The 144,179-nt window shown below is 46.5% G+C and overlaps 1 protein-coding gene across 1 annotated transcript; it reads left to right on the forward strand.

Moving 5' to 3' along the window:
* The first annotated feature begins 23,855 nt into the window (after positions 1 to 23,855).
* On the forward strand, positions 23,856 to 76,377 carry TXNDC12 (thioredoxin domain containing 12). The gene is made up of 7 exons (XM_063939542.1): positions 23,856 to 24,140; positions 25,358 to 25,418; positions 33,480 to 33,532; positions 51,929 to 52,002; positions 61,062 to 61,131; positions 62,744 to 62,827; positions 72,332 to 76,377. The coding sequence occupies exons 1-7, from the start codon at positions 24,038 to 24,040 to the stop codon at positions 72,406 to 72,408; spliced, it is 522 nt and encodes a 173-aa protein (XP_063795612.1). The 5' UTR covers positions 23,856 to 24,037; the 3' UTR covers positions 72,409 to 76,377.
* The last annotated feature ends 67,802 nt before the right edge of the window (positions 76,378 to 144,179 follow it).

Consider the following 144,179-nt stretch of genomic DNA (forward strand, 5'->3'; position numbering starts at 1 on the left):
GGCGCCATATAAATAAATGATAATAATAATAATAATAAATGGTATGGCTGGTTGTCAATTTGTATTTTATTTTAAATAAAGGGGTTGCTTTGCCCTAATTGGCTCCCTTTTTTAATTTTCATATTTACTATACGAGTGATATTCATCCTTACCACATTGGTTGAAGAAAAAACAGCGTTTCCAACAAAGAAACTTTTATGTGTTTTCTAATTCGCTTATACAAGTAAGCATACATGTACAGATTTTCTGTTCCATTGGCATGACATCACTTTGGGTGATCCTATAAGAAGGTGTACGTCTGAATTTTCTTGGGACAATTCTTCATCACCTATTCTTCCCCCCTGCACAGTGGAAAGAACTATTTTACATAGACAGTATTACACTATGGCCCTCATTCCGAGTCGTTCGCTCGGTATTTTTCATCGCATCGCAGTGAAATTCCGCATAGTGCGCATGCGCAATATTCGCACTGCGACTGCGCCAAGTATCTTTGCTATGAAGATAGTATTTTTACTCACGGCTTTTTCCTCGCTCCGGCGATCGTAATGTGATTGACAGGAAATGGGTGTTACTGGGCGGAAACACAGCGTTTTATGGGCGTGTGGCTGAAAACGCTACCGTTTCCGGAAAAAACGCAGGAGTGGCCGGAGAAACGGGGGAGTGGTTGGGCGAACGCTGGGTGTGTTTGTGACGTCAAACCAGGAACGACAAGCACTGAACTGATCGCACAGGCAGAGTAAGTGTGGAGCTACTCTAAAACTGCTAAGTAGTTTGTGATCGCAATATTGCGAATACATCGGTCGCAATTTTAAGATGCTAAGATACACTCCCAGTAGGCGGCGGCTTAGCGTGTGTAACTCTGCTAAATTCGCCTTGCGACCGATCAACTCGGAATGAGGGCCAATGTTGTGTTCTATGTTTTTTTTGTTTCATGTAATACCATTACCCTGGTAAGAAACATCCAATCAAGGGGACATTTGGAGCGCAGAAAGTGAGGTTGTACTTTGTTGTATATTGTCAGTGTGTCTTTGATATTACAGAGCTCACCCTTTTAGTCATCATTTGAATTTGATATTTAATTCACCTACATGCCTGGCAGGTAGGGAAGTGTGTGTAGGTAAGGTAATAGGTGACTGTTTCCGTGACTGAGGCTGTTCAAACTGACAGAATGACGGAAGCCTAGTGTAGCAGCTGCCAGGGCAATGCTATAACACAGGTGCTACTTTAGTTGTTTACTGTCTTGCTCATGCATGCATTTTATTAATTGTTCCTTTTTAAATATAGCAGTAGTTTAAAAAATTACATTTCCCATATTCCATGTGTTCTATCTGTGTCAGACGAGCTGTGCGTATTGTCAAAGTCGAAAAATATTGCAGTACACACATCACATACAAACAACACACAGATGGCCTCCGCGCATGTACTTGTTCTGCTGTGCGTGCACATATTCGCAATTTGCGTAGGGTCGCTCCCGCGGTCGTGCGCATCAGCGCGTGGTATGGATATTTACGGTAGAGTTTGTGTACACATGGAGAGCTATCAAAACACATTACATATTTAATCCAAATAGTGCACAATGTACACATAGTCCCCCTGCACCACACCAGAAAATAACAGTTTAAATGATTCCAGAACATAGGGATTCACCTTTACAGGATAAGAGGGGACAGACTAAGGTTATATGGTGGTGTTTGGTATCCAGCTGTAGGGTATTTTAAGAGTAACATTCCGGTGTTGGTCTGCGAAGATTGCATGTTCCTGCGGATAGTTATGTGCAGAAGCAGAATATAGATCTAAACTGTATTTACTGTATATTATGTATGCGGTGGGAATCCAGAGGAGACCACCCACAAGAGCAGTTGAGAAAGACATCGCCTACCTTTTCAAATTGACCTATGACCTCTCCTGTACTGTAAAAGTGCATTCCTGTGTCCAATGGACAAAGGGATTACAGTATCCATTGTATTGCTTTTGAAAGAATTGTATAAATAAAGCCTGCTGCAGCCTGGCCTGGCACAAGACTCACAAAGTTATCTATCAGATGACCGGGGACCGGCCGGGTTGCGCAAGCGATTCCAATCACGTATGTACATTGACTGTAGCCATTATTCTGTTATATTGTCTTGTATTGTAGAGTATGATTTGTATTGTTAACCCCCTTTCAACAAATATTACGCTGTGGTTTCGGAACCCAGTGGTTTAACTACAAATCGGTGTTGTGTCTTCCTTTTCCTGCTAAGGTTTAAGAGTGTATTAGTAACGCATCGCATTGCTGTATAAGGTTTAAAGTGTATCACTGGGTGTGTGCGCGCTGTTTGTACGCTAAGTCCGTACAGTGATACGGGACTCCGTACGCAAACAGTGTATAAAGTACGTAGCGTGTGTATTAAGTAAAAGCGGCCACAGCGGCTAAAGGTTTAAAGTGTATTTAAGGTGTTGCCATATAGACCATTACATAACAATATAATTTAGTAGGTACCAAAGTTAGAACAAATTATGTAAATTAAATAATATGATTTATTACCCAATGTGATTTTAACCAGTTAAGAGTGTGTGTATATATATATATTATTGTAAGGTATAACTTAAATAGGTTTGAATGTATTAGTCTTATGTTTTGAGAATTTAGTAGCATGTATTTCTGTGTGTTTTACTGCAAGATTATGGGTCATTATGTAAGAGACAGGTTTTCTCTGTGTAAGCCATATAGGCAGAATACACAATACATTGAGCATTACACAAATTCATCCCTTCCATGCCATTATTCATATCTGAATTAATGAAAGGATTAACGTCTGATCTGCGCTATACCAAGTACAATTAAATCAAAGTTTACATGATATGTAGATATATGTATACTGTATACTTGATTCACACACAGCAAATACATAATTATAACTTGGTGGATAAAGTCAATAGGTCACCTAGCTCAGGTCTCATAATATGCAAACAGTTACTGGTATGAACAGGGTACATTGGAATTCACAATCAAAGATATTCATACCTTTAGAAAGTATATCAACCAGCTGGCCTATTGTCCAGTTATACTGCTGGCCAGAGGCAATGATAATATAGGATAAAACGCACTATAAACAGGTCCCAATCATTTATGCTAACACCCTAGGGCCTAGGCGAAATAGATCGTTTACACATCCATACAAAGGTAGATCTCTGATGGATAAAGAAATACCAAATTTTATGATCCCAAATTCCCTACATGCTCACCACCGTGGGACGGAGTTAGCAGAGAACGTTTTATTACACTTTGGAATCTGTCAAAACCTATAATTATGTAATTCATTGGAAACTGTGGGGATATACTAGTTTTGAATTGGTAGAATATAGGATAAAAGGGGCAGTCTGATAGCTAGAGAGTTAGAAGGAGAGGAGGAAGGAACGAAGTCCAGAGGGAGTCAGGATCCTAAGACGGTAGCTATGAATTATGCCCTCACATATTCTTGCAAGTGTATAGTATGTGTATTAATTGTTTAAGTTTGTAAAACTGTTTGTGTCTTATGTATGTACCATGGTTAAGGAGGCATAGATAAATTATAAGATTTATTATCATTGTGTTATCTTATCTTGTAATTTGTATCACCTATAATAAATGTACTAGACAAAATAGAGCTGGTATTCCAAGTCTTGAACTCATTTTCGGAATCACTAAAGTTATACATGAAATCTGCATATATTATATAAGGCTCTGCAAGTTGGGACAATTGACTTGTAGTCATAAAGTATAGTACTTATATGTTCAATGAGCCAGGATTATATATCTCTGTAAAGTATATTTAGGCTTTGCCTGGAAATATTTCCTGGACAGTAGAGATATAGCTCCTTTAATCTGAGCCAATCACAGGTATTAAATAGAAACGTCCACGCATAACATATTGTGTGATTGGACCAGTACTAAACATCACCCCTTTTGTTATGAGCCCACCTATTTGTAAGCCTATTATAATATATTTGCAGATATAAAATACATAAACCATTATATCAATATATGATATAATAAATATATGTTATATAAGATTCCATAAATCTACAAAGGTATAGCTTTCTTTCCTGTAATATAATCGACATTATCAGTATACATAAGTAAACAAGGCGACAACATGATACAGTCTCACATTTGTATGGTGCGTGTGCTGTACATATTTGTCCACGTTATTCCAGTTATAATGTTGCCAGAGTATTCCTTGCTGGTTAGAGGTGAGAGTGAGACCTGATTCTAGTATATGCTGGAATAGAGATCTTGCAGTAAAAAGCTGCAGTTTGCATTTTTATTCTGCAATTGATGTTTTCTCTGACGTCCTAAGTGGATGCTGGGGACTCCGTCAGGACCATGGGGATTAGCGGCTCCGCAGGAGACAGGGCACAAAAATAAAAGCTTTAGGACTAGGTGGTGTGCACTGGCTCCTCCCCCTATGACCCTCCTCCAAGCCTCAGTTAGGTTTTTGTGCCCGGCCGAGAAGGGTGCAATCTAGGTAGCTCTCCTGAGCTGCTTAGAATAAAAGTATAGACTTAGGTTTTTTTATTTTCAGTGAGTCCTGCTGGCAACAGGCTCACTGCATCGAGGGACTAAGGGGAGAAGAAGCGAACTCACCTGCGTGCAGAGTGGATTGGGCTTCTTGGCTACTGGACATTAGCTCCAGAGGGCGATCACAGGCCCAGCCATGGATGGGTCCCGGAGCCGCGCCGCCGGCCCCCTTACAGAGCCAGAAGAGTGAAGAGGTCCAGAAATCGGCGGCAGAAGGCATCTTGTCTTCAAGAAAGGTAGCGCACAGCACTGCAGCTGTGCGCCATTGCTCTCAGCACACTTCACACTCCGGCCACTGAGGGTGCAGGGCGCTGGGGGGGGGCGCCCTGAGACGCAATGAAAACACTATTTATGGTAAAAAATACATCACATATAGCTCCTGGGCTATATGGATGTATTTAACCCCTGCCATTTTACCTCATAAAAAGCGGGAGAAAGGCCGCCGTGAAGGGGGCGGAGCCTATCTCCTCAGCACACAAGCGCCATTTTCCCTCACAGCTCCGCTGGAAGGACGTCTCCCTGACTCTCCCCTGCAGTCCTGCACTACAGAAACAGGGTAAAAAAGAGAGGGGGGGGGGCACTAATTTGGCATATAAAAACATATAGCAGCTATAAGGGAGAAACACTTACTTATAAGGTTGTCCCTATACATATATAGCGCTCTGGTGTGTGCTGGCAAACTCTCCCTCTGTCTCCCCAAAGGGCTAGTGGGGTCCTATCCTCTATCAGAGCATTCCCTGTGTGTGTGCTGTGTGTCGGTACGCGTGTGTCGACATGTATGAGGAGGAAAATGGTGTGGAGGCGGAGCAATTGCCTGTATTAGTGATGTCACCCCCTAGGGAGTCGACACCTGACTGGATGGTCTTATTTAAGGAATTACGTGATAGTGTCAGCACTTTACAAAAAACTGTTGACGACATGAGACAGCCGGCAAATCAGTTAGTGCCTGTCCAGGCGTCTCAAACACCGTCAGGGGCTCTAAAGCGCCCATTACCTCAGTCGGTCGACACAGACACGGACATTGACTCCAGTGTCGACGGTGAAGAAACAAACGTATTTTCCAGTAGGGCCACACGTTACATGATCACGGCAATGAAGGAGGCTTTGCATATTTCTGATACTACAAGTACCACAAAAAAGGGTATTATGTGGGGTGTGAAAAAACTACCCGTAGTTTTTCCTGAATCAGAAGAATTAAATGAAGTGTGTGATGATGCGTGGGTTTCCCCCGATAAAAAATTGCTGATATCTAAGAAATTATTGGCATTATACCCTTTCCCGCCAGAAGTTAGGGCGCGTTGGGAAACACCCCCTAGGGTGGATAAGGCACTCACACGCTTATCAAAACAAGTGGCGTTACCGTCTCCGGATACGGCCGCCCTCAAGGAGCCAGCTGATAGGAAGCTGGAAAATGTCCTAAAAAGTATATACACACATACTGGTGTTATACTGCGACCAGCGATTGCCTCAGCCTGGATGTGCAGCGCTGGGGTGGCTTGGTCGGAGTCCCTGACTGAAAATATTGATACCCTTGACAGGGACAGTATTTTATTGACTATAGAGCGTTTAAAAGATGCGTTTCTATATATGCGTGATGCACAGAGGGATATTTGCACCCTGGCATCAAGAGTAAGTGCGATGTCCATTTCTGCCAGAAGATGTTTATGGACACGACAGTGGTCAGGTGATGCGGATTCCAAACGGCACATGGAAGTATTGCCGTATAAAGGGGAGGAGTTATTTGGGGTCGGTCTTTCGGACCTGGTGGCCACGGCAACAGCTGGAAAATCCACCTTTTTACCCCAACTCACCTCTCAGCAGAAAAAGACACCGTCTTTTCAGCCTCAGTCCTTTCGTCCCCATAAGGGCAAGCGGGCAAAAGGCCAGTCATATCTGCCCCGGGGTAGAGGAAAGGGAAAAAGACTGCAGCAGACAGCCCCTTCCCAGGAACAGAAGCCCTCCACCGCTTCTGCCAAGTCCTCAGCATGACGCTGGGGCCTTACAAGCGGACTCAGGTGCGGTGGGGGGTCGTCTCAAGAGTTTCAGCGCGCAGTGGGCTCACTCGCAAGTGGACCCCTGGATCCTACAGGTAGTATCCCAGGGGTACAGATTGGAATTCGAGACGTCTCCCCCTCGCAGGTTCCTGAAGTCTGCTTTACCAACGTCTCCCTCCGACAGGGAGGCAGTATTGGAAGCAATTCACAAGCTGTATTCCCAGCAGGTGATAATCAAAGTACCCCTCCTACAACAGGGAAAGGGGTATTATTCCACACTATTTGTGGTACCGAAGCCAGACGGCTCGGTGAGACCTATTCTAAATCTGAAATCTTTGAACACTTACATACAAAGGTCCAAATTCAAGATGGAGTCACTCAGAGCAGTGATAGCGAACCTGGAAGAAGGGGACTATATGGTGTCCCTGGACATCAAGGATGCTTACCTTCATGTCCCAATTTGCCCTTCTCACCAAGGGTACCTCAGGTTCGTAGTACAGAACTGTTATTATCAGTTTCAGACGCTGCCGTTTGGATTGTCCACGGCACCCCGGGTCTTTACCAAGGTAATGGCCGAAATGATGATTCTTCTTCGAAGAAAAGGCGTCTTAATTATCCCCTACTTGGACGATCTCCTGATAAGGGCAAAGTCCAGGGAACAGTTGGAGGTCGGAGTAGCACTATCTCGGGTACTGCTACAACAGCACGGGTGGATTCTAAATATTCCAAAATCGCAGCTGATCCCGACGACACGTCTGCTGTTCCTAGGGATGATTCTGGACACAGTCCAGAAAAAGGTGTTTCTCCCGGAGGAGAAAGCCAGGGAGTTATCCGAGCTAGTCAGGAACCTCCTAAAACCAGGAAAAGTGTCAGTGCATCATTGCACAAGGGTCCTGGGAAAAATGGTGGCTTCTTACGAAGCGATTCCATTCGGCAGATTTCACGCAAGAACTTTTCAGTGGGATCTGCTGGACAAATGGTCCGGATCGCATCTTCAGATGCATCAGCGGATAACCCTGTCTCCGAGGACAAGGGTGTCTCTTCTGTGGTGGCTGCAGAGTGCTCATCTACTAGAGGGCCGCAGATTCGGCATTCAGGATTGGATCCTGGTGACCACGGATGCCAGCCTGAGAGGCTGGGGAGCAGTCACACAGGGAAGAAATTTCCAGGGAACGTGGTCAAGTCTAGAGACTTCTCTCCACATAAATATACTGGAGCTAAGGGCAATTTACAATGCTCTAAGCCTAGCAAGACCTCTGCTTCAAGGTCAGCCGGTGCTGATCCAGTCGGACAACATCACGGCAGTCGCCCACGTAAACAGACAGGGCGGCACAAGAAGCAGGAGGGCAATGGCAGAAGCTGCAAGGATTCTCCGCTGGGCGGAAAATCATGTGATAGCACTGTCAGCAGTGTTCATTCCGGGAGTGGACAACTGGGAAGCAGACTTCCTCAGCAGGCACGATCTCCACCCGGGAGAGTGGGGACTTCACCCAGAAGTCTTCCACATGATTGTGAACCGTTGGGAAAGACCAAAGGTGGACATGATGGCGTCCCGCCTCAACAAAAAACTGGACAGGTATTGCGCCAGGTCAAGGGACCCTCAGGCAATAGCTGTGGATGCTCTGGTAACACCGTGGGTGTACCAGTCAGTGTATGTGTTCCCTCCTCTTCCTCTCATACCCAAGGTACTGAGAATTATAAGACGGAGAGGAGTAAGAACTATACTCGTGGCTCCGGATTGGCCAAGGAGGACTTGGTACCCGGAACTTCAGGAGATGCTCACAGAGGACCCATGGCCTCTGCCGCTAAGAAGGGACTTGCTTCAGCAAGGACCCTGTCTGTTCCAAGACTTACCGGGGCTGCGTTTGACGGCATGGCGGTTGAACGCCGGATCCTAAGGGAAAAAGGCATTCCGGAAGAGGTCATACCTACCCTGGTCAAAGCCAGGAAGGAGGTGACCGCACAACATTATCACCGCATTTGGCGAAAATATGTAGCGTGGTGTGAGGCCAGGAAGGCCCCCACGGAGGAATTTCAACTGGGTCGATTCCTGCATTTCCTGCAAACAGGAGTGTCTATGGGCCTCAAATTGGGGTCCATTAAGGTTCAAATTTCGGCCCTGTCGATTTTCTTCCAGAAAGAATTGGCTTCAGTTCCTGAAGTCCAGACATTCGTCAAGGGAGTACTGCATATACAACCCCCTTTTGTGCCTCCAGTGGCACCGTGGGATCTCAACGTAGTTCTGGGATTCCTCAAATCACATTGGTTTGAACCGCTCAAATCTGTGGATTTGAAATATCTCACATGGAAAGTGACCATGCTGTTGGCCCTGGCCTCGGCCAGGCGAGTATCAGAATTGGCGGCTTTGTCTCACAAAAGCCCATATCTGATTTTCCATTCGGACAGGGCAGAACTGCGGACTCGTCCCCAGTTTCTCCCTAAGGTGGTGTCAGCGTTTCACCTGAACCAACCTATTGTGGTGCCTGCGGCTACTAGGGACTTGGAGGAATCCAAGTTGCTGGACGTTGTCAGGGCCCTGAAAATATATGTTTCCAGGACGGCTGGAGTCAGGAAAACTGACTCGCTGTTTATCCTGTATGCACCCAACAAGCTGGGTGCTCCTGCTTCTAAGCAGACGATTGCGCGTTGGATTTGTAGTACAATTCAGCTTGCACATTCTGTGGCAGGCCTGCCACAGCCAAAATCTGTAAATGCCCATTCCACAAGGAAGGTGGGCTCATCTTGGGCGGCTGCCCGAGGGGTCTCGGCTTTACAGCTTTGCCGAGCTGCTACTTGGTCAGGGGCAAATACGTTTGCAAAATTCTACAAATTTGATACCCTGGCTGAGGAGGACCTGGAGTTCTCTCATTCGGTGCTGCAGAGTCATCCGCACTCTCCCGCCCGTTTGGGAGCTTTGGTATAATCCCCATGGTCCTGACGGAGTCCCCAGCATCCACTTAGGACGTTAGAGAAAATAAGAATTTACTTACCGATAATTCTATTTCTCATAGTCCGTAGTGGATGCTGGGCGCCCATCCCAAGTGCGGATTGTCTGCAATACTTGTACATAGTTATTGTTACAAAAATCGGGTTGTTATTGTTGTGAGCCATCTTTTCAGAGGCTCCTCTGTTATCATGCTGTTAACTGGGTTCAGATCACAAGTTGTACAGTGTGATTGGTGTGGCTGGTATGAGTCTTACCCGGGATTCAAAATCCTTCCTTATTGTGTACGCTCGTCCGGGCACAGTATCCTAACTGAGGCTTGGAGGAGGGTCATAGGGGGAGGAGCCAGTGCACACCACCTAGTCCTAAAGCTTTTATTTTTGTGCCCTGTCTCCTGCGGAGCCGCTAATCCCCATGGTCCTGACGGAGTCCCCAGCATCCACTACGGACTACGAGAAATAGAATTATCGGTAAGTAAATTCTTATTTTTTCTGTCATATCAGAGGGTTCGTAGTAACTCACTTGATACCATTAAATGCTTCTTGCTTTGTTTTTGTTTTTTGCACTTAATATCTTTAAAAACAAAAAAGCATGGAAACCTCATTAATACTAAAAAATAAGAGACGATGGTGCTGTTTCTGCATGCTACAGTACTGTACTTAATAGCTGTATGCATCATCCAGTCACAAACTAACCGCACTCACTCTGTGACATCACCAACCAATCACACACTACCCTGCTACATATCTGTGTGACTGCGCTGCGCTCACTGGGGGTAATTCTGAGTTGATCGCAGCAGGAATTTTGTTAGCAGTTGGGCAAAACCATGGGGGTAATTCTGAGTTGATCGCAGCAGCAAGTTTGATAGCAATTGGGCAAAAGCATGTGCACTGCAGGGGGGGCAGATATAACATTTGCAGAGTTAGATTTGTTTCTGTGCAGGGTAAATACTGGCTGCTTTATTTTTACACTGCAATTTAGATTTCAGTTTGAATACACCCCACTAAAATCTAACTCTCTCTGCACATATTATATCTGCCCCTCCTGCAGTGCACATGGTTTTGCCTAATTGCTAACAAAATTGCTGCTGCGATCAACTCAGAATTAGGACCCATGTGCACTGCAGGGGGGGCAGATATAACATGTGCAGAGAGAGTTAGATTTGGGTGGATTATTTTGTTTCTGTGCAGGGTAAATACTGGCTGCTTTATTTTTACACTGCAATTTAGATTGCAGATTGAACACACCCCACCCAAATCTTACTCTCTCTGCACATGTTATATCTGCCCCCCCTGCATTGCACATGGTTTTGCCCAACTGCTAACAAAATTCCTGCTGCGATCAACTCAGAATTACCCCCACTATGCGACATCATCCAGTTACACACTAACCTACATATTCGTGTGACTGTGCTGTGCTCACTATGCAACATCATCATCCAGTCACACACTACTGTAACCTGTTACATAGGCTGTGTGACTGCGCTGCGCTCACCATGTGACATCATCATCCAGTCACACACTACTGTAACCTATTACATAGACTGTGTGACTGCGCTGCGCTCACCATGTGACATCATCATCCAGTCACACACTACTGTAACCTATTACATAGACTGTGTGACTGCGCTGCGCTCACCATGTGATATCATCATCCAATCACACACTACTGTAACCTATTACATAGGCTGTGTGACTGCGCTGCACTGACCATGTGACATGATCATCCAGTCACACACTACTGTAACCTATTACATAGACTGTGTGACTGCGCTGCGCTCACCATGTGACATCATCATCCAATCACACACTACTGTAACCTATTACATAGACTGTGTGACAGCGCTGCGCTCACCATGTGACATCATCATCCAATCACACACTACTGTAACCTATTACATAGACTGTGTGACTGCGCTGCGCTCACCATGTGAAATCATCATCCAATCACACACTACTGTAACCTATTACATATGCTGTGTGACTGCGCTGCGCTCACCATGTGTCATCATCATCCAATCACACACTACTGTAACCTATTACATATGCTGTGTGACTGCGCTGCGCTCACCATGTGTCATCATCATCCAATCACACACTACTGTAACCTATTACATAGCCTGTGTGACTGAGCTGCGCTGACCATGTGACATGATCATCCAGTCACACACTACTGTAACCTATTACATAGGCTGTGTGACTGCGCTGCGCTCACCATGTGACATCATCATCCAGTCACACACTACTGTAACCTATTACATAGACTGTGTGACTGCGCTGCGCTCACCATGTGAAATCATCATCCAATCACACACTACTGTAACCTATTACATAGCCTGTGTGACTGAGCTGCGCTGACCATGTGACATGATCATCCAGTCACACACACTACTGTAACCTTTTATGTAGGCTGCGTGACTGCGCTGCGCTCACTATGTGACATCATCCAATCACACACTACTGTAACCTATTACATAGGCTGTGTGACTGCACTGCGCTCACCATGTGACATCATCATCCAATCAAGCCATCCAATCACACACTACTGTAACCTATTACATAGCCTGTGTGACTGCGCTGGGCTCACCATGTGACATCATCATCCAATCACACACTACTGTAACCTATTACACAGGCTGTGTGACAGCGCTGCGCTCACCATGTGACATCATCCAGTCACACACTACTGTAACCTTTTATGTAGGCTATGTGACTGCGCTGCGCTCACCATGTGACATCATCATCCAATCACACACTACTGTAACCTATTACATAGCCTGTGTGACTGTGCTGCGCTCACCATGTGACATCATCATCCAGTCACACACTACTGTAACCCATTACATAGCCTGTGTGACAGCATTGTGCTCACCATGTGACATCATCATCCAATCACACACTACTATAACCTATTACACAGGCTGTGTGACAGCGCTGCGCTCACCATGTGACATCATCATCCAATCACACACTACTGTAACCTATTATGTAGGCTGTGTGACTGCGCTGCGCTCACCATGTGACATCATCATCCAATCAAACTCAACTGTAACCTATTACATATGCTGTGTGACTGTGCTGTGCTGACCATGTGACATCATCATCCAGTCACACACTACTGTAACCCATTACATAGCCTGTGTGACAGCATTGTGCTCACCATGTGACATCATCATCCAATCACACACTACTATAACCTATTACACAGGCTGTGTGACAGCGCTGCGCTCACCATGTGACATCATCATCCAGTCACACACTACTGTAACCTATTACATAGCCTGTGTGACTGCGCTGCGCTCACCATGTGACATCATCATCCAGTCACACACACTACTGTAACCTTTTATGTAGGCTGTGTGACTGCGCTGCGCTCACTATGTGACATCATCCAATCACACACTACTGTAACCTATTACATAGCCTGTGTGACTGCGCTGCGCTCACCATGTGACATCATCATCCAGTCACACACACTACTGTAACCTTTTATGTAGGCTGTGTGACTGCGCTGCGCTCACCATGTGACATCATCCAATCACACACTACTGTAACCTATTACATAGGCCGTGTGACTGCGCGGCGCTCACCATGTGACATCATCATCCAATCACACACTAACCTTTTATGTAGGCTGTGTGACTGCGCGGCGCTCACCATGTGACATCATCATCCAATCACACACTACTGTAACCTATTATGTAGGCTGTAACCTATTATGTAGGCTGTAACCTATTATGTAGGCTGTGTGACTGTGCTGCGCTGACCATGTGACATCATCATTCAGTCACACACTACTGTAACCGATTACATAGCCTGTGTGACAGCACTGTGCTCACCATGTGACATTTATCATCCAATCACACACTACTATAACCTATTACACAGGCTGTGTGACAGCGCTGCGCTCACCATGAGACATTATCATCCAGTCACACACTACTGTAACCTTTTACGTAGGCTGTGTGACTGCGCTGCGCTCACTATGTGACATCACCATCCAGTCACACACACTACTGTAACCTATTACATAGCCTGTGTGACTGCGCTGCGCTCACCACGTGACATCATCATCCAGTCACACACTACTGTAACCTATTATGTAGGCTGTGTGACTGCGCTGCGCTCACCATGTGACATCATCCAATCACACACTACTGTAACCTATTACATAGGCTGTGTGACTGCGCGGCACTCACCATGTGACATCATCATCCAATCACACACTACTGTAACCTATTATGTAGGCTGTGTGACTGCGCTGCGCTCACCATGTGACATCATCATCCAATCAAACTCAACTGTAACCTATTACATATGCTGTGTGACTGTGCTGTGCTGACCATGTGACATCATCATCCAGTCACACACTACTGTAACCTATTACATAGCCTGTGTAACAGCACTGTGCTCACCATGTGACATTATCATCCAATCACACACTGCTGTAACCTATTACACAGGGCAGGCTGTGTGACAGCGTTGCGTGAGTTACCAATATGAAGGGAAGAGTTGTTCGGGTTATGAGCTCCTAATTGCCCCTGGGCTACTTATTATCATCACGTATGTACAACCTTTTGAATCTATCACCCAAATATGTTTCACTCTCCTATGCGTCATATTGTTTCATGATGCGCTGGCGATAACAGAGACATGAAGAAAGTATGTTATGCATCAGACAGTATGAGCACAGGTCACAGCAATCCCTCTCCTGATGTGTGTGGGAGTTAATTCACAAGGTCAAATGTAACAGACTTTGCTATTTTCAGGACATTTTTACAACAGTATTTCCCGAGAAGCGGTCACCATACTGCTAGTCAAGATCCCGGACGTCACAATGCCGGGGGAAAGAAGGCCCTGCTCTTGCAAGCTTACAATCTAAAAGAGCTATCATGGCCATACATTTCATAGTGTCATACCTCCCAACATTGGTGATATGGGGATCGGGATTTTTGCGTGGCACAGGCGCACCCGATCTCAAAAAGGGAGAGTGTCCTATGTTCAAAGGGGCCGTGGTTTTGCGGGAGTACCTGCGATCATGAGCCACACCTCCTGTTTTCATCACTGTGGGGGGCATGCCTACCTGTCGTACTGTGTAAAAGGGGACTCCCGGACTCTACCTAGCTTAATCTGTGATAGGGGCTCTACCTGGAGTAATGTGTAAAATGGGGCTCTACCTGGCTTAACGTGTGACAGGGGCTCTACTTGGAGTAATGTGTGATGGGGGCTCTACTGTGCATAATGTGTGTAAGTGGCATAATGTGAATAATGGAGACTACTGTGTAGCGTAAAATGAATTGCTGTGATTTTGTGACCACACCCCTTCCCCATGAAGCTACGCCCCTATATTTTTGTTGCGCACCTACGACGCGCACTGGCCCTGTTTTGTATATGGGGGGGTGCAAGAAACAGCCGATGCTGTTTCTTGCACACACAGCTAAAATGTCTAGTTACGGCACTGGTACAGTAATAGAATTAGAGATGTGCCCTTGAAATTTTTCGGGTTTTGTGTTTTGGTTTTGGGTTCGGTTCCGCGGCCGTGTTTTGGGTTCGACCGCGTTTTGGCAAAACCTCACCGAATTTTTTTTGTCAGATTCGGGTGTGTTTTGGATTCGGGTGTTTTTTTCAAAAAACCCGAAAAAACAGCTTAAATCATAGAATTTGGGGGTCATTTTGATCCCAAAGTATTATTAACCTCAAAAACCATAATTTCCACTCATTTTCAGTCTATTCTGAATACCTCACACCTCACAATATTATTTTTAGTCCTAAAATTTGCACCGAGGTAGCTGTGTGAGTAAGATAAGCGACCCTAGTGGCCGACACAAACACCTGGCCCATCTAGGAGTGGCACTGCAGTGTCACGCAGGATGGCCCTTCCAAAAAACACTCCCCAAACAGCACATGACGCAAAGAAAAAAAGAGGCGCAATGAGGTAGCTGTGTGAGTAAGATAAGCGACCCTAGTGGCCGACACAAACACCGGGCCCATCTAGGAGTGGCACTGCAGTGTCACGCAGGATGGCCCTTCCAAAAAACACTCCCCAAACAGCACATGACGCAAAGAAAAAAAGAGGCGCAATGAGGTAGCTGTGTGAGTAAGATAAGCGACCCTAGTGGCCGACACAAACACCGGGCCCATCTAGGAGTGGCACTGCAGTGTCACGCAGGATGGCCCTTCCAAAAAACACTCCCCAAACAGCACATGACGCAAAGAAAAAAAGAGGCGCAATGAGGTAGCTGTGTGAGTAAGATAAGCGACCCTAGTGGCCGACACAAACACCGGGCCCATCTAGGAGTGGCACTGCAGTGTCACGCAGGATGGCCCTTCCAAAAAACACTCCCCAAACAGCACATGACGCAAAGAAAAATTAAAGAAAAAAGAGGTGCAAGATGGAATTGTCCTTGGGCCCTCCCACCCACCCTTATGTTGTATAAACAGGACATGCACACTTTAACCAACCCATCATTTCAGTGACAGGGTCTGCCACATGACTGTGACTGAAATGACGGGTTGGTTTGGACCCCCACCGAAAAAGAAGCAATTAATCTCTCCTTGCACAAACTGGCTCTACAGAGGCAAGATGTCCACCTCATCATCATCCTCCGATATATCACCGTGTACATCCCCCTCCTCACAGATTATCAATTCGTCCCCACTGGAATCCACCATCTCAGCTCCCTGTGTACTTTGTGGAGGCAATTGCTGCTGGTCAATGTCTCCACGGAGGAATTGATTATAATTCATTTTAATGAACATCATCTTCTCCACATTTTCTGGAAGTAACCTCGTACGCCGATTGCTGACAAGGTGAGCGGCGGCACTAAACACTCTTTCGGAGTACACACTTGTGGGAGGGCAACTTAGGTAGAATAAAGCCAGTTTGTGCAAGGGCCTCCAAATTGCCTCTTTTTCCTGCCAGTATAAGTACGGACTGTGTGACGTGCCTACTTGGATGCGGTCACTCATATAATCCTCCACCATTCTTTCAATGGGGAGAGAATCATATGCAGTGACAGTAGACGACATGTCCGTAATCGTTGACAGGTCCTTCAGTCCGGACCAGATGTCAGCATCAGCAGTCGCTCCAGACTGCCCTGCATCACCGCCAGCGGGTGGGCTCGGAATTCTGAGCCTTTTCCTCGCACCCCCAGTTGCGGGAGAATGTGAAGGAGGAGATGTTGACAGGTCGCGTTCCGCTTGACTTGACAATTTTCTCACCAGCAGGTCTTTGAACCCCAGCAGACTTGTGTCTGCCGGAAAGAGAGATCCAAGGTAGGTTTTAAATCTAGGATCGAGCACGGTGGCCAAAATGTAGTGCTCTGATTTCAACAGATTGACCACCCGTGAATCCTTGTTAAGCGAATTAAGGGCTCCATCCACAAGTCCCACATGCCTAGCGGAATTGCTCCGTGTTAGCTCCTCCTTCAATGTCTCCAGCTTCTTCTGCAAAAGCCTGATGAGGGGAATGACCTGACTCAGGCTGGCAGTGTCTGAACTGACTTCACGTGTGGCAAGTTCAAAGGGCAGCAGAACCTTGCACAACGTTGAAATCATTCTCCACTGCGCTTGAGACAGGTGCATTCCACCTCCTATATCGTGCTGAATTGTATAGGCTTGAATGGCCTTTTGCTGCTCCTCCAACCTCTGAAGCATATATAGGGTTGAATTCCACCTCGTTACCACTTCTTGCTTCAGATGATGGCAGGGCAGGTTCAGGCGTTTTTGGTGTTGCTCCAGTCTTCTGTACGTGGTGCCTGTACGCCGAAAGTGTCCCGCAATTCTTCTGGCCACCGACAGCATCTCTTGCACGCCCCTGTCGTTTTTTAAAAAATTCTGCACCACCAAATTCAAGGTATGTGCAAAACATGGGACGTGCTGGAATTTGCCCAGATTTAATGCACACACAATATTGCTGGCGTTGTCCGATGCCACAAATCCACAGGAGAGTCCAATTGGGGTAAGCCATTCCGCGATGATCTTCCTCAGTTGCCGTAAGAGGTTTTCAGCTGTGTGCGTATTCTGGAAACCGGTGATACAAAGCGTAGCCTGCCTAGGAAAGAGTTGGCGTTTGTGAGATGCTGCTACTGGTGCTGCCGCTGCTGTTCTTGCGGCGGGAGTCCATACATCTACCCAGTGGGCTGTCACAGTCATATAGTGCTGACCCTGCCCTGCTCCACTTGTCCACATGTCCGTGGTTAAGTGGACATTGGGTACAGCTGCATTTTTTAGGACACTGGTGACTCTTTTTCTGAGGTCTGTGTACATTTTCGGTATCGCCTGCCTAGAGAAATGGAACCTAGATGGTATTTGGTACCGGGGACACAGTACCTCCAACAAGTCTCTAGTTGGCTCTGCAGTAATGATGGATACTGGAACCACGTTTCTCACCACCCAGGATGCCAAGGCCTCAGTTATCCGCTTTGCAGCAGGATGACTGCTGTGATATTTCATCTTCCTCGCAAAGGACTGTTGGACAGTCAATTGCTTGGTGGAAGTAGTAAAAGTGGTCTTACGATTTCCCCTCTGGGATGACCATCGACTCCCAGCAGCAACAACAGCAGCGCCAGCAGCAGTAGGCGTTACACGCAAGGATGCATCGGAGGAATCCCAGGCAGGAGAGGAATCGTCAGAATTGCCAGTGACATGGCCTGCAGGACTATTGGCATTCCTGGGGAAGGAGGAAATTGACACTGAGGGAGTTGGTGGGGTGGTTTGCGTGAGCTTGGTTACAAGAGGAAGGGATTTACTGGTCAGTGGACTGCTTCCGCTGTCGCCCAAAGTTTTTGAACTTGTCACTGACTTATTATGAATGCACTGCAGGTGACGTATAAGGGAGGATGTTCCGAGGTGGTTAACGTCCTTACCCCTACTTATTACAGCTTGACAAAGGCAACACACGGCTTGACAAATGTTGTCCGCATTTCTGTTGAAATACTTCCACACCGAAGAGCTGATTTTTTTGGTATTTTCACCAGGCATGTCAACGGCCATATTCCTCCCACGGACAACAGGTGTCTCCCCGGGTGCCTGACTTAAACAAACCACCTCACCATCAGAATCCTCCTTGTCAATTTCCTCCCCAGCGCCAGCAACACCCATATCCTCCTCATCCTGGTGTACTTCAACACTGACATCTTCAATCTGACTATCAGGAACTGGACTGCGGGTGCTCCTTCCATCACTTGCAGGGGGCGTGCAAATGGTGGAAGGCGCATGCTCTTCACGTCCAGTGTTGGGAAGGTCAGGCATCGCAACCGACACAATTGGACTCTCCTTGTGGATTTGGGATTTCGAAGAACGCACAGTTCTTTGCGGTGCTTTTGCCAGCTTGAGTCTTTTCATTTTTCTAGCGAGAGGCTGAGTGCTTCCATCTTCATGTGAAGCTGAACCACTAGCCATGAACATAGGCCAGGGCCTCAGCCGTTCCTTGCCACCCCGTGTGGTAAATGGCATATTGGCAAGTTTACGCTTCTCCTCCGACAATTTTATTTTAGATTTTGGAGTCCTTTTTTTACTGATATTTGGTGTTTTGGATTTTACATGCTCTGTACTATGACATTGGGCATCGGCCTTGGCAGACGACGTTGCTGGCATTTCATCGTCTCGGCCATGACTAGTGGCAGCAGCTTCAGCACGAGGTGGAAGTGGATCTTGATCTTTCCCTAATTTTGGAGCCTCAACATTTTTGTTCTCCATATTTTAATAGGCACAACTAAAAGGCACCTCAGGTAAACAATGGAGATGGATGGATACTAGTATACTTATGGATGGACGAGCGACTGCCGACACAGAGATAGCTACAGCCGTGGACTACCGTACTGTGTCTGCTGCTAATATAGACTGGATGATAATGAGATGAAATCAATATATATTATATCACACTAGTACTGCAGCCGGACAGGTAGATATATTTATTATGTAATGACTGATGACGGACCTGCTGGACACTGTCAGCTCAGCAGCACCGCAGACTGCTACAGTAAGCTACTATAGTAGTATGTATAAAGAAGAAAGAAAAGAAAAAAACCACGGGTAGGTGGTATACAATTATGGATGGACGAACGACTGCCGACACAGAGGTAGCTACAGCCGTGGACTACCATACTGTGTCTGCTGCTAATATAGACTGGATGATAATGAGATGAAATCAATATATATTATATCACACTAGTACTGCAGCCGGACAGGTAGATATATTTATTATGTAATGACTGATGACGGACCTGCTGGACACTGTCAGCTCAGCAGCACCACAGACTGCTACAGTAAGCTACTATAGTAGTATGTATAAAGAAGAAAAAAAAAAAAACACGGGTAGGTGGTATACAATTATGGATGGATGAGCGACTGCCAACACAGAGGTAGCTACAGCCGTGGACTACCGTACTGTGTCTGCTGCTAATATAGACTGGATGATAATGAGATGAAATCAATATATATTATATCACACTAGTACTGCAGCCGGACAGGTAGATATATTTATTATGTAATGACTGATGACGGACCTGCTGGACACAGTCAGCTCAGCAGCACCGCAGACTGCTACAGTAAGCTACTATAGTAGTATGTATAAAGAAGAAAGAAAGAAAAAAAAACCACGGGTAGGTGGTATACAATTATGGATGGACGAGCGACTGCCGACACAGAGGTAGCTACAGCCGTGGACTACCGTACTGTGTCTGCTGCTAATATAGACTGGATGATAATGAGATGAAATCAATATATATATATATAATATCACTAGTACTGCAGCCGGACAGGTATATATATTTATTATGTAATGACTGATGACGGACCTGCTGGACACTGTCAGCTCAGCAGCACCGCAGACTGCTACAGTAAGCTACTATAGTAGTATGTATAAAGAAGAAAGAAAAAAAAAAACCACGGGTAGGTGGTATACAATTATGGATGGACGAGCGACTGCCGACACAGAGGTAGCTACAGCCGTGGACTACCGTACTGTGTCTGCTGCTAATATAGACTGGATGATAATGAGATGAAATCAATATATATATATATATATATAATATCACTAGTACTGCAGCCGGACAGGTATATATATTTATTATGTAATGACTGATGACGGACCTGCTGGACACTGTCAGCTCAGCAGCACCGCAGACTGCTACAGTAAGCTACTATAGTAGTATGTATAAAGAAGAAAGAAAAAAAAAAACACGGGTAGGTGGTATACAATTATGGATGGACGAGCGACTGCCGACACAGAGGTAGCTACAGCCGTGGACTACCGTACTGTGTCTGCTGCTAATATAGACTGGATGATAATGAGATGAAATCAATATATATATATATATATATAATATCACTAGTACTGCAGCCGGACAGGTATATATATTTATTATGTAATGACTGATGACGGACCTGCTGGACACTGTCAGCTCAGCAGCACCGCAGACTGCTACAGTAAGCTACTATAGTAGTATGTATAAAGAAGAAAGAAAAAAAAAACCACGGGTAGGTGGTATACAATTATGGATGGACGAGCGACTGCCGACACAGAGGTAGCTACAGCCGTGGACTACCGTACTGTGTCTGCTGCTAATATAGACTGGATGATAATGAGATGAAATCAATATATATATATATATAATATCACTAGTACTGCAGCCGGACAGGTATATATATTTATTATGTAATGACTGATGACGGACCTGCTGGACACAGTCAGCTCAGCAGCACCGCAGACTGCTACAGTAAGCTACTATAGTAGTATGTATAAAGAAGAAAGAAAAGAAAAAAAAACACGGGTAGGTGGTATACAATATTATATATATATTATATACAATTATATATATATATATATATATATATATATTAAACTGGTGGTGACTGGTGGTCAGGTCACTGGTCACACTATCAGCAACTTGCAAGTAGTACTCCTAAGCAGACAATCACAATATATATTATACTGGTGGTCAGTGTGGTCACAATGGCAGTGTGGCACTCTGGCAGCAAAAGTGTGCACTGTACGTTATATGTACTCCTGAGTCCTGCTCTCAGACTCTAACTGCTCCCCACTGTCAGTGTCTCCCCCACAAGTCAGATAATATACAGTCACACTATCTATCACTTCAGCAAGTAACTAGTACTCCTCCTAATGCTCCCCAAAATTACTACTGTGTCTCTCTCTACTGTCTCACTCTCTTCTCTATAAACGGAGAGGACGCCAGCCACGTCCTCTCCCTATGAATCTCAATGCACGTGTGAAAATGGCGGCGACGCGCGGCTCCTTATATAGAATCCGAGTCTCGCGATAGAATCCGAGCCTCGCGAGAATCCGACAGCGGGATGATGACGTTCGGGCGCGCTCGGGTTAACCGAGCAAGGCGGGAAGATCCGAGTCGCTCGGACCCGTGTAAAAAAACATGAAGTTCGGGCGGGTTCGGATTCCGAGGAACCGAACCCGCTCATCCCTAAATAGAATGTTCACGTAATTGCAACATAATCAGAGGTGGGTGCAGACTCAGATACGCCTGCCTGAAGGTATATCAGGACCCTGGTGCAAGGGTCGGCAGGAGAACAACACACTGGTCATCTCCCCATGTTTTCCTCAACCAGTCCAGGCTATGACTGCATGTGCAGAAAACGTCTTGTGAGTATTGCTTGCAGCCCCGTCAGCTGCAGCATGCTTAACATGCTCTGGCATTTGAGGGACGGCACCCGGCACCATTCTTCAAAATGGAGGAGTGTTGTCCACAGGCGTGACAAGTACAGGGTAGGCTTCCTGGACCCATGCTGAATAAGGCCCTATATGTAATACGGGTGGTTTTCAGTATGCAGGCGTTCGGGCTCCCGGCGCCGGGAGCCCGACAGCTGGCATACCGACACTTATTCTCCCTAGTGGGGGTCCACGACCCCCCTGGGGGCAGAATACCACAGTGCCCGTAGCGTGGCGAGCGCAGCGAGCCCGCAAGGGGCTCATTTGCACTCGCCACACTGTCGGTAAGCCAGCGGTCGGGCTCCCGGCGCCGGCATATCGTAGTGAACCCATGTAATACATAATGGAGGTTCATAGCACTGTTCTTTGTGCTGTGATGATGGATCTTCCACTGGTGGAGAACGTTTCCACAACGTAGGCACTTTCTGTTGGCTCCCACGTGCTGTAACCTTGCTACGTGTGTAGCGATCACAAGAACAAAGAGCGACCACATAGACACACTGTATTGACTGAGCTTGGCGTGACAATTCACCAGCAAGACATCCGACAAGGGTGATAAAGAAGGGAGGGAGAAAGTGATGCATATGCAGTGTGTGTGTGAGAGCTTCACTCGGGCGTAACATTAAGGATCCATGTCCTGGAAAGGAGACCAACACAAACTCCCATTGTCAGACTCTGAAATACAATACATGTTAAAGATGGGCGAGTGCCCACACTCTTGTAAATTAAAAATAAAATGTGTCCCACCATCATGGGACACCCTGTATAACTGCAGACCATCTGGCTGTGCGTATGCGGAGGCCCGCCGACCTTCCATGCACTTTCTGTAGAGGAGCTGACGCCAGCTGGACGTGCAAATTCACATGCCCGCCTTGCTGGGGATACTGACCGACACGTCGAGCTTCTGATCAGTATGTGTGTACGATTACCTTGATCGGGCGCGACGGCGGTTACACCGACGCGTCGCCAGGTGTGTACTCAGCATTATGGTGGGTGCACACTGATAGATATATTTGCAGATCAATTGATCTGCAGATATATCTATGGACGGATCGGGCAGTGTGTTGTGCATACACACTGCCCGATCCGTCGGGGACTGACGTCATGAACTGGGCGGGCGTGAACACACACCCGCCCAGTTCAGCTGTCAATCACCACCAGCTGCCGCAGCATGTGTCTGGGCGGTCGGCTGGTCGCCCGTACACACACAGCAATACGCCAATATATCGATTTATTGGCCATCAGCTGGGCTGTAGGGCCGATGTGATGTCTGTGAACGATGGAGTCCACAGACATATCGCCCGTACACACTGGTCGACGGACCCGCGATATATCGAGCGGCCGATATATCGGCCAGTGTGTACGGGCCTTTAGTCTGCACACAGACATTTTACTGCGCATGCTCGGCGGGGAAACGCGTATATTCATGCTTCTGTTTTGTAAATTGCAGCCAACTCCACGTGCACCCCAAGCATGTGTAAATCTGTAAGTTAGCGCAAAACATTACACAAATCACTGCAAAATAATAGAAGCTCTGAGTGATCCTAAAGTTTAGAGTAAAACATTCAAACAGCAAGGACAACCTATAGCGATATAACATGCAGAGTGTAATGCTGCTGGGATAATCAGTCCCTAACATGGTGCCTCTGGTTCCTCTCCGCCTCATTTCCCTCTGTGTCTGTGAGGCACAGAGCACCAGCACAGGCTGTCCATCGGCGGCCGCCTCCTGCCATTACAGCGGTCTGGCCAGCAGGGGGAGCCGCCTCCCGCATCCGGCAGCAGCATCACTTCCCCCGGACACACGGGTTCCCTGGCTGTAGCAGCTGTACCTGTGCTGGAGTCTGGACACTCAGTATCTGCAGGTCTGCTGCCGACATGCCGCGCTCTGAGACCGGGATCCCGGTGCTGTGCACAGCCGGCGTCCTTCTCCTGACCCTCGGCCCATTGCTGGTGTCGGGGGATGCGGGCCTGAGCCGCGGTAAGTCTGGCTTGGTGCGGGTCTCAGGGGGTCTGGGTGTTGGTAATGTGCATATGTGAGGTCTGCGTGCAGGGCACAGCCATCCATTCATTGTACTTGTGGCTCCTCTGCCTTTACTGCTTGGTAGGGATTCTTACTAAAATGCACTCATGTTACTGTGCAAGGGGAGAGATGTATGAAACCTTCCAAAGAGCAGAAAAGTGGTTGCCCATAGCAACTACCTGCTTCTTACTCCTTTTTTGTTTGTTTGTTTGTTTATAGACTAGATAAATGATGGAGTTGCTATGGGAAAGTACTCCACTTTTGCACTCTCAAAGGTTTGTACAGATATATCCTCATACATCAAGTCTCATTACGCCATGCAGTGCCAGATGCCTGGTGTGAGTGAGCTGCCAGGTCCCGTGCAACTCTGCCAGCATCGGGCATATTTTTTTAATGCATTATATTCGGGACTAGGACGCACGAGGAGGCTATGCTGATATATAACACTTGTATATTGTGTGTGACTGAGTCTGTACACGGCGCAGAACAGACCTTGTATTGCACAAAAATCTGCGGCTGCTACATTGTAGCACTTCATATGCAGTTTCGGAGATTCGGTGGCAGACCGATATTCAAGTGTCACATATTAAAGTAACCAGCTGATGCGTCCTAGATGCATTACGTTGTGAATAAGACGCAATTTGGGCTAAAAAAGACGCCCAGCGCTAGAAAATTCTCATGTGACTTGGCGTGACTGTAGCAAGCTGTTTTAGGATCTATGTGTACATTTGGGTGGTCTTCAGTATGCCAACTGACGGGATCCCGGCGCACAGTATACCAGCGCCGGAATCCCGACAGCCGGCATACCGACACTTATTCTCCCTCGTGGGGGTCCACGACCCCCCTGGAGGGAGAATCGCGCACCACCGTGCCCGTAGCGTGGCAAGCCCGCAAGGGGCTCATTTGCGCTCGTCACACTGCCGGTAAGCCGGCGGTCGGCTCCCGGCGCCGGTATGCTGGTCGCCGGGAGCCCAGCCGGCGGCATACCCTACTACATTCCGTCAGTATGAGTTCAGTGCCTGGGGATCAGTAGGGCTGGGTGGCGTGTTGCGGGGAAGAGCAGTGTGCCATTAGTGATTCTAGCTGGTTTTATATCATGCTTTTTTTTTTTTTTTGTTTCATTAATACCTCTAAACCAGATAAATTCTCAGAGATCTGTTTGACTTGTCATCTAGGCTTTGGAGACCACATCCACTGGAGAACGTTGGAAGATGGGAAGCGGGAAGCAGCCAGCAGGTAATGTATTATACAAGTCACAGGTGCAAGTCTTCTACAGGAACTCGGTCGGAATGCTATATAAACATTACTGTAGTGTCTCCAGCTTGAGCATACAGCACTCTTGAGGGCCCACTTACATCACATGAACATGGCAGACGCTGTACTTGTCTGACCTGCTAAAGCGGAATCTCTGATTTTCTGGATGATTACAGATGGAGCACCCATCCCTAGGGACAAATAAGTGTCCTTGGCACTTGCCGTAGAGTTTGTTCTATTGTGTTTACCTAAGGAACAATGCGTAAGCTTAACGATGAGAGAGACATAGCAGGTATTTTGCAAATGTAACAATCAGTGGTTGAGAAGAGAGACAGACTATGACAGATTTCTGAATGAAAACACAATTTTCAATGTTGCAACTTTTTATTCCCTGTTAAAGCTACTAGTGTGGGGCACCCAAGTCGTTCTTGTGCTGTCTTCCCAGTCCTTGTAATGTAGAGAGAGGCGTTATTACTAGTCTGAAGACTAAAGCACGTCCGTAAAACACAATGGGGCATATTTATTGATATTTGCGGCCGGCTCCTGACCACAAAGATTACGTATCGCAACAGTAAGAAAACTTTTTGTCTAAACCATGGGTCTTCAACCTGTGGCCCTCCAGCTGCTATGGAACTATACATTCTAGCATGCCCTGACTCAGTTTTAGCATGCCTTAATAGCAAAACTGTGGCAGGGCATGCTGGGATGTGTAGTTCCACAGCAGCTGGGGGGCCGCAGGTTGAAGACACGGTCTAAACATATCGTTAGTGCATTGCCGAGACAAAGGCTCCTATAGGGATCGGTGTGACGTAAACTGATCTCATATGTAATCTCTTTACCTCCTGCTTTGCCCTCAGCTGTGCTATTGTGCATTTGCTGACGTTTGGTTGCTATAAGCAAGCAGACAGCACCTATGGGCTGCTATGGGCTTAGCTGTCAGGCCATGCTCCTGATTACTTTGCATTCCAGATCATGGCAATTCTGCCAGTATAGCAGTTCCCATAGAAGACTATGGGGGCTGCTGTGGGAAATGGAGGGACAGCGGCAGATATTGGAGATATTTGCTGCAATCTCTCCATCTTACATCCTGGGGATCTATATTTGCGGGGGACCCCAAAAACACCTATTTCTTTATCCCACAAATATACTTTAATAAATATTGGTGTGTTGAATATACAGGAGCTGATGCAAAGTTGAACATAAATTGGTAGTACAGGTTGAGTATCCCATATCCATATATTCCGAAATACGGAATATTCCGAAATACGGACTTTTTTGAGTGAGAGTGAGATAGTGAAACCTTTGTTTTTTGATGGCTCAATGTACACAAACTTTGTTTAATACACAAAGTTATTAAAAATATTGTATTAAATGACCTTTAGGCTGTGTGTATAAGGTGTATATGAAACATACATGAATTGTGTGAATGTAGACACACTTTGTTTAATGCACAAAGTTATAAAAAATATTGACTAAAATGACCTTCAGACTGTGTGTATAAGGTGTATATGTAACATAAATGCATTCTGTGCTTAGATTTAGGTACCATCACCATGATATCTCACTATGGTATGCAATTATTCCAAAATACGGAAAAATCCGATATCCAAAATACCTCTGGTCCCAAGCATTTTGGATAAGGGAGACTCAACCTGTAATTGTTTCTGTATTTTGTGCATAGAAATAAATACGTATATTCGCTCATATTCAGAGTTGTACACATGTTGCGGTGCACCCAGCCTGCTCGTTACCATCATCAGGGCACGCTGGCGCAGCCTATTCTTGTTGTATAAAGATCTGTTTGCTTCTCTCCAACTCTGCATTGCCTGCAGACAGCCGTCACAGCCTCACTGACCTTTACCTGTGTAAGACTGTCCCTTTAGTCGCTCGTATTTGTATCCACTTAGGTTTTTTTTTCAGAGATGAACGCAGATGGCTGCATACACATCCAGATCTGTGTTCATCTCTGCACATGTGAGTCCGCCTCCCGATGCGTTCGTAATCTAATTGCGAACGCATAAGATCTAAGGTTGACCTCTGTTTACGCTGTCAGGTAGTCAGCGCCCTTTTTTTTTTTTTTTTCTCTGACGTCCTAGTGGATGCTGGGAACTCTGTAAGGACCATGGGGAATAGCGGCTCCGCAGGAGACTGGGCACATCTAAGAAAGATTTAGGACTACCTGGTGTGCACTGGCTCCTCCCACTATGACCCTCCTCCAGACCTCAGTTAGAATCCTGTGCCCGGCTCGAGCTCCTAGAAAGAAAGTGTATATTTTAGGTTTTTTATTTTACAGTGAGACCTGCTGGCAACAGGCTCACTGCAACGAGGGACTAAGGGGAGAAGAAGCGAACCTACCTAACTGTGGGTAGTTTGGGCTTCTTAGGCTACTGGACACCATTAGCTCCAGAGGGATCCACCGCAAGGAACCGGCCATTGATGTTCGGTCCCGGAGCCGTGCCGCCGGCCCCCTTACAGAGCCAGAAGCAAGAAGAGTCCGGAAAATCGGCGGCTGAAGACATCAGTCTTCTCCAAGGTAGCGCACAGCACTGCAGCTGTGCGCCATTGCTACTCATACACACTTCACACTTCGGTCACTGAGGGTGCAGGGCGCTAGGGGGGGCGCCCTGAGCAGCAATAAATACACCTTGGCTGGCAAATATATCACAATATATAGCCCCAGAGGCTATATATGTGATAATTACACCTGCCAGAATACAGAAAACAGCGGGAGAAAAGTCAGCCGAAAAAGGGGCGGAGCTATCTCCTTCAGCACACTGGCGCCTTTTCTCCCTCACAGCTCCGCTGGAAGGAAGCTCCCTGGCTCTCCCCTGCAGACTACACTACAGAAAGGGTAAAAAAAAAGAGGGGGGGCACTAAATTTAGGCGCAATATACATATACAGCAGCTATAAGGGGATAGCATTTAATTAATCCCTATATTATATAGCGCTCTGGTGTGTGCTGGCATACTCTCACTCTGTCTCCCCAAAGGGCTTTGTAGGGTCCTGTCTTCTATCAGAGCATTCCCTGTGTGTGCGGTGTGTCGGTACGGCTGTGTCGACATGTTTGATGAGGAGGCTGATGTGGAGGAGGAGCAGGTGCCTATAAATGTGTTGTCACCCCCTGCGGGGCAGACACCTGAGTGGATGGACTTGTGGAAGGAATTACGCGAAAGAGTCGACTCCTTACATAAAAAATTTGACGACATGCCAAATGCGGGACAGCCGGCTTCTCAGCTCGTGCCTGCCCAGGCGTCTCAAAGGCCATCAGGGGCTCTAAAGCGCCCGCTACCTCAGATGGCAGACACGGATGTCGACACGGATACTGATACCAGTGTCGACGACGAAGACGCAAATGTAATGTCCACTAGGGCCACTCGTTATATGATCGAGGCAATGAAAAATGTTTTACACATTTCTGATGTAACCCCAGGTACCACAAAAAAGGGTATTATGTTTGGGGAGAAAAAAGTACCCGTAGTCTTTCCCCCTTCTGAAGAATCAAATGATGTGTGTGAGGTAGCGTGGGCTTCCCCCGATAGAAAAATGGTGATTTCAAAAAAATTACTAATGGTGTACACTTTCCCGCCAGAGGATAGGTCACGTTGGGAAACACCACCTAGGGTGGATAAAGCGGTTACACGTCTATCAAAAAAGGTGGCACTACCGTCTCCGGATACGGCCGCCCTAAAGGAACCTGCTGATAGAAAGCAGGAGGCTCTCCTGAAGGCTATATTATATACACACACTGGTGTTATACTGAGACCAGCTATTGCTTCAGCCTGGATGTGCAGTGCTGCAGCTGCGTGGCCAGAATCCCTGTCAGAAAACATTGACACCCTAGAAAGGGACACTATATTGCTTAACATAGAGCATATTAAAGACGCGGTCTTTTACATAAGAGATGCACAGAGGGATATTTGCCGGCTGGCATCTAAAATCAGTGCACTGTCCATTTCTGCCAGGAGAGGGTTATGGACCCGGCAGTGGACAGGGGATGCAGATTCTAAAAGGCACATGGAAGTTTTGCCTTACAAGGGTGAGGAGTTGTTCGGGGATGGTCTTTCGGACCTGGTGTCCACAGCAACGGCTGGGAAGTCAGCTTTTTTACGACATGTCCCCTCACAACCAAAGAAAGCACCGTATTATCAGGTGCAGTCCTTTCGTCCCCAAAAGAGCAGGCGAGGTAGAGGCGCATCCTTTCTGCCCAGAGGCAGAGGTAGGGGGAAAAAGCTGCAGCATTCAGCCATTTCCCAGGAACAAAAGTCCTCCCCCGCTTCATCTGCTAAGTCCGCCGCATGACGCTGGGGCTCAACAGGCGGTGCCAGATACGGTGGGGGCCTGTCTCAAAAACTTCAGCAATCAGTGGGCTCGCTCACAAGTAGATCCCTGGATCCTTCAAGTAGTATCTCAGGGGTACAAGCTGGAATTCGAGACATTGCCACCCCGCCGTTTCCTCAAATCTGCCTTACCAATGACTCCCTCAGACAGGGAGGCTGTGTTAGAGGCAATTCACAAGCTGTATTCCCAGCAGGTGATAGTCAAAGTGCCCCTACTTCAACAAGGACGGGGTTACTATTCCACAATGTTTGTGGTACCGAAACCAAACGGTTCTGTGAGAATCATTTTAAATTTAAAATCTTTGTACACCTATATAAAAAAATTCAGGTTCAAGATGGAATCGCTCAGGGCGGTTATTGCAAGCCTGGAAGAGGGGGATTACATGGTATCTCTGGACATCAAGGATGCTTACCTACATGTCCCCATTTACCATCCTCACCAGGAGTACCTCAGATTTGTGGTACAGGATTGTCATTACCAATTCCAGACGTTGCTGTTCGGCCTGTCCACGGCACCGAGGGTATTTACCAAGGTAATGGCCGAAATGATGATACTCCTTCGAAAAAAGGGAGTTTTAATTATCCCATACTTGGACGATCTCCTGATAAAAGCGAGATCCAGAGAGCAGTTGTTAGTGGGCGTAGCACTATCTCAGGAGGTGCTACACCAGCATGGTTGGATTCTGAATATTCCAAAGTCACAGCTGGTTCCTGCGACACGTCTACTGTTCCTGGGAATGATTCTAGACACAGTCCAGAAAAAAGTGTTTCTCCCAGAGGAGAAAGCCAAGGAGCTGTCGTCTCTAGTCAGAGGCCTCCTAAAACCAAAACAGGTGTCGGTGCATCACTGCACGCGAGTCCTGGGAAAGATGGTAGCTTCCTACGAAGCGATCCCATTCGGCAGGTTCCATGCCAGAATATTTCAGTGGGACCTCTTGGACCAATGGTCCGGATCGCATCTTCAAATGCATCGGCTGATAACCCTGTCTCCAAGGACCAGGGTGTGTCTCTTGTGGTGGCTGCAGAGTGCTCATCTCGTGGAGGGCCGCAGATTCGGCATACAGGACTGGGTCCTGGTGACCACGGATGCCAGCCTTCGAGGCTGGGGAGCAGTCACGCTGGGAAGAAACTTCCCTACACATAAATGTTCTGGAACTGAGGGCCATTTACAATGCCCTGAGTCAGGCAAAGGCCCTGCTTCAAAACCAACTGGTTCTGATCCAGTGAGACAACATCACGGCTGTCGCCCATGTAAACCGACAGGGCGGCACAAGAAGCAGGGCAGCGATGGCAGAAGCCACAAGGATTCTCCGATGGGTGGAAAATCACGTGTTAGCACTGTCAGCAGTGTTCATTCCGGGAGTGGACAACTGGGAAGCGGACTTCCTCAGCAGACACGACCTATACCCGGGAGAGTGGGGACTTCATCCAGAAGTCTTCCAACAGATAGTAAACCATTGGGAAAAGCCACAGGTGGACATGATGGCGTCCCGCCTAAACAAAAAACTAGAAAAATATTGCGCCAGGTCAAGGGACCCTCAGGCGATAGCTGTGGACGCTCTAGTGACACCGTGGGTGTACCAGTCGGTTTATGTGTTCCCTCCTCTTCCTCTCATACCCAAGGTACTGAGGATAATAAGGAAAAGAGGAGTAAGAACTATACTCATTGTTCCGGATTGGCCAAGAAGGTCTTGGTACCCGGAACTTCAAGAGTTAATCTCAGAGGACCCATGGCCTCTGCCGCTCAGACAGGACCTGCTGCAGCAGGGGCCCTGTCTGTTCCAAGACTTACCGCGGCTGCGTTTGACGGCATGGCGGTTGAACGCCGGATCCTAAAGGAAAAGGGCATTCCGGAGGAAGTCATTCCTACGCTGATTAAAGCCAGGAAAAATGTAACTGCAAAACATTATCACCGCATATGGCGAACATATGTTGCTTGGTGTGAGGCCAAAAAGGCCCCAACAGAGGAATTTCAACTGGGTCGATTTCTACACTTCCTACAGACAGGAGTGACTATGGGCCTGAAATTAGGCTCCATTAAGGTACAGATCTCGGCTCTGTCGATTTTCTTCCAGAAAGAACTAGCTTCGCTACCTGACGTTCAGACATTTGTAAAAGGAGTGCTGCATATTCAGCCCCCTTTTGTGCCTCCAGTGGCACCTTGGGATCTCAACGTGTTGTTGAGTTTCCTAAAATCACATTGGTTTGAGCCACTAAAAACCGTGGATCTAAAATATCTCACGTGGAAAGTGGTCATGTTATTGGCCTTGGCTTCGGCCAGGCGTGTATCAGAATTGGCGGCTTTGTCATGTAAAAGCCCTTATCTGATTTTCCATATGGATAGGGCTGAAATGAGGACGCGTCCCCAGTTTCTCCCTAAGGTGGTGTCAGCTTTTCACTTGAACCAACCTATTGTAGTGCCTGCGGCTACTAGGGACTTGGAGGATTCCAAGTTACTGGACGTAGTCAGGGCCTTGAAAATTTATGTTTCCAGGACGGCTGGAGTCAGGAAAACTGACTCGCTATTTATCTTGTATGCACCCAACAAGCTGGGTGCTCCTGCTTCTAAGCAGACTATTGCTCGCTGGATTTGTAGCACAATTCAGCTGGCGCATTCTGCGGCTGGACTGCCGCATCCTAAATCAGTAAAGGCCCATTCCACAAGGAAGGTGGGCTCATCTTGGGTGGCTGCCCGAGGGGTCTCGGCTTTACAATTTTGCCGAGCTGCTACTTGGTCAGGGGCAAATACGTTTGCAAAATTCTACAAATTTGATACCCTGGCTGAGGAGGACCTGGAGTTCTCTCATTCGGTGCTGCAGAGTCATCCGCACTCTCCCGCCCGTTTGGGAGCTTTGGTATAATCCCCATGGTCCTTACGGAGTTCCCAGCATCCACTAGGACGTCAGAGAAAATAAGATTTTACTCACCGGTAAATCTATTTCTCGTAGTCCGTAGTGGATGCTGGGCGCCCGTCCCAAGTGCGGACTGTCTGCAATACTTGTATATAGTTATTGCCTAACTAAAGGGTTATTGTTGAGCCATCTGTTGAGAGGCTCTGTTATGTTCATACTGTTAACTGGGTATATTATCACGAGTTATACGGTGTGGCTGGTATGAGTCTTACCTGGGATTCAAAATCCTTCCCTATTGTGTCGGCTCTTCCGGGCACAGTATCCTAGCTGAGGTCTGGAGGAGGGTCATAGTGGGAGGAGCCAGTGCACACCAGGTAGTCCTAAATCTTTCTTAGATGTGCCCAGTCTCCTGCGGAGCCGCTATTCCCCATGGTCCTTACGGAGTTCCCAGCATCCACTACGGACTATGAGAAATAGAATTACCGGTGAGTAAAATCTTATTTTTTTTTATCGGAGCAGCCTCCCAACACCGCGTATCTGCCCCAAAAATGCCCGCCGCCATCAATCACATTGCGGTTGCATCCATCGACGAGTGAGTCCGCACAGCTGCTGCGCATGCGCTGTTTGCAGCCACCGGCAAACTGCGCTGCACACCGCAACAGTGGCTGGGTCTGAATGACCCCCTTAGTTCCAGAGCATGCGTAGCGTGAAAACACACATAATATGATCTGTATCCAGGTTCACGTTCAACTCTGCATCAGATCCAAAATGTTGGGCAGCTCTTTGTGTGTTGTTTTGTACCAGGAAGAAAGACAATGGTGCAAACCAGTTAATGTTCTCTTTCTGTTTGCAGTGGATTACCGATTATGATGATCATCCATAAAACCTGGTGTGGAGCTTGCAAATGTAAGGAAGCATAACGACCTTCACAGTGTCCTTCCACCTGAGTTATTGCTTTTATTTTTTTTAGCTTCATGGAGGTAAAAGGGAGCAGCCTATGAGTTTTCGTGTATATCATTATCCAGGTGTGATATACCAGTCAGTATAGCATTTGCATTGTGTTATAAGGCTTGCAACTCTGCAAGTCGTGTTTTGGGGATTTTTGTCTGTGGAAGCAGAATTACTGACCCAGCATCATAGATGCACTCACCTGTAGGGATGGCCGATAATCATTGATCGCTGTAAACCATCAATGGTCTATGACTGATGTCGAATGGTTTTATCAATGATGGCGAAGAACCAGACGGTTTCCCACCATCAGTGGTAGCCATGGACCCAATGTTTTTACATTGACACACTGCTGCTGCACAGATCTGCTAGTCGCTCTCGGCTTTTACATACACAGTGTGCTGTGCAGGGAATGGGATGGCCCGCCTCTGAAAGGCAGAGCTGTCATTCAAACCCCAGCCCCGCCCCCAGTTCTTGCACAGAAACACATGTGCAAAAAACACTGATGGCTAAGCAATTAATGGTACTGCATAGAACAGTTACTTACCATCGATGATTTGTGCCACCATCGATGGTGGCACAACAATGGCCATCCGTGCCTGTGCATGATTGAAGGAATCCACAAAACATGACGTGGTGCTACTTGAAGACTGGGGTTGAGAATCCCTGCACTGACGTTTGCTGTGTGTTACTTTGGTGGTGCAATATGCTGCATGTGTGTTCTCTTTGCTGCTGTGAGGCAGAGAGTCCACTGTATCTTAAGCTGCGGACGCACTTTAGCAATCACTTGGCTGATCGGGTGAAATGCAGCCAAGTAGTGTGTACCCAGCTTTGACCCCCTGTGACCCTGTACACACGGAGCTAGAAAAAGCTTGGCATATGCGGTCTGCTATGTGATTGGGAGCCTGACATCTAAAATATTATACAGCACATAAGGTGCGACCTCCCGGTCTGACACTTGTAGGAGGGTTATAAACTGTTTATCGGCTTACGCCTACAGTATATAGTCGTAGGGTGATCAGCAGATATTGGGTGATCAGGCTGGCAATTGTATAGGGGTGTACAATTGTATAGGGGTGTACCCTGCTTTACCCTCAGTAGTAAAGACTTTTCTCTGACTTCCTAGTGGATGCTGGGAACTCCGTAAGGACCATGGGGAATAGACGGCTCCGCAGGAGACTGGGCACAACTAAAGAAAGCTTTAGATCTATCTGGTGTGCACTGGCTCCTCCCCCTATGACCCTCCTCCAGACCTCAGTTAGATTTTTGTGCCCGGCTGAGCTGGATGCACACTAGGGGCTCTCCTGAACTCCTAGAAGAAAGTATAGTTTAGTTTTTTTATTTTCAGTGAGATCTGCTGGCAACAGACTCACTGCAACGTGGGACTAAGGGGAGAAGAAGCGAACCTACCTGCTTGCAGCTAGCTTGGGCTTCTTAGGCTACTGGACACCATTAGCTCCAGAGGGATCGAACACAGGACCCGACCTCGTCGTCCGGTCCCGGAGCCGCGCCGCCGTCCCCCTTACAGAGCCAGAAGCAAGAAGGTGGTCCAGAAAATCGGCGGCAGAAGACTTTGGTCTTCAACAAGGTAGCGCACAGCACTGCAGCTGTGCGCCATTGCTCCTCATGCACACCTCACACTCCGGTCACTGATGGGTGCAGGGCGCTGGGGGGGGCGCCGCCCTGAGCAGCAATACTAACACCTTGGCTGGCAAAAAATACACCATATATAGTCCCAGAGGCTATATAGGTGTAAATTAACCTCTGCCAGAATTACAGAAAAAGCGGGAGAAAGTCAGCCGAAAAAGGGGCGGAGCCATCTCCCTCAGCACACTGGCGCCATTTTCCCTCACAGCTCCGCTTGAAGGATCGCTCCCTGGCTCTCCCCTGCAGTCCTGCACTACAGGAGGGTTAAAAAGAGAGGGGGGGCACTAAATTTAGGGCGCAGTATATGTAATACAAGCAGCTATAGGGGAAAACACTCTGTATAGTGATATCCCAGTGTTATATAGCGCTCTGGTGTGTGCTGGCATACTCTCCCTCTGTCTCCCCAAAGGGCTTTGTGGGGTCCTGTCCTCTATCAGAGCATTCCCTGTGTGTGTGCGGTGTGTCGGTACTGCTGTGTCGACATGTATGATGAGGAAAATGATGTGGAGGCGGAGCAAATGGCGGTAAATGTGATGTCACCCCCTGCGGGGTCGACACCTGAGTGGATGGACTTATGGAAGGAATTACGTGACAGTGTCAGCTCCTTACATAAAAGGTTTGACGACATGGGACAGCCGGCTACTCAGCTTGTGCCTGTCCAGGCGTCTCAAAAGCCATCAGGGGCATTGAAAAGCCCGCTACCTCAGATGGCAGACACAGACGTCGACACGGATACCGACTCCAGTGTCGATGACGAGGAGACCAATGTAACTTCCAATAGGTACACCCGTTACATGATTGAGGCAATGAAAAATGTATTACACATTTCTGATATTACCCCAGGTACCACTAAAAAGGGTATTATGTTTGGTGAGAAAAAACTACCAGTAGTTTCTCTGACGTCCTAGTGGATGCTGGGAACTCCGTAAGGACCATGCGGAATAGCGGCTCCGCAGGAGACTGGGCACAAAAGTAAAAGCTTTATGACTAGCTGGTGTGCACTGGCTCCTCCCCCTATGACCCTCCAAGCCTCAGTTAGATTTTTGTGCCCGAACGAGAAGGGTGCATGCTAGGTGGCTCTCCTGAGCTGCTTAGAGTAAAAGTTTAAATAGGTTTTTTATTTTCAGTGAGTACTGCTGGCAACAGGCTCACTGCATCGTGGGACTAAGGGGAGAAGAAGCGAACTCACCTGCGTGCAGAGTGGATTGGGCTTCTTGGCTACTGGACATTAGCTCCAGAGGGACGATCACAGGTTCAGCCTGGATGGGTCCCGGAGCCGCGCCGCCGGCCCCCTTACAGAGCCAGAAGAGCGAAGAGGTCCGGAAAAATCGGCGGCAGAAGACGTTCCTGTCTTCAAATAAGGTAGCGCACAGCACCGCAGCTGTGCGCCATTGCTCTCAGCACACTTCACACTCCGGTCACTGAGGGTGCAGGGCGCTGGGGGGGAGCGCCCTGAGACGCAATAAAACACAGTTTAAACCTTATATGGCTAAAGAAATGCATCACATATAGCTCCTGGGCTATATGGATGCATTTAACCCCTGCCAGTTTTCCTAAAAAAAGCGAGAGAAAAGGCCGCCGTGAAGGGGGCGGAGCCTATCTCCTCAGCACACAAGCGCCATTTTCCCTCACAGCTCCGCTGGAAGGACGGCTCCCTGACTCTCCCCTGCAGTCCTGCACTACAGAAACAGGGTAAAACAAGAGAGGGGGGGCACTATTTGGCAGTTAATATAAATACAGCAGCTATAACAGGGAGAAACACTTATATAAGGTTATCCCTATACAGATATAGCGCTCTGGTGTGTGCTGGCAAACTCTCCCTCTGTCTCCCCAAAGGGCTCGTGGGGTCCTGTCCTCTATCAGAGCATTCCCTGTGTGTGTGCTGGGTGTCGGTACGATTGTGTCGACATGTATGAGGAGGAAAATGATGTGGAAGCGGAGCAATTGCCTGTTTTAGTGATGTCACACCTGACTGGATGGTCGTATTTAAGGAATTACGTGACAATGTCAGCACTTTGCAAAAAAACTGTTGACGACATGAGACAGCCGGCAAATCAGTTAGTGCCTGTCCAGGCGTTTCAAACACCGTCAGGGGCTCTAAAGCGCCCGTTACCTCAGATGGTCGACACAGACCCAGACACGGATACTGACTCCAGTGTCGACGGTGAGGAGACAAACGTAATGTCCAGTAGGGCCACACGTTACATGATCACGGCAATGAAGGAGGCGTTGAACATTTCTGACACTACAAGTACCACAAAAAAGGGTATTATGTGGGGTGTGAAAAAACTACCCGTAGTTTTTCCTGAATCGGATGAATTGAATGAGGTGTGTGATAAAGCGTGGGTTTCCCCCGATAAAAAACTGCTGATTTCTAATAAATTATTGGCACTATACCCTTTCCCGCCAGAGGTTAGGGCGCGTTGGGAAACACCCCCTAGGGTAGATAAGGCGCTCACACGCTTATCAAAACAAGTGGCATTACCGTCTCCTGATACGGCCGCCCTCAAAGAACCAGCTGATAGAAGGCTGAAAAATATCCTAAAAGGTGTATACACACATACTGGTGTTATACTGCGACCAGCAATCGCCTCAGCCTGGATGTGCAGCGCTGGGGTGGCTTGGTCGGATTCCCTGACTGAAAATATTGATACCCTGGATAGGGACAGTATATTATTAACTATAGAGCATTTGAAGGATGCATTACTATATATGCGAGATGCACAGAGGGATATTTGCACCCTGGCATCAAGAGTAAGTGCGATGTCCATTTCTGCCAGAAGAGGGTTATGGACGCGACAGTGGTCAGGTGATGCGGATTCCAAACGACATATGGAAGTATTGCCGTATAAAGGGGAGGAGTTATTTGGGGTCGGTCTATCGGACCTGGTGGCCACGGCAACGGCTGGAAAATCCACCTTTTTATCCCAGGTCACCTCTCAGCAGAAAAAGACACCGTCTTTTCAAACTCGGTCCTTTCGTCCCCATAAGGGCAAGCGGGCAAAAGGCCACTCTTTTCTGCCCCGGGGCAGAGGAAGGGGAAAAAGACTGCACCAGGCAGCCTCTTCCCAGGAGCAGAAGCCCTCCCCCGCTTCTGCCAAGTCTTCAGCATGACGCTGGGGCTTTACAAGCGGACTCAGGCACGGTGGGGGCCCGTCTCAAAAATTTCAACGCGCAGTGGGCTCACTCGCAAGTGGACCCCTGGATCCTGCAGGTAATATCACAGGGGTACAAATTGGAATTCGAGACGTCTCCCCCTCGCCGGTTCCTGAAGTCTGCTCTACCAACGTCTCCCTCCGACAGGGAGGCAGTATTGGAAGCTATTCACAAGCTGTATTCCCAGCAGGTGATAATCAATGTACCCCTCCTACAACAGGGAAAGGGGTATTATTCCACGCTGTTTGTGGTACCGAAGCCGGACGGCTCGGTGAGACCAATTTTAAATCTAAAATCCTTGAACACTTACATAAAAAGGTTCAAATTCAAGATGGAGTCACTCAGAGCAGTGATAGCGAACCTGGAAGAAGGGGACTATATGGTATCTCTAGACATCAAAGATGCTTATCTCCATGTCCCAATCTACCCTTCTCACCAAGGGTACCTCAGGTTTGTGGTACAAAACTGTCATTATCAGTTTCAGACGCTGCCGTTTGGATTGTCCACGGCACCCCGGGTCTTTACCAAGGTAATGGCCGAAATGATGATTCTTCTTCGAAGAAAAGGCGTCTTAATTATCCCTTACTTGGACGATCTCCTGATAAGGGCAAGGTCCAGGGAACAGTTAGAGGTCGGAGTAGCACTATCTCAGGTAGTGCTACGTCAGCACGGGTGGATTCTAAATATCCCAAAATCGCAGCTGATTCCAACAACACGTCTACTGTTCCTAGGGATGATTCTGGACACAGTCCAGAAAAAGGTGTTTCTCCCGCAGGAGAAGGCCAGGGAGTTATCCGAGCTAGTCAGGAACCTCCTAAAACCAGGCCAAGTGTCAGTGCATCAATGCACGAGAGTCCTGGGAAAAATGGTGGCTTCTTACGAAGCGATTCCATTCGGAAGATTCCATGCAAGAACTTTTCAGTGGGATCTGCTGGACAAATGGTCCGGATCGCATCTTCAGATGCATCAGCGGATAACCCTATCTCCAAGGACAAGGGTGTCTCTCCTGTGGTGGTTACAGAGTGCTCATCTTCTAGAGGGCCGCAGATTCGGCATTCAGGATTGGATGCTGGTGACCACGGATGCCAGCCTGAGAGGCTGGGGAGCAGTCACACAGGGAAGAAATTTCCAGTGCTTGTGGTCAAGCATGGAAACGTCTCTTCACATAAATATCTTGGAACTAAGGGCCATTTACAATGCCCTAAGTCAAGCAAGGCCTCTGCTTCAGGGTCAACCGGTATTGATCCAGTCGGACAACATCACGGCTGTCGCCCACGTAAACAGACAGGGCGGCACAAGAAGCAGGAGGGCAATGGCAGAAGCTGCAAGGATTCTTCGCTGGGCGGAAAATCATGTGATAGCACTGTCAGCAGTGTTCATTCCGGGAGTGGACAACTGGGAAGCAGACCTCCTCAGCAGACACGACCTCCACCCGGGGGAGTGGGGACTTCACCCAGAAGTCTTCCACGTGATTGTAAACCGTTGGGAAAAACCAAAGGTGGACATGATGGCGTCCCGTCTCAACAAAAAACTGGACAGATATTGCGCCAGGTCAAGGGACCCTCAGGCAATAGCGGTGGACGCTCTGGTAACACCGTGGGTGTACCAGTCGGTGTATGTGTTCCCTCCTCTGCCTCTCATACCCAAAGTACTGAGAATCATAAGAAGGAGAGGAGTAAGAACTATACTCGTGGCTCCGGATTGTCCAAGAAGAACTTGGTACCCGGAACTTCAAGAGATGCTCACGGAGGACCCGTGGCCTCTACCTCTAAGAAAGGACCTGCTCCAGCAGGGACCTTGTCTGTTCCAAGACTTACCGCGGCTGCGTTTGACGGCATGGCGGTTGAACGCCGGATCCTGAAGGAAAAAGGCATTCCAGATGAAGTCATCCCTACCCTGATCAAAGCCAGGAAGGATGTAACCGCAAAACATTATCACCGCATTTGGCGGAAATATGTTGCGTGGTGTGAGGCCAAGAAGGCCCCTACAGAGGAATTTCAACTGGGTCGTTTCCTACATTTCCTGCAAACAGGACTGTCTATGGGCCTAAAATTAGGATCCATTAAGGTTCAAATTTCGGCTCTGTCGATCTTCTTCCAGAAAGAACTGGCTTCAGTGCCTGAAGTTCAGACGTTTGTCAAAGGGGTACTGCATATACAGCCTCCTTTTGTGCCTCCAGTGGCACCTTGGGATCTCAATGTAGTTTTAGGGTTCCTAAAATCACATTGGTTTGAACCACTCACCACTGTGGAATTAAGATATCTCACATGGAAGGTGGTCATGCTGTTAGCCCTGGCTTCAGCCAGGCGTGTCTCAGAATTGGCGGCTTTATCATATAAAAGCCCTTACCTAATTTTTCATTCAGACAGGGCAGAATTGAGGACTCGTCCTCAATTTCTCCCTAAGGTGGTTTCAGCGTTTCACATGAACCAGCCTATGGTGGTACCTGCGGCTACTAGGGACTTGGAGGACTCCAAGTTGCTTGACGTAGTCAGGGCCCTGAAAATATATGTTTCCAGGACGGCTGGAGTCAGAAAATCTGACTCGCTGTTTATCCTGTATGCACCCAACAAGCTGGGTGCTCCTGCTTCTAAGCAGACGATTGCTCGTTGGATTTGTAGTACAATTCAGCTTGCACATTCTGTGGCAGGACTGCCACAGCCAAAATCTGTTAAAGCCCATTCCACAAGGAAAGTGGGCTCATCCTGGGCGGCTGCCCAAGGGGTCTCGGCTTTACAACTTTGCCGAGCAGCTACTTGGTCAGGGGCAAACACGTTTGCTAAATTTTACAAATTCGATACCCTGGCTGAGGAGGACCTGGAGTTCTCTCATTCGGTGCTGCAGAGTCATCCGCACTCTCCCGCCCGTTTGGGAGCTTTGGTATAATCCCCATGGTCCTTACGGAGTTCCCAGCATCCACAAGGACGTCAGAGAAAATAAGAATTTACTTACCGATAATTCTATTTCTCGTAGTCCGTAGTGGATGCTGGGCGCCCATCCCAAGTGCGGATTGTCTGCAATACTTGTATATAGTTATTGTTACAAAAAATCGGGTTGTTTATTGTTGTGAGCCATCTGTTCAGAGGCTCCTACGTTTATCATACTGTTAACTGGGTTCAGATCACAAGTTGTACGGTGTGATTGGTGTGGCTGGTATGAGTCTTACCCGGGATTCAAGATCCTTCCTTATTATGTACGCTCGTCCGGGCACAGTATCCTAACTGAGGCTTGGAGGAGGGTCATAGGGGGAGGAGCCAGTGCACACCAGCTAGTCATAAAGCTTTTACTTTTGTGCCCAGTCTCCTGCGGAGCCGCTATTCCCCATGGTCCTTACGGAGTTCCCAGCATCCACTACGGACTACGAGAAATAGAATTATCGGTAAGTAAATTCTTATTTTTTCCTGCATCTGAGGAATTAAATGAGGTGTGTGAAGAAGCGTGGGCTTCCTCCGAAAAGAAATTAGTAATTTCTAAAAGGTTATTAGCAACGTACCCTTTCCCGCCAGAGGATAGGTCACGTTGGGAAACACCCCCTCGGGTAGATAAAGCGCTTACACGTTTGTCAAAGAAGGTGGCACTTCCGTCTCCGGCCGCCCTAAAGGAACCTGCTGATAGACAGCAGGAGGCTACCCTTAAGTGTGTGTATGTATATATATATATATATATATATATATATATATATATATATATATATATATATATATATATATATATATATATAATATATATGTGTGTGTGTGTGTGTGTATATATATATATATATATATATATATATATATATATATATATATATATATATACATATACACACGCACTATACTGCGACCAGCTATTGCCTCAGCATGGATGTGCAGTGCTGGAGCTGCGTGGTCAGATTCCCTGTCGGATAATATTGATATTGATACCCTGGATAGGGACAATATTTTGCTGACAATAGAGCATATAAAAGACGCTGTCTTATACATGCGTGATGCACAGAGGGATATTTGCCGGCTGGCATCAAAAATAGGCGCAATGTCCATTGCCGCCAGGAGATAAAAACAAGAGGGCTAGAGGCGCATCCTTTCTGCCGAGAGGCAGAGGTAGAGGGAAAAAGCTGCAGCATACAGCCAGTTGCCAGGAGCAGAAGTCCTCCCCCGCTTCCGCTAAGTCCACCGCATGACGCTGGGGCTCCTCAGGCGGACCCGGGTACGGTCGGGGCCCGTCTCAGAATTTTCAGCACACAGTGGGCTCGCTCACTGGTGGATCCCTGGATCCTTCAAGTAGTATCTCAGGGGTACATGCTGGAATTCGAGACGTCTCCCCCCCCCCCGCCGTTTCCTAAAATCTGCCTTACCAGCAACTCCCTCAGCCAGGGAGGCAGTGTTGGAGGCTATACACAAGCTGTATTCACAGCAGGTGATTATCAGGGTACCCCTCCTCCCTCCTATTCCACGATGTTTGTGGTACCGAAACCGGACGGTTCGATGAGACCCATTTTAAATTTGAAATCCTTGAACACATGTATAAAAAGATTCAAGTTCAAGATGGAATCGCTCAGGGCTGTTATTGCAAGCCTATACGAGGGGGATTACATGGTCTCCCTGGACATCAAGGATGCTTACCTGCATGTCCCCATTTACCCTCCTCACCAGGAGTACCTCAGATTTGTGGTACAGGACTGTCACTATCAGTTCCAGACGCTGCCGTTTGGGTTATCCACGGCACCGAGGGTCTTTACCAAGGTAATGGCCGAAATGATGATAATCCTTCAGAGGAAGGGAGTTTTAATTATCCCGTACTTGGACGATCTCCTGATAAAGGCGAGATCCAAGGAACAGTTGTTGGTAGAGGTAGCACTTTCTCGGGAAGTGCTACAACAGCACGGCTGGATTCTCAATATCCCAAAGTCACAGCTGGTCCCGACGACACGTCTTCTGTTCCTGGGAATGATTCTGGACACAGACCAGAAAAAAAAGTGTTTCTTCCAGTGGAAAAAGCCGAGGAGTTGTCATCTCTAGTCAGAAACCTCCTAAAACCAGGACAGGTGTCGGTGCATCAATGCACGCGAGTCCTGGGAAAGATGGTAGCTTCATACAAACCAATTCCATTCGGCAGGTTCCACGCAAGAACTTTTCAGTGGGACCTGTTGGACAAGTGGTCCGGATCGCATCTTCAGATGCATCGCCTAATAACCCTGTCTCCAAGAACCAGGGTGTCTCTGCTGTGGTGGCTGCAGAGTGCTCATCTTCTAGAGGGCCGCAGATTCGGAATACAGGACTGGGTCCTGGTGACCACGGATGCCAGCCTTCGGGGCTGGGGAGCAGTCACACAAGGAAGAAATTTCCAGGGACTGTGGACAAATCAGAAATTTTCACAACACATAAATATTCTGGAGCTAAGGGCCATTTACAATGCCCTAAGCCAAGCAAGACCCCTGCTTCAAAACCAGCCGGTGCTGATCCAATCAGACAACATCACGGCGGTCGCCCATGTAAACAGACAGGGCGGCACAAGAAGCAGGAGGGCAATGGCAGAAGCCACAAGGATTCTCCGATGGGCGGAAAATCACGTGTTAGCACTGTCAGCAGTGTTCATTCCGGGAGTGGACAACTGGGAAGCAGACTTTCTCAGCAGGCACGACCTCCACCCGGGAGAGTGGGGACTTCATCCAGAAGTCTTCCAAATGAGTGTAAACCGTTGGGAAAGACCACAGGTGGATATGATGGCGTACCGCCTCAACAAAAAAAACTAAAAAGATATTGCGCCAGGTCAAGGGACCCTCAGGCGATAGCTGTGGACGCTCTAGTGACACCGTGGGTGTACCAGTCGGTTTGTGTTCCCTCCTCTGCCTCTCATTCCCAAGGTACTGAGAATTATACGAAAGGGAGGAGTGAGAACTATACTCGTGGTTCCGGATTGGCCAAGAAGGGCTTGGTACCCGGAACTTCAAGAGATGCTCTCAGAGGACCCATGGCCTCTACCGCTACGGCGGGACCTGCTGCAGCAGGGGCCCTGCCTGTTCCAAGACTTACCGCGGCTGCGTTTGACGGCATGGCGGTTGAACACCGGATCCTGAAGGAAAAGGGCATTCCGGAGGAAGTCATCCCTACCCTGATCAAAGCCAGGAAGGATGTAACTGAAAAACATTATCACCGCATTTGGCGGAAATATGTTGCTTGGTGTGAGGCCAGAAAGGCCCCAACGGAGAAATTTCAACTGGGTCGTTTCCTACATTTCCTGCAAGCAGGGGTGACGATGGGCCTCAAATTGGGGTCCATTAAGGTCCAGATTTCGGCTGTCGATTTTCTTCCAGAAAGAACTGGCTTCACTGCCTGAAGTTCAGACATTTGTCAAGGGAGTTCTGCATATTCAGCCTCCTTTTGTGCCTCCAGTGGCACCTTGGGATCTCAATGTGGTTTTGGGGTTCCTGAAATCACATTGGTTTGAGCCACTTAAAATCGTGGATTTGTAATATCTCACATGGAAAGTGGTTATGCTGTTGGCCCTGGCTTCGGCCAGGCGTGTATCAGAATTGTCTGCTTTGTCTTGTAAAAGCCCTTATCTGATTTTCCATATGGATAGGTAAGAGTTGAGGACTTGTCCTCAGTTTCTACCGAAGGTGGTATCAGCTTTTCACTTGAACCAACCTATTGTGGTGCCTGCGGCTACTAGGGATTTGGAGGATTCCAAGTTACTGGACGTAGTCAGGGCCCTGAAAATTTATGTTTCCAGGACGGCTAGAGTCAGGAAAACTGACTCGCTGTTTATCCTGTATGCACCCAACAAGCTGGATGTTCCTGCTTCTAATCAGACTATTGCTCGCTGGATTTGTAGCACTATTCAGCTTGCGGATTCTGCGGTAGGGCTGCCGCAGCCTAAATCAGTAAAAGCCCATTCCACAAGGAAGGTGGGCTCATCTTGGGCGGCTGCCCGAGGGGTCTCGGCACTGCAACTTTGCCGAGCGGCTACTTGGTCAGGGTCTAACACTTTTGCTAAATTTTACAAATTTGATACCCTGGCTGAGGAGGACCTTGAGTTTGCTCATTCGGTGCTGCAGAGTCATCCGCACTCTCCCGCCCGTTTGGGAGCTTTGGTATAATCCCCATGGTCCTTACGGAGTTCCCAGCATCCACTAGGACGTCAGAGAAAATAAGAATTTACTCACCAGTAATTCTATTTCTCGTAGTCCGTAGTGGATGCTGGGCGCCCATCCCAAGTGCGGATTGTCTGCAATACTTGTAAATAGTTATTGTTAACAAATCGGCTTATTGTTGACAGCCATCTGTTCAGAGGCACCGTTGTTATCATACTGGTAAACTGGGTTTAATATTACGAGTTATACGGTGTGGCTGGTATGAGTCTTACCCGGGATTCAAAATCCTTCCTTATTGTGTCAGCTCTTCCGGGCACAGTATCTTAACTGAGGTCTGGAGGAGGGTCATAGGGGGAGGAGCCAGTGCACACCAGATAGACCTTAAGCTTTCTTTAGTTGTGCCCAGTCTCCTGCGGAGCCGTCTATTCCCCATGGTCCTTACGGAGTGCCCAGCATCCACTACGGACTACGAGAAATAGAATTACCGGTGAGTAAATTCTTATTTTCTCTTACGTTCTAGAGGATGCTGGGGACTCCAAAAGGACCATGGGGTATAGACGGGATCCGCAGGAGCTTGGGCACACTAAAAAGACTTTGACTGGGTGTGAACTGGCTCCTCGCTCTATGCCCCTCCCCCAGACCTCAGTTAGACTTTGTGCCCAGGAGTGACTGGACACACACTAGGGAAGCTCTCCTGAGTTTCTCTAGAAAGACTTTTGTTAGGTTTTTTATTTTCAGTGAGACCTGCTGGCTACAGGCTCCCTGCATCGAGGGACTGAGGGGAGAGAAGTCAGACCTACTTCTGCTTAGTTAAGGGCTCTGCTTCTTAGGTTACTGGACACCATTAGCTCCAGAGTGTTCAATCACTTGGTTCGCCTAGCTGCTTGTTCCCGGAGCCGCACCGTCACCCCCCTCACAGAAGCCAGAAGCCAAGTGAGTATTAGAAGATCCAAAGACTTCAGTGACTGCAGAAGACTTCAGTAACGAGGTACAGCGCAGTGGTGCTCCCACACACACCACCAACGGCACTCACAGGGTGCAGGGCGCCGGGGGGTGGGGATGGGGTGGGGTGCCCTAGGCAGCAGTTGCTGAGGTTTTTAAAACTGGTGAAAGCCATATTCGGTGCACCGTATATAAGACCCCCGCCAGTATAAAGAATTTCAATTTGAACGGGACTGAAGCGCGCCGGGAAGGGGCAGGGCTTAGCCGCACAGCTCACCAGCGCCATTTTGTACTCTCCACAGCCGCTGCAGAGAACGCTGGCCCGGACCTCCAGGTTCCTCGCAAGTAACAGGGAGCAAAACGGGGGGGGGGGCACAAATAATTTTTGTGCTTTTATTGTTCTTATACAGCGCTACTGACATATTATTGTGGTGTAGTATATGGGCGCTGGGGTGTGAGTTGGCATACTCCCTCTGTGTTTCTCTCTCCAGGCTGTCCCCTTTATTGGCCAGTGTGTGTGTTGGGTGTCTGTACTTGGTGTCGGCATGTCTGAGGTTGAGTGTTCCTCCCTGGAGGAAGTTACTGGGGGCGCAGAAAAGGAGATGGAAATGGCTCTGTCGACACAGCCGACTGCTGATTGGGTTGCTATGTTGAGTACACTTAATGCTAATGTGGCTTTGTTGTCTAAGAGGCTTGATAAATCTGATTCTCAGACACAAACATGGAGAAAATCCATGGAGGATGCTTTGGCTCAGGTGCAGACCCCCTCAGGGTCACAAAAACGTTAATTTACACAGATGGTAGATAAAGATGCCGACACGGACTCTGATTCCAATGTCGATTTTAATGAGGCTACTTTACACCCAAGGGTAATTAAGAGTATTCAGTACATGATTGTGGCTATTAAAGATGTCTTGCGTATCTCTGATGAACCGGCTGTTCAGGAAACAAGGATTTGCCTTTTTAAAGGGAAAAAACCTGTGGGAATTTTCCTCACTCTCATGAAATGAATGCTCTTTGTGAAAAAGCTTGGGAGTCGCCGGACAAGAGGTGGCAGATTCCCAAGAGAATTTTTATGGCGTATCCTTTCCCCTCTGATGAAAGGGAAAAATGGTAGTTGTCTCCGAATGTCGACAAGGCTCTATCCCGTTTGTCCAAGAAGGTGGCGCTTCCGTTCCCTGACACGGCTGCTCTCAAGGATCCAGCAGATCGCAAGCTGGAGACGTCTTTGAAGGCCATTTTCGTTAATACTGGTGCATTGCTCAGACCTGCTGTGGCCTCTTTATGGGTGACTAGTGCTATTGCTAAATGGGCTGATAATTTAGCTTCTGATATGGATACCCTTTATAAAGATAATATATTCTTTTGACTCTTGGTTATATAAATGATGCGGCGAGGGATGTTGGCCTCTTGGGATCAAGAGCCAATGCCATGGCGGTCTCGGCCGGGAGGGCACTGTGGATCAATCAATGGAATGCTGATGCCTACTCCAAGAAAAATATGGAAGCTCTCCCCTTCAAAGGTAGTGTCTTGTTTAGTGACGGCCTGGCTGACCTGGTGTCTACCGCTACTGCGTGTAAGTAATCTTTTATTCCTTCTGTTCCCACACAGCAGAAAAAGGCACCCCATCAACAGATGCAGTCCTTTCGACCTAATAAATACAAACAAGGTAAAGGCTTGTCCTTCCTCGCTTCAAAGGGTAGAGGAAGGGGAAAGAAGTCGCCTGCAGGATCAGGCACCCAGGACCAAAAGTCCTCCCCCGCCTCTATCAACTCCACCCTGCGGGAGTCTGTGCCGGTGGGGGGCCGTCTCCGGATCTTCAGTCAGGTCTGGTTTCAATCAGAACTGGATCCTTGGGTCTTAGACAAAGTGTCCCAAGGGTACAAGCTGGAGTTTCAGGAGATGCCCCCCCGCCACTTTTTCATATCTGCCTTGCCAGTTTCTCTTCCAGAAAGAGTAGTAGTAAATGCTGCGATACAAAAGTTGTGTCAACAGAGGGTCATTGTTCCCGTCCCAACGGGGGGGGGAGAGTTCTATTTGAGCCTCTTTGTCGTACCGAAGCTGGACTTTTCGGTCAGACCGATTCTGAACCTAAAATCCCTCAAGCCATACTTGAAAACTTTCAAGTTCAAGATGGAATCTCTTCGAGCTGTGATCTCCAGCCTAGAAGGTGGGGGATTTTATGGCATCAGTCGACATAAAGGTTGCCTACTTACACGTCCCGATTTATCCTCCGCATCAGGCCTTTCTGAGATTTGTGGTGCAGGATTGTCATTACCAATTTCAAACGTTGCCATTTGGGCTTTCCACGGCCCCGAGGGTTTCCACCAAGGTTATGGCAGAAATGATGGTACTCCTTCGCAAGCGAGTGGTCACAATTATCCCGTACTTGGACAATCTCCTGATAAAGGCGAGGTCAAAGGAACAATTGTTAAAGAATGTGGAACTCTCCCTGACAGTTCTGCAACATCACGGTTGGATTTTAAATTTGCCAAAGTCTCCGTTAATTCCGACGACTCGGCTGCCTTTCCTGGGCATGATCCTAGACACAAAGCTTCAGAGAGTGTTTGTTTCTTCCGGAGGACAAAGCTCTAGAAATACAGACCATGGTCAAGGAGCTTTTGAGACCGACAAGAGTGTCGATTCATCAATGCACTCGAGTGCTAGGGAAGATGATGGCGGCTTACGAGGCCATTCCGTTTGGCAGGTTTCATGCCAGGGTGTTTCAGTGGGACCTACTGGACAAATAGTCCGGGTCTCACCTACACATGCATCAGAAAATAAGTCTATCTTCCAGGGCCAGGATCTCTCTCCTGTGGTGGCTGCAAAGCTCTCACCTCCTAGAGCAGAGGTTCTCAAACTCGGTCCTCAAGGGCACACACGGTGCATGTTTTGCAGGTAACCCAGCAGGTGCACAGGTGTATTAATTACTCACTGACACATTTTAAAAGGTCCACAGGTGGAGCTAATTATTTCACTTGCGATTCTGTGAGGAGACCTGCAAAACATGCACTGTGTGTGCCCCCGAGGACAGAGTTTGAGAACCTCTGTCCTAGAATGACGCTGTTTCGGAATTCAGGACTGGGTCCTGCTCACCACAGATGCAAGTCTCCGAGGCTGGGGCGCAGTCGCACAGGGAAGAACTTTCCAGGGAAAATGGTCAAGCCAGGAATCTTCTCTCCACATAAATGTTCTCGAGTTAAGAGCCATTTACAACGGCCTCCTGCAAGCGAAGAGCTTTCTTCAGGGTCTCCCGGTACTGATCCAGTCGGACAACATAACATCAGTGGCGTATGTAAACCGCCAAGGCGGAACAAGGAGCAGGGCGGCAATGGCAGAAGCCACAAGGATTCTCCGCTGGGCGGAACAGCACGTGAGCGCTCTGTCAGCAGTCTTCCTCCCGGGCGTGGACAACTGGGAGGCAGATTTTCTCAGCAGACACGATCTCCATCCAGGAGAGTGGGCTCTTCATCAAGAGATATTTGCAGAAGTGACAAGGCGTTGGGGAATTCCTCTGATAGACATGATGGCGTCTCGCCTCAACAAGAAACTTCCAAAGTATTGTTACAGGTCAAGAGACCCCCAAGCCTGTGCAGTGGACGCCCTGGTAAATCCGTGGGTGTTTCAGTCGGTGTATGTTTTCCCTCCACTTCCTCTCATTCCAAAGGTGTTGAGGATCATAAGGCGAACAAGGGTTCGGGCAATACTCGTCGCTCCAGATTGGCCACGGAGGGCCTGGTACCCGGATCTTCAGGAATTACTAGTGGAAGATCCCTGGCCGCTTCCTCTAAGAGAGGACCTGTTAGGGCAGGGGCCCTGCCTATTTCCGGACTTACCGCGGCTGCGTTTGACGGCGTGGAAGTTGAACGCCAGATTTTAGCTCAGAAGGGTATTCCCGGGGAGGTCATCCCCACTCTCCTTAAAGCTAAGATAGAGGTCACGGCGAAACATTATCACCGTATTTGGAGAAAATGTGTCGTGGTATGAAACCAAAGCAGCTTCTGCGGAGGAGTTTCACTTGGGTCGTTTCCTCCATTTCTTGCAGGCAGGCATGGATGCAGGCCTGAAGTTGGGTTCCATCAAAGTGCAGATTTCGGCCTTATCTATTTTCTTTCAAAGGGAATTGGCCGTCCTTCCTGAGGTTTAGACTTTCGTGAAGGGAGTGCTGCATATCCATCCTCCATTTGTGCCACTCGTGGCGCCGTGGATTCTTGAAATGGTGTTGCAGTTTCTTATGTCTCACTGGTTTGAGCCTTTGCGTAAGGTTGAGTTGAAGTTTCTCACTTGGAAAGTGGTCATGTTTTTGGCTCTGGCGTCTGTCAGACGAGTTTTCGAGTTAGCGGCCTTGTCTCACAAAAGACCGTATTTGATTTTATATTCGGATAGAGCGGAATTGAGGACTCGTCAACCGTTTCTGCCGAAGGTGGTCTCTTCGTTTCACATAAACCAACCTATTGTGGTGCCTGTGGCTACGGATGTTGTGGCGGTCCCAAAGTCTCTTGATGTTGTCAGAGCTTTGAAAATTTGTGTCGCCAGAACGGCTCTTACTAGGAAGACAGAGGCTCTGTTTGTCCTGTATACTTCCAACAAGATTGGAAATCCTGCTTCTAAGCAAACTATTGTCGCTGGATTTGTAGTACGATCCAGCAAGCTCATTCTTCAGCAGGGCTGCCGTTGCCGAAGTCAGTAAAGGCCCATTCTACCAGGAAGGTGGGCTTATCTTGGGCGGCTGCCCGAGGGGTCATGGCGCTTCAACTTTGCCGAGCAGCTACGTGGTCGGGTTCAAACACTTTTGCTAAATTTTACAAGTTTGATACCCTGGCTGATGAGGACCTCATGTTTGCTCAATCGGTGCTGCAGAGTCATCCGCACTCTCCCGCCCGGTCTGGAGCTTTGGTATAGACCCCATGGTCCTTTTGGAGTCCCCAGCATCCTCTAGGATGTAAGAGAAAAAAGGATTTTAATACCTACCGGTAAATCCTTTTCTCCTAGTCCGTAGAGGATGCAGAGCGCCCATCCCAGTGTGGACTGTTCCTTGCAGTTAGGTTGACACTGGTTATTTTCGGTTACACGTGCGTTGTGTATCAGTTATGTTCAGCTTGTTGCTGTTGTTAGTTCATACTGTTATCTGGTTTTATGCTACTCCAGTTGTACGGTATGTTTGTGGTCTTGGCTGGTATGTTTCTTGCCCTTCGTTTAACAAAAATCCTTTCCTCGAAATGTTAGTCTCTCCTGGGCACAGTTCCTATAACTGAGGTCTGGGGGAGGGTCATAGAGGGAGGAGCCAGTTCACACCCAGTCAGTCTTTTTAGTGTGCCCAAGCTCCTGCGGATCCCGTTTATACCCCAAGGTCCTTTTGGAGTCCCCAGCATCCTCTACGGACTAGGAGAAAAGGATTTACCGGTAGGTCTTAAAATCCTATTTTAACTGCATTCTACATCAGGGATTGGGCCTGCTACACTGGCTTTATAGAACTGTAGGTGATTTATGCATCATTTACCCCAAACATAATATGTTCCGTGTTTCTCCTGCAGCGCTGAAGCCGAAGTTTGCAGACTGCAAGGAGATCTCAGAGCTCTCCCATAACTTTGTCATGGTGAATGTGGAGGTGAGTGACAGTCTGCTAGTCCTAACGTCCCTGTGTTTAGGTACTTTTGTGCTGGTGTTTTATTCTGTATCGGCGATAGGGAGCAGAACCATTTCTTGGTTTACGCAAATCCTTAATCCAGCAGATCATATATTTTCAGCAGCAGAACCAGTATCCAGAATTGTCTATCTGTCTCTATCTCTATCCTACATATGCAGACTACAATTGATATTCTACCCCAGCTCTTCCTCTTCCCAATTGTCTCTTCCTATCCCTAGCTAGAACCGACATAGAGTGGTATATTTACATAGCGGCAACTTTGACCCCAAAATTTAAAGCGCTACTAATATTAAGTGTAACAGTTAAACCTGCCGAGAGGCAGCACTTGCAGTAGCCGCTGCTTCGTAAATATTTCCCATAGTGTTTTTGTGCTAAGGACATATGGGCTAAGGACACACCTTTTGTGCCGCTGAACCAAAGGGCGGGCTGGCAACCTAGGTGCTTCCATTCTTCTCTGTTGTGTGTTTCTGCCAGCTACAAAGATTTGCATCTGCTGCGTCCAGCAGTTTTCTCTGCACATGCCTACATACGCTGTAAGCCATCAGGGTGCAGGACAGGCAGAGTGGGCCCATACAAGAAGCAGCAAACAGCATTGTAGCCCACATGGAAGCTGCAACATCAAGGCAGGCCCAGTAGCGGATCTATAATGGGTGCACATGGGTGGCTGAGTCAGTCCACACACTCTGTATATGTTCTCTGCAATGTCTGCCCAATGTGCAATATATGTGCCCTGCAAGGTCATTCCTCCCCTCCCCCTCCCTCCGTCCCTTCCTTCACTCCCTCCGCTCCATGGCCAGCCCGTATGTTCTGCTGCATAGGTTTTTAAACAATGAAAATGTGTGCTCCAAATATATTTCAGTTCCTAAACAGACTGGAATTTATTTCCTGGATGTGGCAGAGAGTTTTTAATAAGGAAGCTATAAACACTAAAGGAGTTAAGACCTAGGTCTTCACTAAGGGCAGAGGACGAAAGCGAATGTTCCCATTTTTAAGAGAAATTATGTATAGTGCAGAATCTGGGGAATTTGATGAAACACCTAGAACATTTTAACTGGATAAAGTGAACATTTTAGTGTAACATATACAGTGTGTGAGTGTTTAGGTTTAACTGTTACATCTACAGTACATACACACACTGCCTGAAGAACCAAGCCGTATAGTGGCACAGGACCTGATTCAGAGATGGAGGAAGTCCCGCAGCCGCTGAGTCTTTGTATGCAGCTGCTGTACGATGATATACAAAGCACCAGGAGGCATCTTCTGTGTTCATCAGCATCCTGAATGCTTGAATAATCTGTATCTGATCACTTGCATGGCCTTTGGCCAATTGAGTAACCCTCAAATGTATGCAAGATGGCCGGGCTGTTCGCTTTGCTGGGCGAGGAAGTCTGTGTCCGAAGATGCAGACCCTGGATTAGCCACTCCCAGGAAATGGGGACGACACCCCATCTATTTTCTGGAAACTCTGCCCAGCACCGCCAACCCCTCCCCAGTACCCTCCACCCCCAAATAACATGCTACAGTTCAGGGAGCATTGTGTGCAGCTATGTAGGATCTGTCCTGCGCATGTGCAGAACGGTTCCTGTGCAGGTTCCTCACCATCGGGTTTACGTACATCTCCAAATCATGCCCACAACTGGAGAAACGGCACGAATACGAGGAGTTGAGTGCTGTGTCCATAAGTGATGATCTCTACATGTATTTTGACATTCTAATATATGTTGTTTTCTCTTACGTCCTAGAGGATACTGGGGATCCATTTAGTACCATGGGGTATAGACTGGTCCACTAGGAGCCATGGGCACTTTAAGAATTTGATAGTGTGGGCTGGCTCCTCCCTCTATGCCCCTCCTACCTGACCCAGTTTAGAAAATGTGCCCGGAGGAGCCGGTCACGCTTATGGAAGCTCCTGAAGAGTTTTCTGCATTTACTGTTCTGTTTGTTATTTTCAGGCAGGACTGAATACCACCAGCCTGCCTGCTTTGTGGGACTTAGGGCGGGGACGGCCCAACCTCTTGAAGGGTTAATGGTCCCGTTCCTCGCTGACAGGTCACTAGCTCCTGAGGGAACTTTTCGCAAGCCCCACCACAGCGAGCGGACTTTTCCGTAGCACACCGCCACCCCTAACAGCCAGGAGAGTGGTGAGTACTAAGCCGGCGTCCCGGTTAGCAGGTCGCTGGCCGTTATGGCGGCATGAGGGTACGGAGATGCACAGCTTCTAACCGGGGCGGACTGCTTCTCCAGACTCGATACACAGTGCAGACGCACCGCTTCTGAGGGGGCGAATTGAGTCGCAGTACACTGTACACAGTACCCACACTGGCAAACACAGACTTAAAATGGTTAAGCACTAAATTACTTTAGCCAGTATAAAAAAAAGCGGTAAGACCTCGCGCCTTTGAGGGGTCAGGGCTTCACTATGACCGGATCCAGAAGCACAACAGCGCCATTTTCCCTCTGCAGTGGACACATGCTGACTGACAGGAATGCACAGCTCCTCTGGAGTGACTCCAGCTTACCTCAGCGGTACCAGGGGGACATAGCATGGGGGGAGCGATTATTAGTGTACTAAGTCCCCAATCTGGGTACTTAGTCTTCGACCCGGATAAGCTTGGCATTAGCGATAAGGGCGCTGTGTGCTGGCTCCATAATTTCTCTCTCTCTCCCTGGAAGGGCTCTTTGTGGGTTAATTGTGCTCTTAACCTTTTCGTGTGTGTGTGTGTGTGTGTGTGTGTGTGTGTGCTGTCACATTTACAATATGTCAGGCAAATAGCGTGTTACATGTACGGCAGAGTTCCTCTTCCCCAGGGGGTTCACTACAGTGTACTCCGTGCAGTGTACCTTCCCAGGCTAGCGGGGCAGAGCCAGCATGGCTGGATTCTATTAAAGGAATGATTTCCCATGTTTCTACTAAATTGTCCCGCAATGAGAAAGAGATGCAATACTTAAGACAGTCTGTGGATGAGTTTATGAACAGAGACTCAGTCCCCAAACCAGCGTCTCCTGCCATTTGTCCGCAAAAAACGTACTCTGGCCCATATCCTGCAGTCTGACTCTAATCATGATGGGTCAAACATGGAGGAGGGGGAGGTGGACACGGGGAGAGAGGGGGGGGGGGGGTTGCTACTCTGTCATAGCTTCTATAAGAGCCTCAATTGACTATCAGAGACGTTCTGCAAATTCCTGATAAGATGACAGAGGTTGTTTGAGGAAACTTATTTTAATATAAAAAAGATGTCCTCAGTCACTTTTCCTGTGTCAAAGGAACTGAATACCCTGTTTGAAGAACCATGGGTTAATTCTGATAAGAGATTTCAAATTCTTAAAAGGTTACTCTCATTCTTTCCTTTTCCTCCTGAGGATAGGAAAAAAAATGGCAAAATCCACCGATAGTGGATGCATTAGTATACAGGCTGTCACGGAAAATAGTGTTGCCTGTCCCTGGTGCAGCCTCCCTGAAAGACACGGCTGATCGTAGAATTGAGACCACACTTGAATCCTTGTATACGGCTGCCGGGGTGGCCCAGAGACCCACTATAGCATGTGCGTGGATTACCAAAGCCATTGCTAAATTATCAGGTAACCTAATTGAGAGGTTGGATTCCTTATCTATGGGGGAGATTGTTTTACTCCTGCAACATATACAGACTCTGCAAACTTTATGGTGGAAGCCATAAAAGAAGTAGGTTTGCTTAATGCACGCACCACTGCTATGGCAGTGTCAGCACGCTGGGGCTTATGGCTAAACCAGTGGACTGCGGATGCAGACTCCAGGAGAGGTGTGGAAGGCCTACCCTTCACAGGAGAGGCCTTATTTGGAGATGAACTAGACAAATGGATCTCTAAATGGATATTCCTTCTGCAGCTCCCCCAGCCAGGAAGGCCTACTCAAGACCTAACCTACAGTCCTTTTGGACTGCCAAGTTTAAGGCCAAAACCAGAGGTTCTTCTACAGCCACCAGAAGCGCTAGAGGTAAACCACGGAAAACAGCAGCTGCTAGTTCTCAGGAACAGAGCTCAACCGCTGCTGCCTCAAAGCCTTCAGCATGACGGTGGACAGCGATGCCTGGAGGACTGCAGGTGAGTGCCCGACTATAAAAAATTTTCAGTCACATCTGGACAACATCATGCCAGGATACCTGGGTCATAGATCTTATTTTCCCAGGGCTACAGACTGGAGATTCAGGAGCTCACACCTCACAGATTCTTCAAATCAGGCTTACCAGCTTCACAAGAGGTACGTATAACCTTACAGGATGCCATTCAAAAACTGGTAACAGACTCCGGTCATTGTTCCAGTTCCACCTCCTCTACAAAACAAGGAATATTATTCCAACTTGTTTGAAGTACCGAAACCGGACGGTTCGGTAAGGCCGAGTTTGAATCTAAAAATCGTTGAACCCGTACTTTCGAGTGTTCAAATTCAAGATGGAGTTTCTGAGAGCGGTGATCTGAGGTCTGGAGGAGGGGGAATTCCTAGTGTCTCTGGATATCAAGGATGCATACCTTCACATTCTGATCTGGCCGCCTCACCAGGCTTATCTACGGTTTGCACTGCAGGACTGTCACTAGCAGTTCCAGGCCCTGCCTTTTGATCTCTCCACGGCACCGAGGGTGTTCACCAAGGTGATGGCAGAGGTGATGTTTCTCCTTCGCAAGCAGGGAGTGAACATAATTCCGTACCTGGACGATCTTCTGATAAAGGCACCGTCCAGGGAGAGGTTGTTGAACAGCATTGGCCTCACAACCAAACTACTCCTGGATCACGGGTGGATTCTAAATCTTCCGAAAATCTCAGAGCCAACTTGGAGGCTCCCATTTCTGGGAATGATACTGGACACGGAGTCACAGAGTTTTTCTTCCGTTGGAAAAGGCATTGGTAATCCAGTCGATGGTTCGGGATGTCCTGCAGCCTTCCCGGATATCGGTGCATCTTTCTTTCGCCTTCTGGGGAAAATGGTGGCCTCTTACGAGGCTCTTCAGTATGGAAGGTTTCATGCAAGACCCTTCCAGATCGATCTGTTGGACAAATGGCCCGGATCACATCTTCACATACACCAGAGGATTCGTCTGTCGCCAAAGGCCAGAATCTCCCTTCTGTGGTGGCTACAGACTTCTCAGATAATCGGGGGCCAACGGTTCGGGATTCAGAATTGGATTCTGCTAACCACAGCCGCAAGCCTCAGAGGTTAGGGAGCAGTCAGGGGGTGCAGTTTCAAGGAAGTTGGTCAAGTCAGGAAGTTGTCCTTCCAATCAACATTCTGGAACTCAGGGCTATATAGAACGCCCTTCTGCAGGCCTCTTATCTTCTTCAAGATCAGGCCATTCAGGTCCATTCGGACAATGTGACGGCAGTGACGTACATAGGTCGTCATTCAGAGTTGTTCGCTCGCTAGCAGTTTTTAGCAGCCGTGCAAACGCTTTGCCGCCTCCCAGCTTAGCAGAAGTGCGAACGAAAGGATCGCAGAGCGGCTACAAAATATTTTTGTGCAGTTTCAGATTAGCTTCAGACCTACTCAGCGCTTGCAATCACTTAAGACCATTCCGTTCCTGATTTGACGTCACAAACACGCCCTGCGTTCACCCAGCCACGCCTGCGTTTTTCCTTTCATGCCTGCGTTTTTTCGAACACTTCCTGAAAACGGTCAGTTGACACACAAACGCCCTCTTCCTGTCAATCACTCTGCAGCCAGCAGTGCGACTGAAATGCTTCACTAGACCTTGTGTGAAACTACATAGTTTGTTGTAATAGTATGCCGCACGTGTGCATTGCGCCGCATACGCAGAAGTGCCGTTTTTTTGCCTGATTGCTGCGCAGCGAACAAAAGTAGCTAGCGAACAACTCGGAATGACCACCATAAACCACAAGGCGGAACGGAAAGCAGAGCAGCAATGTCGGGTGTTGAGAATTCTCCTCTGGGCAGAAAAACACGCTGCGGCGTTGTCATTCAGGGAGTAACCAACTGGGAAGCAGACTTCCTCAGCAGACACGACCTACACCCGGGGGAGTGGGGCCTTCACCCGGAGGTATTCAGGTGCTTTACACGTCGAAGGGGATATCCGCAAATAGACATGATGGCCTCTCATCTCAACAAGAAGCTCAAGCGGTATTGTTCCAGGTCGAGAGATCCACAGGCAGTGGCAGTGGACGCTCTGACGACTTCATGGGTCTATCAGATGGTGTACGTGTTTCCTCCACTTCCTCTGATCTCAAGAATTCTGAAATGAATAAAAAGGGAAAAGGTTCAAGCAATTCTCATTGCTCCGGACTGGCCATGCAGGCCATGGTACGCGGTCCTTCTGGAGATGCTCCTTGGAGATCCGTGGCCTCTACCTCTTCGCAAGGATCTTCTGCAACAGGGCCCGTTCGTCTATCAAGACTTACAACGGCTACGTTTGACGGCATGGAAGTTGAATGGCTGATTCTAGCCAGGAGAGGCATCCCTGACTAGATCATCCCGACTATGATCCAAGCCAGGAAGGGGGTAACATCTAAACATTACCACCGTATTTTTGAAGAAATGCGTTTCTTGGTGAGAGAGCAGAAAATATTGTGCAGTGGAATTTCATTTGGGACGTTTCCTGCTTTATCTGCAGTTGGGTGTGGATGTGGGCCTACGTCTGGGCTCCATAAAAGTCCAGATTTCGGCCTTGTCCATTTTCTTTGAGAAACAATTGGCTTCTCTCCGAGGCCCATACGTTCTTGAAAGGTGTTCTGCACATCCAACCCCCCCTTTGTGCCTCCCACGGCACCTTGGACTCTCAATTTGGTGCTGCATTTCCTCCAATCGGACTGGTTTGAACAGTTACAGGAGGTAGACGTAAAATATATCTTACATGGAAGACTGTCACACTGTTGGCCTTGGCTTCAGGAAGACGTCTGTCGGAGCTGGGGGCATTGTCTTACAAGAGCCCTTATTAAATTTTCCATGAGGACAGAGCTGAACTTAGGACTTGTCAGCAATTTCTTCCTAAGGTGGAGTCTGCGTTTCACATCAACCAACCTATTGTGGTTCCGGTTGTTACTGACACCTTTGTTACTTCAAATTCTTTGGATTTTGTGAGGGCTTTGAAGGTGTATGTGAAGAGAACAGCTTGTCACAGGAAATCAGACTCGCTGTTTGTTCTTTATGATCCCAATAGGATTGGATGTCCTGCTTCAAAGCAGTCGTTGGCACGCTGGATCAGGCTCACTATCCAGCATTCTTATTCCACGTCAGGATTGCCGGTTCCTAAATCTGTACAAGCCCACTCTACTAGGTCGGTGGGTTCTTCTTGGGCGGCTGCCCGCGGTGTCTCGGCCTTCCAGCTCTACCGAGCAGCTACTTGGTCAGGTTCGAATACGTTTGCAAAGTTCTACAAGTTTGATACTTTGACCAAACTGAAGGTCCTCAGAAGCCAATCAGTTTTGTAGGAATCTCAGCACTCTCCCACCCGGTTTGGGATCTTTGGTACTTCCCCATGGTACTAAATGGATCCCCAGTATCCTCTAGGACATAAGAGAAAATAGGATTTTAATTACCTACTGTTAAATAATTTTCTTGTAGTCCGTAGAGGGGATGCTGGGCGCCCGCCCGGTGCTTCGTTCTTCCTGCACGGTTACTTGGTTAAGTATTATTGGTTGGTTCAGCTGTTGCTGTTCCTGTTTCAAGTTTGGTTAGCATGGCTTTCCTCATGTTTGTGTGTGCTGGTTCGGAATCTCATAACTATCCTTCTATAGCCTTCTCTCAAAGTATGTCCGGCTCCTTGGGCACAGTTTTCTAGACTGAGTCTGGTAGGAGGGGTATAGAGGGCGGAGCCAGCCCACACTATCAAAATCTTAAGGTGCCCATGGCTCCTAGTGGACCCGTCTATACCCCATGGTACTAAATGGATCCCCAGTATCCTCTACGGCAGACATGTCAAACTCAAAATCCCAACTGGGACGAATAATCAAAGTCTAAGTCTTGTGTGGGCCGCAAGAAAAAGAAAGAGTCTTATCTGCAATAATATAATAATAATAATAATAATAATAATAATACCATATATCAGTGTGTGCCAGGGGCTGTTATTCCCCCTTATACAGTATATCACCACCAGCAGTGCCTGATACACATAATTGCCCCCTCGGTGCCAGATGACACATATGCCCCCCTCGGTGCATTTTATATAAAATAAATAAGTACTATTATTACTATATAGGGGAGAGAGGACTGCATTTTATATATGAGGGTGAATAACAGCTCCTGGCACACACACACAAACTACTATCTTTCTGAGTGTGCCAGGAGCTCTTATTCCCCTCATATATAAAATGCGGGCCTCTCTCCCCTATATAATAATAATGCTATTTAATTAATAATAATAATACTATTTATATTACTTGTTATTGGCCATATATATTTAGCCCCCAGCAGTGTGCTCACGCTGTTTATTCAGCGCTTCCGCTCTGGTAGAGCAGTGCCACCTCCGAAGAACACGCTGCGCCTGGCCGCTGGTGTCAGTCAGACGCCAAGTGTATCCCTGTCTCCTGCGGCGCGGCCCTGTGAGCGGAATCAGGTGCTGTTTTGTGAGCCAATGAAAGCTTGCGGTCCGGCAGCCAATCAACAGCCGCAGCTGCCGGTCCGCGAGCTCTAATTGGCTCAGGAACCGGCGCCTTAATTAAAATATCAGGAGTCCGCTTTAGCCCTTCTCAGGTCAGCGCACAGCCCGCGGGCCGCAAAAGTAGGCGGCCCCCGAGTTTGACACCTATGCTCTACAGACTACGAGAAAAGGATTTACCAGTAGGTAATTAAAATCCTATTTTTTTATGTATTTGCAATATTTATTTTTTTACTATATAGTTTTAGATCATGTTTTATCAGTGTATATTTTGTATCTAAGATATTAGTATCTATATAAAATAACAATTTGAGATACACGCTGTATATAATACCTCAGGTTCACCTATTTCCCTGTGATGACTGTAATTACACCTTTTATCACTTTACCAGGAGATTGGTTACTTAAATGTTTTATTTTTCATTGCTTGTTTTACGTAGGATGAGGAGGAGCCAAAGGATGACGTCTACAGCCCAGATGGGGGATACATACCTAGGATTGTGTACCTGGGTGAGCTTTATGTGAAGAGACGGATTACTGATAGCGTAGATGTAGGGAGTACTGCTTTTATTTTTTCAGATATACTAGAAAAATGAAAAACTGTATTTAGCTGTTGGCAACTCTTCCACATAAAACTACCTATAAAACAATTTTCCGGACTGTCCTCCATAGTTTGCTTATGTGCCATAGGGGAAGCAGGTGAAAGCCACATTTTCCAGCTAGAAAGCAGTTTTCATAATGGCTAAACCAAAAGACCTTATTTGTGAGAGTGGAGCCTCTCCACCCAGCTGTTACTCTTATGAATACTGCGTCATTTTTCTCCTAAAAAGTGCAGTTTGAGCCCCCACCCCACCCTGAGAGCTTGTTCAGACCATAGGGGTTATTTATTAAGATAAGTTTAAGATTGCGGAGTGCAGTAACCGCTAGCAAGTTATCACAGTTCCCTTCCATAGTCTTTATTATACTGTAGGGCCCTGCATTTGGACATTCCACTAATACAGTGCTTTTCAATGTGCAGAATGGGGGTAATTCCAAGTTGATCGCAGCAGGAATTTTTTTAGAAGTTGGGCAAAACCATGTGCACTGCAGGGGAGGCAGATATAACGTGCAGAGAGAGATTTGGGTGTGGTGAGTTCAATCTGCAATCTAAATTGCAGTGTAAAAATAAAGCAGCCAGTATTTACCCTGCACAGAAACAAAATAACCCACCCAAATCTAACTCTCTCTGCAAATGTTATATTTGCCCCCCCCTGCACTGCACATGGTTTTGCCCAACTGCTAAAAAATTTCCTGCTGCGATCAACTTGGAATTACCCACAATGTTCAGTATTTCTGGGTGGTGATCTGTTCATTTGATGACTTTTGGGCCCCGCTTAAGGAAGTCATAGTCCAAGAAAGGTGCATTACAGTGGATGCTCGCGGAGAGAAAGAGGGGACGCAGCCAAATTACCTTAAATATTAAGGCAGGCCTGGCCAACCTGTGGCTCTCAAACTGGTGTAAATCTTCAAATCCCAGCATACCCTCCCACTGATCAGCTGGTAGAAAATGCTGGGACTTGTAGTTTCAAAACCGCTGGAAAGACGCAGGTTGGCCAGACCTGTACTTGAGGGTAAGCATTGTTATCTGCATTTCCGTTGCAGATAACAGCAGTGTTCAATGTTTCAGGGATTTATGCTTTTCTGTGGGGCTCCAGCACCTAACCCACAGTATGTGTTGGGACCTCCTGTACTAGACCAATCAAATCTATTTTCTATGGTTGTTATGAGCTGCCCACTGTGTTAGTGAATTAACCCCTATAGAGTCTCTACAAGTAGGAAATGTTAAACATCTAATAAAGTACTAGTTATTTTATTTTTGTGTTTCCATTCCTACCTATCCAATTGCACCTTCAGTGTCTCTGGCCCAGCCTCCCCAGCACTTCCACTGTCTATTGGGTTCTAACAAGACCCTATTCCTGTAACTGCTTTTCTCACTGTGTGTCTCTTAGTGAAAGCATATGCTTGGTCGACCTCCAGGACCAAACCCAAATCTAGCCCTCCTCCCCTGACCTCTTCACTTCTCCGCTGGCTAGTGTGAATAGCTGTCTTGTTATACGTTTTTTCCAAACTCTTTGTGTTGCAGATCCCAGTGGGAATGTCCACCCAGAGATAATCAACGCCAAAGGGAACCCAAGTTACAAGTATTTCTACAGCTCTGCGGAACAAGGTATGCAAGAGGGCCTCTACAGTGAACCATCCAAGCTATGTTTTATGAAGGTCTAGGATTTTAGTTCTGTTAGTTTCCTTTAAAATACAGATACATAGTAACTAATCTCTACATTTCTCTTTCATCCACTAGGGGACACTGGAGTCCTATACAGTAGGGGTGTGAAGCCTTGAACCGGAGGTGTGGCACAATCTTAAATTAGCATTGTCTGCACAGCCGGCTCCTCCCCCTTCACATCCCTCCTCCCTCAGTTTGAAAAATTGTGCTGGAGGCACAATACGTGGAGCACTTGAGCTCCTGACAAACAACTAAAAGGGGGGCTGCGTAACCCTAATAAAGGGGGGACAAAGCTACCTCAGGTCAGAGAGACAAAGATCCCTATTGCAGGGACCTGCATCTCTCCACAGGAAATCCTCCAAGAAAATAGTGAGTACTGGTCGTATAAATAGACTAGGGTTTTTCAGTAGTAAAAGTTTTTTTTTTTTCTCTTTCTCTTTATAGCTTTGCTGTTAAAAACTGTCTTGTATAACTCCCCTTTATAGAGACTAATTAGGGAAGGGCAGAGCAGACAAAGTATGGCCGGCGCGTGGGAGCCCTAGTGCGGGAGCTATTTCAGTGACTCAGCCTGTCTTTCCCTGTAGGCATAAAGCAGCAAGTATTTAAACCCATCGCCGGAGCGGAGCACAGGCACCGATACGGGAGACGGACCCATCGCGCGCGCCAGCCGGCGGCTCCAGGGCGCGCTGCACACTACAGAGAGAGAGCACAGGCGCCGCTACGGGAGACGGACCCGTCGCGCGCACCAGCCGGCGGGACCGGAGCGCGCTGTGTAGCGGCTACACAGGGGACCAGTAAATGCAATCAAGCACTAAATGTTAAATAACAGTGTGGCACACATATATATGTTTTTTTTATAGGAAGGCCATGTTTTTTAACGTTTTGGCGCCAGGGTGAGGTGAGGGATGGGTCCTCCCCCACCAGTAGTGTACATAGGAAAAAGGCTATTAATAAAGGAAAAACTCCCCCTGCTGCACGGCCTGAATAGAACAGGCATTAAGATAGTAGAGAGAGTTAGGCAACAGCTCCCTCTGCTGGTGAAATGTATATATACAATATGAGGATCTCCTGAAAAGTAATCAAACTTTACAAATTTATATTTTCAAGGGACGTCTGTTTCAAAGATCCCGGAGAAAATACACGGAAGCAAGCCAACTCTAACATCGTAGCTGATTACAGTTGGGGTGTGAGGGTTGCGAGTCGGCTGGTGTTTTATTTATTTAAAAAAAAAAAATTTTTTTTTTTTTTTTGGCCTGTTCCTTTTATAAAAGGGGACAGGTAATTCCAGCCGGATCCAATACCTTCGCTTCCGTCATCTCCCAGTCTTTCTCTTCCTAGTTTAAAGGGTGAAAGCGCTGCGTAATACCCTGATGAGGGGTTTTATAATAACAAAAACAACATGTCTAAGGCTACCAAGACCTCAAAGACCTGCTATGTTTGTACGAAATGTAACAAGAAGAGCACGCGGGTCGGCAGTTCCGGGGTGTGCGACTCCTGCTTGGACAAGGACGCTCTACCTGGGAGCAGTGCTCTGGCTAACGCATGGGAGGACAACCTTGCTAATAGAATCTCCAAGGAAATGGCAGAATCCCGCAAACAGCAATCGGAATGGGCTGCGGGCTTCTCAAAGACAATGGAGGAATTTCTCATCAAGTTAACGCCGCCCGCACACGCTGAGACGACTGTGCACAAGGCTGTTAAAAGAACTCTTCCTATTATACCAGAATCTGAGGAGGAATAGGGTTTTCTTCTGGATACGGAAGAAGGCGAGTTAATTGAACCCATCCTAGACGCCGATTTTCCTGAAGAAGACTCTGCGATCTCGGGTCTGGATTCCTTAATTGACGCAGTAAAGGACATCCTAAGCTTTAAGGAAGAGGAAGTCCGGGAGCCGGAAGATTTCGATTTGTTCGAATCCCAGAAACCGCATTCAGCAGCGTTCCCCATTCCTAAATCCCTCCAATCTCAGATGGAGAAGGCTTGGAAACAACCGGACAAACGTTTTCAATTTCCGAAACGTTTTCAGGTAACTTACCCCCTACCTAAGGGTGTAATGGACAAGTGGGAGTCTCCACCGGTAGTGGATGCTTCACTAGGAAGATTGTCAAAGAAGACAATCATGCCAATTCCTAACGTAACTACTTTAAAAGATGCATCCGACCGAAAAGTTGACACAACGTTAAAATCAATGTTTGCAGCGCAGAGACCTGCGATCGTCTGTGCTTGGGTCAACAAGGCCATGGGTGCATGGTCCGGCCGTATTGTACAAGCTATTGAGGAGAAAATAGCTTAGAAGAGATTACACAGCTGGCGGAACACATTCGAGAATCTGCTTCATACTTGTGTCAAGCTTCTAAGGATATTAGCAGAATAGCATCACGCATATCTGCATCGGCCATATCGGCTAGAAGGATTTTATGGCTCAGAGAATGGCAAGGTGACTCTGACACCAAGAAGGCGGTAGAATCCATTCCCTTTGTGGGTGAAATGCTGTTCGGACCAGAATTGGACAAATGGATTTCGCAGGCTACAGCGGGGAAGTCCACTTTTCTGCCTACTCCTTATACGAGAACCGCTCCACAGATTAGGAGAGGTTATTCGGGACCATCGTTTACTTCATTTAGATCACAGTCCTTTCGAGCCCGAGGTAGGGGTTTCGGTACACAAGCACGCGGGGGCAGAGGTAGAGGGCGCTCGCAACCAGAAAGCAGGATAAACCTGCTGACAAGACGTGGCATGACGGCCTCCCAGCTCACCTGGGGTCCCCCTTGGTGGGCGGCCGACTGGAAGGTTTTCAGGACATCTGGGCCAAAACCTCACCAGAGCTTTGGGTGAACAACTTAATCTCTCAGGAATACAAACTGGAATTTCAACAGTGGCCTCACAGTCTATTTTTTACAACAGGATTGCCTCAGTGCCCTCAAAAAGCAAGGGCACTACGGGCAGCAATTCAAAAATTACTACAAGCAGAGGTCATTATTCCGGTTCCCGCTTCTCAGAGAGGAACGGGGTTCTATTCCAATCTTTTTGTCGTGCCAAAACCAGACGGGACGGTCAGACCAATACTCAATTTAAAAGTTTTCAACCAGTTTTTAAGAGTACAGATTCAAGATGGAATCAATCCAATCAGTTATTGCAGGCTTAGAACCAAGCGAGTTCATGGTATCCATGGACATAAAGGGTGCATATCTGCATATCCCAATCTGGACTCCTCACCAGGCTTACTTACGGTTCGCACTGGTGGCGGAGCACTACCAATTCCGGGCCTTGCCGTTCGGTCTAGCGTCAGCCCCAAGAATTTTCACAAAGATCATGGCGATCATGGTGGCAGGACTGAGACTGTTGGGGGTCACGATTATACCTTATCTAGACGATTTACTGATCAAAGCTCCATCTCAAAATCGACTGCTCAAGGATGTTCAGACGTCCCATCAATTTCTAATTCAACATGGATGGATTGTCAATTTCCAAAAGTCCAACCTCATACCGACTCAGCGGATTCAATTCCTCGGCCTCATCTTGGACACGGTCCTATTACGTGTGTTCCTACCAGAGAGCAAGGTACAGGACCTACAGAGATTAGTGGCTCAGGTACTGAGGACGCAGACTGTTTCTCTGCACCTCTGTGTGCAACTTCTCGGGAAGATGGTGGCGTCGTTCGAAGCTCTCCAGTACGTCCCGACCATTCCAAATGAACCTCATTGCTCAAGGAGCAGGCTCGCACTGGCTTCTCCATCGGAGAATTCGACTTCAACCACAAGTACGGGTCTCCTTGATATGGTGGTCTTTACACAAGAACCTTACAGCCGGCAAGAAATGCGGCATTTGGGATTGGAAAATCTTGACGACGGACGCCAGTCTCAGAGGTTGGGGAGCCGTCCTAGACGACCATCAGTTTCAGGGAAGGTGGACGCTAGAGGAAAGCAAATTACCCATAAAAATCCTCGAACTAAGAGCAGTCTACAATGCCCTTCTTTTAGCAGAAGACCTGGTCATGAATCGGAACATCAGGATTCAGTCAGACAATGTCACGACGACGGCTTACATAAACCGTCAAGGAGGAACAAAGAGCAGGATGGCGTTAAAGGAGGCCACAAAGATCTTGTTGTGGGCAGAAAGAAGAGACATCATTCTCTCCGCAGTGTTCATTCCAGGTGTGGAGAACTGGGAAGCGGATTACCTCAGTCGCCAGGACATGCATCCGGGGGAGTGGTGCCTTCATCCACGGATTTTCAACATGATTGTGAGACGATGGGGTCTACCTCAGGTGGACCTAATGGCATCTCGACAAAACTATCAACTGCCCAGATGTGTCAAGAATTCGAGACCCAGCAGCAGGAGTGGACGCATTAACACTTCCGTGGTGTTACAGAAGGGTTTACATATTTCCACCATTCCCACTCACAGGGTTCTGAAAAGAGTAAAGCGGGAACAAGTGTGGGTTATTCTAATCGCACCAGATTGGCCCCGCAGGAGTTGGTACACCGACCTGCGAGGGTTACTTGCGGAAGATCCTTGGAGGTTACCTCAGAGAGAGGACCTGCTTTCTCAGGGACCGTTCCTGCACCCCGACCTAAACAGACTGCGTTTGACGGCGTGGCTATTGAAACCCGGATCTTAAGGAACAGAGGGATCCCACGAACGGCCATTCCTACAATGATTGCCGCTAGGAAGCCGGTCACAGCCAGGCACTACTACAGGATCTGGAGACGGTACATGGCTTGGTGTCAGGAACGAGGATGGAATTCATCAAACTTCCATTTATCGCGACTTCTACTGTTCCTTCAGGCCGGTCTACAGGGAGGACTCAGATTGGGCTCTTTGAAGGTTCAGATTTCGGCTCTCTCCATTCTTTTTCAACAGCGGCTAGCATCCTTGCCAGAGATACAAACCTTTTTACAGGGGGTTCTGAGGATTCAACCCCCTTTTCGTCCTCCCACGGCACCATGGGACTTAGGTTTGGTGTTAGAATATTTGAAGTCACCGATTTTTGAGCCGTTGACAAGTACAGACCTGAAATATCTTTCTTGGAAGGTCACGTTATTACTTGCCTTGGCTTCGGCTAGGCGGGTTTCCGAGTTGGGAGCCTTATCCTGTAAGAGTCCTTTCTTAGTTTTTCATGAGGATAGGGCGGAACTCCGTACAAGAGCAGACTTCCTTCCGAAGGTGGTGTCAGGGTTTCATGTAAACCAGCCAATAGTGGTCCCATCTTTCCAGGGTCTCACAGATGAGGACGTGTCATTGGATGTTGTCCGAGCTTTACGGGTATACGTACAGGTTATGTCATCTTTCAGAAAGTCGGACCATTTGTTTGTTCTTTATGATGGGCCAAAGAAGGGTTGGCCGGCCTCTAAGCAGACTTTGTCCAGATGGATTAGACTTGCCATTCGGCAGGCATATATTTCCTGTGGCAAACAGGTGCCGGTTCAGACGGGTGCTCATACTACCCGATCAGTGGGTGCCTCGTGGGCGGCTGCCAGGGGTGCTTCCACTACTCAACTTTGCAGAGCGGCAACGTGGTCTTCAGCCCACACGTTCGCAAAATTTTACAAGTTTGATACTTTTGCGTCCGGAGAATCTAAGTTCGGACGTTTAGTTTTGCAGGCCACCGACAGCACTTCCTCCCTGGGGGAAAACTTTGGGACGTCCCCTACTGTATAGGACTTCAGTGTCCCCTAGTGGATGAAAGAGAAAAGAGGATTTTGGTACTTACCGATAAATCCATTTCTCTGAATCCTCTAGGGGACACTGGACGCCCGCCTCGGTGCTGTCAACCTGCTGTGTTCAAAGTTCTTGTTTTAAACAATTAGTGCAAACAGCGTTAGTTATTCGGTTAAGAGTTCTTGGCCGCTGTTTGATATGTTGTACGGTTCGGTTCCTCGCCATGGACTATAGTGTCATGTCCTATTCTCTGTCAAATATTTCAAACTGAGGGATGAGGGATGTGAAGATGGAGGAGCCGGCTGTGCAGACAATGCTAATTTAAGATTGTGCCACACCTCCGGTTCAAGGCTTCACACCCCTACTGTATAGGACTCCAGTGTGTCCCCTAGAGGATTCAGAGAAATGGATTTATCGGTAAGTACCAAAATCCTCTTTTTACTGATTACTACATATTACTTATTCTATCCATTACTGAGCACCTGCAATGTATTTTACGTGTATTAGGACATCTACCTCCTATACCAGCGGTGTCTACCATGTGGTGAATGGGGGGGCTAGGAACAGGGGTGTGTGACAAGATCATTTGTATTGAAACTCCGTTTTCTGACACCTTGCAGAGGATTGTGCTGTCACCACACTGCTGACACCTTGCAGAGGATTGTGCTGTCACCGCTCTGCTCCTCCTCTGTACTGTGGGGGGAGGGATTTTATGTTATTTCTTCTTGCGGAAGAGCTGACATCACCTCAAGAGAAGTCAGCTATTATGAAATCTCTAGCTCCGAGACGGCAAAAATCCTTTTTTGTGCGTAGAACTAGATAAACCTGGGTGCATCAGTTGGGTTAGAGAGTAAAGGACAGAAGAGGCGAGGGGTTACAGAAGCACCTAGGCTGTTTATAAACAAGGGAGGAACAGGGCCCAATTCATGTTTGTATGGAATTGCACAGCTGCAAGGAAGCCGCTGTGCAATTCCATCTAATTCAAATTCTAATCAGCAGGAGGGGTCTGTAGGAGATGGACGCATCCTGTCAGCATTACCGAGGATCCAAGTGCTGTGTTTGAGGACCACGGCCTTGGCTCACCATTTCGACCATCCGTCACGATCCACGGTGGTTACAGGCACCTGTCAGCCTACGTAAGCTGAAGATTAGTCAGGCTGAGCATCGGATCCACACACCCAGGTTCAGAAAGTCAGATGACGAAGACCCTGGACCCGTCATGCCTTCAAAAGTCGTGCGGCACGCTCCATTTTGAAGAACTGTGCCAGTTGACAGGGCTTCGAGCGACATCGCTAGACCTGTTTTGTACCTGCGCAGACCCCCAAATATCATATTTGTATGCAAACCGTCGGGTTTGCATGCAAATATGAATCAGGCCCAAATTCAGAATTATCATTGAGTTTCTAGGGCTAGATAGTTGGAAGTAAATCAGGCATATTTTGTTCCTGAACTGTGTGCATATATATAATGCATATATTTGTCCTTATGTAGAATAGCCCGCCACTTATGATGAGCCCACGCTCTGTGTATGCTTGATATGATACTAATCCTCATCAGGCACAACTGCACTCATTCTATACGAAGAATTTAAAAAATCCCTTCCAAACAGTTGTGTATGTGCTTACATCTGATTCTGCATTTCCCGCTGTTGCGGCAACACGCACTCGCTGAGCTTTGCTGACGTAAGTACACCTCACTGCAGCCTAGATACTCCTCTTCAGCCGTAAGTGTAGGAGCCGTTGAAATACGTACAACTTTTACATAGGTTCATTTGCAAGTCACGCGCAGAGCAAAAACACGCTCTGCAAGCAAGCCTATGTTCAACTCCGCATCACCCCTTAGTGCTAACAAAATCTTTGTAAGGTGGCAAATGTTACACAACCATATAAGAACAAACAATAAATGAAGAGTATAGCGCAAATACTTATATATCAAAAAATAAGGATTGCCAGCGGTTAGTATAAAGGTTTATATTTGTATCATAATTACATTAAAAATGACATGTAAAAGAAAAACAGGAAAAGTAGAATAACCCTATATTTATAGGTGCAGATATTACTAAAATCGACAATCTCTAGAGTGCCACAGATTTGTACTCTGTTGCAACTGTAGCGATCCTAAAATCACAGCGGTTTCCTACAGAGTTACTGGATACTTTGTATCGGTTATGAACAGGTTTTCCACACTGAGATGTTTACCGGATACTTTGTGACAGCCTCTCCACAACAGTTACTTTGAAAAGCTGAATGTCAGTAAACATGCCAGCTATTCAGTGTACAGACAGCGCTGTACTCGTCTTGATTGGACGCGTGTGTGTGATTAAACTGTTTGGACACGTACGTGATCCTGCTGATAGGCAGTGTGAGTAATGTTGGACCCAAACAACGTGCAATAACACTGATACTTTGGCAGTCTTACTAGGGTATTCAATTATCCGCAAATTCGCGGCAATTTTTCGCGGCAATCGGCCGAAAATTGCCGCGAAAACGCTCCGTTTTTCAATTTTTCGCAAATTTGCGGCAATTTTTCGCCCGAAAATTTTTCGCGGCAATCGGCCGAAAATTGCCGCGAAAACGCTCCATTTTTCGACCTATTCAATTCCGACCGGGTTTCACATGAAAATTCTTGCAGTGAAAAGTGCAGGTGAAAATGGGGAAATCAGCCTGTACCCCAAAAAATGCTAAACTAACATAGGAAAACAGAAGAGAAGTGTGTTAGAGATCACATTAGAGAGTTTTTGGGGACTTAAATTGTGTGAAATGGCGGTTATATGCATTTTTTTTTTAAATGCAAAAAAATTATAGAAAGCAAGTTTTTTTGAGCAAAATAAATGCTCATTAAATTTGGGGTACATGAAAATGGGTATAAGTATATATTTGGGTCATTTTAGGGTACTTTAAAAAAAAGTGGAAACAGACCAATTACTCCCATCTGCAAGCCTAAAAAACACCTGTCCCACTCATAAAGCACCCCAATATACCTGTCCCATACCTTGAACCCCAATTTCCATCACTTTTTACTTTTTCACCCCAAAAATGACATGTCATTATTGGCCAATTAAAAATAATTAAAAACTTCAACGTGCCTAATTAGTCATAAAGGGGGGTGTCCCAGGAGTTCTGTACCATATCCAAATATTTTTACCTTAAAATAGTGACTTTTCCCAACTTTTCACCTGCTTCAGAGAAGGTGAAGTGAAATTAGTGAAAACATAAGCACCGATAAATATTCCAGGATAATTGAATAGGCTGTAATTGCATTTCACGTGAAAAGTCCGGTTTTTCACCCGAAAACCGGACTTTTCACGTGAAAAGTCCGTTATCACTGCTAATTGAATATGGCCCTTAATATCGGTGTATAACCCCTGCGGTAAGCGGTACCTTGTTAGATCGCTGCACGCCGGGTGTCTGCGGTTGCCGCTAATCCCACTACTGCTATCTCGGGGTGATATGCTCGTTCTGCCGGGAGTCTGTATACACCGATACTGGCAATAAGTCCGCAGCTAGAACAGCGTTTCTCCAAATGCTGGTACAGAGTCCTAAACGCGTTTCGTCACTTCCGGTGACTTTTTCAATGTTACACAACGACTTTTGGTTCGCTGCTCTACATCTGATATAAAAGCATTGAATTCCAAGATGAGGAGTCTTAATCTTATCTACAAGTTCATAATGTCCCAAGATTTTGTGACGTTCTGACTAACTACTCTGTTTAAACAAATATACACGACTGTACTTGTTAATGTCTCTTTATTGTAAACCCATTGCTTTGTTTTATTGTTCCCTGCAGTGGTTGAAGGAATGAAAGAGGCTCAGGAGAAACTCACTGGAAAATTTGGCACGGAACGTGCTGAAGATGAGCTATAACCCGCAAACGTTAACATCTGAAACAGTTTCCTTGAACTGTATACACTTCCTCGGAAGCTGCTTCATCCTTCCCACCTTTAGAGCCTGGATTGCCACACACTTGGTGCCCACTTCTGTGCAATTCACTCAAAGGGAATTAAAATGGCCATTTGCCAGTAGACCACCAAATTTCCAGCGTAACCGTACTCTGACCCCTATTTTTTCAGTACGCTGTCAGTCCGGTGGTGTTGGGTACAGCTTTATAAAAAGAGAACTATTTTTGAGAGAGGAAAGCCTTTCGTAGGTCCACACCTCACACTTTAAAAAAAGATATGTAACAAAGTTTGTAAAATGCCTTTATAAAATATTTACTGCGGTTAGATTTCTTAACCACTTCTGTGCCCGGTCAGGAGCCACCTCTCAGTGTGCATAAACACGTTTTCTTTGCCCCATCAGTGGCTTTATCATTTATTTTTAGCATATGTTTTTTAGTGTTTTAACTGTTAATTGAATTGATCATGCTACTTGTTCTGTGATGTGCATCATTGCTACCATGTTCTGAGTCACTATAAGTCAGGATGCAGCCCTTTAATGTGGCCCATATGTGGACTCTTTGAGAGTAATTCCACCCTCTTCATCTTAGGTCAACTTTCTTGTGACTCAGATGTAAGAGTGGTCTGTCTGGTGCCTTCAAAGCTTAACTAGCTTGCTATAGGTTAGCTGGTGCTCTGATCTCCTTATGAGATTCACTGCTATACTGTTTAACATGACACTAAACTACAAGTCCCAGCAATGCGTCTAAAACAGGGTATAACCTTCCTTCTCCAATCATTGTATATCAGCGGGCCACCGCTTGCTGGCAGCAACACTACCTCCTGATACCGTTGAGGGTTTAGACATAATAAAGGTAGCTGTCCAATTACTTTATCCAGCGTTACCCAAACCTATTGCGCAGTTCATGTTTTCCATGTCTCCTTGTTGGAGCACCGGTGTAGTCATAACTGACGGATACACTTTAAAAAGATCCACTAGTGGCACTAATTATATCAGTTGTGATTGTGTGAGGAGACCTGATGCAAAAGATAGGTGTATATGCTTGATATAAACATCAGGCTTCTAATAACCATATTAATGTATTTATTGACTAAATAGAAAACAATAATTTACTGATAAATAGCATATATTCACTGCTAATAAATATTCAATAATGCTGCATTCAGATCGCAAATGCCGGATCCTACCCGGTAAGAGAAACGTGTCCTTACCGGGTGGGATCCGGCATTTGCGCTCCTCTGCTGGCTTTCCAACCCGAGAATATACCGGGTCGGTTGCCATAGCAGCGGGGGGCGCAGCAGGGGCGGGGATGGAGGCGGTGCTGGGAGATGAGCTCATCTCCTGCGCCGCCTCTCCCTATGCTGTGAATGGGAGCCGTGTCGCATCGGAACAGCTCCCATTCACACTGCACCTGACCCGGTATTCAACCCGGTAATAACCCTTCTTTTTTTCCGGGTTGAATTACCAGGTCAGGCGACCCGCTAATTCTGCAAAGGACCTTTCACATCGCACACTGACCCGTTTCGACACGGCAATAAATGAAAGCTTCGGATAGTTTGCTGCACTCACACTGTCCCTGATAGACAGATACAGTGCTATGGCACCCGAGGCTTTGTTCCTGTATATCCTACCGTGAGGCGATGGACAGCAGGTGATTGCTGCATATCTATGGGCCCTACTACCGCAATCAATAGTCAGCTAATCTGTGAGGAGACCTGGAAAACATGCACTGCTAGGTATACCCAAAGGACTAGAGTTTAAAGACACTGACTTGGCTCCTATTTTCTCATAGTCCGCAATCTATAGTTTGCCACTAACAGGATCTGTATTCAACTGCCATTGCTAATAGGTACATTATAGTATTAAATTGACAACTGGGTTCCTCCCCAAGCGTGTATTGTTATTTCTTTAATTACCACTGCAAGCAGTATTGCCAAATTAGAGGTGAGTTCATACGGTAATCTGTGGGACAGCAATGGTTAAGGCACCATTGTCCTTGGAATCCTGAAGAGATGATGTTTTGCATATTTTGCTAATCAGGGTCCTGGCCGACGAGCCATTCCTTTCATTGCCTGGAAATAACATTTGCAGTACTTTCTCTCTACCTGTAGGTGGCAGTGTAAGCTTGTCTCATTGCTGTACAGCACTTCACCTGTCTCAAACTCATTTATATTCTGTTGATCCCATTTGTTCTTTACTGCTCTTAAACTAAAACTATAACCTGCATACAATGGAGACATCTCTTATGGGCCTAACCGGTATTTAGCCTTCTCAGTGGGGATCAGTGACAAATCGTAGAGGGACTGTCTGCTGTATATTCATGAAGTAATGGTAACTAGTGGCATCCCCTCAGCTTTGCACCATTGGCAGCATCCCCAATCATCCTGTACTTGTCGCGGCCCTGGCTCACATCACTCTAGGAACCGGTCCAATTCAATTGATTCATTCCACGTATAAGTCGTCGTGATTGTTGTCCCTCAACTTCTGTGTTATCACAGTATATATGCTTTGTACTATTGTTCCAAGCAATGGCTAGTTAATTGCCCGGGACCGTAATTACTTCAGCAATAATATGAATACTGACTCATTGTAAGACTCGAGAATTATTCAGTTTGATTATACGTCTTTCCCTTTGATTTGTTCTGGCCAGTGTAAGAGCAGTGTTGGCGTTATATCACTGACAATGGTGTAGAGACACAGGTATTTAGCGTGGTAGTGGCGTTACCTTTTTAAATAGTCTTGACTTGAAATTCAACAGGAAATATATTTTTTACATTTATAATAAATATTCTATTAATATTCTTGTATTCAATAAATGCCAAGAACTAGTACATATTGTAAACCATGCAAGTGTTCCTAGCAGGTGTTTTATGTTGCAGGTACTGCGCTCTGGGATACATGCACTTTGCACGAGGAGGCGGCCATTTTGTGTGCTCAGCTGTTATACACCACAATGCGACCTATCCATTTATTGTAACTGAGATATTGACACAGGGCCTATCGATGAAGTATTAGGCTGCTGTCTCTCAACATGTCCACTTCCGTTGCATGTGGGCAACAAACACTTTAGAAACGTGTATTTTAAATACATTTCTAGCTCAGTTCAGACGTTCCAATGTGTGTCCCTTTGCAGATCTTCTAAAATTTTAATTCCAAAACAGAATTCAAAGTATTTGAATTACATGGGATCTTATTAGTTTGGTGTGCAAGACATTGGGCTATGTTTTCCCAAAAGTTTTCCTCCGTTCAAAAGAAGTTGCTATGTAACTCAATTATTGCTTTCATCTTTTAGCTTAAATTGTACTATAAATTTTATAGAATTTGGGTGTTTTTTTTGCATGGTTATGAATGCCTCTCATTATTGGGGGGTTATTTTGTGTTACTGTAATTGGTTCTCTGCCTTTTTTCCCTAGTATTGTTTCACAGTCAATGCCTGATGCTACAAGAAGAAAAATGTACCTCATAGAAGTCGGATATTTTTGTTTTTTAAAATGTTCTGTAACACACATTACGGTATATAAAATATATGTGTGTGTGTGTATATATATATATATATATATATATATATATATATATATATACACACACACACAAATTATATGTACATAGAATGTCAGATGGGGATGCACCAAATCTTCAATTACTTTTGGGGTTTGCGCAATCCTGACTTTAACATGATTTCACAAATAAAATACCAGTGTGTTATACTTTTTATGGAGGAGGGGGTTGTATTTGGGTTGTGATGACGTGATTCACTGCATCGCAAAATCAAGGTCCCGGGAAGCTGGTCTACTCTCTCTGTAGTCCAGGAGTGTAGTTTGTCAGTGACTTATATAAATGCAATTGAAGTGGGAAAACATTTTCTCCATAAATAGTACATTTTGCAATTTTATTGGAATTCAAGGAAATGTAATAAAATCTAATGGTTATAAATTATTTGATTCCTACGTAATTATTTGACTCTTCAGTGTCTGATCAACATCAGTTAGAATTTGTTCTTAAAGTAAAAAATTAAAATACAAAGGGTTGTTTCTTGGAAGTATATGCAAAATCCATTTTTTTGTGTCAAGTCTTTTACATATGTAATAATTATTAACAGTTGTTTATGTAGCGCACACACAATCCTCAGCGCTTTACGGAGGTTCATTTGGCCATTCACATCAGTCCCACACCCAACCCCAGTGGAATTGACAATCTATGGATCTCATTCCGCTTCAGAAGCAGTTTTGCTAAAAAAAAATAAAAATCTGCTACTGCTTACAATCGCATGCTGGGGACTGGACAGCACAGGACAAGGCCACCCAGCATTTGAATTGCCGGCCAGTGATGCGATCTCAGTTGAATTCAATACATGTGTGTTGCATACTCTGCGTATGCGCAAACGCCTGAAAAGTGTTCATTTTCTATTTTATCAGATTACTAACTGATACTGAATGAGGGCCTATATTACCTACCACATGTACACACTGTTCATTTTTATTGAGGTGCCAGTTACCTATATTACCAATAGGGAACCCATGCAAACACGGGAACAACATGCAAACTCCACAGTTAGGACTATGGTGAGAATTAAATACAAAACCTCAGTACGGTGAGGCAGTACAGCTAACTGGTTAAACCACAGGTTCTCAAAGTCGGTCCTCAGGACCCCACACACACACTGCATGTTTTGCAGGTCTCACAGAAACACAGGTCAAATAATTAGCTTCTCATGTGGTCCTATTAAAATGTGTGAGTCATTAATACACCTGTGCACCTGCTGATACCCCTTTTACACCTACGAGCACGGGTCGCAGCCGGGAGCCTGACACGGGAGCTGCCCCCTGCTGCGACCCGTGCTCGGTCCCTTTCCCATTAGCAGTCACAACCCGGCATATGCCGGGTTGGTGACGCTTCTAGCTACACGGCAGGGGCGGCGCAGGGAGATCACATGATCTCCCAGCGCCGCCCATCCATACAGTGTAAACGGGAGCCGTGTCGCATCGACACGGCTCCCGTTTACACTACACCCTACCCGGATCATTCCCGTGTCCTACCCAGGTAAATAGCCGGGTAGGATTCACGGGTCACTTGATCCGGGTTTACCCTTTTCCACTTGCCAAAAACACGGGTAAATGCGCGCCCCCGTGCATTTACCCGTGTTTTTTGAGCTAGTGGAAAAGGGGTATGAGTTACCTGCAAAACTTGCACTGTGTGAGGTCCTGAGGACTGAGTTTGAGAACCTGTAGGTTGCACCAACCATGATGCCCAGTCTCTAGTGTAGGGTTTCTCAACTCCACCATTCAGTGACTCCTGACAGCGCATGATTTACAGATCTCCTCAATATCACAATTTAAATGACTAGCACCACCTGCGGATCGTCTAAAATGTGTCAGCCAATAACGTGAACACTCGTCCACCACCTAGAAAATCTTGGAAACATGCACAGTTAGGGGTCCTTGATGACTGGAGTTGAGAAACTCTGATCTAGTGCAATAATTCTCAGACTATGCACTCGGTACCCCAAACAGTTCATGTTTTTGGGATCTTCACATGTAATAATTTGCTCCACCTGTGGATCTTTTAAAATGTGTGAGTAAGCAATGACTACACCTGTGCACCTGCTAGGTGACCTGGAAAACATGACCTGTTTGGGGGCCTGTGAACAAACTTTGAGAACTACAGGTCCAGTGTGTACAGAAAATGTTGACTGCATTCTCCAGCACGCAAGAAATACCTAATGAGCTTGTCACCATGAAGTTGCAGAACCTAAAAACAGTTTGCAGGTACTTTACCCTATTCGTGACATGCATTTTAAAATACAATCTTACATTTGTTTTAAATTTGTTATGACAATCTACATCACATGATTTTTTTTCATACAGATTAATGCAGTCCCATGGTCATTAAGACTGGTTTCTGTTATCCGTGACGTGTGGACCTTGCATGTTGGCTGACATAACTGCCTGCGTCTCCATTCTCCTAAAAAATTGATGTGCGATTTGTAAGTTGTGATTATAAAGAAAGAAAATAGTTTTGTTAAAGAACTGGATCTGTCTTGCATTTCTAACTGACACCTCCACATGCTGCAGGCAGCCATTTTGTGAGTAAACCAATGCACATATGAGAGTAGCCAATTCATTCTGATACACTGACATCACGCCACAGTTGTAGGCAATGAGTGGGACTCATCATCCTCATACCTAACGACGAGGCCCCCTTTTTCCACTATATTTGTATATAGATATTATACACTTGAAGGTGACGCTGCTTCATTCTGGTATAGGCACTGAAGAGTTGCAAAAAAGGGAAGATTATCAGCTTTCGGGCCAAGTGTGGCAGTATTTCTGATGCAGCGCAGTTTGGGGACTGTCTGTGTGCTGCTGTGGTGATGGTGTATCGTGACTGGACAAATGGCACCACTGCAAATAACCAACGTGGAAACTGCAGAGCACCACGTGTCATTGATGTGAGAGGCGACCGAAGGTGTGTGAGAGATGACCGACACGCTACAATGGAGCAGCGTACCATCAAAATGAACCTGAGGTCTGCCAGACGTGTGTTTAAAACGACAGTTCATCCAGTCGAGCTGCTGTCTGTGCTGCACACGGTGGTTCCTCTGGCTATTAGCTGGTGGTTATAATAATGTGATTTGACCGTATATATAAAACATAACATTTGATTTGTTAAAAAAAAATGTGATATATGTTCTAGACACACAAAGATACAAAACATCAAGCTAAAATCAAACGGGCAAACAACACAATATAGTAAATATGATATGTGGTTACCTGAGTAAATTTATCCCTAATTATATCAAGTTGGTTGTATTGCCTGATACATTCTGGTCTGTAGGTGCAGGCCAGAGACTACAAACCATCATATAACATTGGCCCTCATTCCGAGTTGTTCGCTCGCTAGCTGCTTTTAGCAGCATTGCACACGCTAGGCCGCCGCCCTCTGGGAGTGTATCTTAGCTTAGCAGAATAGCGAACGAAAGATTAGCAGAATTGCTACTAAATAATTCTTTGCAGTTTCTGAGTAGCTCCAGACCTACTCCTAGATTGCGATCAGCTCAGTCCGTTTAGTTCCTGGTTTGACGTCACAAACGCCCTGCGTTCGGCCAGCCACTCCTCCGTTTCTCTAGACACTCCCGCGTTTTTCCCTGACACGCCTGCATTTTTTAGCACACTCCCAGAAAATGCTCAGTTACCACCCAGAAACGCCCCTTGCCTGTCAATCATTTACCGATCAGCAGTGCGACTGAAAAACGTCGTACGTACACCTGCAAAACTGCTAAATTTTTAGTTAAATAACAGCGCATGTGCGCTGCGTATCATGCGCATGCGCATTTAACAGCAAATCGCAGCATAGCGAAAATCGGCAACGAGCGAACAACTCGGAATGACCCCCAATGTGTATTGTGCTCTGAGAGGGCGAAGATATTAGGTAAATTGTGATAAAGTGGTAATGGCCTATATATGGTTCAATCCAGCATATACCACATAGATTATCAGATATTAAACATGAAAGTATAATACAGGCCAAAGGGAGTACAAAACAGAACCATAAAACAGATCAGTGTCATAAATATGGTATGGTGGAAGGTGTAACTCAGATTCAATATTCAAAATAGACAATGTCTATATAGTCAAATCTACTCTTACCAATAACTCTATTTAAAGAACATGGGTGCATTGCAGGGGCGTAGAGAACCACGCAGGGCCCTGACTAAATGCATTTTTTTAAAATCAAATGACATCAATAATTATCCCTACCATTACATTAATACCCCACCCCCACACATGCACTACAAAAACAATATAATGCAACACAGCTAGAAATTAGTGATTGCCAAATAGTAAACAAAGCCTCGTGCCCACCATACAGTATACCACAGCAATAGGCCACACACAACACCTAAAAGGGAAGGTGAGGGGAAGTAATGTGCATTATCTGGGTGGTGGCTAACCATGGTCCACCTTCTAATCCGTCCCCCCTTCCTTGTCTCCTCCGTTCTCGGCAAAAAAAAAAAAAACATTTGGCAGCCTCTGGATGGTCTTGACTGGCGCCCTTCTCAGACTGGCTCCGTTTTCAAGATCTTCTTCTCTCCAGCATTCTTCTTATAACAGAGTCAAAATGATTTATGTTGAAAAACAAAATCACATTTTTGATGGGATTGTGTGACTGTGGCACAGTAGAAGCCATTTGCTTGCTAATGACTAAGGGGCCCTACTCACTGGCCGACCCGCCGCCGAGCTGCCCGACGGCGGATACGGCCGCCGAGCGACCCGGCGGCGGGGGGGCAGTGACTGGGGGAGTGAAGTTTCTTCACTCCCCCCGTCACGCGGCTGCATTGAAGTGCAGGCAAATATGGACGAGATCGTCCATATTGGCCTGCATGTACAGCCGACGGGAGACCAGCGATGAACGAGCGCGGGGCCGCGCATCGTTCATCGCTGGAGTCTCCACACTGAAAGATATGAACGAGTTCTCGTTCATTTATGAACGAGATCGTTCATATCTTTCAGTATATCGGCCAGTGTGTAGGGCCTATTACTGTTCAGAGGCCAATGTAAGCAATTAGAATAACTTAATTTTGATTATAAAACAAACACCTTATAGTATTCAACAAAATAGAAACCTTATTACAATATTTAGCAGTGCTCTTCACAGTGAATGTGGTATGAGATACTCTGTGATTTAGGGGTCTATTTACTAAGCCTCAGAGAGAGGTAAAATACCAGCCAATCGGCTCTTAACTGCCAGGCTGTGTTTGAAAAATTAGTTGGCAGCTGTTTGGATGGTACTTTATAAAATACTAACCAAGGGCGTACCCAGGACTTTATGGGCCCCATAGCAACATTTTGAAGTGGCCCCTGTCGCAATACTTCTAGAGAGACACCTCTCTACAGCAGGTGGTAATTTTATGCTCCATAATAGTGTCCTAATTCATTTTCTGGACCATAGTAGTGCCCTATTTCACATTACGTCACACTGTACGGCTGCCAGTACAACACGGTGTCCCCAATTCACATTATGACATACAGTGTCCCCGGTTTATATTATGCCACATTGCAGTGCCTCCATTTCATATTGTGCCACATTATAGTGCTACAGTTCATTTTATAACACATTACAATGAGCAGGTCTAGGTCTAGATATATTGTAGGCCCCAGAGAAAAAGCCTGTGAGGACCCCTATATCACATGTAACTGTCACAGGGAAGGTGGGCCCTTCTCAGCTCTAGGCCCCATAGCAGCTGCACTCCCTGCACCTATGGTACCAACAAAACAGCTCCTAACTAACACAGCCTGTAACGTGGCAGGAGCTGATTGGCTGGTACTTTATCTCTCTCAAAGGCTTAGTAAATAGACCCCATAGTCTGTTATACTGCATAATGTATATGATGATCCCTTTAGAGCAGGGCTTAATGATTTGGGGGGTTTTGTCTCTTTTTTCCATGTTTGAGTCTTTCTAAAAATGTAAGATACCAGAATTTACTTCAGGATCTTTTTACAGTTTATCCATACCTCTCAATAGTGTTAAATATTTCTGAGGGAATAGGAGGGTGTACGCCAAAGTATAGCCGCAGCCTGGTGCACGTGTTTCTAACTAATTGTACAAGGGAGCTTAATATATGTTACATTTAATTAGCGGCTACTTACTTTCAGGAGGGTGGCTGCCGCTACCCCCCGTGCATGGTAAGGAGAGGACAGAGACAGCCGAGTCCCAGCACCTACGCAATGGATTTGGTATGCGCCGGGTCTGGCGCATGTGCAGAAGCCACCGTGTGACTGCGCATGCACGAAACTCTGACTTTTATGGACTGCATTGGCTGCAGCACATAGAAGCTGGCTAGTGCTGCAGGAAAGGCAGGAAGTGGCTTCCCACATAAAGCCCTCTCTCTGCTAATCGCAGACCGGTCTGGCAGTCACAAAGGGAGGAAACACCTCCCAATGGGACTGCCTGTAGTGTCTGTGACTGACAGGTGTGACTTCCAATAGGAAGACACTGCCAGTCACAGTGAAGCCAGTGCCGTCACTGACTGTATATTAGATTGTGCATACCTCCTAACTTGACCCATTCCAGGAGGAACACAGTGCTCTTTACCTGGACTTTCTTCTCAATATATGATTGGCTTCACCTGTGTTGAACTATTTAATTGATAAGAAAAGTATTTCAACACAGGTGATTGCAATCATAAATTAAGAAGGAAGTCCAGGTAAAGAGAATTGTGTCCCTCCTGGAATGGGTCTTGTTGGGGGGTTTGGAATGTGTATATTAAATTTCAAACAATGGTGTATATTAGATAAACTAATAGTTTCATAATACCTGGGTAGCTTTTATAGCTCCACCTTATTGAGAGACAACTATTTTATAAAGTTTTGTTATAGTGGGACAAAGACAACCTTAAAATACACATAGAAAATGAAAAGAGGGAGAGCTAGTGACAAAGGGGGGGCTCGACCCGTAATCTGGCTATGATTGAAAGGGTGGCAGATTTTTCTGGGGGATTGCAGTCTTGCAGCCCATAGGTAAAATCCGCCACTGCATTTAATTATAAAATTAAATCCAAATGTGAACTGCTACCTTTGAATTAGCCTCGATATGTGCTTTATGGTACAATTAATGTGAACTGGTGGATTCCCCAATAGCAATAGGTCGACATGGACACAGTCTAAGTGTACCGTGTCTCCTCATATAGCTCGCTGCGCTCGCCATATTTCGGGCACGGTGCCTCTCTGCGCTCGGCACACTATTATATTCCCTTCACCGCGTTCACTGGGATAGTAATGTATGAACAAGTTTTTTGGGGGGGCAAAATTCCTTGAAAATGCATGTTGGCATTTTAAATGTCGGTATTCTGACTTTGTCGGCATTTTGAACATGTCGGCATAATTAATGACGGTATTTTGACCCTGTCTGTATTTTGTCTCTCGGTCAATGGCTGTCGGGATTATGACTGTCTGCTACCTGGCACAGTCCCTCTTCCCCCTGCCAAACATGGAAAAAGCAGGCATGAGTGGAACCTCAACATTTTGTCAGGGAGTTTTGATTTAGGCAGATTGTGCGGATCAGTGGTGTAATCAAATATATGCCAAATTCCAAATAGGGAATGTTGGGGGGATTTCCTACAGCTATATTATTATCACCTCCCTTGTAAGAAGCTTACTACTGCAGAGACAGCTCCTGACATGAATATGTTCTTACTATATAGCACCGGCATGCAATGGTCACCGTATATCCACTCTATTTGTATCTAGAGCACATAATAATGACAACATGTGAGAATATACATTCATCCATCCATCCATCCATTCATTACTACTCTTTTCTACTTAGAGATTTTACTCAATCCCCCCCCCACAAAAAAATTACTTTAAAACAAATAAATGCATCTGTTGCTTGGAAACGTGAATTAAATCCAGAAGCTTGTGTACAAAAGGTCACAGGTAAGAGGCTTTTCCTGGAAAGTCTATTTATAATCTTGTTTGTCAGTCTCAGTCGGCGAGCTCCAGCGTCACCATCTGGGGTCACTGCGCAGAAAACACCTGTGCGACTGAATGCTGCAACCCTGTCTGGCTGCGATCAGCACTCAAACATTCCCAAAGAGAGAAAAAAAAAAAAGTTATTGGGTTTTGGTTTTATTGAGCAAACACATAGATAGAGGCTATAAACTGCAGCTATTAGATGTATTTATTCCGTACAGTAAAGAGGAATACTTGGTGATTGCCGTCGCTTTCTGCTGAACAGGTGCAGTCACAGTCGGGTATTTTCCAAAGTGATGGATTCTTTTTTATTTATTTAGCAAGGAAGAATTCTGAGGTTTTTACACTGTATTTTTTTTCCATATTATGTAATTAAAAATGGAGGGTGTGTCGTGGTAGTAAGTTATTTAAAAAGCATACTTGCCTACTCTCCTTGAATGGCCAGGTTACTCCCAGAAATCGGGTGGCACTACGAGTCCTGGCTAAATTGCATCATTGTAGCCTGCCTCACACTTTACAATGCCGTAATGTGGGCATTGTAAATCGGGGGTGGGGTCGCAATAACGCGATTGTGTCTCCATGTCCCCAGACAACCCCTTTTTCTGAACCACACCCCTCTATTGTGTAACCTGGTAGGCAAGTTTGCTTTAAAGTAAAAAATTGGAATATACAGATTGAGACGCGTAAATTGTGGCTCCATCTGTGCCTGGGCCCGCCCACCTAGGCGTGCCCATCGCAGCATCTGGGCCGTGCGCGCGTCCGTGACGCACATGTGCCACATTCACTACAATGGTAGCGTCTTGGGGCACTCCCGTAGCGAGGCTAGGTGCCGGATCACCTAGTTCCGCCGGGAGTGCACGTCTGCGATGGAGCCGCACTAGATGAATGCGGCTCTATCTGTACAGGGTAAGGCAAAATAACCTCCCAGATTTTAAAGGCTAACAAAAAAGGCATGGTAAATGGTCAAGATTTTAGTACATACAGAAATCTAAAAGTGCATGGAATACAGATTAGGATTGTTTTCTGCCCAGTAACGAAAGATCTACATGATAACGTAGCCGGACAAATGACAGTGAGCTTCATCAGGAACTTCAGAAATCGACTACAAACGTGTATCACATGAAGTATCACGTGTATGAATGAAGGCCGCCATTTGGACAAAATCATATTCAAACCAACTGAAAATAAACTGTATTCCATGCACTTTTAGATTAGATAGACTAAAATTTTGAATAGCATCTTTACCAATTACCATGCCTTTTTTGGAAACTTTTAAAATCTGGGAGTTTTTTTTGCCTCACCTTGTATGTATACTTATGCAGGTGTAGTATTGCAAATTTAATTTTTGTTATTTTTTGACATCGAAGCAAATGGCACATCACATCCGGTCAGCATTGCAAGTTTGTCCCCGCACCCCATGGCGGTGCAAAGGAAGACTTGTGATGTCGGCACTACCGGAATGCCCAATATCTGCGCTGTCAGGCATCGTGGAGATTCTCGGCAGCACTTCCTGCAGAACTGATTTCCCCCATTGAGTAAAAACACTTTTTTTATTTTTTTATTAATATGTTTTCTTTTATATTTTAGCATCAACATTTTCTATCGTAATAAGAAAAAAAAAATAGGATTTTAATTACCTACCGGTAAATCCTTTTCTCGTAGTCCGTAGAGGATGCTGGGGTCCACATTAGTACGATGGGGTATAGACGGGTCCACTAGGAGCCATTGGCACTTTAAGAGTTTGAGAGTGTGGGCTGGCTCCTCCCTCTATACCCCTTCTACCAGAGCCAGTCTAGAAACTGTGCCCGAGGAGACGGACATCTTCGAGAGAAGGATTACACAGATAGTGGCGAGATTCACACCAGCTCACACACAAGGCAACCCAAGCTAACCAGCTCGAAACATCAGCAATGGCTGAACAGGATTACTTATCAAGTAACAAAACAGTACTTACCAAGAACTAAGCAGTACTGAACTAAATAACCACTGCAGGATCAAGAAGCGCTGGGTGCCCAGCATCCTCTACGGACTACGAGAAAAGGATTTACTGGTAGGTAATTAAAATCCTATTTTCTCTTACGTCCTAGAGCAGCCGTGGCCAACCTGTGGCTCTTGAGCCACATACGGCTCTTTCTTTATTCAAATGTGGCTCCCGACACTCAGTCACCTGACCACAACAGATCCTGGAAACTGGTGCACTCCAACCAGACACACAGCAGCACTACAGCGACTGAAAACTGAAGGAGCCAGATACTGGGCTGTAGTGACATATGAGGGTGGGCTGGAGTGACACAAGGGGGAGCTGGCTGGAGTGACACAGAAGGATCCTGGTAGGAGAGACATAATGGGGGTGCTGGCTGGAGTGACACAGGAGGGTGCTGGCAAGAGTGACACAATGGGGAGCTGGCTGGAGTGACACAGGAGAATCCTGGCAGGAGAGACACAATGGGGAGCTGACTGGAGTGACGCAGGAGAGACACAATGGGGAGCTGACTGGAGTGACACAGGAGGGTGCTGGCTGGAGTGATACATTGACACATGGGGGTGCTGGTTGGAGTGACACATGGGGGAGCTGGCTGGAGTGACACATGGAGGAGCTGAAGTGTATTATGTGAATATGGCATTTTCAATATATTTTATGAGGATCTGGATTTTTTAATTATTTTATGTGGAAGTGTCTTTTTCAACTGTATTTTATGTTGATTCTGGCTTTAAAATGTATTTTATGTGGATCTGGCATTTTCATTGTCTTTTATACCGAGGGTGTGGCCTAGCAGGCACAAGGTCACACCCCATTTTTGCACACGCATCTTCGGCTTGATGTCGGCTCTTTGACGTACCTAACAAGATTTGTTGGCTCTTTGTCTCTGACTGGTTGGCCACCCCTGTCCTAGAGGATGCTGGGGTCCACATTAGTACCATGTGGATGTACCAAAGCTTCCAGAACGGGAGGGAGAGCACGGAGACTCCTGCAGAACTGCTTGACCAAACTTTAGGTCCTCAGAGGCCAAAGTATCGAACTTGTAGAACTTAGCAAACGTGTTCGACCCCGACCAAGTAGCTGCTCGGCAAAGTTGTAATGCCGAAACACCCCGGGCAGCTGCCCAGGAAGACCCCACCTTACGAGTAGAGTGGGCCTTAACAGACGTAGGACACAGTAGAATATGCATGCTGGATAGTGAACCTGATCCAGCGAGAGATAGTCTGCTTAGAAGCAGGACACCCAATTTTCTTGGGCTCATACAGGACAAACAGAGAGTCCGATTTTCTGTGACGAGCAGTCCTCCTCACATAGATTTTTAGAGCCCTTACAACACGTAAGGACTTTGATGAAATTGAGGAGTCAGTAGCAACTGGCACCACAATAGGTTGGTTGATATGAAATGCCGACACAACCTTCAGAAGAAACTGCTGACGTGTCCGAAGCTCAGCTCTATCTTCATGGAAGATCAAGTATGGGCTTTTACATGAGAAAGCCCCCAACTCTGACACACGTCTAGCAGAAGCTACGGCCAACACAGTGACAGCCTTCCACGTGAGAAACTTGACCTCAACCTCCTGTAGAGGCTCAAACTATTCCGACTGGAGGAACTGCAACACCACGTTAAGATCCCAGGGTGCCATAGGCGGTACAAAGGGAGTTTGAATGTGCAGAACTCCCTTCAAAAAAGTCTGAACCTCAGGGAGGGCAGCCAACTGTTTCTGGAAGAAAATGGATAGGGCCGAAATCTGAACCTTTATGGATCCCAACCTCAGGCCCATATCCACACCTGCTTGCAGGAAGAGGAAAAACCATCCCAGTTGAAACTCCACCGTAAGAAACTTCTTGGACTCACACCAAGACACATATTTTTTTCCTAATACGATGGTAATGTTTAGATGATACTCCTTTCCTAGCCTGTATCAAGGTAGGAATAACCTTGTTTGGAATGCCCTTCCGAGCTAGTATCTGGCATTCAACCTCCATGCCGTCAAACGTAGCCGTGGTAAGTCTTGATAGGCGAACAGCCCCTGCTGCAGCAGGTCCTCCCGATGAGGAAGAGGCCTCGGCTCTTCTAGCAGTAGATCCAGGAGATCCACGTACCAAGCCCTTCTTGGCCAGTCCGGAGCAATGAGGATTGCCTGAACTCCTGTTCTCCTTATGAGTTTGAGAACTACTGGAATGAGTGGAAGTGGAGGAAACACATACACCGACTGGAACACCTAAGGAGTCACTAGGGCGTCCACTGCCACTGCTTGCGGGTCTCTCGACCTGGAACAATACCGCCGAAGCTTCTTGTTGAGACGAGAGGCCATCATGTCGATTTGGGGTACGCCCCAAAGATCTGTTACCGCCTTGAACACCTCCGGATGGAGGCCCCACTCCACTGGATGGAGATCGTGTCTGCTGAGGAAGTCCGCTTCCCAGTTGTCTACTCCCGGAATGAAATTTGCTGACAGCGCCAACGTGTGTTTTTCTGCCCAGAGGATGATTCTTGTTACCTCTGACATTGCAGCTCTGCTCTTCATTCCGCCTTGTCGGTTTATGTAAGCCACTGTCGTTACGTTGTCCGACTGTACTTGAACGGCCCGATTTCTCAGAAGATGGGCCGCTTGGAGAAGACCGTTGTAGACGGCTCTTAGTTCCAGAATGTTTATCGGCAGGCCGGCTTTCAGACTTGACCACCTTCCTTGGAAGGTTTCCCCTTGAGTGACTGCGCCCCAGCCTCGGAGACTTGCATCCATGGTAAGAAGGATCCAGTCCTGAATCCCGAACCTGCGGACCTCCAGAAGGTGAGGTAATTGCAGCCACCAGAGGAGTGAAATCCTGGCCTTTGGCAACAAACGTATTCTCTGGTGCATGTGCAAATGGGATCCTGACCACTTGTCCAAGAGATCCAGTTGGAAGGACCGAGCGTGAAACCTCCCATACTGCAGAGCCTCTTAAGATGCCACCATCTTCCCCAGAAGGCGAATGCACTGATGAACCGACACCCGTGCTGGCTTCAGGACATCCCGGACCATTGTTTGTATCACCAACGCTTTTTCCTCTGGAAGAAACACCCTCTGCACCTCCATGTCGAGGATCATACCCAGAAAGGACAACCTCCTGGTTTGTTCCAAGTGAGATTTTGGGATATTCAGGATCCAACCATGTTCCCTGAGAAGCTGGGTCGTGAGAGCTATTGACTGAAATAGATTCTCCTTGGACGATGCCTTTATCAGCAGATCGTCCAGATACGGAATTATGTACACCCCTGCCTGTGGAGGAGAATCATCATTTCCGCCATCACCTTGGTGAAAACCCTTGGTGCTGTGGAGAGGCCGAATGGTAGAGCCTGGAACTGAAAATTACAGTCCAACAGAGCGAATCGGAAATAAGCTTGATGCAGCAGCCAAATCGGAATGTGGAGGTACGCATCCTTGATATCCAGGGATAGCAGGAATTCCCCCTCTTCCAGACCTGATATCACTGCCCTTAGAGACTCCATTTTGAACTTGAACTCCCTCAGAAAGGGGTTTAGTGATTTTAAATTCAGAATGGGCCTGACCGAACCATCCGGTACCACGAAAAGGTTTGAATAGTAACCTGTCTTTTGCATTTGAGGAGGGACTAGTACAATGACCTGTGCCTCCACCAACTTCTGGATGGCTCCCTGTAGGGTAGCCCTGTCTGCCGGCAAAGCTGGCAAGCCCGATGTGAAGAACCGATGAGGAGGGAGATCTTGAAATTCAAGCCGGTACCCCTGGGACACAATATCTAGTACCCAGGGGTCCAGGCCGGACGACACCCAGACGTGACTGAAATGTCTGAGTCTCGCCCCCACCGGCCCTACCTCCAGGCTGCGCTGTCCACTGTCATGCGGAGGACTTCGGCGCACCTGAAGCAGGCTTCTGTTCTTGGGAACCTGCCGCAGCAGGTTTCTTGGATTTTGGTTGGCCTCCTCTAAAGAAGGTATTGGCCGGTTTGGTCTTTCTTGGTTCAGAAACCCGAAAGGACTGAGATGCAGGTGAAGAAAAAGGTTTCTTCGTAGCCGGAGCTGCTGAGGAAAGAAAAGGGGACTTACCCACTGTAGCCATGGAGATCCACGCATCCAATGCTTCCCCAAAGAGAGCCTGACCTCTGTAGGGTACGGTCTCAACACCTCTCCTGGATTACGCATCGGCAGACCACTGGCGCAGCCACAGTCCTCGACGAGCTGAGACGGACATGGAAGAAATTCCTGCAGCCACTGAACCCAGGTCTTTCATGGATTCCACCATAAAACCTGCAGAATCCTGAATGTTACGGAGAAACATTTCAATGTCACTCTTATCTAACGTATCCAAATCCTCAAGTAACGTGCCTGACCACTTTACTATAGCTTTGGAAATCCATGCACAGGCAATAGTAGGACGGAGTATCGCCCCTGAAGCCGTGTGTATGGATTTGAGCATAGTATCAATTTTGCGATCAGCCGGCTCCTTCAAGGCGGTTGATCCTGGAACAGGTAAAACCACCTTTTTTGAGAGTCTGGATACAGATGCGTCCACTATGGGTGGGTTTTCCCATTTCTTTCTATCCTCCTCAGGGAAGGGGAAAGCAACCATAATCTCCTAGGGATCTGGAATTTTTTCTCTGGGTTTTCCCATGCTTTTTCAAAAATAGCATTTAATTCTTTGGAAACAGGGGAGGTTAGCAAGGCTTTCTTATTGTCAGTGAAGTAAGCCTCCTCAACCTGTTCAGGTGTTGTGTCAATAATATTCAACACATCTCTAATAGCCTCTATCGTCAACTGCACCCCTTTTGCAAGAGATGCGGACCCCGAGTTGCAGATTAATTCCCTAGCAGAAATCTGAGAAATCATAGTTTTGATAGAGGATAACCACTCAGGCTCCCTTGCTGGTATCTGCGCTACAACAGTGCAATCTTGATTACATGGAATGAGATCACCCTGAGAGGACATGTCCTCAGCTGCATATGACACAGAGTCCCTGGATATAGCTAACTGGAGATCTCAAACACTCCACACACACACACAGGGTAGGTTAGACAGAGTTTCCCCCCTGAGAATGGCAAGAGAGACACAGAGATCAGAGCCAACCCACTCACAGCACTGGTATATATAAAGGACACCCCTTATCAGCGCCCACTGTGTACTGTAATAGTTGCACAGGTCTAATTCACCACCTCCCCCTCCTTCTACAACCCCCTGGTACCGCATAGGATAGCTGGAGTTGCTTGGAGGGACAGCTCTGTCAGCGTCTGTGTACAGGAACTGAAGGCAGGAAAATGGCGCTGAACACTGCTGAGAAGCTCCGCCCCTTGAAGATGGTGCGTCTTCCTGCACAAATTCTTTATATTGGCCTGAGGACTCCGTCGCAAGGCGGGTGATTTCGTCCCCTGTGAGCGTCTGAGTACGGAGGATTGTGACGCTAGCCTGGGGATTCAGTCTCCGGTTAGCATCTGTGACCAGTGTAGGGTATTAAGTTGCTGGCTCAGGACGCTTCTCATAGCGCCAACACTGTGTGCCGCTGAGCCTTCCCGGAGCACAGCCGTTCAGAGCTGCGCTCCTACCCTTGTGCCGCCATATCTTGCCACCTTCTGATCTTCTGGCTCTGTAAGGGAGTGGCGGCATGCTGCCGGGGTGAGCAATACCCTGTGGCGGGGAACGTTCGATCCCCTCAGAAGCTCAGTGTCCTGTCAGCGGAGATAGTGGCTCAGATCCCGCAGGGCGGACAATACTCCCCCCCTTAGTCCCACGAAGCAGGGAGGCTGTTGCCAGCAGCCTCCCTGTAAAATAATAAACTCTAAAATAACTTTTACTAAAGAAGCTCTGTAGAGCTCCCCTAGCTGTGACCGCCTCCTCCAGGCACATTTTCTAAACTGAGTCTGGTAGGAAGGGCATAGCGGGAGGAGCCAGCCCACACTCTTAAAGTGCCAATGGCTCCTAGTGGACCCGTCTATAACCCATGGTACTAATGTGGTCCCCAGCATCCTCTAGGTCGTAAGAGAAAGATAATTTAAATGGCATATAACACATTCACTACTAAAAGCATTTCAAAGTGTTGTTTGCCATGGGCAATCAGTGCCTAATTCTTACCTTCTGAAGGCAGACAGGTCCCTCCTCCTGGCTGCTGCTTGTTATGGATTTGCGCTGCTTCTGCTCAAAGTCTATCCCTTTCTCACCATGGCTGCTCCCAGAATGCCATGCATGATGATGTGATGAAGCATGATGTCGTCACGCTCTGCACCAACATTCTGGGAGTCTGAGAACAGCACAGTTTGTAAATATAGTGGTGGCAGCGGGCGAGAGTGGACAGGCACCGGTGGGCAATATACCTGGTTGTCCACTACAGGGCACTGTGGTTGGGCTGGGGGCGGGCTGGGAGAGATGTCATCTCTGTGGGAGCTGCAGTGCTGCACGGTTACCTATGTGAGAAGAGGTAGTCAGGCAATGCACTGCAGCTGAGCGGTGACGGCGGAGCTGGCAGGCGTGTTTTACCAGTGGTCCTGTGCGCACAGTGCATATGCGCTGTGTGCCAGGCACACCGCTAGTTGTGCCACCGCAGGCACACCGCTAGTTGGCACACCGCTGTGTGCCAGGCACACCGCTAGTTACGGCCCTATCAAATACTTTAGGGGTATGATAAAGCAATGTGTGATGGATTCTACAGGTGAATGTTTGTTTCAGGGTTTTTTTTTACATTTTAATAAGTGGCACTACGGATGGATGCCAAGGAATGCTTGCCCTTGTAGTTCTTCAAGGGCCAGTATGTTCTGGCAGCCATTAGTGGGCTTTGCTGACACTATGCTGTTCTAAACAATTATTACCCCAACAGCCAGTGCCGTTTCTATCGGTGGACGGCGCACCCGCAACGGCACTTTTCCCATCCCTGACTGCTCCCCTCCTCCCTGTTATTGTACTGTCATTGCCAGGGGTGTGTAATGCTCGTTGCTAGGGGAAAAGTCATTACCAGGAGTGTATAATGTAATGCTTGTTGTCAGGGGTGTGCATCGGTGCCAGACCAGTCAGCTCTTCTGCTGCCCCTCCTCCCAGCCATAGTACTCCGCTCGGGGGACGGAGTTTCACAGCATGACGCATTTGCGTCGTGACATCACGATGCAACGCATCCCTTTGTGAAACTCTGTCCCCCAACTAGCATTACACACCCCTGGCAATGAGCATTACACACCCCTGGCAACGAGCATTACACATCCCTGGCAACGGGCATTACCCCTGGCAACTAGCATTACACACCCCTGGCAACGAGCATTACCCCTGGCAACTAGCATTACACACCCCTGGCAACAAGCATTACACACCCCTGGCAATGGGCATTACCCCTGGCAACTAGCATTACACACCCCTTGCAACAGGCATTACCCCTGGCAACTAGCATTACACACCCCTTGCAACAGGCATTACCCCTGGCAACTAGCATTACACACCCCTTGCAACAGGCATTACCCCTGGCAACTAGCATTACACACCCCTGGCAACAAGCATTACACCTGGCAACTAGCATTACACACCCCTGGCGACAAGCATTACACACCCATGGCAACAGACATTACCCCTGGCAACTAGCATTACACACCCCTTGCAACAAGCATTACCCTTGGCAACTAGCATTACACACCCCTTGCAACAGGTATTACCCCTGGCAACTAGCATTACACACCCCTTGCCATGGGAATTACCCCTGGCAACTAGCATTACACACCTCTGGCAATGAACATGGATCCCAGAGCATGAAACCCCTGGCATCAAGCAAGACACCCAGCCCATGAAACACCTGGCAATGAGCATGACACCCAGCGCATGAAACCCTTGGCTACAATCAGGTAAATTAAAAGTAATTAGAAGCTTTGCTGTAGGGCATAATGTATCACAGGCATTGCGGTGTGTGGCATAATATGGTGCAGGGTTCATTACTGTATGGTGCTTAATATGGTGGATTTTTTTTCTCTCCCTGTGGTGGCCGAGGTCTGTTGGTGCAGGGTCAAAAACTGGGTTGTAAGGTAGTCTTTTTCTGTGAGGCCACACCCATTTTAGCGAGACCACGCCCATTTTAGAGAAACCTAGAATTCCTGGCTATAGAATGAACTGCCCAGCTGGTCACAACCTAGTGCTGGTTGCAGGGCAACTCAGATTGTTCATTCTCCTACACAGGGGCACTTTAAGAGAGGAGGAGGCCCATGTGCAGCCTCCTCTGTCCAGGCCCCCTTCTCTCTGCCGGCTGCACTGTTGAATTTGAACTCTAGAGGGCTTAGATTCTAATGCACATTAGCAGATCTCTGGGAAAATGGCACGGTGGCCATTCTCCCAGTGATTTCTCTGCTAAGCATGTGCAAAACACCAGTAAAATGGCCACTGCAGCACTTTCACAGTGATTACTCCAGCGCTGCTGCCGTCAGACTATGGAGCACCAGAGTCTACTAGCGCACAGTAATATGCTGCTGGCTAGAGTTGAGGGGGTCCGGATGAAGACTGCACTGCTCTCTTAATATGCCCTGAGCCCGGGCTGTGAGTGATGGTGCTTGGTTCACTTTTGTGAGTGTAGGGGTGTTGTTTTTTTTTTTTTTTTCAATTTATATTCTTTGTTTTAAATGTGTATTAAAATGCCAGCCATCATCACCAGTTTAATAATATGAATTATTATTTTTATTATTATTATTATTATTATTACTACAGTTATTAATTATTTATTTCTATGGCTCCACAAAGTCTATAAACAGAAACAGTATGAACAAAACAAAAAAAGGGGTAGGTGCTAGATATACTAAAGCTTCTAAAACAGACAAGCGGTGGTGTTGCTGACAGCAACCAATCACATACTATCAATTTCTAGAATGCAATAGAGAAATGATAGCTAGAACCTGATTGGTTCCTATGGACTAGAGCAACATTTTGTAATGTTTAGAAACTTTAGTAAATCTACCTATTATGGTATAAAACACTGCAAATACTACAAGGTTTATACTTTATACCCATTGCTGCATCAGCAGTCATAATACCCAAATGAGTAGTGCCAGCTGAACCCAAAGGTTTGGCGCAGGTATTGGCAGTGGGGAGGAGATGATGGCTTAAGCGAGGGAAGGAAAAGCACATGAGGGGAGAGCAGGGGCACTTTAACAGAGAAGGAGGCCCGTGTGCAGCCTCCTCCGTTGGGCCCCCTTCTCTCTGCCGACTGTGCTGAGAGCCTCAGCTCTAGAGGGCTCAGACTCTACTGCGCATGCGCAGATCTCCAGGAAAATGGTGCAGCGGACATTTTCCCAGTGATTTCTCTACTGTGTATGCGCAGAACTCTGTGAAAATGGCCACTGCGCCATATTCACTGTGATTTAACAGCGCTGCTGGCATCGGTGCAAGACTCCGGAGGGGTGAGCACTAAAAAAATGGGTGCAGCGTGTGCGATGTGGGCCCCCCCTGGACTCTGGGGCCCATGTGCACTGCACACACTGCACCTATTATAGATATGCCAGTGGGGGAGAGGGCCCTGCTTGTGAGAGCTTACATGCTATATATAGTACGTGGCCGCATCATAACATGATTAAGGTGTATATTGAGGTGCTGTATACATATCTTGATGAGGACTCATTCTAACTTACTAATGTTGAGTTCACCTCAAAATAACCGTGCACGTTTGTCATTTTTGCGACACAAGTCTACACTTGTTATCAGGAGCAATAAGGCTCCTTTCTGATGCAAAGGCAATGTGCTTTTGTAGGTCCCTTTTCCTACAACTTCAGGGGGCAATCTCCAGCTCAGAGGAGCTTGGGGCTGTACCATAGTTGCCTACCCTCCCGCATTCTACAGGAGACTCCCTGAAATAGTAGCAATCTCCCTCACTCCCTGAATAGATCAGCAATCTCCCTGATTGCACCTTACCCCCCATTATATAGCTGTTACATTCTTGGGGTAAAAAAAATAAATCAGAGATATATACATTCAGATGGGATCATCAGTGCCATTTTCCTGTATTGGTTATAAGTAGAGATGAGCGGGTTCGGTTCCTCGGGATCCGAACCCCCCCCCCCCCACCCCCGAACTTCACCTATTTTACACGGTTCCGAGGCAGCCTCGGATCTTTCTGCCTTGCTCGGTTAACCAGAACACGCCCGAACATCATCATCCCACTGTCAGATTCTCGCGAGATTCGTATTCTATATAAGGAGCCGCGCGTCGCCGCCATTTTCACTCGTGCTTTGGAGATTGAAAGGAGAGGACGTGGCTGCATTCTCTCCCTGAAAAGCTCCGTAATCTGTGCTCAGTGTGCTGCAAATATCTGTGCTCAGTGTGCTGCAAATAATCTGTGCTCAGTGTGCTGAAAATATCTACGTTCACTGCCTGAAAACGCTCCATATCTGTGCTCAGTGTGCTTCAAATATCTGATCAGTGTGCTGCATTGTGGGGACTGGGGACCACCAGTATATAATAAATATAGTAGTACAGTACAGTAGGCCATTGCTGTATCTTGCAGCTCTGTGTCACTGCAAGTATCCATTCCATATCTGTGCTGCATTTTTGTGAGCAGTATATATAGTATTACAGTGCAGCATTTTGGTGACCCAACACTATATAGTTGTGTACAGTAGGCCATTGCTGTATCTTGCAGCTCTGTGTCACTGCACGTATCCATTCCATATCTGTGCGGCATTTTTGTGAGCAGTATATATAGTATTACAGTGCAGCATTTTGATGACCCAACAGTATATAGTTGTGTACAGTAGGCCATTGCTGTATCTTGCAGGTCTGTGTCACTGCACGTATCCATTCCATATCTGTGCGGCATTTTTGTGAGCAGTATATATAGTATTACAGTGCAGCATTTTGGTGACCCAACAGTATATAGTTGTTTACAGTAGGCCATTGCTGTATCTTGCAGCTCTGTGTCACTGCACGTATCCATTCCATATCTGTGCGGCATTTTTGTGAGCAGTATATATAGTATTACAGTGCAGCATTTTGGTGACCCAACAGTATATAGTTGTGTACAGTAGGCCATTGCTGTCTCTTGCAGCTCAGTGTCACTGCACGTATCCATTCCATATCTGTGCGGCATTTTTGTGAGCAGTATATATAGTATTACAGTGCAGCATTTTGGTGACCTAACAGTATATAGTTGTGTACAGTAGGCCATTGCTGTATCTTGCAGCTCTGTGTCACTGCACGTATCCATTCCATATCTGTGCGGCATTTTTGTGAGCAGTATTTATAGTATTGCAGTGCAGCATTTTGGTGACCAACAGTATATAGTTGTGCAGTAGGCCATTGCTGTATCTTGCAGCTCTGTGTCACTGCACGTATCCATTCCATATCTGTGCGGCATTTTTGTGAGCAGTATATATAGTATTACAGTGCAGCATTTTGGTTACCAACAGTATATAGTTGTACAGTAGGCCATTGCTGTATCTTGCAGCTCTGTGTCACTGCACGTATCCATTCCATATCTGTGCAGCATTTTTGTGAGCAGTATATACAGTATTACAGTGCAGCATTTTGGTGACCAACAGTATACATATATAGTACAATACAGTAGGCCATTGCTATTGATATATTACTGGCATATAATTCCACACATTAAAAAATGGAGAACAAAAATGTGGAGGGTAAAATAGGGAAAGATCAAGATCCACTTCCACCTCGTGCTGAAGCTGCTGCCACTAGTCATGGCCGAGACGATGAAATGCCATCAACGTCGTCACCAAGGCCGATGCCCAATGTCATAGTAGAAAGCATGTAAAATCCAAAAAACAAAAGTTCAGTAAAATGACCCAAAAATCTAAATTAAAAGCGTCTGAGGAGAAACATAAACTTGGCAATATGCCATTTACGACACGGAGTGGCAAGGAACGGCTGAGGCCCTGGCCTATGTTCACAAATCCCCAAGGAGAGTCCAATTGTGTCGGTTGCGATGCCTGACCTTCCCAACACTGGATGGGAAGAGGTGGCGCCTTCCACCATTTGCACGCCCCCAGCAAGTGCTGGAAGGAGCACCCGCAGTCCAGTTCCTGATAGTCAAATTGAAGATGTCACTGTTGAAGTATACCAGGATGAGGATATGGGTGTTGCTGGCGCTGAGGAGGAAATTGACAAGGAGGATTCTGATGGTGAGGTGGTTTGTTTAAGTCAGGCATCCGGGGAGACACCTGTTGTCCGTGAGACGAATATGGCCATTGACATGCCTGGTCAAATTACAAAAAAAATCACCTCTTCGGTGTGGAATTATTTTAACAGAAATGCGGACAACAGGTGTCAAGCCATGTGTTGCCTTTGTCAAGCTGTAATAAGTAGGGGTAAGGACGTTAACCACCTAGGAACATCCTCCCTTATACATCACCTGGAGCGCATTCATCAGAAGTCATTGACAAGTTCAAAAACTTTGGGTGACAGCGGAAGCAGTCCACTGACAACTAAATCCCTTCCTCTTGTAACCAAGCTCCTGCAAACCACACCACCAACTCCCTCAGTGTCAATTTCCTCATTAGACAGGAAAACCAATAGTCCGGCAGGCCATGTCACTGGCAAGTCTGACGAGTCCTCTCCTGCCTGGGATTGCTCCAATGCATCCTTGAGTGTAACGCCTACTGCTGCAGGCGCTGCTGTTGTTGCTGCTGGGAGTCGATCGTCATCCCAGAGGGGAAGCCGGAAGACCACTTGTACCACTTCCAGTAAGCAACTGACTGTCCAACAGTCCTTTGCGAGGAAGATGAAATATCACAGCAGTCATCTTGCTGCAAAGCGGATAACTCAGGTCTTGGCAGCTGCGTTGGTGTTAAACGTGTCTCCGGTATCCACCATTAATTCACAAGGAATTAGAGAATTGCTTGAGGTACTGTGTCCCTGGTACCAAATACCATCTAGGTTTTTATTTTTCTAGGCAGGCGATACCGAGAATGTACACAGACGTCAGAAAAAGAGTCACCAGTGTCCTAAAAAATGCAGTTGTACCCAATGTCCACTTAACCACGGACATGTGGACAAGTGGAGCAGGGCAGACTCAGGACTATATGACTGTGACAGCCCACTGGGTAGATGTATTGCCTCCCGCAGGAGGAACAGCAGCGGCGGCGGCACCAGTAGCAGCATCTCGCAAATGCCAAATCGTTCCTAGGCAGGCTACGCTTTGTATCACTGCTTTTCATAAGAGGCACACAGCTGACAACCTCTTACGGAAACTGAGGAACATCATCGCAGAATGGCTTACCCCAATTGTACTCTCCTGGGGATTTGTGACATCGGACAACGCCACCAATATTGTGCGTGCATTACATGTGGGCAAATTCCAGCAAGTCCCATGTTTTGCACATACATTGAATTTGGTGGTGCAGAATTATTTAAAAAACGACAGGGGCGTGCAAGAGATGCTGTCGGTGGCCCGAAGAATTGCGGGCCACTTTCGGCATTCAGCCACCGCGTACCGAAGACTGGAGCACCAGCAAACACTCCTGAACCTGCCCCGCCATCAGCTGAAGCAAGAGGTGGTAACGAGGTGGAATAATAATAATAATAATAATATACTTTATTTGTCATTAACAAAATCAACAACGAAATGTCAATGAAAATACAATCAGAGCCTCACAATGCCATAAGATAACAGTAACACTATGCTACATTTTGGAAACATTTGCACACAACCTAATGATCATTTAACAGCCGAACAGCAGTTGGAAAAAAGCTGTTTGACATGCGATTTGTATGAGCGCGGATACTCCTGAACCGTTTTAAAGATGGCAATCTTTCGAAGATCAAACAATTTGGATGACTCTCATCAGTGAATATACTCCTAGCTTTCCTTACTACATTTCTAGTATACGAGTCCTTCATACTTGGCAGAGGCACCCCAGTGATCCTACTGGCAGTTTTAACCACCCGCTCGAAAGCTATTCGTTCCGCTACAGTGCAGTTTCCAAACCACACTATCATCCCGTACGTTAAAACACTCTCTACTATACTATGATAAAACCTAACTAAAGTGCTTGTGCTTAAACAAACAGCTCTAAGCCTCCTCAAAAAGAAAAGGCGTTGCTGCGCCTTTTTAATCAGAAAAAGACTGTTCAAAGACCAAGTTAAGTCATTTGTAATATATGTGCCCAAAAATTTAAAAGAGACCACCTCCTCAATCGGCTTTCCGTCCAAAGACACGGGAAATAATGGTCTATTACAACCCCGCCTAAAATCAACAACCATCTCCTTGGTTTTAGACGTGTTTAAAACCAAACAGGATTTACACAACTGTGCCTGCTTGCAAAATAAATTGTCAGTTTAAGTGAAAGAACCACGGAATAATATGTAGTATGAAAAAAACTGACGTTTATTTGTATATAAATAGTATAGGGTCAAAATTTTCATTTACCCAAATACATGAAAAAAATGATAGTGATAATCATGAAGTTAGGCAAAGAATGATGATAAAGAAAAATAAAATTTTTTTATAAAAATAAAAAATAATGATAAAAAAATGTAATATAAAAATGAAAAATAGGAAGTGGAAATGAAAAAATTGGAAAAAATATGTCTAAGTCCCAAAATGTCTGGTGTGAGCAGAGTGTGGCGTCCCACCTCTTTTCCACCTTACTGTCGTTTTGTACTATCCGGTATCACAGTATAAAATAATATTTCTGGATTAGCAGGAATGTTGAATTTCACAGTTGGTCACAGTATCGCTGTGGGGTACCCCAATCTGGACAGTGGTGGGATGAGGTGAGCAGGGTGAAGGTAAAATTAAATATCCCCGGACTCCCCGCTAACCTCCTCCGTCCTGTGCAGCAGGAGACGTCCGCAAACACAGACGTCTGCCAGTGTTCAAAACCGGAGGGACGCGGTCATGCCTCTGGGGGGAAGGTATCAACGACTTCTGGACCCACAAGGGGACTGTCCGCCGTGAACCTTCCCTCCTACGGGGTGTATTACCTTTTCTCCTGCGCTCGATCCCGTCACACACTTCCACTCCTTTCTTCTGTCTTCTCTCAGCCTGATGATCGGTGTTCCGCTCTCAGGTCTGTGTCCTCTCGGCCGCGCGGCTCCGTTTCTCCTCCACAGTGTCTCTTGCGAATTAGTTTGTTCCGTCCAGATATATTTTAAATACTGTTGTTTTCTATAGATGATATGGAGAGTGGTGATGCAATGCTCAGTTCCTTCTCCAACGCGTATCGACCCGTTTGGGTCTTCCTCAGGGAGTCCTTGTTCACCATTTTAATTGAGGGCTTTTTATGCCCAAACTTGATTGTGTCATCCCAAAAGGGGGTGTGTCCATACTACCTCTGTATAAGCTAAATGGATACAATGTGTGTTTGGATTTGTCACATAGTAAAACAGGCTTGTATAAGAAAAACGATGATTGCTATTTGTGACTGTGTGCAAAAATAACTAATAATGTATATAACAAAATAGAATAAAATAAACATCTTGTATAATCTTCTTATGTTGATTCTGCAAATAATAAGTTTTAATACTAGAAATAAAAGAATTTTTTTTCTTTTTTTTTTTTTTTCTTTCTTTGTTCTTCGTTTGTTTTAGAAATGATTGATTTAGCCGTATGTATACAGTCTAACAACAAAACATTTTATATTTTTATGTTGATATATATTATCAATTTATCTACGGGAATAAATAAATGAAATACATTGTTTATATTGACTTCCTTTGATGATTATTGGTATAATAGAAGGTACAGCTTATAGTGAGAAAAGCTATTTCCCAGTAGTTATACCCAATTGTTGTGTGTTGATTTAGTGGTTATGCGTAATTGCTGGTTTTTTGAAATACGTGGATGAACTGAGGTTATGCAAAAGACCTTTACATGATATAACAGGATGTATCTTCTTACATGTTGTTGGTGCACTGGAACATATTTATGGTGCTATGAAATGTAATACTGACGTTTTGTGATGTCATGCTAGCCATTAAATAAACTAGACGGAATATAGGCTCTGAATATCCATCAGTTCATCACTATTGACCTCACTTCATTGTCTAAGTTCAAACCCTGTGGTCTCAGTGTTTTTAGCGTGTACATCCATCTTAATTCCTCTTTGTTTATTTTTTTCAAAAAGTCTCCTCCTCTCCAATTTGGTGGTACTAGCTTAATTCCCAGTATCTTCAAACCTGTCGAGTTGCTGTCGTGTGTTTCTTTGAAATGCTGTGACAAATTGTGTGTTTCTAAACCGTGTTTGATGTTTCTGACATGTTCAGCTGTTCTCGTTTTAAGGGGTCTAGTTGTTCTCCCTACATACTGTAGTTTGCACGGGCATTCAGCTAGGTAGATCACCCCTTTGCTGTGGCATGAGATGTGTTCTTGTATATCAAAAACTTCTCCTGTTTTGTTGGAAATAAAGTTTGTGACCCTTTTGGTGCTCACTTTGTGTGTTCTACAGTAGTTGCAGGTGCCACAATGAAAAAAACCTTTGTTGAGTTTCTGTCCTAGCATGGTAGTCTGTATTTTTTCTACTTTTCTAAGGTGACTATGTGATAATCTTGATTTAAGGTCTGGTGCTCTTTTGTAGATAACTTTTGGCCTTGATGGGAGTTTGTCTGCTAAGATGTCGTCTTCTAGTAGAATATGCCAGTGTTTGTATAGGATTTTTTCTAACTGCCGGTTGTTTGTGCTGTATTGTGTAATGAAGGCTGTTTTGAAAGCTTCATTTGTTGTGTCTTTATTCTTGTATGTTAGGAGGGTGTTCCTGTCTATTTCTTTTGCTTTTTCTAAGTCTTTCTCCAGAGTATCTTCCTTGCAGCCTTTATCTATAAATTGGCATTTCATTTCTTCTGCTTGTGTTTCGAAATCCTCTATTTTTGTACAGTTTTTTCTAATCCGTTTAAACTGGCCTAGTGGGATGCTCTTTAGCCAGTTCGGGTAATGTGCACTACTGTTTAGAATGTAGCTATTCACGTCTACACTCTTCTGAAAAGTTTTTGTATGGATGGTAGAATTTTCTATGAAAACCGTTATATCTAAGAAATTCACTGTCGATTTGCTGTGTTCTGTGGTGAAAACCAAATTCTTATTGTTTGCATTGATGTATTTGAGAAAATCTAAAAGTCTTTCTTCTGTGCCCTGCCAGAATGAATCACTCAGAATTTTAAGTGATAAAGAAACATATGAAACCCTCACACAAGACCCCACCAAAAACTATAAAAGAAGCTTGGACATATTAACAAAAGAAGGTTTAGACGTAGGAATTCTGAACAAAAAAGAACACGAATTCATAAATAATGACAATCCCATACTTCCAGTATTTTATTATTTGCCAAAAGTACATAAAGACAGACATAACCCACCAGGTCGACCGATCATATCAGGAATAGGCTCTCTCACATCGAATCTATCACAGTATATAGACTCATACCTTCAGACATACGTAAAAACACAAAAATCATACATAAAGGACACCACTGACATCATCAGAACACTGAGAGACGTCACTTGGGCAGACGACTACTGGATATGTACAAGTGACGTCACCTCACTGTACACAGTAATTAACCAAGAACAGGGAATATCAGCTGTACAACATTTTCTCTCTTTAGATCAGAATCTAGACCCAAGACAAACAGAATTTATCATAGAATGCATAAGATTCATCTTAGAACACAACTATTTTTGGTTCAAGGACACATACTACAGACAGACCAAAGGAACAGCCATGGGGACCAGGTTTGCTCCGAGTTATGCCAATCTATTCATGAGCCACTGGGAGGATACCAACATATGGTGCGGGCATGGCTTTGGGGCAAACTTGGTCCTATGGCGAAGATACTGATAAAGCTAAATATTTATCGTATATATGACCCTTTATGAGGTCTAAGAACACTGTACGCTATCTACGTGAGAAGTACCGTAAGGGTACGCAAGTTGCGTATCGATCGCTTAGCCGTGATCGAGACGCTCAGGCGTCACGTTCACTCACGGCCAAGTGATCGCAGGCAGGCAGACTATTGGCTGTTGACTTATCGTAATGATTCGCTATAGCGTAGCGGCGCTCGGGACCACGAGGAGATCACCAGCGATGCAGACGCTCACAACGTTAAACCTTTATATCTATACCCTTAACAATGAAATACACAGTAAACCTTAATGTAGAGACAAAGTGTAAGTGCAACCTTGTGTAACCTGATTAACTACAAAGCTGTTTGAGCGTAACCGACGCTCAGAGAATACTTAATACTATAAAGAATACACAGATACCTGGGCTTAGGGTCCGAAACCTATTATGTGTATTATGACTATTATACTTGCAAAAGGAATCACAGTACAAATGATACACTACAATATAACATAAACCAACTAACCAGATAAACTACACAGGTAATACAATACAATACAATTCAAGTCTAATCAAGGAAAAATACGAAAGAGAGAGAAGAGAGGGAGAGAGAGAAATGGCTCACAGTAAGACAATATGATTACGGAGAAAACTTACGCACAAGGGGAACGATCGCATGCGCCTCGATATCCAGCTCCCGATTATCAGCAATGAGAACCGTTGAAGAGAGTGAAGTTGGATATGGTCGGCCTGCTATTTATGCCCCACACACAATACACTTCAATGGTCCCTACAATCTCATTGTTCATTGGACACAGGAATTCGGCTTCGCATTATAACAAAAGGTCATAGGTTGATTCATACAGGTGGGCTGTGACTATTTCCAACTGCTCAGGTGGGAGGGAAACTGGGTTTCCCGCCGCATGGGTAATAAAGTGCAAATAAAGTAAATGTTCATAAACTTCTTATGTCCATAACTATTTGCACGAGCGATTGATCTGCTTCAAACCAACACCGGAATATTTCTAATTAAATATTCTTCCGATGGATACTAAACACCACTGTATTACTCCTGTCTGACCCTTCGTATCAAACAAAGAGGGATTCCTCTGTTCATAAACATTCTATATTAACCAAACTTTCAGAATCTATCAAAGGGACCATGATCTACAAAATACATTATTAGTGAAAATATGTAATGATTGAGTCGCACGCTATGATCGCATAAACTCTACCGTAAATACGCATACCATGCGCCTGCGGGTGCCCGCGACTGTGAGTATGCGCACGTACGGGAGAGCGTACGCATGCGCAGCACGGACCTGTGTGAGGTGCAAATATGGTAGTGTGCATAGAGATATTTTTCTGACTTTGACAGTCCACCCTTTGGCAGTCAATAATAACTGCCACTTCCTGAAAACATTTCAAAAGGAGAAAAATATATGTTAGGGGTTAATTCATTTCCATGGTTGGGTAAGGGAGGAGAGAGGAGCAGGTGTGAAGAGGGTATGACCTAGTGAGATAGCAGAAGCATGTGTGTATGAGTCCATGTTTGGGGGGGTCATGTATCATCGTGCCGTACGTGTTGTAAATCAAGCTTCGAGGTATTGCGAAGTATACATTTGAATTCCTTCTTATCCCGTGGTACAGGTCTGTGGATGGGCTGTCAAACTTTACCGAGCTCTTTTCGGATTTTGAACAAAATGGGGAGCACATTTTAGTTGATGATACATGAATGGGGGAATATGTGATTGCTGATATCTGTGCCTGTATTCCCTATACTATGTGTGTCATTATCTGAGGGTTGTAGAAATGAAGAAAAGACATAATTACGGTAAATGCGGTGGTATTCTATGTCAGGTTAATGTACATCTGTCGGTTGAAGTTTTGTTCGGTATCAGTTGAAAGTCGTCTTCTTTGCGCTGTTTTGCTCATTAAGCGTGAGCAATAAGCTTTGTCAATGCCATTAGATTTACAAAAAATGTTGGGCTAGCGTAATTTTAAGAATTCTAGGGAAACTGGGGATCCATGGCAAAGTTCATCAAGTGTCCATATCTCAAGTGGTCAAAACTTCTCCTTTGGTCTATCCGTTGTCTGTATAGCGTCTCATCAACTTCCTCGTCCAAGGGGGTCTTGTTATCTTGGAGAAAAACCAGAAAAACAGGTGAAAGAAACGGACCGTAGAAATCGCATTTTCATCACATCATTGTTTCTATCGTTGGGTCATAAATCAAATCCAGGTTAATTACAGTTTCCTCACTCCTCAAACTCATCACTCTGGTACTTTGTTTGCACCTCATTAAAGCCTGCCCGCATCTAAATATCAATCCAATCGATATAACGACACCTAAGATACATAGGAGAAACTTCCCAACATCCATAATGACTCCTTGAGCCCAGTCTCCCAAACCGGAGAACCAATTTCGCGGGTTCAACCATGACACCCAACCAGTCAGCTCATTACCTACAGCAGCAAGAGTGAGATTGTGTTTTCGGCGAAATTCCCACTTTAATTGGAGAATATCGTCCATCTTTTGGTCTATGACCTCTACCGGATCCTCGGTGCTATTTGTGATATACGTGCAACACTTCACGCCGTACTGTGTTGCCAATGTAACACAATATCCGCCTGTCACTGCTGTGAGGTAATTAAGAACCATTCTATGCTGTACCAGTTCTGTTTTATAAGCTTGAAGTTCTCTTCCAGTATATCTAAACGTGTCATCATACATTTCAGTGATATTATCTAACAAATTGGCGAGTGCGGAAATGTATCTATAATTCATCACTCCTCGAGCGGTGCGAGTGAAATCTAACGCCACCAGAACCTGAATCCCGGTGGATTCATGGATCAGATCAGAGGCCGGATGCTCTAACCTGTCTGACAGTTGTCTTTTAACGAGGTGCTCGTAATGAGTGTGAGTATAAGGAGCTTGGGCACCACGGTGTATGTCTTTCATTTTATCATGAGTTACAGTCATTACTTCAGGCAATACTCTTCCAATATAACACAATCCTTCAGAGTTTGGGGCAAGCCACTTGTACGCCTTTCTCCCGCATATGAAATATGCATCATCGGGGAGAACATATGGGACGGAGAAAGACATTACCATATTACACACCTTCCAGGTGAAATCTCCTAGCCCTAATTCTTCCATCTGCTTAATGCACGTATCAGGTTGTACGATATGTGCACAGTATCCTGGTGATACTTCTCCAACTCTAGTAATCCTATTTCCTAAGGTGTATCTATACCGGAAAGATTTTCCTCTACTGGCTATGTGGCGTACAAGCTCTGTATCTGTAGGCATTCTATCTGCTCTATGTGAAAAGGTCATGGTGTGGTTACTCCAGGATACTTCCCAATTTCCCGGCTTTCTGGGATTGGAGATGTTGAAACATAATAGGGACCTATCCACGTGGTATTGGTGGAGCTTCAAACTAGGAGGGCTGGAGATATTAAACCTCCGGTCCACCGGTCTCCCACCATTTAACTCAAGTACCTCCCCTATCGTTAAAGGAAATGGTACTAGCCCTGATTTGCTATGACCCTGAGGTACTTGAGAGCATACCCAACAATCTGTTTTGTTTAATACGTTACCCACTAAGGAGTGATAGTCACTCAATGGATGCCGGTCCATATGGATATTAAAACTGGATTGGCATTTCTTAATGCACCCATCCTCAATGACATTGTTGCAGAGCCTACAGATACAGTTTTCTTCAGCTAACAATCCGTCACAATTTCTTCTATGATCAATGCTATCGGATCGTTTTCTGATACTCGCCTTTGCTTGTTGGTTAGGTTGATCTTGGAAAACTACGCCTCCATCTTTATCATCAGAACCCATTCCAGAACCTCTATCGACCTCCATGGTACTCTCGCCGGAACAGACTGCTCTGGTTAACATCATGGTCAACAGGAAAATCCGGATCACAGTCTCTTGGGGCAAGTCCATCTTTGAGGAGGAGACGAAGAAGAATGAGAAGGAGGAAAAATACATTTGAGGGAGAGGGGATGGGAAGTGGAGAAAAACAATAAAAGGGAGTGGGGAGTCGACAACAGCTCTCGGTCTTCAAGGCTCAGGTGCCGCCTTAGTCCTCCTGGAACAGACACTCCAGTGATACAACCTCTACCGTCTGTTCCTTATCACGGGACTTCTCTGGATCAGCGACCTTCTTGCAGTGGGATGAATGGACCCAAGTCTCTCTCTCAGCAACCTTCAGTGCTGTAGTGCTAGTCAATAAGACCTGGTATGGTCCTTCCCATCTGTCAATAAGGCAACCTGAGCGTAGAAAATTCCGTATCATTACATAATCCCCAGGTTCAATGTCATGACAATTACTATCAGGTAGATCAGGAATCACCAACTTCAGATTATCATTTTGATTCCTTAACTGTTTACTCATGTTAATCAAGTACTTTACAGTCACTTCATTGTTACATTTCAAATCATCCTGAGGGTTAATCATGACATGCGGTTGTCGACCAAACAAGATTTCAAAAGGGGACAGATTAAGAGGGGACCTGGGAGTGGTTCTGATACTGTACAATACAATGGGCAAAGCTTCTGGCCATGTCAATCCTGTCTCTGCCATCACTTTACTCAATTTATTTTTAATAGTGCTGTTCACTCTTTCGACCTTCGCACTCGCCTGTGGACGGTACGGAGTGTGCAGCTTGCTATCAATTCCCATCAATTTACACATTCCTTGAAAGACATCACCTGTAAAATGGGTACCCCTATCACTTTCGATTATTCTAGGGATACCATATCTACATACAAATTCCTGCACAATTTTCTTAGCTGTAAACATAGCGGTATTTGTAGCTGCAGGAAATGCTTCGACCCAATTCGAGAAAACATCTATACAAACAAGTACATATTTCAAATTCCGACAAGGGGGTAATTGTATGAAGTCAATTTGTATTACCTGGAAAGGGCCGCCGGCAGGTGGGATATGGGATGGTTCTGTAGGTATTGCCTTTCCAATATTCTTTCTCAGACAGGTAAGGCATGACATTGCTCTTTTACTCGCATGAGAGGAGAATCCTGGGGCGCACCAATAGGCTCTTACCAATTTGCACATTCCCTCCTTGCCTAGATGAGTCAGCCCGTGAGCTGCTTCAGCCAGACATGGAAGATATGCTCTGGGGGCCACTGGTTTACCATGTCCATCCGTCCAGAGTCCTGAGGACTCCTGGCCACATCCATTTGCCTTCCAGACTGCCCTTTCCTGTGTGGAACACAAATTTTGCATTTCACACAACTTCTGTGTGTTGATGGTATTGAATACCATCAGTTGTGTGGTGTCTGTCTGTATGGGGGTAGCAGCTGCTAACTTAGCAGCTTCGTCTGCTCGGCTGTTACCAAGTGATACCGGGTCTTGGCTATATGTGTGTGCTTTACATTTGATAACAGCCACTCTGTCGGGTTCCTGTATCGCTGTTAGAAGCCTTTTTATGTGAGCTGCATGCGCTACCGGTGTACCAGCTGCCGTCATGAAATTTCTGAGGCGCCATAGGGCTCCGAAATCATGGACTACCCCGAATGCGTATCTAGAATCGGTGTAGATATTGGCTGACTTACCCTTAGCCAATTCACATGCTCTGGTTAGGGCGACCAGTTCAGCAACCTGGGCTGAGTGAGGTGGGCCTAGCGGTTCCGCTTCTATGGTGTCTTGGTCATCTACGACTGCGTATCCAGTACACAAGTCTCCTGAGTCTGACTGTCTGTGACAACTACCGTCCGTGTAGAACGTGAGTTCTGCATCTTCCAGTGGGTTGTCACTGATGTCAGGCCTTGCGGTAAAATTTTGGGTCAAATATTCCATACAATCATGTGTATCTTCCTTTGTATTAAATCCTCCTTCCCCAGCACTCTCACCTTCCACCCTTTGTGCCTGACCAGGCACACCTGGGAGATATGTTGCAGGATTTAATGCACTGCATCTCCTTATGGTGATGTTTACGGGGGCCATTAGTGCCAATTCCCATCTTGTAAATCTTGCTGATGAGACGTGTCTGGTTTGGGCAGAATTCAATAAGGCTGATACTGCATGTGGCGTATGGATTGTGAGGTTGTGGCCTAGCACGACATCTTCGCTTTTTGTCACTAGCAATGCTATCGCAGCAACGCTTCGCAAGCATGTGGGGAGGGATCGCGCTACCGTATCTAGCTGAGCGCTGTAGTATGCAACTGGCCTGCTGGCATCACCGTGTTTTTGGGTTAGTACACCTGCCGCGCAACCAGCACTTTCTGTTCCGTATAGTTCAAAGGGTTTCCCATAGTCTGGCATACCTAGTGCTGGTGCCTGCGTTAGGCACTGTTTGAGTCTCTCAAATGCTGTTTCGGACTCGTCTGTATGCGAAATCCTATCAGGTTTGTTTGAGGAGACCATTTCCTGCAAAGGTAACGCTAAAATGGAAAACCCTGGGATCCAATTACGGCAATACCCACACATTCCTAAAAACGTTCTGATCTGTTGCTGGGTTTGTGGTAGAGTCATGTCTCTAATTGCTTGGATTCTATCAGCGGTCAGGTGTCTCAGTCCTTGTGTTAGACAGTGTCCCAAATATTTTACCTTAGTTTGGCATAATTGCAACTTGTCTTTGGACACCTTGTGTCCGGTGTCTGAAAGATGAAACAGGAGCTGTTTCGTATCCTTCAGAGATGCTTCCAGTGAATCTGAACACAGTAATAAATCGTCCACATACTGTATCAATACTGATCCACTGTCTGGTTGAAAAGACTGTAAACAATCATGCAAAGCTTGAGAAAATATACTTGGACTATCTATGAAACCTTGGGGTAATCGAGTCCACGTGTATTGGACTCCTCTGTATGTGAATGCAAACAAATATTGGCTGTCAGGGTGCAGAGGTACCGAAAAGAAAGCGGAGCAGAGGTCAATAACAGTGAAAAATTTGGCAGTGGGAGGGATTTGCATTAGGATGACAGCTGGATTTGGCACTACGGGGAACTGACTCTCAACTATTTTGTTAATCCCCCTTAGATCCTGCACTAGCCTGTAACCCCTCCCCCCACTCTTCTTAACAGGGAAGATGGGACTATTGGCAGTGCTGGACGTTCTTACCAGAATGCCCTGTTGTAGCAAGCGCTCTATTACTGGGTAAACTCCTAACTCCACCTCTGGCTTCAGAGGATACTGTGGGATTTTTGGAGCTATCCTACCATCTTTTACTTGTACAACTACTGGAGCTACGTTTGCCATTAATCCAGTGTCCTGTCCGTCTTTTGTCCAAAGTGACTCTGGTATCTGAGATGTCATCTCTTCTATTTGGGATGGATTCCTATTTGTCATAATGGTATGTGACATTAATTTTGATGGGGAGTCTAACATGTCTCGCACTTCCTGAGCGTGTTTCTCAGGTATGTCCAAGAATACACCTTCAGGAGTACAATAAATGACGCACCCCATTTTACACAGTAAGTCTCTTCCCAGGAGATTGGTTGGTGCCGATGCAGCCAGCAAAAAGGAATGCTTGGTATGCAAAGGCCCTATTGTAATCTCGGCTGGTTTGCTAACAGGGTAGTGCTGGACTACTCCTGTTACTCCCATGGCTGGAATTGTCCTACCAGTGGTTCTCATGCCCACTGTCGAATTTATCACTGACTTGGCCGCCCCTGTGTCTACAAGAAAGTTTAAAGTTTTACCAGCTACATTAATTGCGATCTCGGGTTCACTTCCAAGATTGGCAATCAATTTAACTGGCTGCAGATTACAGGTATGGCCACACCCCTATTGGGTATGGTGACCTCCCTGAATCCCGCTGGCAGCAACTACTTGTGAGGGAGATAGTTGGGAACTACCACAGGCATGCCAGTCTCTGTTTGGGGGATATCTTTTTGTTTCCCCTGTATGTGGCTCATAACTCCGTTTCTGCGGACCTTGCTCCCAATGTCGTGTGTCGTGTCGTTGTCTAGGGGGTTGGTATGATCTTTGCGAATTTTTCGCTCTACAGTCTCGTGCATAGTGCCCCTGTCTTTGACAAGAATAACATGTTATCATAGTTGACTTACCCACAGGGTTGGATGGTACATACGCAGGCTGCTTTGTGGTCAGAGCCTGTATACTTACTGACATTAATTTGTCACCTTGTTGTTCCCTGTGTCTGGTGATGTTTCTGTCGTGATCAATAGCAGCCTCTCTCAAAGTAGCCACAGACAGACCTCGCCAACATGGTTGTGTGGTCTGTACCCTAGTCTTCAATGACTCTTTTAAACCATCCATCAGTACCGATACTGCTACTTCCCGATGGTTTGTGTCTGTTTTAATGTCCTCTATACCTGTGTATTTTGCCATTTCTAATAATGCTCTGTGAAAATACTCTGCAGCTGTCTCTGACTCCTTCTGTTTAATGGAGAATATCTTATTCCATTTAGCTACTGCTGGGAAATACTCTTTTAACTGCAAGTTTATTCTTTTCACATTATCTTGGTTGTACACATCTGTAAGAGGTACATCATGACCTAGTCCGCAATCAGCTAAAAATTGAGTTGCGTCGACATTTGAGGGTAAACATGCTCTCAGCAATATCTGCCAGTCTTTATTGTTGGGCTCTACAGTGTTACCTAAGTCTCTGATGTATTTTTGACTGGCAACTAAGTCTTTTCTAGGGTCAGGAAATTCAGACACTATGGTCCTTAATTCCATTCGGGAAAATGGAGTGTACATGGCAATGTTCCTAATGGGAGTGGCTCCTGATGCGTCTGTTTTCCCATTTGGCACTGCTATTACTCTAACAGGTGTAATTCTAACAACCTCATTCTGTGTAGATTCTACAGGCTGTGGTGAAATAGTTTCAGCATAATGCATGGTGCCGTACTTACCAGTTGATACGACCTCACCTATCCCTCCGCTAGGGGCCTTTACTAATCTCGTGGGTGGAGCTGTGCCTACTGTGGTCTCTGCTATGGTGGCTGCTAGAGAGAGCGCTGAAATCGTTGCCGCTTCGTCCTCTTGATCACACTCCTGAGGAAAGTTCAAAACAGGGTACAACTTGCACGGGTTAATACTTGTATGGGTTAATGGGTTAACATTATCATTAACATTTACACAGTTACTAAGTGACTTTGTGTTACACCTTAGTGCGTCTTTCTCCGTAATCAACTTCTCTCCTGATATATATGGTGGCGGCGGGGCCGTGGCAATCAGTTTTCTGTTAGAGCCAGATCCTGCCGCCTGAGCCAAACCTCTCTGTATCTCACCTTCCTGTTGCCACAACTGTAAATAATCATAATGCTGGATTCGTCTCTTTGTTGATTTTATGAGACATATCCTCCTCCTTAAATTTTGTAACACTTCTGAGCTGAAGCTCCCTATTCTTGGGAATTTCTCCCCGTCATGCACAGTCATTCTCTCCCATTCATCACATAAAGTTTCTGTGTGACTTCCATATTTTTCACACATTATATACCTGGCCGACCCAATTGGTCGGACCACTGAATCAACCCGAACCGAGGTTGATCGCCCCCTACCTGAACAAGTGGCCCCCATAGTTCGAAAGTGTTGCTTTATTTAGCCAACCCTTTACGAAAAACCAAATGCCAACAATAGGCTGACGGTGGCGGTTTACCGAGTACCCCACTCACTCGCCCACGCCGACCTATACGACCTGATCACACCGATATGGTGCTGGCGTACTCGACCTAGGGCCCCTGCGACCTGAACCTCTATTTACTGGAACCTGTGAGGGTTATCCGAAGAACACTTACTCTTTCCAGTAACTATTGGTTGCTGGATAGTTCCTGAGTGAGCAGCGAACTTCCCTTAAAATAAAAAAAATTACACAAATCACGTTTGAGTGTACAGATAGCGTTTGTGACCCCTTTACTCTAATGGTATTAGGTCAGATTACTAACTACTGCACACACTTACGTGCGGTCCAGTCGTTCAGTACACAAACAACTAAGCTTATGTACGGAAAGACCAATGGAATCGAAACTTACGACTGCGAATTCCTTCAGCCAGAGCTTATATGGCCTATATGGGTGTTGCACCAACCCTTCTCGGTGTTGTGCCTGTGAACTGTATAGCGGACTTCCTTGTCGGCTGTACCTGGACCTCCTGGTCTGTTATGACCTCCTGGTCTTGTTACAGTGTGACCTCCTGGTCTTGTTAGTATGACCTCCTGGTCTGCTATACTCTAATGCTCAAAATTGTATTTAACCAGAGATGCCTCCCTAGCCACCGTGCACGTCACTTACACGCATGTACCTCACGAGTACTCGACTTTTCTTGTGGTTCAACCTTTAAAAATTGTAAAAACACTCACTCATCACATGTACACTTTTGTTTCTATTTCTATTTCTGCGCAGAAATTTTTTCTTTAGCCCAGCTGTGTTACCAATTAGGAGCAGGATCTGTTAATTTAAATTTTGGATTTCCAAAAATAGACTTGCGTTATTTATCGCCTGTGGTGCTCTTTACCGCTTTGCGTTACTTACCGCGTTGCGTTAAAAATCAACTTATCGTGACTTGAGTTACGTGGGCGTAACCGGACGCTCCGTTGCGTAATGTACGCTGCGTGCGTCCGCCTTTGGATTGCGTACACAAGTCTTTTGTTAGGGACACGTGTACGCAAAGCAAAGATCCACCGTAACACAATTTATATTTTTATCAATGTAGATGATCCCTGGTCATCTACCACACAACACACTGACTTCGCCTTATCTCCCAGGCAAAACTGTGTGTTTGTCTATCTTTTAACTATATTACCTTTACTCTTAAACTATGAAATAACGGCAAATCTTTTTTTAGCACTTGTATCGACTATAAAACTGGCAGACAGGAGAGTGATATACGAAAATGAAAAAGAAAAAGAAATGCAGATATATATGTGTGCGTGCGTGTGTACGCAAGACAGAAAAATACAGTTTTAAAAGACACTAGCGTTTTGTTCTTACCTCCGGTTCCCGGATTCCTTCAGCACTCTTTTATCTAAGCGAAGCAGACGCTTATCCCGTCAGCACTACGAGACAACCTCCCGCCCTTTGCTGAGGGATAATGTCTGCTGATCTACCTAGTGCAGATATGTGAAGGACAGGACGAGCCGCCAATTGATAAAGCTAAATATTTATCGTATATATGACCCTTTATGAGGTCTAAGAACACTGTACGCTATCTACGTGAGAAGTACCGTAAGGGTACGCAAGTTGCGTATCGATCGCTTAGCCGTGATCGAGACGCTCAGGCGTCACGTTCACTCACGGCCAAGTGATCGCAGGCAGGCAGACTATTGGCTGTTGACTTATCGTAATGATTCGCTATAGCGTAGCGGCGCTCGGGACCACGAGGAGATCACCAGCGATGCAGACGCTCACAACGTTAAACCTTTATATCTATACCCTTAACAATGAAATACACAGTAAACCTTAATGTAGAGACAAAGTGTAAGTGCAACCTTGTGTAACCTGATTAACTACAAAGCTGTTTGAGCGTAACCGACGCTCAGAGAATACTTAATACTATAAAGAATACACAGATACCTGGGCTTAGGGTCCGAAACCTATTATGTGTATTATGACTATTATACTTGCAAAAGGAATCACAGTACAAATGATACACTACAATATAACATAAACCAACTAACCAGATAAACTACACAGGTAATACAATACAATACAATTCAAGTCTAATCAAGGAAAAATACGAAAGAGAGAGAAGAGAGGGAGAGAGAGAAATGGCTCACAGTAAGACAATATGATTACGGAGAAAACTTACGCACAAGGGGAACGATCGCATGCGCCTCGATATCCAGCTCCCGATTATCAGCAATGAGAACCGTTGAAGAGAGTGAAGTTGGATATGGTCGGCCTGCTATTTATGCCCCACACACAATACACTTCAATGGTCCCTACAATCTCATTGTTCATTGGACACAGGAATTCGGCTTCGCATTATAACAAAAGGTCATAGGTTGATTCATACAGGTGGGCTGTGACTGCTTCCAACTGCTCAGGTGGGAGGGAAACTGGGTTTCCCGCCGCATGGGTAATAAAGTGCAAATAAAGTAAATGTTCATAAACTTCTTATGTCCATAACTATTTGCACGAGCGATTGATCTGCTTCAAACCAACACCGGAATATTTCTAATTAAATATTCTTCCGATGGATACTAAACACCACTGTATTACTCCTGTCTGACCCTTCGTATCAAACAAAATAAGAATTTACTTACCGATAATTCTATTTCTCGGAGTCCGTAGTGGATGCTGGGGTTCCTGAAAGGACCATGGGGAATAGCGGCTCCGCAGGAGACAGGGCACAAAAGTAAAGCTTTTACAGGTCAGGTGGTGTGTTCTGGCTCCTCCCCCTATGACCCTCCTCCAGACTCCAGTTAGGTACTGTGCCCGGACGAGCGTACACAATAAGGGAGGATTTTGAATCCCGGGTAAGACTCATACCAGCCACACCAATCACACCGTACAACTTGTGATCTAAACCCAGTTAACAGTATGATAACAGAGGAGCCTCTGAAAGATGGCTTCCTAAACAATAACCCGAATTAGTTAACAATAACTATGTACAAGTATTGCAGATAATCCGCACTTGGGATGGGCGCCCAGCATCCACTACGGACTCCGAGAAATAGAATTATCGGTAAGTAAATTCTTATTTTCTCTATCGTCCTAAGTGGATGCTGGGGTTCCTGAAAGGACCATGGGGATTATACCAAAGCTCCCAAACGGGCGGGAGAGTGCGGATGACTCTGCAGCACCGAATGAGAGAACTCCAGGTCCTCCTTTGCCAGGGTATCAAATTTGTAAAAATTTACAAACGTGTTCTCCCCTGACCACGTAGCTGCTCGGCAGAGTTGTAATGCCGAGACCCCTCGGGCAGCCGCCCAAGATGAGCCCACCTTCCTTGCGGAATGGGCCTTAACAGATTTAGGCTGTGGCAGGCCTGCCACAGAATGTACAAGTTGAATTTTGTTACAAATCCAACGAGCAATCGACTGCTTAGAAGCAGGTGCACCCAACTTGTTGGGTGCATACAGTATAAACAGCGAGTCAGATTTTCTGACTCCAGCCGTCCTTTAAATGTATATTTTTAAGGCTCTGACAACGTCCAACAACTTGGAGTCCTTCAAGTCGTCTGTAGCCGCAGGCACTACAATAGGCTGGTTCAGGTGAAACGCTGATACCACCTTAGGGAGAAAATGCGGACGCGTCCGCAGCTCTGCCCTATGTCGAATGGAAAATTAAATAAGGGCTTTTATAAAACAAAGCCGCCAGTTCAGATACTCTCCCGGCCGAAGCCAGGGCCAGTAACATAGTCACTTTCCATGTGAGATATTTCAAATCCACATTCTTTAGTGGTTCAAACCAATTGGATTTGAGGAAATCTAAAACTACATTTAGATCCCACGGTGCCACCTTAGGCACCACAGGAGGCTGTATATGCAGTACTCCTTTGATAAAAATCTGGACCTCAGGGACTGAGGCCAATTCTTTTTGGAAGAATATTGATAGGGCCGAAATTTGAACCTTAATAGATCCCAATTTGAGACCCATAGACAATCCTGATTGCAGGAAATGTAGGAAAACGACCCAGTTGAAATTCCTCCATCGGAGCACTCCGCTGCTCGCACCACGCAACATATTTTCGCCAAATACGGCGATAATGCTTCGCGGTGACTTCCTTCCTTGCCTTTATCAAGGTAGGAATGACTTCTTCTGGAATGCCTTTTCCTTTTAGGATCTGGCATTCAAACGCCATGCCGTCAAACGCAGCCGCGGTAAGTCTTGAAAAAGACAAGGACCCTGCTGAAGCAGGTCCCTTCTCAGAAGTAGAGGCCACGGATCGTCCGTGACCATCTCTTGAAGTTCCGGGTACCAAGTCCTTCTTGGCCAATCCGGAGCCACTAGTCTTACTCCTCTTTGCCGTATAATCCTCAATACCTTTGGTATGAGAGGCAGAGGAGGAAACACATATACCGACTGGTACACCCAAGGTGTTACCAGCGCGTCCACAGCTATTGCCTGCGGATCTCTTGACCTGGCGCAATACCTGTCCAGTGTTTTGTTGAGGCGAGACGCCATCATGTCCACCATTGGTTTTACCCAACGGTTTAATAGCATGTGGAAAACTTCTGGATGAAGTCCCCACTCTCCCGGGTGAAGGTCGTGTCTGCTGAGGAAGTCTGCTTCCCAGTTGTCCACGCCCGGGATGAATACTGCTGACAGTGCTATCACGTGATTCTCCGCCCAGCGAAGGATCCTGGCAGCTTCTGCCATTGCCCTCCTGCTTCTTGTGCCGCCCTGTCTGTTTACATGGGCGACTGCCGTGATGTTGTCCGACTGGATCAACACCGGTCTTCCTTGAAGCAGAGGTTCCGCCTGGCTTAGAGCATTGTAGATTGCTCTTAGTTCCAGAATGCTTATGTGAAGAGACTTTTTCAGGCTCGACCACACTCCCTGGAAATTTCTTCCCTGTGTGACTGCTCCCCAGCCTCTCAGGCTGGCATCCGTGGTCACCAGGATCCAATCCTGCATGCCGAATCTGCGGCCCTCCAATAGATGAGCCTCCTGCAACCACCACAGAAGGGATACCCTTGTCCTCGGCGACAGGGTTATCCGCAGGTGCATCTGAAGATGCGACCCTGACCATTTGTCCAACAGATCCCTTTGCATGGAATCTGCCGAAAGGGATTGCTTCGTAAGAAGCTACCATTTTTTCCCAGGACTCTTGTGCATTGATGTACAGACACCTTTCCTGGTTTTAGGAGGTTCCTGACCAGGTCAGATAACTCCTTGGCTTTTTCTTCGGGAAGAAAAACCTTTTTCTGAACTGTGTCCAGAATCATCCCCAGGAACAGCAGACGAGTTGTCGGCATTAATTGGGATTTTGGAATATTCAGAATCCATCCGTGCTGCTTTAGCACCTCTTGAGATAGTGCTAAACCCATCTCTAGCTGTTCTCTGGACCTTGCCCTTATTAGGAGATCGTCCAAGTATGGGATAATTAATACGCCTTTTCTTCGAAGAAGAAATATTATCTCGGCCATTACCTTTGTAAAGACCCGAGGTGCCGTGGACAAACCAAACGGCAGCGTCTGAAACTGATAGTGACAGTTTTGTACAACGAACCTGAGGTACCCCTGGTGTGAGGGGTAATTGGAACGTGGAGATACGCATCCTTGATGTCCAAGGATACCATAAAGTCCCCTTCTTCCAGGTTCGCTATCACTGCTCTGAGTGACTCCATCTCGAACTTGAACTTCTTTATGTACAGGTTCAAGGACTTCAGATTTAGAATAGGCCTTACCGAGCCATCCGGCTTCGGTACCACAAAAAGAGTGGAATAATACCCCTTCCCTTGTTGTAGAAGAGGTACCTTGACTATCACCTGCTGAGAATACAGCTTGTGAATGGCTTCCAAAACCGTCTCCCTTTCTGAGGGGGACGTTGGTAAAGCAGACTTCAGGAAACGGCGAGGTGGCTCTGTCTCTAATTTCAACCTGTACCCCTGAGATATTATCTGCAGGATCCAGGGATTTACCTGCGAGTGAGCCCACTGCGCGCTGTAATTCTTGAGACGACCGCCTACCGCCCCCGAGTCCGCTTGCGAAGCCCCAGCGTCATGCTGAGGCTTTTGTAGAAGCCGGGGAGGGCTTCTGTTCCTGGGAAGGAGCTGCCTGTTGCTGTCTCTTCCCTCGTCCTCTGCCTCGTGGCAGATATGAATAGCCCTTTGCTCTCTTATTTTTAAAGGAACGAAAGGGCTGCGGTTGAAAGGTCGGTGCCTTTTTCTGTTGGGGAGTGACTTGAGGTAGAAAGGTGGATTTCCCGGCCGTAGCCGTGGCCACCAAATCCGATAGACCGACCCCAAATAACTCCTCTACGCATCGCCTGTCCACTGTCGTGTCCATAAAGCTCTTCTGGCCGAAATGGACATAGCACTTACCCGTGATGCCAGTGTGCAGATATCTCTCTGTGCATCACGCATATAAAGAAATGCATCCTTTATTTGTTCTAACGACAGTAAAATATTGTCCCTGTCCAGGGTATCAATATTTTCGATCAGGGACTCAGACCAAACTACCCCAGCACTGCACATCCAGGCAGTCGCAATAGCTGGTCGTAGTATAACACCTGCATGTGTGTATATACCTTTTTGGATATTTTCCATCCTCCTATCTGATGGATCTTTAAGTGCGGCCGTCTCAGGAGAGGGTAACGCCACTTGTTTTGATAAGCGTGTTAGCGCTTTGTCCACCCTAGGAGGTGTTTTCCAGCGCTCCCTAACCTCTGGCGGGAAAGGGTATAAAGCCAATAACTTCTTTGAAATTAGCAGTTTTTTATCGGGGCACCCCACGCTTCATCATACACGTCATTTAATTCTTCTGATTCGGTAAAAACTACTGGTAGTTTTTTCACACCCCACATAATACCCTGTTTAGTGGTACCTGTAGTATCAGCTAAATGTAACATCTCCTTTATTGCCAAAATCATATAACGTGTGGCCCTACTGGAAAATACGGTTGATTCGTCACCTTCACCACCGGAATCAGTGCCTGCGTCTGGGTCTGTGTCGACCGACTGAGGCAAGGGGCGTTTTACAGCCCCTGACGGTGTTTGAGGCGCCTGGACAGGCACTAATTGAGTGTCCGGCCGCCTCATGTCGGCAAACGACTGCTTAAGCGAGTTGACGCTATCCCGTAATTCCACAAATAAAGGCATCCATTCTGGTGTCGACCCCCTAGGAGGTGACATCCTCATATTTGGCAATTGCTCCGCCTCCACACCAATAACGTCCTCATACATGTCGACACACACGTACCGACACACAGCAGACACACAGGGAATGCTCTATACGAAGACAGGACCCACTAGCCCTTTGGGGAGACAGAGGGAGAGTCTGCCAGCACACACCAAAAAGCGCTATATATGACAGGGATAGCCTTATGATTAAGTGCTCCCTTATAGCTGCTTTTATATTAATATATTGCCATTTATTTTGCCCCCCCTCTCTGTTATACCCTGTTTCTGTAGTGCAGTGCAGGGGAGAGACCTGGGAGCCTTCCTGACCAGCGGAGCTGTGACAGAAAATGGCGCCGTGTGCTGAGGAGATAGGCCCCGCCCCTTTTCCGGCGGGCTCGTCTCCCGCTATTTAGTACATTTAGGCAGGGGTAAATATCTCCATATAGCCTCTGGGGCTATATGTGAGGTATTTTTAGCCTTTTTAAAGGTTTTCATTTGCCTTCCAGGGCGCCCCCCCCCCAGCGCCCTGCACCCTCAGTGACTGCCGTGTGAAGTGTGCTGAGAGGAAAATGGCGCACAGCTGCAGTGCTGTGCGCTACCTTAAGAAGACTGCAGGAGTCTTCAGCCGCCGATTCTGGACCTCTTCTTGCTTCAGCATCTGTGAGGGGGCCGGCGGCGTGGCTCCGGTGACCATCCAGGCTGTACCTGTGATCGTCCCTCTGGAGCTTCATGTCCAGTAGCCAAGAAGCCAATCCATCCTGCACGCAGGTGAGTTCACTTCTTCTCCCCTCTGTCCCTCGTTGCAGTGATCCTGTTGCCAGCAGGAATCACTGTAAAATAAAAAAAAACCTAAGCTAAACTCTCTAAGCAGCTCTTTATGAGAGCCACCTAGAATTGCACCCTTCTCGGCCGGGCACAAAAATCTAACTGGAGTCTGGAGGAGGGTCATAGGGGGAGGAGCCAGTACACACCACCTGACCTGTAAAAGCTTTACTTTTGTGCCCTGTCTCCTGCGGAGCCGCTATTCCCCATGGTCCTTTCAGGAACCCCAGCATCCACTTAGGACGATAGAGAAAGAGGGATTCCTCTGTTCATAAACATTCTATATTAACCAAACTTTCAGAATCTATCAAAGGGACCATGATCTACAAAATACATTATTAGTGAAAATATGTAATGATTGAGTCGCACGCTATGATCGCATAAACTCTACCGTAAATACGCATACCATGCGCCTGCGGGTGCCCGCGACTGTGAGTATGCGCACGTACGGGAGAGCGTACGCATGCGCAGCACGGACCTGTGTGAGGTGCAAATATGGTAGTGTGCATAGAGATATTTTTCTGACTTTGACAATACATAGACGACGTGATCTTCATCTGGCAGGGCACAGAAGAAAGACTTTAAGATTTTCTCAAATACATCAATGCAAACAATAAGAATTTGGTTTTCACCACAGAACACAGCAAATCGACAGTGAATTTCTTAGATATAACGGTTTTCATAGAAAATTCTACCATCCATACAAAAACTTTTCAGAAGAGTGTAGACGTGAATAGCTACATTCTAAACAGTAGTGCACATCACCCGAACTGGCTAAAGAGCATCCCACTAGGCCAGTTTAAACGGATTAGAAAAAACTGTACAAAAATAGAGGATTTCGAAACACAAGCAGAAGAAATGAAATGCCAATTTATAGATAAAGGCTACAAGGAAGATACTCTGGAGAAAGACTTAGAAAAAGCAAAAGAAATAGACAGGAACACCCTCCTAACATACAAGAATAAAGACACAACAAATGAAGCTTTCAAAACAGCCTTCATTACACAATACAGCACAAACAACCGGCAGTTAGAAAAAATCCTATACAAACACTGGCATATTCTACTAGAAGACGACATCTTAGCAGACAAACTCCCATCAAGGCCAAAAGTTATCTACAAAAGAGCACCAGACCTTAAATCAAGATTATCACATAGTCACCTTAGAAAAGTAGAAAAAATACAGACTACCATGCTAGGACAGAAACTCAACAAAGGTTTTTTTCATTGTGGCACCTGCAACTACTGTAGAACACACAAAGTGAGCACCAAAAGGGTCACCAACTTTATTTCCAACAAAACAGGAGAAGTTTTTGATATACAAGAACACATCTCATGCCACAGCAAAGGGGTGATCTACCTAGCTGAATGCCCGTGCAAACTACAGTATGTAGGGAGAACAACTAGACCCCTTAAAACGAGAACAGCTGAACATGTCAGAAACATCAAACACGGTTTAGAAACACACAATTTGTCACAGCATTTCAAAGAAACACACGACAGCAACTCGACAGGTTTGAAGATATTGGGAATTAAGCTAGTACCACCAAATTGGAGAGGAGGAGACTTTTTGAAAAAAATAAACAAAGAGGAATTAAGATGGATGTACACGCTAAAAACACTGAGACCACAGGGTTTGAACTTAGACAATGAAGTGAGGTCAATAGTGATGAACTGATGGATATTCAGAGCCTATATTCCGTCTAGTTTATTTAATGGCTAGCATGACATCACAAAACGTCAGTATTACATTTCATAGCACCATAAATATGTTCCAGTGCACCAACAACATGTAAGAAGATACATCCTGTTATATCATGTAAAGGTCTTTTGCATAACCTCAGTTCATCCACGTATTTCAAAAAACCAGCAATTACGCATAACCACTAAATCAACACACAACAATTGGGTATAACTACTGGGAAATAGCTTTTCTCACTATAAGCTGTACCTTCTATTATACCAATAATCATCAAAGGAAGTCAATATAAACAATGTATTTCATTTATTTATTCCCGTAGATAAATTGATAATATATATCAACATAAAAATATAAAATGTTTTGTTGTTAGACTGTATACATACGGCTAAATCAATCATTTCTAAAACAAACGAAGAACAAAGAAAGAAAAAAAAAAAAAAAAGAAAAAAAATTCTTTTATTTCTAGTATTAAAACTTATTATTTGCAGAATCAACATAAGAAGATTATACAAGATGTTTATTTTATTCTATTTTGTTATATACATTATTAGTTATTTTTGCACACAGTCACAAATAGCAATCATCGTTTTTCTTATACAAGCCTGTTTTACTATGTGACAAATCCAAACACACATTGTATCCATTTAGCTTATACAGAGGTAGTATGGACACCCCCCCTTTTGGGATGACACAATCAAGTTTGGGCATAAAAAGCCCTCAATTAAAATGGTGAATAAGGACTCCCTGAGGAAGACCCAAACGGGTCGATACGCGTTGGAGAAGGAACTGAGCATTGCATCACCACTCTCCATATCATCTATAGAAAACAACAGTATTTAAAATATATCTGGACGGAACAAACTAATTCGCAAGAGACACTGTGGAGGAGAAACGGAGCCGCACGGCCGAGAGGACACAGACCTGAGAGCGGAACACCGATCGTCAGGCTGAGAGAAGACAGAAGAAAGGAGTGGAAGTGTGTGACGGGATCGAGCGCAGGAGAAAAGGTAATACACCCCGTAGGAGGGAAGGTTCACGGCGGACAGTCCCCTTGTGGGTCCAGAAGTCGTTGATACCTTCCCCCCAGAGGCATGACCGCGTCCCTCCGGTTTTGAACACTGGCAGACGTCTGTGTTTGCGGACGTCTCCTGCTGCACAGGACGGAGGAGGTTAGCGGGGAGTCCGGGGATATTTAATTTTACCTTCACCCTGCTCACCTCATCCCACCACTGTCCAGATTGGGGTACCCCACAGCGATACTGTGACCAACTGTGAAATTCAACATTCCTGCTAATCCAGAAATATTATTTTATACTGTGATACCGGATAGTACAAAACGACAGTAAGGTGGAAAAGAGGTGGGACGCCACACTCTGCTCACACCAGACATTTTGGGACTTAGACATATTTTTTCCAATTTTTTCATTTCCACTTCCTATTTTTCATTTTTATATTACATTTTTTTATCATTATTTTTTTTTTTTATAAAAATTTTTTATTTTTTATTTTTCTTTATCATCATTCTTTGCCTAACTTCATGATTATCACTATCATTTTTTTCATGTATTTGGGTAAATGAAAATTTTGACCCTATACTATTTATATACAAATAAACGTCAGTTTTTTTCATACTACATATTATTCCGTGGTTCTTTCACTTTAACTGACAATTTATTTTGCAAGCAGGCGCAGTTGTGTAAATCCTGTTTGAACTTTAATTACTGGAGGTTTCTGGGTTTAACCTCTCACACGTACTGCTGCCACCCCAGTATTACTTATATAAGTAGAGCGTTGGTCACATTTACAAATAAACAGTGTTTAAAACCAAACAGTTTACTTTACTCCATTCCAGTAAGCGTAAAATTTCGGATCTATAGAATGACTCATCGTTTCCACTTATCAAACCGACAACCGCCGTATCGTCTGCAAATTTCACCACTTTAACGGAATCAGAAATTGAAAAACAATCGTACGTAAACAGAGAATATAGCAGCGGGCTCAGGACACACCCTTGTGGGACCCCCGTACTTATACAGATCTCACCAGACATAAATTTACCAAACCTAACTACTTGCGGCCTAGCCGTCAGAAAATTTAAAATTCAACCCTCTATATCAGGCATTCCCAACCACGGTCCTCAAGGCACACCAACAGTGCAGGTTTTAGTGATATCCAGGCTGCAGCACAGATGGTTAAATCAAAATAGCTCAGCTACTAATTAAGTCACCTGTGCTGAAGGCTGGATATCACTAAAACCTGCACTGTTGGTGTGCCTTGAGGACCGTGGTTGGGAATGCCTGCTCTATATGCTTCAGAGGATGGAGGAGCAGCAAAAGGCCTTTTCAAGCCTATACATCTACCTACGATATAGGCAAATGAGGGGGAATGCACCTGACTCAAGCGCAGTGGAGAATGATTTCAATGTTGTGCAAGGTTCTGCAACCCTTTGAACTTGCCACACGTTAAGTCAGTTCAGACACTGCCAGCCTGAGTCAGGTCATTCCCCTCATCAGGCTTTTGCAGAAGAAGCTGGAGAGATTGAAGGAGGAGCTAAAATGGAGCGATTCCGCTAGGCATGTGAGACTTGTGGATGGAGCCCTTAATTCGCTTAACCAGGACTCACGGGTGGTCAATCTGTTGAAATCAGAGCACTACATTTTGGCCACCGTGCTCGATCCTAGGTTTAAAGCCTACGTTGTATCTCTCTTTCCGGCAGACACAAGTCTGCAGATGTTCAAAGACCTGCTGGTGAGACACTTGTCAAGTCAAGCGGAACGTGACCCATCAACAGCTCCTCCTTCACATTCTCCCGCAATTGGGGCTGCGAGGAAAAGGCTAAGAATTCCGAGCCCACCCGCTGGCGGTGATGCAGGGCAGTCTAAAGCGAGTGCTGACATCTGGTCCGGACTGAAGGACCTGCCAACGATTACTGACATTTCTGTCACCATTGAAAGAATGGTGGAGGATTATATGAGTGACCGCATCCAAGTAGGCACGTCAGACAGTCCGTACGTATACTGGCAGGAAAAAGAGGCAATTTGGAGGCCCTTGCACAAACTGGCTTTATTTTACCTAAGTTGCCCCCCCCCCCCCCTCCAGTGTGTACTCCGAAAGAGTGTTTAGTGCAGCCGCTCACCTTGTCAGCAATCGGTGTACGAGGTTATTTCCAGAAAATATGGAGAAGATGATGTTCATCAAAATTAATTATAATCAATTCCTCCGTGGAGACATTAACCAGTAATTGCCTCCAGAAAGTACACAGGGACCTGAGATGGTGGATTCCAGTGGGGACGAATTAATAATCTGTGAGGAGGGGGATGTACACAGTGAAAGGGGTGAGGAATCGGACGATGAGGAGGAGGTGGACATCTTGCCTTTGTAGAGCCAGTTTGTGCAAGGAGAGATTGATTGCTTCTTTTTTGGTGGTGGTCCAAACCAACCAGTCATTTCAGCCACAGTCGTGTGGCAGACCCTGTCACTGAAATGATGGGTTTGTTAAAGTGTGCATGTCCTGTTTATACAACATAAGGGTGGGTGAGAGGGCCCAAGGACAATTCCATCTTGCACCTCTTTTTTCTTAAATTTATCTTTGCATCATGTGATGTTTGGGGCCAATTTTTTTAAGTGCCATCCTGTCTGACACTGCAGTGCCACTCCTAGATGGGCCAGGTGTTTGTGCCGGCCACTTGGGTCGCTTAGCTTAGTCATCCAGCGACCTCTGTGCAAATTTTAGGACTAAAAATAATATTGTGAGGTATGAGGTGTTCAGAATAGACTGGAAATGAGTGGAAATTATGGTTATTGAGGTTAATAATACTATAGGATCAAAATTACCCCCAAATTCTATGATTTAAGCTGTTTTTGAGGGTTTTTTGAAAAAAAAACACCCGAATCCAAAACACACCCGAATCCGACAAAAAAATTTCAGGGAGGTTTTGCCAAAACGCGTCCGAATCCAAAACACGGCCGCGGAACCGAATCCAAAACCAAAACACAAAACCCGAAAAATGTCCGGTGCACATCTCTAGTTATAAGGCACAATGATCCCGATGGCTACATGCATATTAAATAAAGTTTCTGTGGCCACTTACAGTATATGGAAGCTCTCCTAAAACACAATACACAAACAATTCCTAAAAAATACCAGTGTATTTTCTTCAACAAGTAGATATTCCAAACTTTGGGGCTCATTTACATTTAGATGTAAGTCATTTCCATGACACACCTCTCAGATGTAGCAGTACACGTCTGCGCTTATAGGTCTTATGTTCACAATCTCCCTGAAATGCTTTTTCAAAAGTAGGCAAGTATGGTCTGTACCCAAACCTGAAACACCTTGCTGAGGATTAATGGTCCAGATTTATCAAGCCTTGGAGAGTGATAAATAGCATGGTGATAAAGCATCAGCCAATCAGCTCCTAACTGCCATTATTCAAACACAGCCTGAAACATGGCAGTTAGGAGCTGATTGGCTTGTACTTTATCACCATGCCATTTATCACTCTCTAAGGCTTGATAAATCTGGCCCAATGTTCTTTTATCCCCTCAGCCTCAGATCTGTGTCGCTACCAATGATATGTGCAGTTAAGCCTAGTGTTCCCTAACACCCCAACAAATGTGGCTGCTATAGGCAAAAACAAAAAGGCAAATTTCCCCACAGCAGGTCTATTTGATCTTCCACTGTAACTTTCATTATGCCACAACCAGTTGCACAAATATGGTCACCTCAGTGATGTGCACATATTTCTTAAAGAATACTTAAAGCTGCATCATCACATAGGAAAATGTTTTTCTTAGGTGCCCCCCTCCCCCAAACCAGAGTCTCAGCCGCGGCGATATGCAGACATTTTTTCTGCAATACAGATACAGAAAATGATTGCTGTTTTCCAACATTAAGTGGCCACAGAAGGGAGCTGTGAGTGCGAAGACAAATCCCAAGCTGCTAACACATGATTGTGGCTTCTGATTGGTCTGCCCTCTCTCCCCTGCACCTCCCCCGTATCAGGATAGTGAGGCAGATGTATTAACCTGGAGACGGCATAAGGAAGTGATAAACCAGTGATAAGTGCAAGGTGATAAACGCACAAGCTAATCAGCTCCAATATGTAAATTAACAGTTAGGAGCTTATTGGCTGGTGCGTTTATCACCTTGCACTTATCACTGGTTTATCACTTCCTTATGTCGTCCCCGGGCTTAATACATCTGCCCCTCAGTGTGGTAAACACTTACCAGCCTGTTGGTCGCCTGTGCTGGTTTCTGTGTTCCAGCATCATGTCCTTCTGTCACCTCTCAGAGATGCCTGTCCTGTATCTCCAATCACTCCTGCATGTCTTCTGCTCCGGTGTCTACACATCATGATCCCACCGACTCTGGCCTCTGGGCGCAGCCATCTTGGTCTCGGCTAATTGATTGTATATCTTAGCTATCCTCACCAGGGCCGTAATTAGGTGTGTGCGGAGGGAGTGCAGCACTTAGCACTTCAGGGTACGGGGTGCTCTTGGCAGCATTTGTCAATTATCTGTTTTAATTACTTTCACTTGCAGCTTCCCCCCTTTTTGAAGCCTGGCATCTCCTGACCGCCGCTGTCTCCTACCCCCACCCCTTCCGTTACTAATACCTATACAACAGTCATGAACTCAACTTGAGATTTCTTTGTTATTCAGCCACACTGTCCTTTATTACTTTTCAAGATGCTGACATAATCGGGATTCAAACCAATTGCCTGTGGCATTGCAGTCAGACACTCTATTCATTGAGCTATCTGCCCTTACATAGAAAGGTAGATAATTCTAAGCTAGAGAATTCTAACTATTTGAAGCTTACCTTTGTGGCTGAGCAGATGTATATAGTGTGTTGCAGTGGCGGAACAAGCAAGCGGTGGGCCCAGGTGCAACAAAATGCTATGGGCCCCCCCCCATCCCATCCAAGTCCACCCCATGGGCAGTGCGCGCAAAAATACATAGTGGCGTGGCTTCGTGGGGAAGGGGTGTGTCCACAAAATAATACCAATTCATAAAACGGTGCACAGTAGTCTCCATTCTTCAAATTACGCCGCACAGTAGCACCACTACACCAGGTAGAGACCCTTTTACTCCTTACAGCGAACAGATTCCCCTTTTTACACATAACGGAAGACAGCGTGCACTTTTTACACATAACGGAAGACAGCGTGCCCTCGTTACACATAGCGGCAGACAGCATACACTTTTTACACAATGGCAGACAGCGTGCCCTCGTTACACATAGCGGCAGACAGCGTGCCCTCGTTACACATAGCGGCAGACAGCGTGCACTTTTTACACATTACGGCAGACAGCGTGCACTTTTTACACATTACGGCAGACAGCGTCCCCATTTTACACATTACGGCAGACACCATACACTTTTACACATAACGGCAGATAGCGTGCCCTTTTTACACATTACGGCAGGCAGATTCTACCTTTTTACACATAGCGGCAGGCAGATTCTACCTTTTTACACATAGCGGCAGGCAGATTCCCCATTTTTATACATAGCGGCAGGCAGATTCCCCATTTTTATACATAGCGGCAGGCAGATTCCCCATTTTTATACATAGCGGCAGGCAGATTCCCCATTTTTATACATAGCGGCAGGCAGATTCCCCATTTTTATACATAGCGGCAGGCAGATTCCCCATTTTTACATTGCGGCAGGCAGATTCCCCATTTTTACACATTGCGGCAGGCAGATTCCCCATTTTTACATTGCGGCAGGCAGATTCCCCATTTTTATACATAGCGGCAGGCAGATTCCCCATTTTTACATTGCGGCAGGCAGATTCCCCATTTTTACACATTGCGGCAGGCAGATTCCCCATTTTTATACATAGCGGCAGGCAGTCCCCCCTTTTTACACATTGCGGCAGGCAGTCCCAACAAATAAAAAAAGAAAGAGAAAGAAAGAAAGAAAGAAAGAAAGAAAGAAAGAAAGAAAGAAAGAAAGAAAGAAAGAGAAAGAAAGAAAGAAAGAAAGAAAGAGAATTATACTTACCCTCTCCGCTGGATCAGGCTCCTCGGTGCAGCGTCTGACGATTCCCGGGCAGTAGAGAAGAAGGAGGAGGGAGGTGAAGGAGAGAGCCGCAGCAGCGCTGTGTTACTGGTGGAGGCGCTGCTGCTGCTGCCCCTCTGCTTCCCTATAGGCTGTTCTCAGAGACAGCCTATAGTGAAGCAGAGGAGCAGCAGCAGCAGCGCCTCCACCAGTAACAAAGCGCTGCTGCGGCTCTCTCCTTCACTGAGAGACTGTGACCTGTTTGTATATGAGGGAGGGAGGGACGGACCCACCTCCCTCCTTCGTGTGCGGGTGGCCAGAATCGTTCCTTATGACGGGCGGGTCACGGGAGCGCTGGTGTGCGGCTGTGGCATGACATACAATGAGTCATTGTGACCAGTGGCGTAACTAGAAATTTTTCTCCCCCGAGCCAAAAAATCCTTCGGCGCCCCCCCCCCCCCATACACCCCGTAATTGGCACTAGCAAAGGTAGAAAAATGCGTGCGCCGCATTGCCCGTTATACATTATGCTACACACTGCAATGCCCCTGATACATTATAGCACATACAATGTCTGTGACACGGTATGACACACACCACAATGATCCTGAGACATTATACCACATACCACAATGCCCGTGATATAGTATACAACACACCGTAATGCCAGATACATTATGACACACACTGCAATGTCCGTGATACATTATGCCACACACCGTAATGCCCATTACACATTAAGTTCTACAGTAAGGCTTCCAATTACTTTTAAATTACCTGCTTGTTGCCAGGGTTTTCATGCACTTGGTTCCATGCACGGTGCCAGGATGTCATGCTCGTTGCCAGGGGTTTCATGCACTGGGTGTCATGCTCGTTGCTAGGGGGTAGTGCTTGTTGCTAGGGCCGTGCTCCCAGTGCCACATATGCTCCCAGTGCCAGATATTCCCCCACAGTGCCAGGTATATGCACCCAGTGCCAGATATTCTCCCACAGTGCCAGGTATATGCCCCCAGTGCCAGGTACATGCCCCCCCAGTGCCAGTTATATGCCCCCAGTGCCGGGTATATGCCCCCAGTGCCGGGTATATGCCCCCCCAGTGCCAGATATTCTCCCACAGTGCCAGATATTCCCCCCCAGTGCCAGGTATATGCCCCCAGTGCCAGGTATATGCCCCCAGTGCCAGGTACATGCCCCCCCAGTGCCAGTTATATGCTCCCAGTGCCAGGTATATGCCCCCAGTGCCAGATATTCCCCCCCAGTGCCTGCTTCCCCCCCCCAGTGCCAGGTATATGCCCCCAGTGCCGGGTATATGCCCCCCCAATGCCGGGTATATGCCCCCAGTGCCAGATATTCCCCCCCAGTGCCTGCTTCCCCCCCAGTGCCAGGTATATGCCTCCAGTGCTGGGTATATGCCCCCCCCCCCCCCCCCAGTGCCAGGTATATGCCCCCCCCAGTGCCGGGTATATGCCCCCAGTGCCAGATCTGTCCCCCCAGTGCCAGGTATATGTCCCCAGTGCCAGATCTGTCCCCCCAGTGCCAGGTATATGTCCCCAGTGCCAGATCTGTCCCCCCAGTGCCAGGTATATGTCCCCAGTGCCAGATCTGTCCCCCCAGTGCCAGGTATATGCCGCAGTGCCTGCTCCCCCGGCCCCCCCCTATGTGTTGGAGGGACACGAGCGCATCGCGCGGCTCTCCTGTGTCTCTCCTGGCTCTCCCCCGGCCGGTCTAAGGAAGCATGTGCCGTTCATGAGCCAATCAGAGCTCACGAACGGCACATGCTTCCTTAGACCGGCCGGGGGAGAGCCAGGAGGGACACAGGAGAGACGCGCGATGCGCTCGTGTCCCTCCAACACATAGAGGGGGGGCCGGGGGAGCAGGCACTGCGGCAAGGAGGGAGAGGAGACCGCAGATTGACATGCGGACGCTCGTCCGCATGTCAATCTGTTCTAAATGCCGGCGGCTGTGGGCCCTTGAGTGCGGCGGGGCCCCAGTGCAATGCACTGCCTGCCCCGCCAGTAGTTCCGCCCCTGGTGTGTTGCTGTAAGGGATTGGATGTGTTGCTGCACACTACAAAGATCTGCTCAATTGCAATGCTGATTATTAAAAAGAAAAAGTACAAGTAGCTTCATATAGCATTTATAGTTTTTATTCAGGATCACATAGCTCAATGAGTAGAGTGTTTGATTAGAATCCAACAGGTTATAGGTTTGAATCCTGGGTATGGCAACACATTGAAATGTATTTTTTTTTTTTTTAATTCAATGTTTTTTATTGAAGTTTTTCAATTTTGCATTAACACTTCACACAAACAACACACAGAAACTACCCATACACAACATGTGTATAAACAGCAGTACATGTATACAGCATGAATTACATCCGTTAGATAATATAACTCATAGGACATATAAACGTATAGCACTGGTGTCTTAGGTCTACATAACTTAAGCACAACATTTCCATTATACTCATATGCATAGCAGAATTGGCACAGTATGTTACCTATAACATAGCAAGGCAAGACCGGCCGCGGGGGTGCCCACCTCCCACAAAGCCCCAGACTAAAACACGGAGAGGAATACAGATCTAGTCATTACCTATCTTTGTAGTATTTAGAGTCCATCCATCTACCCCATATTGTAGCCCATTTCCTCTTCACCTTCCTAGCCAGAAACACAAATTTTTCATGTGCAATTGTTTCGTTGACCAGGGATATCCACGCCCCAGATGTCGGGGCCTCACTAGCCAGCCACAGCCGGGCAATACAAACCCTAGCTAAGGCGCACAAATTAATAACATATCGCCTACTATGCGGATCTAGAACTTCCTCATCCACAATCAGCAGTGTACAGAGCGCAGGGGTACATATAAAGGAGGGAGCCGTCCCCCATGTGAACAAGCCAAAATGGGTTAAATTTCCATACAGCTTGGCCCCTCTCGCAGTTAAAGTCTAAGTGAAAGGTTAAAGGGGAATGGTCTGATATGCCCCTAGTCTCATATCTATTATTACCGACGCGGGGAACCATGTCCCTCGAGAGGAGGGCCAGGTCAATCCTAGAGAAAGAAGAGTGGGAGTGTGAGAAACACGAGTATTGTTTAAGAGAAGGATGTCTCAGTCTCAACGGATCGACCAGGCCCAGCCCCGACACCACATTTGCAAAACCAGATCCCCCAAGACATGCGGCAGACGGAGACATAGATAGCCTATCCTTCACCATATCTAGCACATTATTGAAATCCCCGAGGCAAATAACAGATATCCCGGGGGATGAGGCCATGAACCCAGCAACCTTCTTAAGAACATCAGGAGAGTAGGGAGGGGGCACATAAACAGCTAGCAGGAGGACAGGGACATAAAATAATCTACATTTCAAAAACACATATCTCCCCATATCTCCTATCCGATTGTATAGATTCCATTACAAAGGGGACAGTCCGCCTAATAAGGACCGAAACCCCACGTGAGGCAGACGTATGCATGGAATGGTATGCCCAGCCCACCCAGGGTCTCTTCAATGAGAGAATCTTACTCCCCACCAAGTGTGTTTCCATAAGGCAGACAATATCAGCGGCATAGTGTTTATTCTGTCGGAGTACGAGAGACCTCTTAACTTTATCATTGAGCCCTCTCACATTCCACGATAACACCTTAAGCCCCATCATAGTACAACACAAGTATAATAGATGCATCACCCCGCGGCCAGCCAGCCCCGCCACGCACAGATTCAGTAACCAGACACCACTGCCTAAACAGCATAATAACAGACCATGTACTTTCGCAACCAACATTTCCCCCCAAAAAGTAAATATAACCTAACGTCCTCCCCCACCCCCCGCCCTGTATACCACCCCCAACATGCAGCATACTTGGATCCCAAAACTGAGTACCTACCTAAAAATAAAAATAAACCCAACTTTGTTGCACCATCAACCAGTGCACACTCTCCTTAATAGGGGCCAAGAATGTAATGACTCTCGGGAATAGAGAACAGAATAGAAAAAAATTAGGAGGTAGCTCCCAGCCATCAACCATACCCCCCTCAAAAACAAAAACAAATGAGGGGAGATCATAGCGACCCACCCCCTAGGTCTATCTAAAACCCAAAATAAAACATATACGGGTAACATGATACCACCCATATCAGGCCAAGTATATAACACTCCCCCCCGCCCCCCCACAAAGGGACAGAAAGTAGAACAAAGAAAAAAGGGAGCAAGAACCCAGGCATACTTATGAACAAAAGCATACCAAGAAAAGCATGGTTGACGAAGGAGTAATCATATATCCTGTCTGAACTGCGAGAACAGTGTAACGGGGACTAAGGGGAGCAGTGACATCAATCAAACAGTCCCGCATCCTATCGCCTCGCAATAACTAGCACATATATCTAAACAGACAGAACAAGTAACTAAAAAGGGAAAACAGGAGAGAATCAGCCTCCAGGATCAGCCGGATATTCACGGATCTACCGGTAAATCTTTTTCTCGTAGTCCGTAGAGGATGCTGGGGACTCCGTAAGGACCATGGGGATAGACGGGCTTCGCAAGAGACATGGGCACTTTAAGAAAGACTTTAGATCTGGGTGTGCACTGGCTCCTCCCTCTATGCCCCTCCTCCAGACCTCAGTTAGAGAAACTGTGCCCAGAGGAGACGGACAGTACGAGGAAAGGATTTTTGTTAATCCAAGGGCAAGATACATACCAGCCACACCAATCACACCGTATAACTTGTGATATATTAACCAGTTAACAGTATGAAAACAACATAGCATCAGTCCAAGACCGATGAAAACTAAAACATAACCCTTATGTAAGCAAAACTATATACAAGCCTTGCAGAAGTAGTCCGCACCTGGGACGGGCGCCCAGCATCCTGTACGGACTACGAGAAAAAGATTTACCGGTAGGTTCAAAATCTTTTTTTCTCTTACGTCCTAGAGGATGCTGGGGACTCTGTAAGGACCATGGGGATTATACCAAAGCTCCCAAACGGGCGGGAGAGTGCGGATGACTCTGCAGCACCGATTGAGCAAACAGGAGGTCCTCCTCAGCCAGGGTATCAAACTTATAGAACTTTGCAAATGTGTTTGAACCAGACCAAGTAGCAGCTCGGCACAGCTGTAGTGCCGAGACCCCTCGGGCAGCCGCCCAAGAAGAGCCCACCTTCCTAGTGGAATGGGCCTTGACCAATTTTGGTAACGGCAATCCCGCCGTAGAATGCGCCTGCTGAATCATGTTACAGATCCAGCGAGCAATAGTCTGCTTTGAAGCAGGGGCGCCAATCTTGTTGGCTGCATACAGGACAAACAGTGCTTCTGTTTTTCTGACTCTAGCCGTTCTGGCCACGTAAATTTTCAAAGCCCTGACCACATCAAGGAACTCGGAATCCTCCAAGTCACGCGTAGCCACAGGCACCACAATAGGTTGGTTCATATGAAAAGATGACACCACCTTAGGCAGGAATTGAGGACGGGTCCTCAATTCCGCTCTATCCATATGGAAAACCAGATAGGGACTTTTATGAGATAAAGCCGCTAATTCCGACACTCGCCTAGCCGAAGCCAAGGCTAATAACATGACCACCTTCCAAGTGAGATATTTTAACTCCACCGTTTTAAGTGGTTCAAACCAGTGTGACTTAAGGAAACTTAACACCACGTTAAGGTCCCAAGGCGCCACCGGAGGTACAAAAGGAGGCTGAATATGCAGCACTCCCTTCACAAAAGTCTGTACTTCAGGGAGAGAAACCAATTCCTTTTGAAAGAAAATGGATAAGGCCGAAATCTGAGCCTTAATAGAGCCTAATTTTAGGCCCAAATTCACTCCAGTTTGTAGGAAGTGAAGGAAGCGGCCCAGATGGAAATCTTCCGTAGGGGCATTCCTGGCCTCACACCAAGAAACATATTTTCGCCATATACGGTGATAATGTTTAGATGTCACGTCCTTCCTAGCCTTTATTAGCGTAGGAATGACCTCATCCGGAATACCTTTTTCCGCTAGGATCCAGCGTTCAACCGCCATGCCGTCAAAAGCAACCGCGGTAAGTCTTGGAACAGACAGGGCCCCTGTTGCAACAGGTCCTGTCTTAGAGGAAGAGGCCACGGATCTTCTGTGAGTATTTCCTGCAGATCCGGATACCAGGTCCTTCGTGGCCAATCTGGAACAATGAGAATTGTTCTCACTCCTCTTTTTCTTATTATTCTCAACACCTTGGGTATGAGAGGAAGAGGAGGAAATACATAGACCGACCGGAACACCCACGGTATCACTAGGGCGTCTACAGCTACTGCCTGAGGGTCTCTTGACCTGGCGCAATACCTCTGTAGCTTTTTGTTGAGTCGGGACGTCATCATGTCTATCTAGGGCAGTCCCCACTGACTTGCAATCTGTGCGAAGACTTCCTGATGAAGTCCCCACTCTCCTGGATGCAGGTCGTGTCTGCTGAGGAAGTCTGCTTCCCAGTTGTCCACTCCCGGAATGAACACTGCTGACAGTGAGCTTACATGATTCTCCGCCCAGCGAAGAATTCTGGTGGCTTCCGCCATCGCCATTCTGCTCCTTGTGCCGCCTTGGCGGTTTACATGAGCTACTGTGGTGACGTTGTCTGACCATATCAGAACTGGTTGGTCGCGAAGTAAGGTCTCCGCTTGACGTAGGGCGTTGTATATGGCCCTCAGTTCCAGGATGTTGATGTGAAGACAAGTCTCTTGACTTGACCAAAGACCTTGGAAATTTCTTCCCTGTGTGACTGCTCCACAACCTCGGAGGCTCGCGTCCGTGGTCACCAGGATCCAGTCCTGAATGCCGAACCTGCTCCCCTCTAGAAGGTGAGCACTCTGCAGCCACCACAGGAGAGATACCCTGGCCCTGGGGGACAGGGTGATCAACTGATGAATCTGTAGATGTGACCCGGACCACTTGTTTCCGAGGACTCGAGTGCAGTGATGCACTGACACCTGTTTTGGTTTCAATAGGTTCCTGACCAGAGTCATGAGTTCCTGGGCCTTTTCTATCGCAAGATAAACCCTTTTCTGGTCCGTATCCAGAATCATGCCCAAGAAAGTCAGACGAGTCGTAGGAACCACCTGCGACTTCGGGATATTGAGAATACAGCCGTGTTGCTGTAACACCTTCAGTGAAAGTGATACGCTGTTCAGCAACCGCTCTCTTGATCTCGCTTTTATGATGAGATCGTCCAAGTACGGGATAATTGTGACACCTTGCTTGCGCAGGAGTACCATCATTTCCGCCATTACCTTGGTGAAAATTATCGGGGCCGTGGAGAGACCAAACGGCAACGTCTGAAATTGGTAATGACAATCCTGTACCGCAAATCTCAGGTACGCCTGATGAGGTGGATAAATGGGAACATGAAGGTATGCATCCTTTATGTCCAGAGATACCATAAAATCCCCCCCTTCCAGGCTGGTGATGACCGCTTTTAGCGATTCCATCTTGAACTTGAACCTTTTCAAGTATAGGTTCAGGGATTTTAAATTTAATATGGGTCTGACCGAACCGTCCGGTTTTGGGACTACAAATAGGGTCGAGTAATATCCCCTTCCTTGTTGAAGCAGGGGAACCTTGACCACCACCTGTTGAAGATACAATTTGTGAATTGCATTTAACACTATCTCCCTTTCCTGGGGAGAAGATGGTAGGGCCGATTTGAAAAAACGGCGAGGTGGCACCTCTTTGAATTCCAGCTTGTACCCCTGAGAAACAATTTCTATTGCCCAGGGATCCACCTGCGAGTGAACCCAGATGTGGCTGAAAATTCGAAGACGTGCCCCCACTGGGGCGGACTCCATTAGCGGAGCCCCAGCGTCATGCGGTAGATTTTGTAGAGGCCGGGGAGGACTTCTGTTCCTGGGAACTAGCTGTGTTGTGCAGCTTTTTCCCTCTGCCCTTACCTCTGGCAAGAAAGGACGCACCTCGTACTTTCTTGTTTCTCTGTGATCGAAAGGACTGCATTTGATAATGTGGTGCTTTCTTAGGATGTGAGGGAATATAAGGCAAAAAATTCGATTTACCAGCTGTAGCTGTGGAGACCAGGTCCGAGAAACCTTCCCCAAACAATTCCTCACCCCTGTAAGGTAAAACCTCCATGTGCCTTTTTGAGTCGGCATCACCTGTTCATTGCCGGGTCCATAGGACTCGTCTATCAGAAATCGACATAGCGTTTATTCTAGAACCCAGTAGACTAATGTCTCTTTGAGCATCTCTCATATATAGGACAGCATCCTTTATATGCCCTAGGGTCAATAAAATATTATCCTTATCTAGGGTCTCAATCTCCGCTGATAAGGTATCTGTCCATGCTGCTACAGCGCTACAAACCCAGGCCGACGCAATTGCCGGTCTGAGTAAGGTACCAAAATGTGTGTAAATGGACTTTAGGGTAACCTCCTGCTTGCGGTCAGCAGGATCCCTGAGGGTAGCCGTATCCTGGGATGGCAGTGCTACCTTTTTGGATAAGTGTGTCAATGCTTTGTCCACCCTAGGGGAGGATTCCCACCGTATCCTGTCCGTTGGCGGGAAAGGATACGCCATAAGAATCCTTTTTGGGAATCTGCAGTTTTTTTGGGTTTTTTTACATAATTCGTTCAACTCATGTGAGGGGGGAAAGGTTACCTCAGGTTTCTTTCCCTTATACATGTGTACCCTTGTGTCAGGGACAGGGGGTTCCTCTGTGATGTGCAAAACATCTTTTATTGCAATAATCATATATCGAATACATTTAGCCAATTTTGGCTGTAACTTTGCATCATCGTAGTCGACACTGGAGTCAGAATCCGTGTCGGTATCTGTGTCAACTATTTGGGATAGTGGGCGCTTTTGAGACCCTGAAGGTCCCTGCGACATAGGGACAGGCATGGGTTGACTCCCTGACTGTTCCCTAGCTTCAGCTGTGTCTAATCTTTCGTGCAATAAATTTACATTAGCACTTAAAACATTCCACATATCCATCCAGTCAGGTGTCGGCGTTGTCGAAGGAGACACCACATTCATTTGCTCCCGCTTCTCTCTAGGAGAGCCTTCTACCTCAGACATGTCGACACACACGTACCGACACACCATACACTCAGGGAATCCTCTTACCTGAAGACAGTTCCCCCACAAGGCCCTTTGGAGAGACAGAGAGAGAGTATGCCAGCACACACCCCAGTGCTATATGACCCAGGAAAAAAACACAATAATTTTATGTTTACCCAGTAGCGCTGTATTCACATATATATATGCGCCTAATTATGTGCCCCCCTTCTTTTTTAAAACCCTCTTTCTACCGTGGTATAAGCAGGGGAGAGTCCGGGGAGCTTCCTCTCAGCTGTGCTGTGGAGAAAATGGCGCTGGTGAGTGCTGAGGGAGAAGCCCCGCCCCCTCGGCGGCAGGCTTCTGTCCCGCTTAAATACAGTAAAAGTTGTCGGGGGCTCTTATATATATATATATATATACAGTGCCCAGCTGTATATATATTTATTTTTGCCAAAGAGAGGTTTATATGCTGCCCAGGACGCCCCCCCTGCGCTCTGCACCCTTACAGTGACTGCCGTGTGTGAGGTGTATGGGAGCAATGGCGCACAGCTTTACTGCTGTGCGTTACCTCAGTGAAGATCATGAAGTCTTCTGCCGCCTCTGAAGTCTTCTTTTCTTCTCATACTCACCCGGCTTCTATCTTCCGGCTCTGTGAGGAGGACGGCGGCGCGGCTCCGGGACGAACTCCAGGGTGAGACCTGTGTTCCGACTCCCTCTGGAGCTAATGGTGTCCAGTAGCCTAAGAAGCAGAGCCTTGAAACTCACAGAAGTAGGTCTGCTTCTCTCCCCTCAGTCCCTCGATGCAGGGAGTCTGTTGCCAGCAGGCTCCCTGAAAATAAAAAACCTAACAAATATACTTTCTGACAGGAAACTCAGGAGAGCTCCCTGAAAAGCACCCAGTCTCCTCTGGGCACAGTAGTAAACTGAGGTCTGGAGGAGGGGCATAGAGGGAGGAGCCAGTGCACACCCAGATCTAAAGTCTTTCTTAAAGTGCCCATGTCTCCTGCGGAGCCCGTCTATCCCCATGGTCCTTACGGAGTCCCCAGCATCCTCTAGGACGTAAGAGAAAAAAAAAAAAGGTGGAGGGGGTGAGCGCCAATTCTCTCTCTGGCACAGGGCACCAAAAAGTCTAGTTACGGCTCTGATCCTCACTGCCACTGATATTCTGTGAGGAGGAATTACTTACAGTATGTCCACCTAGCTTCCTGCCCATTAAACAAGCTCCTGCATCTGACTCAAGAGCTCTCCAAACCAAAGTCCTGAAAACCTGACAGACAGTTTTCTTCCAGGGCTACAAGAACAATAGACGATCCATGGCTGCTGGGAGCAACCAGCTTTGTCTGGGCAAAGGGTTCATCTCCATGGTAATGCATAAAAGTGGTACTATAGCTATATGATTTTATGACTTAAACTATACTTTTCATCCCTCCCGGAAGCTACAAAAGAATATTGATTTTTAGTGTAGTCTGCCACAGGCCCCGGAAGGGAGTGTGAGTCTCCTGCAAGCGCCCACATCCTGCCCGCTACTTATTAAAGCAGGCAGGACAAAGCTAAAATTATAAAATACATAATCAGTGGCGGAAAGGGGGCAGAGCTAAAGACACAAATTGCATCTTTTAGCCTCGCCTCTACCTAAAAACCCGCAAATCGCGAGCATTTCTTTCACTTGGGGGTGGGGCCTAATGACATGACAGTCCAGTCCCGCCCCCAAAGTGATCTGCTGCGTCTCCTCTCCAGGCATCTCCCGGAGAGGAGAAAAATAAAGTAGGCAAGTATGCTTTAATCATTCACAAATACATATTTACACATTTCAGAGACTTATCAGAATGAAAGTTAATATTGCAGATAAAGTTGTGCTAAGAAATATACTATCTAGCAGAATTCCTCTTGGTAATACCATCAAAGTGCAATGGAATATGCTGGCACTGTACTTGCTATAAGTTAATGTTAATAAAATAAAGGACACTGGGGTCTATGGGGGTCATTCAGATCTGATCGCTGCTGTGTGTCTTCGCACAGCGGGCGATCAGATACTAACTGCGTATGCACTGCAATGCGCACGCGCGTCGGCCATCATCAATGGGCATCGCTGGTCAGCGACGGTATGGTGCAAAAATTCCGACTGCACGGGCGTTCGCAAGCTGATTGACAGGAGGAGGCTGGTTGGCTGGTATGTTATCTCTCTCCACTTTGTGGGCGGGATGTACTAATGCACATCGCCGCCCAGCGTCATGATGCTGATTGCATATGTACTTACATATGCAATCAGCATTGCGGAGGACAGCTCTGCCGATAAGAGCTGCCCGCCACGATGCGCAGCGGCCGCCTGACTTCTGTGATTCGGCCCCGGGAGTCAGCACGCGCAGGGTGACGGGGGTGGGTGCGAGGCATGCTGGGAGGTATTCGATTGGATCCCTCACACAGCGCTGCTTAGAGAAGCCCATTGGCTTCTATGGGGTATCGCCAGCGAAAGCTGGCAAACCCCGCCGCGGAGCTGACCTGACGGCTTGGGGATAGTACATTAGGAAAATGCGGTAAACGGGGGTTTACCGCATTTTCCGAATAGTACATCCCGCCCTATCTCTCTACCAGGCTTAGTACATAGAACCCACAGCCTGTAACATGGCAGTTAGGAGCTGATTGGCTGGTACTTTATCTCCTTCTACTTTATCTCCCTCCAAACTTACGGCCTAATTCAGCATGAGTTGTAGTTGTACGAAAACCCTCCAACCTTATACACTAGCATGCGGGGGGACACCCAGCACAGGGCCTGTCCACCCTGCGTGCCAGGCCCCCCTTCCCCTCACTGCTAACATGCGAACACTTCGCTCAGCAGCCGCCCCATAAATGCCACGTCAACGCCCCCTCCCACCCCGCGAACGCCTCTGCATATCAATCAGGCAGAGGCATTGGCATATGTGAGATGCCGGCGTATGTCACTGTGTGTGCACGTGCAGTGTGGCTTCTGTACGTGCTCACACTCCAGTAGGGCTTCATCATGCGATGCGTTCCATGCTGAATTAGGTCCTTAGTACATAGACTCCACTGCAATCAGCTCCTTTTTATGTAAAACAATTGATTACAGAGAACAAGAAATTAACTAAACAGTAACTGTCATTTTAATATAAAAGATCCTACATTCTATTAAGGCATGGCGACTTATATATACATACAGTATTTGAGGATGTTATTAGCTTCTTATATAGGGCAACTTGTATGTATTTTAGCACGAATGCCCTATTCCGGGTGGTATTCACACCAGCACTTCATGTAACTGGTAATAGTTGGAGTGCAGGTCACACTACAGACACTTTGCTTTTGCACGCCCCACTTATAATCCATACCATATGTCGACAAACAAACATTCAAAAATGAGTTGATTGACTGCTCTTATCTTTGCCGGTTCCATATATAGATTTCTGTTTTCAGAACAAATTGAGTTTGTGTCCTGCCAAAACCGCACTTAGATTTCAAATCATTATCACCTTCTGCGTCATTTACACTTTCTTCCCTAACACAGACTTGTAGAATACTGTTAACACATTTATGGAAGCCAACCTTGTCTTATTGCTTAATATTACATTCCACACTTCCTAAACACCTACATGACTGTATTCAATGTGAAAAAAATAAGAATTTACTTACCGATAATTCTATTTCTCGTAGTCCGTAGTGGATGCTGGGGACTCCGTAAGGACCATGGGGAATAGCGGCTCCGCAGGAGACTGGGCACATCTAAAGAAAGCTTTAGGACTATCTGGTGTGCACTGGCTCCTCCCCCTATGACCCCCCTCCAAGCCTCAGTTAGGATACTGTGCCCGGACGAGCGTACACAATAAGGAAGGATTTTGAATCCCGGGTAAGACTCATACCAGCCACACCAATCACACCGTACAACTTGTGATCTGAACCCAGTTAACAGCATGATAACAGAGGAGCCTCTAGAAAAGATGGCTCACTACAGCAATAACCCGATTTTTTGGTAACAATAACTATGTACCAGTATTGCAGACAATCCGCACTTGGGATGGGCGCCCAGCATCCACTACGGACTACGAGAAATAGAATTATCGGTAAGTAAATTCTTATTTTCTCTAACGTCCTAAGTGGATGCTGGGGACTCCGTAAGGACCATGGGGATTATACCAAAGCTCCCAAATGGGCGGGAGAGTGCGGATGACTCTGCAGCACCAAATGAGAGAACTCCAGGTCCTCCTCAGCCAGGGTATCAATTTTGTAGAATTTTACAAACGTATTTGCTCCTGACCAAGTAGCTGCTCGGCAAAGTTGTAAAGCCGAGACCCCTCGGGCAGCCGCCCAAGATGAGCCCACCTTCCTTGTGGAGTGGGCATTTACAGATTTTTGGCTGTGGCAGGCCTGCCACAGAATGTGCAAGCTGAATTGTACTACAAATCCAACGAGCAATAGTCTGCTTAGAAGCAGGAGCACCCAGCTTGTTGGGTGCATACAGGATAACAGCGAGTCAGATTTCCTGACTCCAGCCGTCCTGGAAACATATATTTTCAGGGCCCTGACAACGTCTAGCAACTTGGAGTCCTCCAAGTCCCTAGTAGCCGCAGGCACCACAATAGGTTGGTTCAGGTGAAACGCTGAAACCACCTTAGGGAGAAACTGAGGACGAGTCCTCAATTCCGCCCTGTCCGAATGGAAAATCAGATAAGGGCTTTTACAGGATAAAGCCGCCAATTCTGACACGCGCCTGGCCCAGGCCAGGGCCAACAGCATGACCACTTTCCATGTGAGATATTTTAACTCCACAGATTTAAGTGGTTCAAACCAATGTGACTTTTGGAACCCAAAAACTACATTGAGATCCCAAAATGCCACTGGAGGCACAAAAGGAGGCTGTATATGCAGTACCCCTTTTACAAACGTCTGAACTTCAGGGACTGAAGCTAATTCTTTTTGGAAGAAAATTGACAGGGCCGAAATTTGAACCTTAATGGACCCCAATTTCAGGCCCATAGACACTCCTGTTTGCAGGAAATGTAGGAATCGACCCAGTTGAATTTCCTCCGTCGGACCTTACTGGCCTCGCACCACGCAACATATTTTCGCCAAATGCGGTGATAATGTCTTGCGGTTACATCCTTCCTGGCTTTGATCAGGATAGGGATGACTTCATCCGGAATGCCTTTTTTCCTTCAGGATCCGGCGTTCAACCGCCATGCCGTCAAACGCAGCCGCGGTAAGTCTTGGAACAGACAGGGTCCTTG

This window comes from Pseudophryne corroboree, chromosome 9 (genome assembly GCF_028390025.1).
Source record: "Pseudophryne corroboree isolate aPseCor3 chromosome 9, aPseCor3.hap2, whole genome shotgun sequence".
Classification (NCBI taxonomy): Eukaryota; Metazoa; Chordata; class Amphibia; order Anura; family Myobatrachidae; genus Pseudophryne; species Pseudophryne corroboree.

Bases quoted from the DNA above. Each gene is read 5' to 3' on its own strand.
- TXNDC12 (XM_063939542.1), top strand. From the start codon at position 24,038: ATGCCGCGCTCTGAGACCGGGATCCCGGTGCTGTGCACAGCCGGCGTC. The intron at 24,141-25,357 runs GTAAGTCTGGCT...CTTGTCATCTAG, and splicing joins GGATGCGGGCCTGAGCCGCG to GCTTTGGAGACCACATCCAC. The intron at 52,003-61,061 runs GTGAGTGACAGT...TGTTTTACGTAG, and splicing joins TTGTCATGGTGAATGTGGAG to GATGAGGAGGAGCCAAAGGA.